The following is a 144,179-nucleotide window of genomic DNA, read 5'->3' on the forward strand; positions in this document are numbered from 1 at the left end:
CGTGGAGGTTACCCTGTTGCAGGGATCTGCTGGAACAGGGACCTTTTCAACATCAAAATATCGATTCTCTGATGCTGACTGCGTGGAGATTGAATGCCTAGTCTTGGCCAAGAGAAGCTTTTCTGAGAGTGTGATTGATACTCTAATTCAGGTAAGGAAGCCTTCACTCGTCGCATCTGCCATAAGGTGTGGAGGAATTACTTGTCCTGGTGTGAGAAGCATGGATATCCTTGGCATAAGGTGAAGGTATCCAGGATTCTGTCCTTTCTCCAGGACAAGTAATTTAGAGAGGGGTCTTGCCGCCAGTTCCTTAAAGGGACAGGTTTGGGCATTATCAGTCTTGTTATATAGGAGACTCGCTGAGCTCCCTAACATCCAAATTTTTGTTCAGGCTCTGCCTAGAATCAGGCCTGTCTTTAGACAGTCTGCTCCCCTATGGAGCTTAAACTTGGTCCTTAAGGTATTGCAGAGGGTTCCGTTTGAGCTATGCATTTCATTGACATTAAGACTCTGTCCTGGAAGGTTCTTTTCCTGTTGGCCATTGCATCGGCACGCAGAGTATCTGAACTGACTGCCTTGCAATGTGAGCCTCCTTATCTGGTTTTTCATGCGGATAAGGCTGTACTTCGCACTGGTTTGGGGTTTCTTCCCAAGGTGGTGTCTAACCGTAACATCAATCAGGAAATTGTGGTTCCTTCTTTGTGTCCTAACCCTTTTTCTTCTAAGGAGAGGTTACTTCATAATCTGGATGTGGTTCGTGCACTGAAGTTCTATCTTCAGGCTATGAAGGATTTCAGACAGTCTACATCTCTTTTTGTGGTGTATTCAGGGAGGCGCAAGGAGCAGAAGGCCTCTTCTACTTCTTTGTCTTTTTGGTTGAGGAGCTTGATTCGCTTGGCCTATGAGACAGCGGGACATAAGCCTCCTCAGAGGATCACGGCTCATTCAACTAGAGCTGTGGCTTCGTCTTGGGCCTTTAAGAATGAGGCCTCTATGGAGCAAATTTGTAAGGCGGCTACCTGGTCCTCCTTACACACTTTTACAAGGTTTTACAAATTTGACGTATTTGCTTCTGCGGAAGCTGTTTTTGGAAGAAAGGTTTTGCAGGCTGTGGTGCCTTTTCCCTCCCGGTTTCATTCAGTGTCCTCTAGAGCTTGAGTATATGTTCCCAACAGTAATGAATGAAGCCGTGGACTCTCCTCCCCTTTAGATAGAAAACATAAATTATGCTTACCTGATAATTTAATTTCCATCGAGGGGAGGAGAGTCCACGGCTCCAGCCCGTATCTCCGATGGGCGGACCTAAATTTAAATCATATTCTGGCACCATTTATACCCTGATATTTCTCCTACTGTTCCTTGTTCCCTCTGCAGAATGACTGGGGGATGAGGGAAGTGGGGGAGGTATTTAAGCCTTTGGCTGGGGTGTCTTTCAGTAATGAATGAAGCCGTGGACTCTACTCCCCTTGATGGAAATTAAAATATCAGGTAAGCATAATTTATGTTTTTATATTACCATCTCAAAGTGTTTAATGTTCCTTTTAGGTCATCTAAAATTAGGCAATATTAGTTGCAATAGCTGGCATGCATTTTTCATAAAATGATATGAATAGAGGTTTGTCATAATTATGCTGTGAACCGCATATGTGTTGTGCTTTATTTTCTCAGCTGGTAACAAGAATGTTCTTTAAGTGTGTTCAAAAACAGTCTTTTAGGACCCAGAGTACTCTGTATATAGTCTGTATACTGTTATACTTGTTTGACGGCCTCTAATATCAGTCCAAGTCTATTATAATTACATAGTAGTAGTACTTATCTGATAACCTTGGCTTTGTGCAAGAAAAAACGCTATACAAGTGTATAACTTGTGGAATCCCAGTGTAGTGATCAGTCCATATGACCCCCGCTAGCCTGTTCAAGAAGTGAGAATGCTGGTATCCAGGAGTAGATAACCTCCGTCTGTGCCCCTGATCAGTTCCGTTGTGGGTGAAATCTTAGTGTAGGTATGAGAATCCTTCGTCGGGGTGGGCGTGTAACCCTCCTTGCCGTCTTGGGAACTCCCTACATCGTCAGCTTGTAGACCACTTCTAATTGGCTGCATGTCATGGGTGGAAGAATGACAGGTCTAGGATGCACCATTAGCAAAGGTATTCCGGTACAGGCTTCAGCTTGTAGGCGGTATTCCCAACCACTATCCAAGTATACAAGCAAAGACAAAAGCAAAGCTGGAGCCACAAGCTTGATAATTCATCAGTTTATTGGCTGTGCCCCAAGGTAACGAAAGGGTGACAAGCTGGAACGCCTGACGCGTTTTGCGCATGTGCTTTATCAGAGGCTCTGAACACGGCAGGTGTTCCAGCTTGTCACCCTTTTGTTACCTTGTGGCACAGCCAATAAGCTTTGCTTTTTTCTTTGCTTGTATACATCTAAAATTAGCCAGCATGTCAAGAGATATCACACCGATCCTTGCATGGGCAATCACATTATGCTGTTTTCATTGTAATGTAATTGCATTTTGTCTTTTTCCTTCACTTTTAATAAGTGTATTGCCTATTTTGAAAGAGCCTAATCGCCAATGCTGTGAGACTAATTTCACAATAGAAATATAAGAAACCCTTTAAACTTTGGTATCCTGTTTACGTTTTCAACTTTGTTTCCATTTCTGACAGTGTACTAAGTTTTTTTACTGTTTTTAACACCTATTTAGATGGGTACTGTATTAAGTTTTTATGTGTAGCATGATTCTGATTTTTTTACAATGTACATTCTATGTGCTTTAGAAATGCTTATTTTTTTGAGCATTTTACTGTATATATTTTTCCATTGCATGTAGGATGATCTAAAGGCACATTTTACGCTGTGAGCCCCGTAGCGAGATAACACAGCTACCAGTGTAAAATGTTCCTTTACATCATCCTGTCATGGACTTCATAGTTCTTTTTAGATCATCTCACCTAAGCAGAGGGCTTATCTGGTCCTAAGAAATAATTTGAAAATGGCTTTAAATAGTTAAATTTATGATTTATTTGTATAGTATACTATACTTACACATGCCATTTGGATGCTTAAAGGGCCACTAAACCCAAAATCTTTCTTTCATGATTCAGATAGAGAATAGAAATTTAAACAACATTACAATTTACTTCCATAATTTATTTTGCTTCATTTTTTAAATATCCTTATTTGAAGAAAAAGCAATGCACATGGTGAGCCAATCACATGATGCTTCTATGTGCAGCAACCAATCAGCAGCTAGTGAGCATATCTAGATATGCTTTTCATCAAAGAATATCAAGAGAATAAAACAAATTAGATAATATAAGTAAATTAGAAAGATGTTTAAAATTGCATTCTCTTTCAAAATCATAAAAGAAAAAATGTGGCTGGAATGTCCCTTTAATGTTAGGCATTTTTTGTGTTTTCATACACTTATTTATTCACATTATTATGCAAATGTACACTGGGTAATTATTTGGACTGGTCTCAATGATATTTAAGTGAGTATAATATTGACTATAGGAAAAACAGAAGTTTTTAAAGAGTGAAGGTGCTTAGTTAAAGCAGGAGAGAGTTGCTTGTGGTGTACCCCTTGTTTTGATTAATATATTCCTATTTATATTTTTTCTCTAGTACTAAATATGTAACAACTGGCATTCTTTGTGGAGTGAATGACATAATTAGGGATGTAAGAAAAAAACAAACTTAGGGAAATGCATGAGTGAGTGAAACTTAGCATTTAACTCTCCAAAGTGCAAATTTTATTAATTTAGGAGTTAAAGGAACAGTCTAGTCCAAAATAAACTTTCATGATTCAAATAGGACATGTCATTTTAAACAACTTTCCATTTTACTTTTATCACCAATTTTTCTTTTTTTCTCTTGGTATTCTTAGTTGAAAGCTAAACCTAGGAGGTTCATATGCTAATTTCTTAGACCTTGAAGGCCGCCTCTTATCTGAATGCATTTTGACAGTTTTTTACAACTAGAGGGTGTTAGTTCATGTGTGTCATATTGATAACATTCTGCGCACGTGGAGTTACCTGGGAGTCAGCAATTGGTTAAAATGCAAGTCTGTTAAAAGAACTGAAATAAGGGGGCAGTCTGCAGAAGCTTAGATACAAGGTAATCACTGAGGTAAAATGTATATTAATATAACCGTGTTGGTTATGCAAAACTAGGGAATGGGTAATAAAGGGATTATCTATCTTTTAAACCTAAAAATTCTGGTGTAGACTATCCCTTTAATAACACAAAAACATAATTTATGTAAGAACTTACCTGATAAATTCATTTCTTTCATATTAGCAAGAGTCCATGAGCTAGTGACGTATGGGATATACATTCCTACCAGGAGGGGCAAAGTTTCCCAAACCTTAAAATGCCTATAAATACACCCCTCACCACACCCACAATTCAGTTTAACGAATAGCCAAGAAGTGGGGTGATAAGAAAAAAGTGCGAAAGCATATAAAATAAGGAATTGGAATAATTGTGCTTTATACAAAAAAATCATAACCACCACAAAAAAAGGGCGGGCCTCATGGACTCTTGCTAATATGAAAGAAATGAATTTATCAGGTAAGTTCTTACATAAATTATGTTTTCTTTCATGTAATTAGCAAGAGTCCATGAGCTAGTGACGTATGGGATAATGACTACCCAAGATGTGGATCTTTCCACACAAGAGTCACTAGAGAGGGAGGGAAAAAATAAAGACAGCCAATTCCTGCTGAAAATAATCCACACCCAAAATAAAGTTTAATGAAAAACATAAGCAGAAGATTCAAACTGAAACCGCTGCCTGAAGTACTTTTCTACCAAAAACTGCTTCAGAAGAAGAAAATACAACAAAATGGTAGAATTTGGAAAAAGTATGCAAAGAGGACCAAGTTGCCGCTTTGCAAATCTGATCAACCGAAGCTTCATTCCTAAACGCCTAGGAAGCAGAAACTGACCTAGTAGAATGAGCTGTAATCCTATGAGGCGGAGTCTTACCCTACTCAACATAGGCAAGATGAATTAAAGATTTCAACCAAGATGCCAAAGAAATGGCAGAAGTTTTCTGGCCTTTCTAAAACCGGAAAAGATAACAAATAAACTAGAAGTCTTTCGGAAAGACTTAGTAGCTTCAACATAATATTTCACAGCTCTAATAACATCCAAAGAATGCAACGATTTCTCCTTAGAATTCTTAGGATTAAGACATAATGAAGGAACCACAATGTCTCTACTAATGTTGTTGGAATTCACAACTTAGGTAAAAATTCAAAAGAAGTTCGCAACACCGCCTTATCCTGATGAAAAATCAGAAAAGGAGACTCACAAGAAAGAGCAGATAATTCAGAAACTCTTCTGGCAGAAGAGATGGCCAAAAGGAACAAAACTTTCCAAGAAAGTAATTTAATATCCAATGAATGCATAGGTTCAAATGGAGGAGCTTGAAGAGCCCCCAGAACCAAATTCAAACTCCAAGGAGGAGAAATTGACTTAATGACAGGCTTTATACGAACCAAAGCTTGTACAAAACAATGAATATCAGGAAGAATAGCAATCTTTCTGTGAAAAAGAACAGAAAGAGCAAAGATTTGACCTTTCAAGGAACTTGCGGACAAACCCTTATCTAAACCATCCTGAAGAAACTGTAATATTCTCGGTATACTAAAAGAATGCCAAGAAAAATGATGAGAAAGACACCAAGAAATATAAGTCTTCCAGACTCTATAATATATCTCTCTGGATACAGATTTACGAGCCTGTAACATAGTATTAATCACAGAGTCAGAGAAACCTCTTTGACCAAGAATCAAGCGTTCAATCTCCATACCTTTAAATTTAAGGATTTCAGATCCTGATGGAAAAAAGGACCTTGAGACAAAAGGTCTGGTCTTAACGGAAGAGTCCACGGTTGGCAAGAGGCCATCCGGACAAGATCCGCATACCAAAACCTGTGAGGCCATGCCGGAGCTACCAGCAGAACAAACGAGCATTCCTTCAGAATCTTGGAGATTACTCTTGGAAGAAGAACTAGAGGCGGAAAGATATAGGCAGGATGATACTTCCAAGGAAGTGATAATGCATCCACTGCCTCCGCCTGAGGATCCCGGGATCTGGACAGATACCTGGGAAGTTTCTTGTTTAGATGAGAAGCCATCAGATCTATTTCTGGAAGTTCCCACATCTGAACAATCTGAAGAAATACCTCTGGGTGAAGAGACCATTCGCCCGGATGCAACGTTTGGCGACTGAGATAATCCGCTTTCCAATTGTCCATACCTGGGATAAGAACCGCAGAGATTAGACAGGAGCTGGATTCCGCCCAAACCAAAATTCGAGATACTTCTCTCATAGCCAGAGGACTGTGAGTCCCTCCTTGATGATTGATGTATGCCACAGTTGTGACATTGTCTATCTGAAAACATATGAACAACTCTCTCTTCAGAAGAGGCCAAGACTGAAGAGCTCTGAAAATTGCACGGAGTTCCAAATATTGATCGGAAATCTCACCTCCTGAGATTCCCAAACCCCTTGTGCCGTCAGATACCCCCACACAGCTCCCCAACCTGTAAGACTTGCATCTGTTGAGATTATAGTCCAGGTCGGAAGAACAAAGAAGCCCCCTGAACTAAACGATGGTGATCTGTCCACCATGTCAGAGAGTGTTGTAAAATCGGTTTAAAGATATTAATTGAGATATCTTTGAGTAATCCCTGCACCATTGGTTCAGCATACAGAGCTGAAGAGGTCGCATGTGAAAACGAGCAAAGGAGATCGCATCTGATGCGGCAGTCCTAAGACCCAACATTTCCATGCATAAGGCTACCAAAGGGAATGAATGTGACTGAAGGTTTTGACAAGCTGATATCAATGTTAAACTTCTCTTGTCTGACAAGGACAGAGTCATAGACACTGAATTTATCTAGAAACCTAAAAAGGTTACCCTTGTCTGAGGAATCAATGAACTGATTGGTAAATTGATCCTCCAGCCATGAACTTGAAGAAACAACACAAGTCGATTCGTATGAGATTCTTCGAAAATGAGAAGACTGAGCAAGTACCAAGATATCGTCCAAATAAGGAAATACCAAAACCCTATTCTCTGATTACAGAAAGAAGGGCACCGAAAACCTTTGAAAAAAATTCTTGGAACTGAGGCTAGGCCAAATGGTAGAGCCACAAAACTGGTAATGCTTGTCTAAAAAGAGAATCTCAGACACTAAAAGTGATCTGGACGAATCGGAATATGCAGATACACATCCTGTAAATCTATTGTAGACATATAATGCCCTTGCTAAACAAAAGGCAGGATAGTCCTACAGTAACCATCTTGAATGTTGGTATCCTAACATAACGATTCAATAATGATAGATCCGGAACTGGTCTGAAGGAATTGACCTTCTTTGGTACAATGAAGAGATAAAATAAAACCCCAGCCCCTGTTCCAGAACTGGAACTGGCATAAATACTCCAGCTAATCTCTAGATCTGAAACACATTTCAGAAATGCTGAGCCTTTGCTGTGGGACACGGGAAAGAAAAGAATCTCTTAGCAGGAGGCCTTAACTTGAAGCCAATTCTGTACCTTTCTGAAACAATGTTTCTGAAACCAGAGATTAAGAACGGAATTGATCCAATTTGAAGAAAACGTAATCTGCCCCATACCAGCTGAGCTGGAATAAGGGCCGCACCTTCATAGGTACTTAGGAGCTGGCTATAGGTTTCTATAAGGCTTGGATATATTCCAAACTGGAAATAGTTTCCAAACTGATACCGCTCCTGAGGATGAAGGATCAGACTTTTGTTCCTTGTGAGGAAAGGAACGAAAATGATTATTTACCCTGGAAAGAAAGGGAAAGCAAAGTTGACTTAGAAGACATGTCAGCATTAAAAGTTTAATCCATAAAGCTTTTCTAGCTAAAATAGCTAGAGACATATACCTGACATCAACTCTAATGATATCAAAAGATGGTATCACCCATAAAATTAATAGCATGTTATAGAATAATAATAATGCTATAAAATTATGATCTGTTACTTGTTGCGCTAAAGCTTCTAACCAAAAAGTTGAAGCTGCAGCAACATCCGCTAAAAATATAGCAGGTCTAAGAAGATTACCTGAACATAAGTAAGCTTTTCTTAGAAAGGATTCAATTTTCCTATCTAAAGGATCCTTAAATGAAGTACTATCTGCCGTAGGAATAGTAGTACATTCGCAGGAGTAGAGACAGCCCCATAACCTTAGGGATTTTTGCCCCAAAAAACTCTAATCTGTCAGATGGCACAGGATATAATTTGCTTAAACGTCTAGAAGGAGTAAATAAATTACCCAAATTATTCCATTCCCTGGAAATTACTTCAGAAATAGCATCAGGGAGATAAAAACACTTCTGGAATAACTACAGGAGATTTAAAAACCTTATTTAAACGTTTACATTTAGAATCAAGAGGACCAGAATCCTCTATTTCTAATGCAAATAACACTTCTTTAAGTAAAGAACGAATAAATTCCATCTTGAACAAATACAAAGATTTATCAGCATCAACCTCTGAGACAGAAACCTCTGAACCAGAAGAACCATTATCAGTATCAGAATGATGATGTTCATTTAAAAATTCATCTGAAAAAAGAGAAGTTTTAAAAGACTTTTATGTATACTAGAAGGAGAAATAACAGACATAGCCTTCTAAATGGATTTAAAAAATAAAATCTCTTAAGTTATCAGGAACACTCTGAAAATTAGATGTTGACGGAACAGCAACAGGTAATGTAACAGTACTAAAGGAAATTTTATCTGCATTAATAAGTTTGACATGACATGCAATACAAATAACAGCTGGAGAAACAGATACCAAAAGTTTATAGCAGATACACTTAGCTTGGTAGCTCCAGCACTGTGCAGTGATTTTCCTGAAGTATCTTCTGACTCAGATGCAACGTGGAACATCTTGCAATATGTAAAAGAAAAAAACAACATATAAAGCAAAATTGATCAAATTCCTTAAATGACAGTTTCAGGAATGGGAAAAAATGCCAAAGAACAAGCTTCTAGCAACCAGAAGCAATAAAAAATGAGACTTAAATAATGTGGAGACAAAAGTGACGCCCATAATTTTTTTCGCGCCAAATAAGACGCCCACATTATTTGGCGCCTAAATGCTTTTTGGCGCCAAAAATGACGCCACATCCGGAACGCCGACATCTTTGGCGCAAAATAACGTCAAAGAATGACGCAACTTCCGGCGACACGTATGACGCCGGAAACGGAAATAGAATTTTTGCGCCAAAAAAGTCCGCGCCAAGAATGACGCAATAAAATGAAGCATTTTCAGCCCCCGCGAGCCTAACAGCCCACAGGGAAAAAGTCAAATTGAAAGGTAAAAAATGTTAAATTAAAATGCATTATCCCAAATATGAAACTGACTGTCTGAAAAATAAGGAAAGTTGAACATTCTGAGTCAAGGCAAATAAATGTTTGAATACATATATTTAGAACTTTATAAATAAAGTGCCCAACCATAGCTAGGAGTGTCACAGAAAATAAGACTTACTTACCCCAGGACACTCATCTACATATAGCAGATAGCCAAACCAGTACTGAAACGAGAATCAGCAGAGGTAATGGTATATATAAGAGTATATCGTCGATCTGAAAAGGGAGGTAAGAGATGAATCTCTACGACCGATAACAGAGAACCTATGAAATAGACCCCTTAGAAGGAGATCACTGCATTCAAATAGGCAATACTCTCCTCACATCCCTCTGACATTCACTGCACGCTGAGAGGAAAACCGGGCTCCAACTTGCTGCGGAGCGCATATCAACGTAGAATCTAGCACAAACTTACTTCACCACCTCCATCGGAGGCAAAGTTTGTAAAACTGAATTGTGGGTGTGGTGAGGGGTGTATTTATAGGCATTTTAAGGTTTGGGAAACTTTGCCCCTCCTGGTAGGAATGTATATCCCATACGTCACTAGCTCATGGACTCTTGCTAATTACATGAAAGAAAGGGGAAATTTAGATTTTATGGTACTTTACTGAAGTCGTTAGAAGAGCAAGTAGATTTGAGAGTTATTCAGATCTAAAGGTTGATTTGTTGTTGTTAGAAATATTATTGTAAACATGAAATACACATTTGCCGTTAATCCTAAAAAAAGAATTTAACTGATTGTGTTAGCATGCTGCAGGAACCACTAAAGCAACTGAAACAGTTTAGCACACCGTAAAATCTAAATTAAACATTTGTTGTCAGTAATCAGCATTTGTTTCCACTATTCATATGGAACAGACTAGTACTGACTTAAAGGGCCATGATACACAAATGTTGAAACACTTGAAAGGGCTGTAGCATTGCTGTAAAAAGCTGACTAGAAAATATCACCTGAACATCTCTATATAAAAAAGAAAGATATTTTCCTCAAAATGTCCTAAGTATTCACACCCTATTGTAAAGGACTTTAAGCAGCAAATCAAAATGCCTGTCCCAGGACCTGCAAGGGAGCGTGCCTCATGCACAGTTGCACACTCATGTTATTTCCATATACAGTTTAAGGAAGTTAACTATGAAATATCATGAGATCACAGTAAAAGAGTCAATGACCTCAGCAATGCTGATGCTGATTGGCTGCTGTTTTTTTTATTTTTTTTATTTTGTATTTTTACCTGCAACTGGGCAGTTACTGAAAGATAACTTTCTTCTACTAGATACGACGAGTCCACGGATTCATCCTTACTTGTGGGATATTATCCTCCTGCTAACAGGAAGTGGCAAAAAGCACCACAGCAGAGCTGTCTATATAGCTCCTCCCTTGACTCCACCCCCCCCAGTCATTCTCTTTGCCTACACTAAGTAATAGGAAGAGGTAAAGTGAAAGAGGTGATAAAATGTTAGTTTTTATTTTCTTCAAGCAAGACTTTTTTATTTTAAATGGTACCGGTGAGTGCTATTTTTTCCCAGGCAGCAGATGGATGAAGATTTCTGCCTGGAGACTGATGATCTTAGCAGTTGTCACTAAGATCCAGAGTAGTTCCCACAGAATGTCTGAGGAGTACTTGAGAAGCTTCAGTGTGAGGAACGTTTTTCATGCTACAAGCATTGAGGTATGTTCAGTCATTTTTTTCTGGAGAGACTGTGTTATTTCAGAACTGGCTGACAGTATTCCCATAAGGGAAGTGGTAAGCAGTAATCCTACTTATGATAAGAAGGGTATTACTGGGACCTGTATGTTATGGGCTAATAAATGGTTGACACTGATAACATGATGTTTTTTTTGGGCAAAACGATTTTATGTTTGGAAGGCAATTTAACGTTTTTTGTGTGCAAACGTTTTTGACTTTGATGGCACTGGAGGGTTCACATGCCTTCTATGATAGTTGGGTATAAGGAAACCCACATGGCTAGGTGCTAGACCGCTTTACAGCGGTTTTTACTAGGCAGTGAGACATCGATGTAGATGGGCGGGGCCTAATTTCGCGCCTCAGATGCGCAGTTGAATTTCCCATGCAAGCAGCAAGCTCCAGCTCCGGTGGGCCTTAACTGACAGATTTGGCCTAAACGAAGTGCAAGAGTGATTTAACAGACCCCTGAGGGCAGGTAGGCGCCACAGCAGAGCTGTGGCGAGGTGCAGGGGGTAGATTGTTTAATTTCATAAAGTTTTTTTGGGTAACGTTTTTTTCATTAAGGGTTAAGAACTCTTACTTGTGGTGCAATCTTAGCTGGCAAGATAAGACACATATATACTAAAATTGGGATAATTATAGCATTTTAGAGCAGTTTTGGAAAAATTGTACGCTTTTTTTCTCTTAAAGGCGCAGTACCGTTTTTCAGATTGTTAATTTTTTCACTAAATAAAGTGTTTTCAAGCCTGTTTGTGGTCATTACTAGCCTGTTTCAACATGTCTGACATTGAGGAAAGTCAATGTTCTATGTGTTTAGAAGCCATTGTGGAACCCCCACTTAAAATGTGTCCCTCATGTACTGAAAGGGCCTTACATTGCAAAGAACATATTTTAGGTGATAAAAGTATGTCTCAGGATGATTCTCAATCGGAAGAGAATCAGGTTATGCCATCTAATTCTCCCCAAGTGTCACAACCTTTAACGCCCGCTCAAGCGACACCTAGTACTTCTAGCGCGTCTAATTCTTTCACCCTGCAAGATATGGCTGCAGTTATGTCTACTACCCTGACAGAGGTATTATCTAAACTGCCAGGTTTACAGGGTAAACGCAGCAGGTCAGGTATTAGAGTAAATCCTGATGCTTTATTGGCCATCTCCGATGTACCCTCACAGTGTTCTGAATTGGGGGTGGGGGAATTTCTGTCTGAGGGAGAGCTTTCAGACTCAGGAAAGATGTTCCCTCAAACAGACTTAGATGTGTCGGCCTTTAAGTTTAAGCTTGAACACCTCCGCTTGTTACTCCGGGAGGTTTTAGCGACTCTGGATGATTGTGACCCTATTGTCATCTCAGCAGAGAAATTGTGTAAAATGGATAAATATCTAAAGGTCCCTACTTACACTAATGTTTTTCCAGTCCCTAGAAGGATTTCGGACATTGTCACTAAGGAATGGGATAGACCAGGCATTCCGTTCTCTCCCCCTCCTACTTTTAAGAAAATGTTTCCCATATCTGACACCATTCGGGATTCCTGGCAGACGGTCCCTAAGGTGGAGGGAGCTATTTCTACCCTGGCTAAGCATACAACTATCCCTATTGAGGACAGTTGTGCTTTCAAAGACCCTATGGATAAAAAATTAGAGGGTCTTCTAAAGAAATTGTTTGTTCATCAGGGTTTTCTTCTACAACCTATAGCGTGCATTGTTCCAGTAACTACTGCAGCAGCTTTTTGGTTTGAGGCTCTAGAGGAGTCTCTTAAGGTTGAGACCCCATTAGATGATATTTTGGATAGAATTAAGGCTCTCAAGCCTTTAAAGGTGGACCCTCTACTTCCTCCTCCACCACAAAGCAGGAGGGGAATTTGCACAATCCAAGTCAGTCTGGAGACCTAACCAGACCTGGAATAAAGGTATGCAGCTGACTGCCTGGAGATTGAACGCTTGATTTTATCTAAGCGGGGATTCTCTGAGTCGGTTATTGATACCTTGATTCAGGTTCGGAAGCCTGTCACTAGGAAAATTTACCATAAGATATGGCGTAAATATCTTTATTGGTGCGAATCCAAGGGCTACTCATGGAGTAGGGTTAGGATTCCTAGGATTTTGTCCTTTCTCCAAGAAGGATTGGAGAAGGGATTATCAGCTAGTTCCTTAAAGGGACAAATTTCTGCTTTGTCAATTTTACTACACAAGCATCTGGCGGATGTCCCATACGTTCAGTCTTTTTGTCAGGCTTTAGTCAGAATCAAGCCTGTGTTTAAACCTGTTGCTCCGCCATGGAGTTTGAATTTAGTTCTAAATGTTCTTCAAGGGGGTTCCGTTTGAACCCATGCATTCCATAGGTATTAAGCTTTTATCTTGGAAAGTTTTGTTTTTAGTTGCTATCTCTTCTGCTCGAAGAGTTTCTGAGCTTTCTGCATTACAATGCGACTCACCTTATCTTATATTCCATTCTGATAAGGTGGTTTTGCGCACTAAACCTGGATTCCTTCCTAAGGTTTTTCAAATAAGAATATTAATCAGGAAATTATTGTTCCTTCTCTATGTCCTAATCCTTCTAAGAAGGAGCGTCTGTTACATAATCTGGACGTGGTTCGTGCCTTGAAGTTTTACTTACAAGCGACCAAGGATTTCCGTCAAACATCTTCTCTATTTGTTGTTTATTCTGGAAAGCGTAGGGGTCAAAAAGCTATGGCTACCTCTCTTTCTTTTTGGCTGAAAAGCATCATCCGTTTGGCATACGAGACTGCTGGACAGCAGCCTCCTGATAAGATTACAGCTCATTCTACTAGAGCGGTGGCTTCCACATGGGCTTTTAAAAACGATGCTTCTGTTGAACAGATTTGTAAGGCTGCGACTTGGTCCTCCCTTCATACTTTTTCCAAATTTTCCAAATTTGATACTTTTGCTTCTTCTGAGGCTATTTTTGGGAGAAAAGTTCTTCAAGCAGTGGTGCCTTCTGTTTAGGTATCTGTCTTGTCCCTCCCGTTCATCCGTGTCCTGTAGCTTTGGTATTGTATCCCACAAGTAAGGATGAATCCGTGGACTCGTCATATCTAATAGAAGAAAAGGAAATTTATGCTTACCTGATAAATTGATTTCTTCTACGATACGACGAGTCCACGGCCCTCCCTGTCATATTAGACAGATTAGATTTTTGTTTTCAAAACTTCAGTCACCTCTGCACCTTTTTAGTTTCTCCTTTTTCTTCCTATACCTTCGGTCGAATGACTGGGGGGTGGAGTAAAGGGAGGAGCTATATAGACAGCTCTGCTGTGGTGCTCTTTGCCACTTCCTGTTAGCAGGAGGATAATATCCCACAAGTAAGGATGAATCCGTGGACTTGTCGTATCGTAGAAGAAATCAATCTATCAGGTAAACATACATTTCCTTTTTTACACAGCACTTACTCTGGTGAGCTGAGGAAATTGTGAGGTAAAATATCTTCCTTTTTTTACATAGAGATATGCAGGTGATATTTCATTGTCAGCTTTTTACAGTTATGCTGCAGCACTTTCAAGTGATTTAGCATATGAGTATTATGTCCCAAATTTGTATTTTATGATTCAGACAGAGAATACAATATTAAACAACTTTCTAATTTGCTTCTATTATGTCATTTGTTTAATTCTCTTACTATCCTTTGTTGAAGAAGCAGCAATGCACTACTGGGGGCAAGTTAACACACTGGGTGAGTCAATAACATGAAGCATATAAGCGCAGTCACCAATCAGCAGCTCCTGAGCCTACCTTTATATCCTTTTCAACAAAGGATACCAAGAGAACAAAACCAATTAGATAGTAAAAGAAAATTAGAACATTGTTTAAAATCACAAGCTCTATCTTATTCATGAAAGAAAAAAATGTGGGTTTCATGTCCCTTTAAAATCTGGGGTTTAATTAAATGTAAAAAAAACTCCCCTTTCCTTTCTGGTTATGTAATCTCTCTCTTTTAACTTTCTCATTTCACTGTCAGAATCAAAATGTGATACATTTTTATGTTTGTATTTGTTCATAGTGAGAAAAGTTTAAAAAGCTTTTTTTTTGGTGGTATAGATGTCACTCAAATAATAATGAATAACATTTTGCGTGCTTTATTGATGTTCTGCCACCAATCAGCAAGTGCTACCCAGGTGCTGAGCTAAAAATGGACGGGCTTCTAAGCGTACATTCATATAAAGATAGCAAGAAAACGAAAAAAAATTGATAATAGGAGTAAATTTGAAACTTGCTTAAAATTGCATGCGCTATCTGAATCATGAAAGTTTAATTTTGAACAGACTATTCCATTAAACTAGGGTGAACTGTTTGTGTTAATTATCTGCCTCTTTGCCCCATTTTTTTTTATACTGTATCCACATTCACAACACACAGAGTGCTCTTGTCTGCAACTTGTATTGTCCTTTTTTACATGGATCCAGTGTTTTTTTTGTTTTGTTTTTCAATCCATTTTCGTGTTTGTGTAAATTTGAATTTGCAACACTAATTGAATTATTTTTTATATAAAATTAAATATATATTTGAGTTTGATGTATTAAATTTATTGACACATATCCACCATCTTTGCATATGAGAAAAAACACAACTGATTTGTAAGATCCTCTTGAAAAAGTCTGAAACCAAACTTGTTTTGTTTTCAATTCATTCTTTATAAATAAAATAAAGTCTGTTCGTGTTTGTATGTATGTATGTGTGTATGTATGTATGTGTGTATGTACATATATATATATATATATGTGTGTGTATGTACAGTATGTATATATATATATAATATATATATATGTGTGTGTGTGTATATATATATATAATCTATATATATGTATATATGTGTGTGTATCTATGTACAATATGTTTGTAGTGAATTCTGTAGAATGTGTTTTATTTTTCATTACAAATACTTGTTTACACACTAGGAATCAAGCAGGTGTGCCCAGCACTCGAGGAGTTAATGGATGTTTATCTAATTAATTTTCTCACATGCAGTAATTCCCCTGTGAGTACAACTTTCCATGCATATCCCTAGGTAGATTATTTTATGATACCACGCCTAAGCATTCTTTTTTATCCCATGGTTTCACAGCCTTAGTGTATAACCTGAGTCCTGGGATAAGGTTACTATCTTATTGTGCACAACTGGGGATCTGTTTACAAAGTGAACATTCCAAAAAGAGCAGCCAAACATCTATAATTTATCTCTCCTGGCCCCAGTGTGTCATAGTGTTCCTCACACACCCTTCCTGGCAAGGGTGGGATGCTGCGCAGATCAGGACGGAGAACTACGAAAGGGACAGATCAACTTGAGACACAATCCATGGAGAACGGTGTAGACCCTGAGCAGAAAGAATGCAGTGCCCAAAAAGAGCCACAGAGGACCAAACACACCAGGCAAAGTGTGCCAACAGCCCCTGGCCAACAAGGACCTCCACACCCACCCAGAGTTAGACCAAGACTGGTCTTCCATACTCAACTGGCCCATGGCAGTTCTACAGGAAGGATTGAGGGCTTCACCAATGTCAAGGAGCTTTATGCTAAAATTGCAGAGGTGTTCAATATTTCTCCAACAGAGGTGAGCTTTAGTGTGTAGAAAAAATAAGGGGCAAAGTACAAAAGACCCTCTGGTGCAGAAAGTGACACAGAATTTGTTACCTATGCAATCACTTTTTATGATCTGTCACTTACTTAAAGGTATCAGATACCTGATGTAAATATGTAATAGTTAACTGATGTAGGGTAAACTAATAAACAATTTCACAATTTAGTCTTGACTTTTAAAGGACATTAAGATCAGAATTGAACTCTCTATAAAAATGTCTAAATATGCACAGTAAAAACTGTACAATGTGCTTTCATTATTTATTTTGCCTGTTTAATTATAAAACAGTTTTTTTTCTCTCCACTGCCTCTAGAGAGGCTCATGCAATATTGGCAAATGTGACCTTGCAAAAATGTACACCGTGATTGCTTGTTAAGTATAGAAACTATACCTAACCCTTAATGGCCACGGGTAAAGTGGTAAGATAAACACACATTTCTAGGGATTTGTTCCTATACTGCAAAACAATGCAAATTTGCAATATATTGTCAAAGATATTTTTTTTAAAAAAATGTTTTCAAAAGCATTTCTTTATTTGTGGTACATTATATACGATTATAAGAATAGTTTAACATCCTTTTAGATTAGCAGTAAATACCTGCAAAATTATTTATATAAAAATAAACAACTTGTAATTATTAAGCAGATTTTCATATTAGTCTATTTGGATTTGAATTGTATTTCTGAATTTTGATCTCCATGTCCCTTTAAATCAATTTAGTTTGCCAGGGGATGGGGTATATATGTTAGAACTTGACATTTCAATATTGGAGCATGATCTTATATTGTATTTTGCTTATGGAATTCCTTGCTTTTTATTTGTTTGTTTTTTTATATCATATTGATTACAAATTAAAAATATTCATATTTCAAAGAGATATCAATATTAAAGGGCTATTATGCAGTTAATTGTACTCACCTTTAACATTGTTCCCAATGATCCATTTTACCTGCTAGAGTGTATTAATTTGTTTTCAAATAACCCCTTTATCTTTATTTTGACATTTGAAATAGCTGCCTTTGCCTATTGAAACTGCCACCTATAGTGAAAATGTCAATACTAGCTATAGAAAAACATGTAAACAAGAGGCAACATCAGAAATCAACCTCACTCTAGGAGGAAACCATTTGATAGTGTGTTTCCGCAGCTGCTTTGCCTGCTTGTCTGAAAATGTTGTCCATTAAAAATAATACTAAATCAGCTCAATTATGCCTTAAAAATTTGTCTAATGGCAAGATAGTAATTAGTAAGTGGAGCACTATTTATCGCTATAAGTACGCTCGACTTTGCAAGTATTACAAGTTGAAAGTAAACATTTTTTGCTTGCGTGCTAACCCGACGTGCGCAAAGAGGTGAAGTTACAATATCGTGACCGCGCTAACATACTCCCCCATGGACTTCACGCGATAACCCAAGTCAACATAAGCACCCTAATCTATTAACCCCTAAACTAACCCCACGGCAAAGTCCCCACTACACTATTAACCCTTTAACCACCACATAGCTTACAGCAAAGTCCCCAGTACACTATTGACCCTTAAACCCCCACACCCCCGAGGAGCTTAAGTTAAAGGGACAGTCTACACCAGAATTTTTATTGTTTAAAAAGATAGATAATCCCTTTATTACCCATTCCCTAGTTTTGCACAACCAACACAGTTATATAAATACACTTTTTACCTCTCTGATTACCTTGTATCTAAACCTCTGCAAAATGCCCTGAGAAAAGAGGCGGCTTTCAAGGGCTTAGAAATTAGCATATGAACCTCCTAGGTTTAGCTTTCAACTAAGAATACCAAGAGAACAAAGCAAAATTGGTGATAAAAGTAAAATTGGAAAATTGTTTAAAATTACATTCTCTATCTGAATCATGAAAGTTTATTTTGGACTAGACTGTCCATTTAAGTATACCTTTGGGGGTTTAAATCTGTCTAATCTCTATTGAAGGTGTCGCTAGGATAATGTTACATAATTCTGCACATAGTGCAGATGGATGTAACAAAGTTCAGCCAACCCAGACTACTCAGAACCTTTGCACCTGTTACAGAGGATGGGGTTTATGTTTACTTATTGTTCTCAAATCTTACTACTGGTCCCCTTGATCTTATTGTCTCACAGTTGCTACTCTCCTTTTCACCTACTCTTACAAAAATACTTGCAAAAATATTTAACCTCTTTCTTAAAACTGGTACATTACCATCATTTCTTAAACATGCACTAATTACACCTATTCTTATAGGGACAGTAAATACCTTGTAATTACAAGACTTTTTGGCAGTCTTTGTATAAATTAACATTATGGGGCATATTTATCAATCTCCGTATGGAGCTTGATGCTTCTTGTTTCCGGGGAGCCTTCAGGCTTGCCGGAAACATAAGTTATGAAGCAGCGGTCTAAAGACCACTGCTCCATAACTTGTCCACCTGCTCTGAGGCCGTGGACAGAAATCATCCCTTGCTAGCGGCCGATTGGCCGCATATCTGCAGGGGGCGGCATTGCACCAGCAGTTCACAAGAACTGCTGGTGCAATGATAAATGCCGACAGTGTATGCTGTCTGCATTTATCGATGTGCGGCAGACATGATACGCTACTTCGTATCATGTCCGCTCGCACATTGATAAATATACCCCAGTGGGTGAGTTTGAAAATGACTGGAATGCATTATCACAAGGATTGATAAATGTGTTCAAAATCTAGCCAGACACCTTTGGACATATAGTTTATAAAATTGAAGATATGTGGATACCTGGCCATCACATCTATATGAGCTTGTTGTACATCCCATTTCAAAACTATGGGCATTAATATGGAGCCCCCCACTCCAACTATGATAGCCTCCACTCTTCTGGCATGGATTTTCACAAGATTTTGAAGTGTATCTGTGGGAATGTGTGCTCGTTTATTCAAAAGAGCATTTGTGAGGTCAGATACTGATGTGGGGCGTGAAGATCTGGCTCGCACTTGGCATTCCAAATCATCATAATGGGGCTGAGTTCAGGACTCTGCGAAGGCCACTTGAGTTTCTCCACAGCAAACTTGTCAAACAATTTCTTTATGGACTTCGCTTTGGGCACGTAGGCACAGTCATGCTGGATAAAAAGTTGGAAGCACCCAACTGTCTAAAATGTCTTTGTATTCTATAGAATTAAGATGACCCTTCAATGGAATTAAGGGGCATAGCCCAAACCATGAAAAATAGTCCCAAACCATTATCCCTTTTCCACCAAACTTTACAGTAGGCACTATGCATTAAGTTCTTCACTACCTGGAATTTCAGAGAAAAACTGTAAACAGAAATAGAGCTTTTGATTTTTTTAATTAACCTTGAAAACGCCATATATTTTTAACCCCTTAATGACCAAGGACGTACGCCATACGTCCTCAAAAAAAATACACTTAACGCCTGAGGACGTATGGCGTACGTCCTCGGTCTGGAAAGCAGCTGGAAGCGATCCTGCACGCTTCCAGCTGCTTTCCGGTTATTGCAGTGATGCCTCAACATCGAGGCATCCTGCAATAACCCCCCTTGGCCATCCGATGCAGAGAGAGCCACTCTGTGGCCCTCTCTGCACCGGACATCGATGGCCGGTTTCGTTGGTGGGTGGGAGCCAGTCTGGGAGGCGGGTGGGCGGCCATCGATGGGCCGTATGATGTGGAGGGGGGCGGGATCGTGGGTGGGAACCGCTACACTACAGAAAAATGATGGGAGAAAAGTGGCAGTGAGGGCCAAATATATCTAAAGTATGTCGATCTAAGAGATCTGGGAGGGGGTGGGGGGTTGGTCTTTTGGGGGGGGGCAAGCTACACTACAGAAAAATATTTAAAAAAAGAATAAAAACAAATGTTTTACTATAAACTGGGTACTGGCAGACAGCTGCCAGTACCAAAGATGGCTACTAATAAGTTAGAGGGGGATGGGTAAAGAGCTGTTTGGGGGGTATCAGGGAGGTTGGGGGCTAAGGGGGGATCCTCCAGAGCAGCATATGTAAATATGCCTTTTTAAAAAAAAATTTTTATCAAGGATAGCTTTTTTTTTTAGTACTGGCAGACTTTCGGCCAGTACTTAACATGGCGGGGACAATTGTGGGGTGGGGGAGGGAAGAGAGCTGTTTGGGAGGGATCAGGGGGTGTAATGTGTCAGGTGGGAGGCTGATCTCTACACTAAAGCTAAAATTAACCCTGCAAGCTCCCTACATGCTACCTAATTAACCCCTTCACTGCTAGCCATAATACACGTGTGATGCGCAGCGGCATTTAGCGGCCTTCTAATTACCAAAAAGCAACGCCAAAGTCATGTATGTCTGCTATTTCTCAACAAAGGGGATCCCAGAGAAGCATTTACAACCATTTGTGCCATAATTGCACAAGCTGTTTGTAAATGATTTCAGTGAGAAACCTAAAATTGTGAAAAATTTTACTTTTATTTTTATTTAATCGCATTTGGCAGTGAAATGGTGGCATGAAATATACCAAAATGGGCCTAGATCAATACTTAGGGTTGTCTACTACACTACAATAAAGCTAAAATTAACCCTACAAGCTCCCTACATGCTCCCTAATTAACCCCTTCATTGCTGGGCATAATACACGTGTGGTGCGCAGTGGCATTTAGCGGCCTTCTAATTACCAAAAAGCAACACCAAATCCATATATGTCTGCTATTTATGAAAAAAGGGGATTCCAGAGAAGCATTTACAACCATTTGTGCCATAATTGCACAAGCTGTTTGTAAATAAATTCAGTGAGAAACCTAAAGTTTGTAACAAAATGTGTGAAAAAGTGAACAATTTTTTTTATTTGATCGCATTTGGTGGTGAAATGGTGGCATGAAATATACCAAAATGGGCCTAGATCAATACTTTGGGATGTCTTCTAAAAAAAAATATATACATGTCAAGGGATATTCAGGGATTCCTGGAAGATATCAGTGTTCCAATGTAACTAGCGCTAAGTTTGAAAAAAAGTGGTTTGGAAATAGCAAAGTGCTTCTTGTATTTATTGCCCTATAACTTGCAAAAAAAGCAAAGAACATGTAAACATTGGGTATTTCTAAACTCAGGACAAAATTTGGAAACTATTTAGCATGGGTGTTTTTTGGTGGTTGCAGATGTGTAACAGATTTTGGGGGTCAAAGTTAGAAAAAGTGTGTTTTTTTCCATTTTTTCCTCATATTTTATATTTTTTTATAGTAATTTATTAGATATGATGAAAATAATGGTATCTTTAGAAAGTCCATTTAATGGCGAGAAAAACGGTATATAATATGTGTGGGTACAGTAAATGAGTAAGAGTAAAATTACAGCTAAACACAAACACTGCAGAAATGTAAAAATAGCCTTGGTCCCAAACGGTCAGAAAATGGAAAAGTGCTGTGGTCATTAAGGGGTTAAAGTAGACAACCCAAGGTATTTTTCACTAGGCCCATTTTGGTATATTTGAATTCATTATTTAGCTGACAGATACGTTAACTTTTTTTTTTACAAACTTTGGCTTTCTCACTGAAATTATTTACACACAACTGCAGTCATATGACAAATTGACGTAAAAACTTCTCTAATAGCCCCTTTGTTTAGAAGTAGCAGACATGAATGGCTTTGTCATTGGTTTTTGGTAATTAGAATGCCGCTAATTGCAGCTGCGAACTTTACTTAAAAATCCCTGGCAATAAAGGGGTTAATCATTTAGCTTGTACGGTTCATTTTTATGCAGAGTAGAGATTACCCTTGCAACCTGACACCTCCCACTCCCTGATCTTTACATGATCTCTCCCAAACAGCTCTCTTCCCTCCAGAGGCGTAGCTAGAAACCACAGGGCCCAGGTGCAAGAATCCAAGCAGGCCCCCCCCCCCCAAAAAAAAAAATGTGCATTTAACACAATTTTTTTTTACATTTAACTCGGAAAAAACAATGTGTGTTCTGTATACACACATATATATATAGCTAACTGTGCTGTATAAACACACATATATAGCTGAATGTGCTGTATACACACACACCCACATATATACTATGGGGGGTAGTTATCAACGTGTCTATTTTTCCTGCCTTCGCCGGCCCAATACGCGCGCCTAAGCTCGCCTCACATCGCCGCCGCAAACCTTCAAAAATTCGCCTAAGTTATCAAAAAAGCTGTCAAAAAGCTGCGCACCAAGTACGGGGCGATGAGCAGCGGACTGTGAGAGTTATCACTCATCCGATCTCGCTGCTCTTCGGCTTTTTTACAGCTTTCTTGCTAGCCTGTCACTAAGCACTCACACTAACTACACTGTTCTACCCCCTATACCGGCGCCCCTGGAAGCCCCCGCAACTAAATAAAGTTAGTAACCCCTAAACCGCCGCTCCTAGACCCGGCCGCAACTCTTATAAATGTATTAACCCCTAAACCGCCGCTCCCGGACACCGCTGCCACATACATTATACCTAGTAACCCCTATCCTGCCCCCCTATACCGTCGTCCTCTATAATAAAGTTATTAACCCCTATCCTGCTGATCCCGCACCTCGCCGCAACTAAATAAATAGTTTAACCCCTAAACCGCCGCTCCCTGACCCCGACGCAACCTATATTAAATTTATTAACCCCTATCCTGCCCCCCCTACACCGTCGCCACCTATAATAAATTTATTAACCCCTATCCTGCCCCCCACTACACCGCCGCCACTGTAATAAATTTATTAACCCCTAAACCTAAGTCTAACACTAACCCCTAACTTAAATATTAATTAAATAAATCTAAATAATATTTCTATTATGAACTAAATTAATCCTATTTTAAACTAAATACCTTTAAAATAAACCCTAATATAGCTACAATATAAATAATAATTATATTGTAGCTATCTTAGGATTTATTTTTATTTTACAGGCAAATTTCAATTTATTTTAACTAGGTACAATAGCTATTAAATAGTTATTAACTATTTAATAGCTTACCTAGCTAAAATAAAGAGAAATTAACCTGTAAAATAAAAACTAACCTAAGTTACAATTACACCTAACACTACACTATACTTAAATAAATTATTACTATTTAAAACTAAATACTTACCTGTAAAATAAACCCTAAGATAGCTACAATGTAATTAATAGTTACATTGTAGCTATCTTAGGGTTTATATTTATTTTACAGGTAACTTTGTATTTATTTTAGCTAGTTAGAATAGTTATTAAATAGTTATTAACTATTTAATAACTACCTAGCTAAAAGAAATACAAAATTACCTGTAAAATAAATCCTAACCTAAGTTACAATTAAACCTAACACTACACTATCATTAAATAAATTAAATCAATTAACTACAAATAACTACAATTAAATACAATTACATAAACTAACTAAAGTACAAAAAATAAAAAAAGCTAAGTTACAAACAAAAAAAAAATAGGTTACAAACATTTAAAAAATATTACAACAATTTTAAGCTAATTACACCTAATCTAAGCCCCCTAATAAAATAACAAACCCCCCCAAAATAAAAAAAATGCCCTACCCTTTTCTAAATTAAAAAAGTTCAAAGCTCTTTTACCTTACCAGCCCTTAAAAGGGCCTTTTGTGGGGCATGCCCCAAAGAATTCAGCTCTTTTGCCTGTAAAAGAAAAATCAGAATGCACCAATGAATCAAATGGATGTGTGAGGACAGAAGAACCAAGTCTTCTGATAGGACAGTGATACTGTTAAAACCCGCCTGATAGGCACACATCCATTTGATTCATTGGTGCACTATTTGGGGGAGGGTTTCACTAGCCTTTATAAGGCTGCTATTTGAGTTTGTTGTTTGTCAGAAGAAGGGACTGTTTGTTGTCCCGAAACGTCACAGAATAAAAGTTCTTTTTGTCACTGATGACTGAAGCCCAGTGAGTGCTTATTTGATCTTTGAAGTTATTTGCCACATTCAGAGCACCCTGACAGTTGAAGACAGATGGTGAGAGTGCATACACCTACAAAAATAAATATATATATATATATATATATCTGACTGTGCTGTATACACACACATACTGTATATATAGCTGACTGTGCTGTATAAACACACATATAGCTGAATGTGCTGTATACACACACACACACATATATACTATATATATATATATATATATATATATATATATATATATCTGACTGTGCTGTATAAACACACATATATAGCTGAATGTGCTGTAGACACACACACACACATATATATATATATATATATATATATATATATATATATATATATATATAGTTTCAAAAATCAAATAAGCACTCGCTGGGCTTCAGTCATCAGTGACAACACGCTTTATTCTGTGACGTTTCGGGACAACACACAGTCCCTGAGGAAGGGACTGTGTGTTGTCCCGAAACGTCACAGAATAAAGCGTGTTGTCACTGATGACTGAAGCCCAGCGAGTGCTTATTTGATTTTTGAAACTATCTACTACACATATAGCACCCTGGCAGTTGCACACAGATGGTGAGAGTGCACACACCAACCAACTACATATATATATATATATATATATATATATATATATCTGACTGTGCTGTATACACACACACACATATATATAGCTGACTGTGCTGTATAAACACATATATAGCTGACTGTGCTGTATAAACACACATATAGCTGAATGTGCTGTATACACACACATATATCTGACTGTGCTGTATACACACACATATATATAGCTGACTGTGCTGTATAAACACACATATATAGCTGAATGTGCTGAATACACACACACACATATATATATATATATATATATATATGACTGTGCTGTATACACACACATATATATATGACTGTGCTGTATAAACACACATATATAGCTGAATGTGCTGTATACACACACACACACACACACACACATATATACTATATATATATATATACATATATATATATATATATGACTGTGCTGTATACACACATATATATATAGCTGACTGTGCTGTATAAACACACATATATAGCTGAATGTGCTATATACACACACACACATATATATATACTATATATATATATATATATATATATATATATATATATCTGACTGCGCTGAATTCACACACATATATATAGCTGACTGTGCTGTATAAACACACATATATATAGCTAACTGTGCTGTATAAACACACATATATATAGCTGACTGTGCTGTATAAACACACATATATAGGTGAATGTGCTGTATACACACACACATATATACTATATATATATATATATATATGACTGTGCTGTATACACACACATATATATAGCTGACTGTGCTGTATAAACACACATCTATATAGCTGACTGTGCTGTATAAACACACATATATATAGCTGACTGTGCTGTATAAACACACATATATATATAGCTGACTGTGCTGTATAAACACACATATATATAGATGACTGTGCTGTATAAACACACATATATATAGATGACTGTGCTGTATAAACACACATATATATAGCTGACTGTGCTTATAAACACACATATATATAGCTGACTGTGCGTCTAGGAGAGCGAGAGGGAGAGAGAGAGACAGACAGAGAAACAGGGAGAAACAGAGAGAGACAGAGGGGGACAGAGAGAGACAGAGGGAGGACAAAGAGACAGAGAGGGATTTTAATCCTAAATAGTAGAGCTGATAACCATATATTACAAGAAAATGTACCAAAAGTTGTTTACATTCCAATCAGGTTGAATAATGAATGCACATGCGTAATAACAACCCAGCTCACCCCCCTCCCTACCTGCAGGAGAAGTTTGGAGAACTGCCAGTCCAGCCTCCCATGGGGGGAATATCTATAAATGCGATGCAGGCAGTGCTGCTCCGGGAGCCCCCTTCCTTCCCCACACACTTCAAATGTGTAGCTTCGGGTGGGAGCTCCTCCCTCCCGTTCTGATTTGAGTTACAACAGAGTGCTCTCAGCCTCCCATCAGTGAGGATTAGTCTGCCCCTGCTAGTCTTCCTGTTTCCTCTGCCGTGGTCCCTACTCACCCTGGCATCTCTCTTAGTGACAGTGATAGAGAGGGAGGAGTAGGGACCGCAGTAGAGGGAACTGGAAGAGTGCCAATCACTGCCAGTGAGTGGAGGTAGGGCCCAGCTAGATATTCCCCCAGAGTCACCAGTTCTTTGCTCCAAACCCTGCCCTACACCCCCCCCGCATACTATTTTTCTTCCGCTTCCTCCTTGCCCAGGCCCTACTTACCGTGCTGCTGTGCTGCCTACAAAACTTCACGGTCAGGACAGGGGACAATGCGGGATGCTGGGCCCCCCCAGAGTCACCAGCCTCAAGGGCTCGGTCGCAGTCATGACCGGTGCGACCACCTTAGTTTTGCCCCTGCTTCCCTCCCTCGCCTACCCTGGTCACCACCATCTTAGGCACTGGCAGAAGTTCTGCCATTATGCAGTTTAGGGCTTTTTAAAAAATCTAACTTTTTCTTGCAGTGTAGTGATCCCTCCTCAGCCCTCTCACCTCCCCCCCCCCCCAAGCAGCTCTTTAACCTTTCCCCCTCGCCCTCCTACTAGTGATGCCCATCTTAGGTACTGGCAGCTGTCTGCCAGTAACAGTTTATATATATATTTATTTCCTATGGCATGGAGAGTCCACAACGTCATTCCAATTACTAGTGGGATATTCAACTCCTGGCCAGCAGGAGGAGGCAAAGAGCATCCCAGCAAAGCTGTTAAGTGTAACTTCCCTTATCCATAATCCCCAGTCATTCTCTTTGCCTCTGTCAATGGAAGATGTGCGAAGTTGGTGTCTGAACTTCAAGATGGAAACTATTCGTTCCATTCTTCCATTGGTTCAGGAAGTTCAGTTCATGATGACTATAGACCTGAAGGACGCGTATTTACATGTTCCATTCACAAGGATCATCACCAATTTTTAAGGTTTGCCTTTCTAAACAAGCATTTCCAATTTGTTGCACTTTCGTTTGGTCTTGCCACGGCTCCTAGAATATTCACAAAGGTTCTGGGAGCTCAATTGGCTGTGATCAGATCCCAGGGAATTGCTGTGGCACCTTATGTAGATGACATCTTGGTTCAGGCGCCATCTTTTCTACTAGCACAATCTCATACAGAGATGTTGTTGTCTTTTCTACGTTCCCACGGGTGGAAAGTGAATCTGGAAAAGAGTTCTCTAGTTCCAGCTACAAGAGTGTGTTTCCTAGGGACAATCATAGATTCCCTGTCCATGAAGATTTTACTGACGGACGTCAGAAAATCAAAACCTATTGCTTCTTGCCTTTCTCTCCAGTTTGCTATTTGTCCATCAGTGGCTCTATGCATGGAGGTGATTGGTCTGATGGTGACTTCCATGGACATCATTCCTTTTGCTCTGTTCCATCTGAGACCTCTGCAGCTCTGCAAGCTCAGTCAGTGGAACGGAGACCATTCAGATTTATCACAGAGGATAGATCTGGATCCCCTAACAAGAGATTCTCGCTCGTGGTGAATTTCTCAGGATAACCTGGCTCGGGGCACTTGCTTCCTGATACATTCCTGGGTGATTGTGACTACGGATGCCAGCCTATTAGACTGGGGAGCAGTTTAGGGCTCTCTAAAAGCTCTGTCTTCTATCTGCTATCCACATTCCAGGAGTGGACAACTGGGAGGCGGATTTTCTGAGAAAACAGACTTTTCATCCCAGGGAGTGGGCTCTAACGCCTAGTTCTGTCTAGACGTGATTTTTCTGAAGCGGTCATTGATACTATGCTTCAGGCTCACAAACCGGTTACTCATAAGATTTACCATAAGGTATGGTGTAAATATCTTTATTGGTGTGAATTTAAGGCTTTCTCCTGGAGCCGGGTGAGGATTCCCCGTATTTTATCTTTTCTTCAGGATGGCCTGGAGAAAGGTTTGTCAGTCAGTACTCTGAAAGGTCAGATTTCTGCACTGTCTATAACTTTTGCACAAACATCTGGCAGATTTGCCAGATGTTCAAGCTTTTGTTCAGGCTCTGGTCAGAATCAGGCCTGTGTTTAAACCTGTTGCACCTCCTTGGAGCCTTAATCTTGTTCTTAAAGTTTTGCAGCAGGCTCCGTTTGAGCCGATGCATGTTGTTGATATAAAATTGTTATCTTTGAAGGTTTTTGTTTCTGAGTTTCTGAGCTTTCAGCTCTGCAGTGTGATTCCCCGTACCTTATTTTTCATGCAGATAAGGTGGTCCTTCGTACTAAATTGGGGTTTCTCTCTAAGGTGGTGTCAGATCGAAACATTAATCAGGAAATTGTTGTTCGTTCTTTTTGTCCTAATCCTTCTAATAAGGAACGTCTTTTGCATAACTTGGATGTTGTGCATGCTCTAAAGTTTTACCTACAAGCTACAAAAGATTTTTGCAATCTTCTGCCCTGTTTGTGTTTTTTTCTGGAAAGTGTAAGGGTCAGAAGGCCACTTCTACTGCTCTTTCCCTCTGGTTAAGAAGTATAATTCGTTTTGCTTATGAGACTGCTGGATAGCAGCCTCCTGACAGAATTACGGCTCATTACACTAGGGCTGTCTCCTCTTCTTGGGCTTTCAAAAATGAAGCTTCTGTGGAACAAATTTGCAAGGCGGCAACATGGTCCTCGTTGCATACTTTTTCCAAATTCTACAAGTTTGATACTATTGCCTCGGCCGAGGCTTCTTTTGAGAGAAAGGTTCTTCAAGCGGTGGTGCCTTCTGTTTAGGTCCGCCTGCCTTGTTCTCCCTCCCTGTTTATTCTGTGTCCTCTAGCTTGGGTATTGGTTCCCACTAGTAATTGGAATGACGTTGTGGACTCTCCATGCCATAGGAAAGAAAACAAAATTTATGCTTACCTGATCAAATTCTTTCTTTCTGGGCATGGAGAGTCCACGACCCCATCCTCTTTTTTCTTGTAATTTGGCAGGTTTTTTGAGTAAACCTCAGGCACCTCTATACCTTGGTGTTTCTTATTTTTCCATTTTCCTTCAGCTGAATGACTGAGGATTATGGGTAAGGGAAGTTACACTTTACAGCTTTGCCAGGGTGTTTTTTGCCTCCTCCTGCTGGCCAGGAGTTGAATATCCCACTAGTAATTGGAATGATGTCGTGGACTCTCCATGCCCGAAAGAAAAAGAATTTCATCAGGTAAGCATAAATTTTGTTTTTATTTATTATTTTTATTTATTTATTAATTTATGTTTTTTTGTTTAGTTTAGTGGTGCTCCCTACCTCCCTCTCCCCGCGATCATTAGTTAGGGTACACCCCCTTCCAATTCCCCTTTTGCCATAGTGTACCTTCTCATCCCTCCCTCTCACTTCAAATATTTTTCTGTAGTGTAGGGCCACTCCCACTCCCTCCACCTCTGTGCCACCCACCCACCTTCCCTCCCACACCTCCAATCGGCAGAAGCAGTTGATCGTTACTGATAGTGACACATACAGTGTAACGATCTGGCATTTGCCTTCATATGGTAACGGAGCACAGATGCCTTCAGCTCAGGAACAGCAGCACTTGGCTGTCACTTGACAGCCAAGACTGTTGGAGCTTCCAGCAGCTGCAACACAGATCTACATTATGTGGTACAAAAGGCATCTTAACACATAACATAGATCTACGTAATTTTAGGTCAAGGGGTTAAAGTATGTAGTGTTCTCTGTGTCAGTATTGTCAGCATTGCTTCTCTTTACCTTTCCACGTCATTGTGGTCGCATTTTTTAGGTCATCGCTACTTGCGTCGGTGTGGTTGCATAATTTTTTGGCATTGCATCGCTTGCAAAACGTTTGGTGCGACCTTTAGACCTTAAATATCAGAACTGCCATACTCTCCTTGCTCAGGTATAGTTTCCTGTTACCTTTGTTTGAGCTTTTGTGATTATCAAGATATTTGGCTTTGAACTCGGATTGGACACTGACCTTTGGCTTTTCCAACTCCCTTTTGTTACCTTGCAAGATTGGACTGATACCTGACTTTGAACTCGGATTGGACACTGACCTTGGTTCTTCTATTCTTCAGCTTCCAGATTCTGGTATCCTCCTTATCTTGATTGGAGAAATCCACTTTTCAGGTACTGTGCTATTGTCTATTCTGCACTCTACTAGTCCAGTCTCTGCCAGGACTTGTCCAGAGCCCTCGGTGTGGTTGATCTCTATCCTACCTCAGTCTCTGGTTATTTATCACTTAAACACCAATCGAGTAGGGTGACACTCCGGGCATCCGCCAGAAAGTGAATAATGATTTATCTCTCCAGAGAAGTGGTTTCCACTGCTCCAGAGTCCAGTGGTGGTGTGGTTTACACCACTACAGCTAATGCTTGACATTGCACTTGTTGCTTGTGTGCAGCTGCTGAAATAGCAAACCATATCATAAAGCTCCCAATACACAGTTATTGTGCTGATGTTGCTTCCAGAGTCAGTTTGGAATTCAGAAATGATTGATGCAACAGATTATAGACAATTTTTATGTGTTACTCGCTTCAGCACTCGGTGGTCCCGATCTGTGGGTTTGTGTTGTCTATCAATTCATAGCTGGGCTGTTGCTCCTAGATGCTTCCTCCTCACAATAATAGCTCTTGCAGTTGACCAGGGGAGAACTAGTAGGAAAGAAATTTCACAAACTGACTTGTGGCAAAGATGACATTCTATGACAGTGCCACATTTAAAGTCACTGAGCTCACCAGTATGACCCATTGTGTTGCCAAAGTTTGTTTGTCTATGGAGATTTCATATATATATAAATCTAAGAAAGAAGAATGTGCACAAAGGTGCTCCTCGTAGTGTTATATCTTTTAATGTTCATATATAGACAATTAACAAAGTGAAAAAGGACCCCCGAGGGGTGCCTACTCACAGAAAATATCCTCAAACGATAAGAGGTATGTTTGCATGTAAAAACATTCCACCACGGGTACTCAGGGCTCCCAGTCACTTGGTTCTCCAGCATGTTGGACTCCTTTTAGAAAGTCTGTATCGCTGCAAGACGAAATTGGGTTTAACTGGTAAGGGTCTTGCAAACAAACTCTCCGTGGTAGGTTAGTGAGCATCAGCTGACTAGTAGCGTGAGGTGGGCATGACCTTACGCATTTCACGGATTACTCCGCTTCATCAGCTGCACCTATATTGTGCTGTTACAGGAGGGTCATATTGGCCACCAGCAGACATTAGGGTGAGGGTTCCTGTGGAGTACCCTCACCAGTGTTTTCAAGGAAGCAGCTGCGGTCTCTGGTCAGGAGGTTATTTAAACACAGAGCTCCAAAGGAAAACTTTTTACAATATTGTAGTATTTATTTAGCTTCTGTTAAGTAATACTATATAATTGTGTGTGCAGTTATAGTGATAACTATATACTATATATATATATATATATATATATATATATATATATATATATATACATATATATATATACTGTGTGAATATATAAATATATATATATATATATATATATGTGTGTGTGTGTATATTACATACACATGTTAACAAAAGAGTTGATAAATCTTAAAATCCTAGACATTCCTCATTGAAAAGTATTCAGAAAATCATTGGGTTCCCAGTAGCCTGTTCCCTGGGGATCCAAGGAATACTATTCTTATTGGACAAAGAGGGTGCTTTAGATGGGAAGGGGTTCAGGGAAAAAAACTGATTGAAGCGACAGCTAAAACTTCTTTATAATATATGAAACTGCACTATACTTTGTAAAATTATTCTCAGTAGCAAAGCTGCAATTTTGTGCAATTTGTCTTTTTCCGTTTAATGTGCCACTGCAATATAATAAACCCTGATATGTCAGGGGATATGTCTTGACCCTTTCAATCTGGCTTTCACCCCCAATACCCTACTGAAACTGTGATCACAAATCTAACAAATAACCTGCTTACTGCCAAGTTTAAAGACTTCTCCACTTCTCCCTGCTAATTATTCTAGATCTATCTGCAGTAGGGTTACCACCTTGGTCATGTTTTCCAAAACAGTTATGAGGTATACATTTTGCAGGGAGTGCAGGGAGGAACATGAATTTTGCTGTCCAGCAGTGCTATTCATGTGATGTCCAGAGGCAAAATACATGTTCTTCCCTGCACACCCTGTAGCATGTATGACTCATAACTGTCCATGAAAACATGGTTGTGGTGGCAACCCAAGCCTTTGATACGATTTACCATCCAGGTTATCTTTACTAACTCCTGTATGAAGCTCGGAAACGTATTGCCTAAGATCACTACCTCACTGTGAGGTTCTTTTATATTACAGCCGGTTCTGTGGTGCTCCTGTGGCTTACAGATGCAACCAATCAGTTAAGTGCTTTCATATGCACCCTCTGATGCTGCAATCTTGTAAATGTACATTTTAAATGTTTCCCTATTTGCTTTATGGAAAAGTTTGATTCAAGCAATTCTTTAAAAATACATATTTGTTCAGGGATTTATGAAAACGTGTTTCTCCTGCATCTGATCTCTCCCCTCAACTCTCCCATATACATAATTTAGAATGTTAGCTCACAGGTTCATTTGCTCTTTCAACCATCTTAACCATTTTAACTGTGGTTTACAGCTAACAGGCAGAGCTTTGTACCCTTCATGGTTAATATGAATGTAGTGGTTATAGTTTGAAATTCAAAAGCTTATGTCATAATGCTGCATGATATGTTGTCACTTTGTAAAAAAATTATGATAATAATAATAATAAACATTACATAGAGAATCTGACTGCCCAACCTTAATAAATTTAAATGTATTTATGAGCGAAAATCCAAAATGAGAAAACTAATCCACAGGCCACCCTTGTTTATGTCACTGACAAACTCCATGACAATCTATACAGCTGTTTGGGCTTTAGATACAACAACATTTTATAGACAAATTTGCATCAAGTTTTATTAGGTTACCAAAAATGTCAATTGTCATGTTACTTTAAATATTGAAAAAAATACATTTTAATATTGATAATGTAATGAGAAGCATCATTCATGTTGTAACCTAGTTTTCTCTAGTTTTAAAAGCCTGTTGTGTTATATCCTCTTAAGAGACTGGTTGCAGTCAGTTATAAATGAACTAGAAGAGGAGCAATCTCACAGTGTTTAATGTTCCTCTTGCTTGACGTGTCTCCAAAAATGTGTAGGTAAGTAACTTGAGTGACTGTTCTTTGTTTCTTTTTATTGTACAGATCTTATTTTGCACACTGAATACCCATAAGGTGGATATGCAGAAGCTTCTGGGAGGTCAGATTGGTCTGGAAGATTTCATCTTTGCTCATGTTAGAGGGGAAACCAAAGAGGTGGAGATCACCAAAACAGAAGATGCCCTAGGGCTGACTATCACTGATAATGGGGCTGGCTATGCTTTCATTAAGGTGCGTTTTCCATCAATTCTAAGAACACAAATGTGAATGAAAGGGACAGTCTCAACAAATTTAAACGTTCACGATTCAGATAGGGCATGTCATTTTAAACAAATTTCTAGTTTACATTTATCATCAAATTTTTGTGACAAGAAGTCAAAATTTAAGGCTGGAGGAAAAGAGATTTAATCTCCAGCAACGTAAACATTTTTTTGACTGTAAGAGCAATAAAATTGTGGAACTCATTACCAAAGGAGGTAGTGAATGCCAATACCTTAGATACATTTAAAAATAATTTGAATACATTTCTGGATAGAAACAGAATTCAGGGATATGATTGCATGTGTTAAATGGTCACCTTTTAATGGGATTCATTTAAAGGGACACTGAACCCAAATTTTTTCTTTCGTGATTCAGATAGAGCATGCAATTTTAAGCAACTTTCTAATTTACTCCTATTATCAATTTTTCTTCATTCTCTTGCTATCTTTATTTGAATAAGAAGGCATCTAAGCTTTTTTTTTTGGTTCAGACCTGTGGACAGCACTTTTTTATTGGTGGATGAATTTATCCACCAATCAGCAAGAACAACCCAGGTTGTTCACCAAAAATGGGCTGGCATCTAAACTTACATTCTTGCATTTCAAATAAAGATACCAAGAGAATGAAGAAAATGTGATAATAGGAGTAAATTAGAAAGTTGCTTAAAATTTCATGCTCTATCTGAATCATGAATGAAAAAATTTGGGTTCAGTGTCCCTTTAAGCTCAACTGGAGCTTTCTTTGTAAGTATATTAAGATTTATATAGGTTGAACTTGATGAACGTCTGTCTTTTTTTTTCAACCTCATCTACTATGTTATTATATTATTTGTGTTTTTCTTTTGGTATTCTTTGTTGAAAGTTAAACCTAGGTAGGCTCATATGCTAATTTATAAGCCCTTGAAGGCCTCCTCTTATCTCAGTTTTTCACAGCTTGACAGCGCTAGTTCATGTGTTCCATATAGATAACATTGTGCTTGTCCTGTGGAGTTACCTAGGAGTTAGCATTGATTGGCTAAAATATATGTCTGCCAAAAGAACTGAAATAAGGGTACAGTCTGCAGAGGCTTAGATACAAGGTAATTACAGAGGTAAAAAGTATATTAATATTACCGTGTTGGTTATGCAAAACTGGGGAATGGGTAATAAAGGTATTATCTATTTTTTTTAAACAATACAAATTCTGGAGGAGACTGTCCCTTTAAGATCCAGCTATTGATCTCAATTTATGTAATGTTGTATGGAAGCAATCTGTAAAAAGTAATTACCATTCCACCGACTGACACAAGTGTGAAAATTAATTTGCATTAGAACATACTGTACATATTGTATTTAGTCATAAACTCAGGTTGTGTAATGCAAAATAGGCAAATAGCAAAAGATTAATATCACAATATAAACATGTGCATACAAAGAGACACATTGTCCCTACCCAGCCTGACATCCAGAGAGCTGCCTTGCATGTTTTGTAACACAGAGCAGTGCATTGCACCCTTTATTGGTAAGCAAACTGCAATTTGACAGACCTTTCAGCTGCTTTCATACTTTTCAGCTTAAATGGACAATAAAGTGATTTTATAAACATATTTTATATCAGCAATTAACTACTACATTGCAACAGATCTACATACAAAATACATATTACTAAAAAAAACCTTAATATTTAAACTGTCACTTTATTAAAGGGACATTAAACACTAAATAAATAATTGATAAAATAATATATTCAGAGCAAATATTAGCCTGAGAATATTATATACATGTATTTTTAAAATTACATTTGTTTTTTTAAATATTGAAAAAAAATAAGGGTAACATTCTAATGTTCATAAAGCAGTGGCCGCCGCCATATTGTAACTTAGGTTTCTTTTTCTGCTAAGGCCAGTTAGTGACAGTTATAAATGGCTTACTAGAGTGTGCAACCAATGACTGTGTGAATTACAGCTGTGTCTGTACATACACTTTTAACAGGAATTTGGGAAGCCCACAATATTCAGAGAAAGGAATCAAAATAAATAATGAAAGTATATTGCAAAGCTGTTTTACTACATGCGATTAAACATTTTATATTGATATTGCAAAGTGTTTAATGTCCCTTTAATTATTTGCTGAACTACTTGAAACCCATATCTTCCTAAAAGGGACTTTGCACTGTAAACTGTTCTTCCATTTAATGTGTTCCCAGTAATCCATATTAGCTGTTGGAATGTATATATATATATTTATTTTGTATATATCCTTTAACTTTATTCTGTCATTTGAAATAGCTACTTTTGCCTTTTGTATCCCCACCTATACTAAAAAATTCAGTACTTAAGTATTGGCTATATTAAAGTGAATGTCAAGTTTGATGAATCAGTGCCCTGTTTTTAAAAATTCTATTAAAAACAGGGGCACTTTCATTCATCAAACTTTACATTTACTCGTTTTGTTAAAATACTTACCTTTTAATCTTGAAATCTCCTGCCGCTCATCACTTCATACGTCAGCAATGACGAATATGGCATCCTCCAATCACGGCTTCCCCCCAGGGGAATTATTGCCTGAGGCAACACCGTGATTGGAGGAAGCCGGATTCGTCATTTTTGACATATGAAGAGGCTTGCGACGGGTGGGGGAAGCGCTGGAGCGGCTTCCAAGATTAAAAGGTAAGTATTTTAACAAAACTAGTAAAATGTAAAGTTTGATGAATGAAAGTGCCCCTGTTTTTAATAGGGTTTTTAAAAACCGGGCACTGATTCATTAAACTTGACATTCACTTTAAAGCTATGTAAACATAGCTGCAGAACAATTTACACTTCTAGTGAGGGTGTGTGAGATATGTTCATTTTTAATTGCACTTTTGTGTATTCAGACAGATATAAGATAAGGAGGCCATTGTGTTTAGAGAGAGAAAAAATAGATAAGGAGGTCTGCTCTTTCTACAATCTCAGCTCATTTTAGTGGTTTGTGGTTTCAACTAGCAAAAACAAAAGACAAAAATAAACACAAAGGAGCAATTTACTATACATGTTGTACTTTGCAGTTGATATAAAAAGTCAGCGGAAACAAATTAAGGGGAAACAAATTGTACAGTACACTGTCCCTTTAATGGCACAATCTAGTGTAAAATTTTCTTTGCGTAGTAGGTGCATTAATTTGGGGGCTATGGAGCTGATTTACCAAAGTGCGGACGGACATGATATGATGTAGCGATGTAGGGTATCATGTACGCCGCACATCGATAAATGCCGACAGCGTGAACTGTTGGTGAACTGCTTGTGCAATGCCGCCCCCTGCAGATCGTTTAGGATCGGGCGGATTGAAGACTGCGGCCTCAGAGGCAGCGGACAAGTTATGGAGCAGCCTGAAGGCTCACACGGAAACAGGGGCATCAAGCTCCATTCGGAGCTTGATAATTCGGCCCCCAAGTGTTAAACGCCTGCTACGAGTTAAAGCCCTAATCAGAGCAGCAGAGAACGAATGGGTCTGAACAGGAAACAGCTGGTGAGCAAATCAGCCATATCATTCTCAAAACCCATCTAAAGCAATACAAGCAGTCCAGCACCCTTATGAAAATATTAGTGCAAGCTGCTGGGAGACTCAAATCCCACAATCAATAAAAAAAGACAAAAATGCAGCAGCACAATTATAATTCTCTAATTATTGTAAAATGTAAAATAATTTTTCCTTCTTTTGAGGGATGTAATAATATAGTATTAATATTATTTTAAAGTACATAGTGTACATATTTGTGATATAGTGCTGCTTATAGTTAAAAATAAGTAATTAGGTTCTCCAACCACTAGATGGCGTTAATACGATTTGAAAAACTGAAAACTAGACTTGGGCATTCGGCAGCTTTTTTAGCTGCCGAATGCGAAAGTGGGCTGCCGCTTGTGGAGTTCGATTATTTCCTATGCCAGCTTTATGCTTGTGAAAGATCAACACACTAAGATCTATGCAAATCCACTCTGCAAGCGTTAAACACATAGGTCTGAAACCTCAATAAAGCAAAAATAACATGCTCTAACAAATTAGTAGATATAATTTTTGCACTAGAATATACTTTATAATTATGGCCAAGTAAGGCTAGTAGTAAATTAGTATGTCTACTGTTTTAAGTAATCACATACCTGATTTAGAAAATCTACAGCATTTAAACGGAAACCTAGGTCACATAATTTGCTTTATGGCCTCTGTAGAGGGTGTTGAATAAGCACAATTTTTACAATTTAAATGGTATTTAATGACCCTCTAGCTGACAGCACAATGTTAGCAACACAGACCTATGCAAATCAACAATGTACACAAACATCTAATTATTTTAAAAAATGCTTTCTAACTCCCCATAACACCATAATCCCTAGCTCAGGGAAAACTTGGACACACCAAGTGAAATGAATTGAGTTTATGTCTGGTGTGGACAAACACATAAATAACCAATAAAACAAATCCCAAAGTGAGTGTAGCCAGAAAAACATAAATGTAGTAGGGAAAAAAGATAATAGTGTTTGTGTGAGTCTACAAAATGGACGGACTGTAAATGTATCTGTTATATTGGGCCCGCAAGGTTAAAATCCTCTGTAGATTGAGATAAAGGGAAAAGGGAATTTGTGTGTGATCTGTTGAGTGAAATATAGAGTATGGGGCCTATTTATGATGGTGTGAGCGGACATGATCATGTCCGCTGCACATCGATAAATGCTGACAGCATACGCTCTCTGCGTTCTTGTGAACTGCTGGTGCAATACCACCCCCTGCAGATTCGCAGCCAATCGGCCGCTAGCAGGGGGTGTCAATCAACCCGATCGTATTCGATCTGGTTTATTTCTGTCGATTTCTGTCCGCCGCCTCAGAGCAGGCGGACAAGTTATGGAGCATCGGTCTTTAGACAGCTGCCTCATAACTTCTGTTTCCGGCGAGCCTGAAGACTCGCAGGAAACACGGAGCATCAAGCTCCATACAGAGCTTGATAAATCGGCCCCTATGTATTTCCTGGGGAGAACCTCTGAGGAGAGAGAGGCTGGAGCCTCAGGGGAGGTATCCAGCAGTCAGATGTAGTCACTAAGGCCTAGATTTAGAGTTCGGCGGTAGCCGTGAAAACCAGCGTTAGAGGCTCCTAACGCTGGTTTTAGGCTACCGCCGGTATTTGGAGTCAGTGATTAAAGGGTCTAACGCTCACTTTTCAGCCGCGACTTTTCCATACCGCAGATCCCCTTACGTCAATTGCGTATCCTATCTTTTCAATGGGATCTTTCTAACGCCGGTATTTAGAGTCGTTTCTGAAGTGAGCGTTAGAGCTCTAACGACAAAACTCCAGCCGCCTGAAAATAGCAGGAGTTAAGAGCTTTCTGGGCTAACGCCGGTTCATAAAGCTCTTAACTACTGTACCCTAAAGTACACTAACACCCATAAACTACCTATGTACCCCTAAACCGAGGTCCCCCCACATCGCCGCCACTCGATTAAAAATTTTTAACCCCTAATCTGCCGACCGCCACCTACGTTATACTTATGTACCCCTAATCTGCTGCCCCTAACCCCGCCGACCCCTATATTATATTTATTAACCCCTAACCTTCCCCCCACAACGTCGCCGCCAGCTACTTACAATAATTAACCCCTAATCTGCCGACCGCAAAGCGCCGCCACCTACGTTATCCTTATGTACCCCTAATCTGCTGCCCCTAACACCGCCGACCCCTATATTATATTTATTAACCCCTAATCTGCCCCCCTCAACGTCGCCGACACCTGCCTACACTTATTAACCCCTAATCTGCCGAGCGGAACGCACCGCTACTATAATAAAGTTATTAACCCCTAACCCGCCTCACTAACCCTATAATAATTAGTATTAACCCCTAATCTGCCCTCCATAACATCTCCGACACCTAACTTCAATTATTAACCCCTAATCTGCCGACCGGAGCTCACCGCTATTCTAATAAATGTATTAACCCCTAAAGCTAAGTCTAACCCTAACACCCCCCTAACTTAAATATAATTTACATCTAACGAAATAAATTAACTCTTATTAAATAACTTATTCCTATTTAAAGCTAAATACTTACCTGTAAAATAAATCCTAATATAGCTACAATATAAATTATAATTATATTATAGCTATTTTAGGATTAATATTTATTTTACAGGCAACTTTGTAATTATTTTAACCAGGTACAATAGCTATTAAATAGTTAAGAACTATTTAATAGTTACCTAGTTAAAATAATAACAAATTTACCTGTAAAATAAATCCTAACCTAAGTTATAATTAAACCTAACACTACCCTATCAATAAATTAATTAAATAAACTACCTACAATTACCTACAATTAACCTAACACTACACTATCAATAAATAAATTAAATACAATTGCTACAAATAACTACAATTACATAAACTAACTAAAGTACAAAAAATAAAAAAGAACTAAGTTACAAAAAATAAAAAAATATTTACAAACATAAGAAAAATATTACAACAATTTTAAACTAATTACACCTACTCTAAGCCCCCTAATAAAATAACAAAGACCCCCAAAATAAAAAATTCCCTACCCTATTCTAAATTAATAAATGTAAAAGCTTTTTTACCTTACCAGCCCTGAACAGGGCCCTTTGCGGGGCATGCCCCAAGAAAATCAGCTCTTTTGCCTGTAAAAAAAAACATACAATACCCCCCCCCCCAACATTACAACCCACCACCCACATACCCCTAATCTAACCCAAACCCCCCTTAAATAAACCTAACACTAAGCCCCTGAAGATCTTCCTACCTTGTCTTCACCATCCAGGTATCACCGATCCGTCCTGGCTCCAAAATCTTCATCCAACCCAAGCGGGGGTTGGCGATCCATCATCCGGTGGCTGAAGAGGTCCAGAAGAGGCTCCAAAGTCTTCCTCCTATCCGGCAAGAAGAGGACATCCGGACCGGCAAACATCTTCTCCAAGCGGCATCTTCGATCTTCTTGCATCCGGTGCGGAGCGGGTCCATCTTGAAGCAGGCGACGCGGATCCATCCTCTTCTTCCGTTGTCTCCCGACGAATGACGGTTCCTTTAAGGGACGTCATCCAAGATGGCGTCCCTTGAATTCCGATTGGCTGATAGGATTCTATCAGCCAATCGGAATTAAGGTAGGAAAATTCTGATTGGCTGATGGAATCAGCCAATCAGAATCAAGTTCAATCCTATTGGCTGATCCAATCAGCCAATCAGATTGAGCTCGCATTCTATTGGCTGATCGGAACAGCCAATAGAATGCGAGCTCAATCTGATTGGCTGATTGGATCAGCCAATCGGATTGAACTTGATTCTGATTGGCTGATTCCATCAGCCAATCAGAATATTCCTACCTTAATTCCGATTGGCTGATAGAATCCTATCAGCCAATCGGAATTCAAGGGACGCCATCTTGGATGATGTCCCTTAAAGGAACCGTCATTCGTCGGGAGACAACGGAAGAAGAGGATGGATCCGCGTCGCCTGCTTCAAGATGGACCCGCTCCGCACCGGATGGAAGAAGATCGAAGATGCCGCTTGGAGAAGATGTTTGCCGGTCCGGATGTCCTCTTCTTGCCGGATAGGAGGAAGACTTTGGAGCCTCTTCTGGACCTCTTCAGCCACCGGATGATGGATCGCCAACCCCCGCTTGGGTTGGATGAAGATTTTGGAGCCAGGACGGATCGGTGATACCTGGATGGTGAAGACAAGGTAGGAAGATCTTCAGGGGCTTAGTGTTAGGTTTATTTAAGGGGGGTTTGGGTTAGATTAGGGGTATGTGGGTGGTGGGTTGTAATGTTGGGGGGGGGGGTATTGTATGTTTTTTTTTACAGGCAAAAGAGCTGATTTTCTTGGGGCATGCCCCGCAAAGGGCCCTGTTCAGGGCTGGTAAGGTAAAAGAGCTTTTACATTTATTAATTTAGAATAGGGTAGGGAATTTTTTATTTTGGGGGTCTTTGTTATTTTATTAGGGGGCTTAGAGTAGGTGTAATTAGTTTAAAATTGTTGTAATATTTTTCTTATGTTTGTAAATATTTTTTTATTTTTTGTAACTTAGTTCTTTTTTATTTTTTGTACTTTAGTTAGTTTATGTAATTGTAGTTATTTGTAGCAATTGTATTTAATTTATTTATTGATAGTGTAGTGTTAGGTTAATTGTAGGTAATTGTAGGTAGTTTATTTAATTAATTTATTGATAGGGTAGTGTTAGGTTTAATTATAACTTAGGTTAGGATTTATTTTACAGGTAAATTTGTTATTATTTTAACTAGGTAACTATTAAATAGTTCTTAACTATTTAATAGCTATTGTACCTGGTTAAAATAATTACAAAGTTGCCTGTAAAATAAATATTAATCCTAAAATAGCTATAATATAATTATAATTTATATTGTAGCTATATTAGGATTTATTTTACAGGTAAGTATTTAGCTTTAAATAGGAATAAGTTATTTAATAAGAGTTAATTTATTTCGTTAGATGTAAATTATATTTAAGTTAGGGGGGTGTTAGTGTTAGGGTTAGACTTAGCTTTAGGGGTTAATCCATTTATTAGAATAGCGGTGAGCTCCGGTCGGCAGATTAGGGGTTTATAATTGAAGTTAGGTGTCGGCGATGTTAGGGAGGGCAGATTAGGGGTTAATACTATTTATGATAGGGTTAGTGAGGCGGGTTAGGGGTTAATAACTTTATTATAGTAGCGGTGCGGTCCGCTCGGCAGATTAGGGGTTAATAAGTGTAGGCAGGTGTCGGCGACGTTGAGGGGGGCAGATTAGGGGTTAATAAATATAATATAGGGGTCGGCGGTGTTAGGGGCAGCAGATTAGGGGTACATAAGGATAACGTAGGTGGCGGCGCTTTGCGGTCGGCAGATTAGGGGTTAATTATTGTAAGTAGCTGGCGGCGACGTTGTGGGGGGCAGGTTAGGGGTTAATAAATATAATACAGGGGTCGGCGGTGTTAGGGGCAGCAGATTAGGGGTACATAGGGATAATGTAAGTTGCGGCGGTGTACGGAGCGGAAGATTAGGGGTTAATAATATAATGCAGGGGTCAGCGATAGCGGGGGCGGCAGATTAGGGGTTAATACGTGTAAGGGTAGGGGTGTTTAGACTCGGGGTACATGTTAGGGTGTTAGGTGCAGACATAGGAAGTGTTTCCCCATAGGAAACAATGGGGCTGCGTTAGGAGCTGAACGCTGCTTTTTTGCAGGTGTTAGGTTTTTTTTCAGCTCAAACAGCCCCATTGTTTCCTATGGGAGAATCGTGCACGAGCACGTTTTTGAGGCTGGCCGCGTCCGTAAGCAACTCTGGTATCGAGAGTTGCATTTGCGGTAAAAATGCCCTACGCTCCTTTTTTGGAGCCTAACGCAGCATTTTATTGAACTCTCGATACCAGAGTTAATTTTATGGTGCGGCCAGAAAAAAGCCCGCGGAGCGTTAACAGCCCATCTACCGCCAAACTCCAAATCTAGGCCTAAGTTGCCAGGTTCCCAACACTGAGCCAGAAATGAGGAAATAATCCCAGTTCCCTTTAATGCCTAACAATGGCGCAGATTCAATGCAACACATTTGTGGGGGGGAAATATTTTGTGGAATTTTTTTTATTTCAATTTGAAAGTTGGGCGATTCAAAAGCATTATTGCCTCTTGTCACATCCGCAGTTGAGTCACCATTATAATCAGTTATGCAGCATCTATCTATCTATCTCCATTGTGAAGGACACCGGCATCATCAAAACATTAAAAACGAGAAGAAACTTTCTTAGAACCACATCTACTTCTGTCCAGCAATATTATAACATTTTCTGTTATTGATAAATGTTACATAATCTATAAAATATAAAAGGCACAAAGAAAGGCTCTATGATCTAAATATGTATAGTTTAGAGGAGAAAAGGAAAAGAGGTGACATAATAGAAACCTTTAAATATATGAAGGGACTTAAAGGGACATGAAACCCAAAACATTTCTTTCATTATTCTGATAGAGAATACAATTTTAAACAACTTTCTAATTTACTTCTATTATTTAATTTGTTTTATTCTCTTGGTATCATTTGTTTAAGGAGCAGAAATGCACTACTGGTTTCTAACTAAACACATGGGTGAGCCAATGACAATCGGTATATATATATGCAGCGACCAATTAGCAGCTAGAACCTAGATTATCTGCTTCTCCTGAGCTTTCATAGATAAACCTTTTAGCAAAGAATAACAAGATAATGAAGGAAATTAAATAATATAAGTAAATTGGAAAGTTGTTTAAAATCGTATTCTCTATCTGAATCATGAAAGAAAATTTTGGGGTTTCATGTCCCTTTAATAAAGTGGAAGCAGCTGATATAATTTCCCACAAAAATAAATAAATATCTCACTCACGTTAGCACAATTTTGCGCTCCACTCGTAATCTAGCCCTTTATGGGGAATTCATTTTTTATTCTAACGTGCCATTAAATTTAACATTTTTAATGAAGGATGAACTGCTATTATTGCTACTATTTGGATAAATAAAGTTTCATTTAATCAGATATCCAAATCAAAGAAACAACAAAGACTGATAATTAGATGTCTGACTAAACTCAGCTTGCAGTCCTGATTAATTTTCCCTTTTAACCTGTTAACATTTTGCCTATTCAGAGAATTAAGGAAGACAGCATTACTGATCGGCTGAAGTGTGTAAATGTTGGAGATAATATTGAAGCCATAAACGAGCAGACCATTGTGGGGTGCCGGCACTATGAAGTTGCTAAGATGCTGAGGGAACTACCAAAATATGAGACATTCACTCTACGCCTGGTTCAGCCAAAACGTGCCTTTGGTGAGTACAGTGCATGATAAATATATTTTGTAGAAGGTACCAGAGGAATAATTAATGACAATAAAACCATTTTTCTAGGTGTATATATTTTAGGAAAGATTGAGTTAAAGGGATACTGAACCCAATTTATTTATTTCATGATTCCGATAGAGCAGGCAATTTTAAGCAACTTCCTCATTTACTCCTATTATCAATTTTTCTTTGTTCTCTTGGTATATTTATTTGAAAAAGCAGGAATATACGTTTAGGAGCCAGCCAATTTTTGTTTCAGCACCCTGGATAGTGCTTGCTGATTGGTGGCTACATTTAACCACCAATCAGCAAGCACTACCCGGGTGCTGAACCAAAGATGGGCCGGCTCGTAAGCTTATATTCCTGCTTTTTTTCATATAAAGATAGCAGGAGAATGAAGATCTCATCCGGATGGATGAAGATAGAAGATGCCATCTGGATGAAGACTTCTGCCCGTCTGGAGTACAACTTCTGCCGGCTTGGATAAATACTTCTCCCGGCTTCGTTGAGGACTTCTTGCCGCTTCATTGAGGACTTCTCCCGGCTTCGTTGAGGATGGATGTCCGGTCTTCAAAACTGTAAGTGGATCTTCGGGAGTTAGTGTTAGGTTTTTTTAAGGGTTTATTGGGTGGGTTTTATTTTTAGATTAGGGGTTTGGGCTGTAAAAGAGCTAAATACCCTTTTAAGGGCAATGCCCATCCAAATGCCCTTTCAGGGCAATGGGGAGCTTAGGTTTTTTTTAGTTAGGTTTTTATTTGGGGGGTTGGTTGTATGGGTGGTGGGTTTTACTGTTGGGGGGTTGTTTATATTTTTTTTTACAGGTAAAGAGCTGATTTCTTTGGGGCAATGCCCCACAAAAGGCTCTTTTAAGGACAATTGGTAGTTTAGTTTAGGCTAGGTTTTTATTTTAATTTTTTTTTGGGGGGGGGGCTTTTTTATTTTGATAGGGCTATCAGATTAGGTGTAATTAGTTTAAATATCTTGTAATTTGTTTTTTATTTTGGGTAATTTAGTGGTTTTTTTTTGTAATTTAGGTAATTGTATTTAATTTAGGTAATTTATTTAATTGTAGTGTAAGGTTAGGTTTTATTGTAAGGCAGTTTAGGTTTTATTTTACAGGTAAATTTGTATTTATTTTAGCTAGATAGTTAGTAAATAGTTAATAACTATTTAGTAACTATTCTACCTAGTTAAAATAAATACAAACTTGCCTGTGAAATAAAAATAAACCCTAAGCTAGCTACAATGTAACTATTAGTTATATTGTAGCTAGCTTAGGGTTTATTTTACAGGTAAGTATTTTGTTTTAAATAGGAATTATTTAGTTATTAATAGTAGGTTTTATTTAGATTTATTTTAATTATATTTAAGTTAGGGGGTGTTAGGGTGGGTTAGGGTTACACTTAGGTTTAGGGGTTAATAAATTTAGTATAGTGGCGGCGATGTTGGGGACGGCACATTAGGGGTTAATAAATGTAGGTAGGTGGCGGCGATTTTAGGGACAGCAGAATAGGGGGTAATAATATTTAACTAGTATTTACAAAGAAAGAGGGGGCCCAATGGCACTACTTCCTAATAAAAAAGGATTTAATGCGTAAATTTAAAGGGTAAGAAGAGATAGGTACCCTTCTACCTAATTACTATAACATGCAATAGGTGATATGTACTTACAACTGATTATAGAAAAATGGTGATACAAGAGCACCAATTGATGTACATAAGTAGCACTCAAAATCCTCAAAATGAACTGGGATACAAGAGCCACAATGGCGGGTGTTCAAGGGGTTTGAACTATTAAAACTTAACATTTATTAGGGCATTTGTTTAAAATAATGGATAAACAATACGTTTAAAATCACAGGAAATGGCTTTAGCTTAAAACAAGGAGGATTGGATACACAGGTATCTACAGTGAATGAATTCACTGGATTTTAGATGTAACACAAAACTAAGTTTCCACTTAATCAATATATATATAGATTGTAGATAGACTAAATCATGAAAAGAGACCTAGGATGTGTGTGAATCCATAGTCTCTTATTATAAATAGTCACAACATAAATGGATATTGGCGTGAAATATGTTTTTATAATTGGATAGAATATACCTGAGCTTAATATACCAATAAATGAGTATAAGTGATTATGGAGCATTGTGGTGTTCCATGTACATACAAATGATGAAATAAATCCTTGTAGTGTAATAGAATCCTCGAGTAATTATGTTAACAGACGGTATTTTCCAACTTGATTAAGTAGAAATTTCTTGTACGTTTGCCTGTTGTTATATACATTTGCCTGCTGGTATATAAATGTATATTAACTCCAAAGAGGATTCATATACATTATAATAAACACCTTTATAGTTCTGTTGCAGAAAATATATCCTTTTAGTTTAAATAAAACATTTGCACCGAGATTACGAGTTTTGCGTTAACAGGGGTGCGTTGCTAACGAGCAGTTTTTTCTCACCGCTCACTTAAGACAACGCTGGTAGTACAGGTTTTTTTAAACCCGGCGTTAGCCGCAAAAAGGTGAGCGTAGAGCAAAATTTATCTCCACATCTTACCTCAATACCAGCGTTGCTTACGGTAGTGGTGAGCTGGCAAAACGTGCTCGTGCACGATTTCCCCATAGGAATCAATGGGGCAGAATCGGCTGAAAAAAACCTAACACCTGCAAAAAAGCAGCGTTCAGCTTCTAACGCAGCCCCATTGATTCCTATGGGGAAACAAAAGTTATGTCTACACCTAACACCCTAACATGAACCCTAAGTCTAAACGCCCCTAATCTTACACTTATTAACCCCTAATCTGCCGCCCCCGACATCGCCGACACCTGCATAATATTATTAACCCCTAATCTGCCGCTCCGGACACCGCCGCCACCTACATTATAGTTATGAACCCCTAATCTGCTGCCCCCAACATTGCCGAACCCTACATTATATTTATTAACCCCTACTCTGCCGCCCCCAATGTCGCTGCCACCTAACTATACTTATTAACCCCTAATCTGCCCCTGCCAATGTCGCCGCCACTATAATAAAGTTATTAACCCCTAAATCTAAGTCAAACCCTAACCCCACCTAATTTAAATATAATTTAAAATAATCTAAATAAAATTACTACAATTAAATAAATTATTTCTATTTAAAACTAAATACTTACCTATAAAATAAACCCTAAGCTAGCTACAATATAACTAATAGTTACATTGTAGCTAGCTTACGGTTTATTTTTATTTTACAGGCAAGTTTGTATTTATTTTAACTAGGTGCAATAGTTATTAAATAGTTATTAACTATTTAATAACTTTTTAGTTAAAATAAGTACAAATTTACCTGTAAAATAAACCCTAACCTAAGTTACAATTACACCTAACACTACACTATCATTAAATAAATTAACTAAATTACCTACAATTAATTACAATTAAATTAAATAAACTAAAGTACAAAAATTACAGAAAAAAATAAAATAATTACAAGATTTTTAAACTAATTACACCTAATCTAATCCCCCTAATAAAATAAAAAAGCCCCCCAAAATAATAAAAATCCTTACCCTATACTAAATTACAAATAGCCCTTAAAAGGGCCTTTTGCGGGGCATTGCCCCAAAGTAATCAGCTCTTTTACCTGTAAAAAAAAATACAATACCCCCCAACATTAAAATTCACCACCCACACACCCAACCCTACTCTAAAACCCACCCAATCCCCCCTTAATAAAACCTAACACTACCCCCTTGAAGATCACCCTACCGTGAGACGTCTTCACCCAGCCGGGCACAAGTGGTCCTCCAGAGGGGCAGAAGTCTTCATCCGATCTGGGCAGAAGAGGACCTCCAGACGGGCAGAAGTCTTCATCCAGGCAGCATCTTCTATCTTCATCCATCCGGAGCGGAGCAGGTCCATCTTGAAGCCAGCCGACGTGGAGCATCCATCCAGACCGACAACTACACGACGAATGAATATTCCTTTAAATGACGTCATCCAAGATGGCGTCCCTTGAATTCCGATTGGCTGATAGGATTCTATCAGCCAATTGGAATTAAGGTAGGAAAAATCCTATTGGCTGATCCAATCAGCCAATAGGATTGAGCTTGCATTCTATTGGCTGATTGGAACAGCCAATAGAATGCAAGCTCAATCCTATTGGCTGATTGGATCAGCCAATAGCATTTTTCCTACCTTAATTCCTGGAATTAAAAATTATAAACACCCACCCAACCAAACCCCCCAAATAAAACTCTATCTAAATAAACCTAAGCTAACCATTGCCCTGAAAAGGGCATTTGGATGGGCATTTAGCTCTTTTATGGTGCCCAAACCCTAAGCTAAAAATAAAACCCACCCAATAAACCCTTAAAAAACATAACACTTACCCCCCAACGATCCACTTACAGTTTTCGAAGACCAGACAACCATCCTCATTCAGCCAGCGAAGTCCTCATCCAAGTGGGAAGAAGTCTTCATCCAAGCGGGCAGAAGTCTTCATCCAGATGGCATCTTCTATCTTCATCCATCCGGTGCGGAGCGGGTCCATCTATAAGACATCCGGCGCGGAGCATCCTCTTCTTCCGATCGTCGCTGGAAAATGAAGTTCGCTTTAAGTGACGTCATCCAAGATGGCGTCCCTTACATTCCGATTGGCTGATAGAATTCTATTAGCCAATAGGAATTAAAGGGGAAAAAAATCCTATTGGCTGATCCAATCAGCCAATAGGATTGAACTTTAATCATATTGGCTGATCCAATCAGCCAATAGGATTGAGCTTGCATTCTATTGACTATTCCAATCAGCCAATAGAATGCGAGCTCAATCCTATTGGCTGATTGGATCAGCCAATAGGATTTTTTCCCCTTTAATTCCTATTGGCAGTCTTCAGGACGGACCCGCTCCACGCCGGATAGATGAACATAGAAAATGCCATCTGGATGAAGACTTTGCCGGCTGGATGAAGATGGAAGAGGCCGCCCGGATGAAGACTTCTTGCCGCCCAGATGAAGACTTCTTGCCGGCTGAATGGATCCTTCAAGCGGGACTTCAATAACTGTAAGTGGATCGTCAGGGGTTAGTGTTAGGTTTATATAAGGATTTTTTGGGTGGGTTTTATTTTTAGGGTCAGGGCAGTAAAAGAGCTAAATGCCCTTTTAAGGGCAATGCCCATACAAATGCCATTTTCAGGGCAATGGAGAGCATAGGTTATTTTAGATAGGGTTTTTATTTGCGGGGTTGGTTGTGGGGGTAGTGGGTTTTACTGTTGGGGGGTGGTTGTATTTTTTTTTTTACATGTAAAAGAGCTGATTTCTTTGGGGCAATGACCCACAATAGGCCCTTTTAAGGGCCATTGGTAGTTTATTGTAGGCTAGTGTTTTTTATTTATTTTGGGGGGCTTTTTTTATTTTGATAGGGCTATTAGATTAGGTGTAATTCTTTTTTATTTTTGGTAATGTGTTTTTTTTTTTCGTAATTAAGTGTTTTTTATTTTTTGTAACTTAGCGTTTATTTTTTTTGTAATTTAGTAATTTTTAATAAGGTTATATAGTATATTTAAATAATTTGAGTAGGGTTAGGTTTTTTTAATATGTAATTTAGTTAATTTAATTGGTAGTTTAATTTAAGTGTAGTATAATAGTTAGGGTAGGCTAATTAATAGTTTAAAAATAGCTTCTTTTAATTCTACAGCTAAGTTTAAATGTATTTTAATATAGGGATGTTGTAATTTTAATTTAAAGTTAGCGGCTTGTTAGGTTTAGTTTATGGCGATTTGGGGGGCTGGCGGTTTAGGGGTTAATAGGTTTAGTTAGTGGTAGTGATGTGGGAGGCCAGAGGTTTAGGGGTTAATACGGTTATTTAGGGGTTAATACGGTTATTTAGGGGTTAATACGGTTATTTAGTGGTGGCGGGGGCCAGGAGCGGCAGGATAGGGGTTAATACTTTTATTTAGATTGCGGTGGGGTCCGGGAGCGGCAGATTAGGGGTTAATAACATTATGTAGGTTGAACAAAAAGCAAATGTGCAACAGCACTACACTTAGTAAAGGGGAGATGCCTATATCTGGTTATAATGATTAACCTTGTGTTAGCTGGAGTGCTGATGCATAGGCAAACTTGTAAGGGTTTTGTCAAAAAAAGAAGAATTGACCAAAAGATGCATCTAAATAGCACTTCTCACTCCCTATTGTATTAGAGATTGATTACATTATTATCTTGGGTGTGACAAGGTGATTTATTTAAAATTTAACTTTTATTTAAAGTCTTAAAATAACAGTACAAACAAATTACATATTTAAAAAACACAGTTAGATAGTTGACTGGTTGGAATACAGAGTATCACTGTTTCCCAAAGTTCTAGTGTGGTTAATCTAAAAAGATTGACTGTGGTCTTGAGATGTGGCAGTTATAATTCAATGCTGAATCAATATGTGAGTTCTTGGTCTCTCAATTTTGTCTGATACAGAGGCCTCTATTTATCAAGGTCTGTTGGACCTGATCCGACAGTGCGGATCAGGTCCGACAGACCTCGCTGAATACGGCGAGTAATACGCTCACCGTATTCAGCATTGCACCAGCAGCTCACAAGAGCTGCTGGTGCAACACCGCCCCCTGCAGACTCGCGGCCAATAGGCCGCCAGCAGGGGGGTGTCAATCAACCCGATCATACTCGATCGGGTTGATTTCCGGTGATGTCTGTCCGCCTGCTTAGAGCAGGTGGACAGGTTATGGAGCAGCGGTCTTTGTGACTAAATTACAAAAAATAAAAAAAGATTACAAGAATTTTAAACTAATTACACCTACTCTAAGCCCCCTAAAAAAATAACAAAGCCCCCCAAAATAAAAAAATGCCTTACCAGCCATTAAAAGGGCTTTTTGCGGGGCATGCCCCAAAGTAAACAGCTCTTTTGCCTGTAAAAAAAAACATACAATACCCCCCCCAACATTACAACCCACCACCCACATACCCCTAATCTAACCCAAACCCCCCTTAAATAAACCTAACACTAAGCCCCTGAAGATCTCCCTACCTTATCTTCACCACGCCGGGTATCACCGATCCGTCCAGAAGAGGGTCCGAAGTCTTCATCCTATCCGGCAAGAAGAGGTCCAGAAGAGGCTCCGAAGTCTTCATCCTATCCGGCAAGAAGAGGACATCCGGACCGGCAGACATCTTCATCCAGGCGGCGTCTTCTATCTTCATCCATCCGACGCGGAGCGGGACCATCTTGAAGCAGCCGACGCGGATCCATCCTCTTCTTCTGGTGACTCCCGACGAATGAAGGTTCCTTTAAGGGACGTCATCCAAGATGGTGTCCCTCGAATTCCGATTGGCTGATAGGATTATATCAGCCAATCGGAATTAAGGTAGGAAAAATCTGATTGGCTGATTGAATCAGCCAATCAGATTCAAGTTCAATCCGATTGGCTGATCCAATCAGCCAATCAGATTGAGCTCGCATTCTATTGGCTGATCGGAACAGCCAATAGAATGCGAGCTCAATCTGATTGATTGACTCTAAATACCAGCGGGCGGCCAAAACCAGCGTTAGGACCCCTTAACGCTGGTTTGGACGGCTAACGCAGAACTCTAAATCTAGGCGTTAGTTAACTAATAATTGAATTTACTGAATTTTGACCTGCTGGGTAAATAACAGGTGGAAATTCACCCTGTGTAGGTCTGTGGCAGTTAAATAATATTGCCTGTGGCAGTACGGGTAGACACCAGTATGTGTGTATTAGTATTTGCTATTTCGGTTTATAGTGTGCAGATCGTGCGTGCTATATGTTATGTAGTTAATTATTCACTAGTTCTTAATTATTATTCAGGGATACTATACCAATACATTTAAAAAATACATTTAATACATTATACAAATACATTATACAAATACATTTAAAATATGAATTTATCTATATTAAAAAAGGACACTGTCTACATTTTTAAATTAATTAAATATTTTGATAACACACTCTTTGCTATCACTTTTATTGGGAAGTTTAATTTTGGAATTTTTGCGCTTTTTAACGTTCAATTCAGAAAAGTACTTTTTTTGCACTTAAAGCATACATATATTTATTTGTTTCCAGATAAAATGCTTAAGAGCACTAAGTTGAATAACATAGAATAGATGAATGTTGCTATTGGCGCTCACATAGCAAGTGGGGATAATTCTTTGATTTTCATCAGATAATACCAAACAGCTGACAGTCATGCTTGGGTGAAGGTGTTTACTTTGGAAATTTCACAGGGAAAATGCTTTTGAGTTTCAAAGCATAATACATCTTTTATCTCCAAAACTGCATAAATAAGAAGGAAAATCACTTGAAATGTCTAGCATTTCACATGGTTAACATGATATAATCAAGAAAAAGAACTGTACTGTACTAAAACAAACAAACTACCCAGAACAAAGATCATGAGTTTACATATTTGTGTTTTTATATTTACTTGTTTTTTTATGTACTACAAATGAGGCATGACATTACCATACAGGGCACAGACTGTGCTCTTCATAAAGTGGAACTTTTTATTCTCAATACATGTGAGTATTGTTTTATATGTTTATATCTTTTCCAATATGCTATTAGGTTGGTTGTTAACCTGAATTTTCATAATACTTACTAATAGTGAGTGCTTAAAGCTGGTCACAATGACCAACCCAATAAGGAGGTTTTGTCTCCTGTTGAAATATCTCTGGCACCTATATCATATAAGTGCAACTTTGTTTAACCTCTTCCCAATGTTAGGACATTCCATGCCATCCTAACTGCGCTGGGCTTTAGCAACGTTAGGACGGCATGGAACGTCCTAGCCGTTTGGCTGTACTGAAGCCAACGGCGCTTTGTGAAAGGGATTGTGGTCTGGAGGCTGTGCCTAGCATCATACAGACGCCTCCCTTACCCAATCCCATCTAGATTTCAATTTGTTTATATCGGAACGTTCCAATGTAGGCAAATTAGCCCAGTCATGAAAGGGTTAAATGCCCTGTTAATATAAACAATGAGCTCCCCAATGTTGTCAAACCTACCGATGACCCCCCACTGCGACTAATCCTAAGATTGACCCCCAATCCCCACTACAAATACCCTAGATATGACATCACCTGCTATTAGCACTAACCAAATATTAATGTAGGAACATCACTTTCAAGTCTTTATTTTTATGGGTGCTTTGCCTTATTTATTTATTTATTTATTAACTAGCACAAGGAACAGAACCAAGACGTCAGTGGATATGCATTCAGAGAATCTTGTAAGAGTAATTGTGATGGGGATGATGTAGTGAGGACTTTACATGTAAGGGGGGAAATTTGTGGTGCAAAGTATATCTTAAAGTAGAGCCTTTGTGTGTTGGCTAATGACTAAAAAACATATAAGAACATTTATTTACAGTTCTGGAGATATATAGAAACCATAATAAACCTTCACTTTTTGTTAGATCATAAATAAAGTCAAACGTATATATTAGTAATTTAAAAATAGGGAGTATATCTGACCAATACAAATATGAACATACCCAGACTTCTCTCAATTTTACAACAATTTGGATCCTTCTCTGGATACAAGGTTAATATCACAAAATCAGAGCTTCTTTGGATTAAGCAGACGAAGGAATCTTGTACAAAAATACCCTTTTCTATAGTTCAGGACTCATTTAGATATTTAGGAATAATGATATCTCCTAACGCTGACACCTGGTATTCTTTGAATATTACCCCAATCATAAACAAAATCAAAGATACTCTTAAAAGCTGGCATAACTTACCTCTTTCTTTATCTGGACGTATAGCAGCATATAAGATGATTCTCCTTCCTAAAATGCTTTATATCCTTCAGAACATTCCCTTGCTATTAACAAGGAAAGACTTATCTCTTTGCAATTCTTTTTTGCGATCATTTATATGGCAAAATAGGAGGTCTAGAATTTCACTTTCGAAACTTTCTCTTCCTGTAAGGTACGGCGGTCTGGCTTTTTCTGATCTCAGGGCTTATAACTATGCCTTCTTAGCTTGTATAGTAACTGATTTGGCTATTCTTAAAAGATTATGTCACAAACAACAATCTTGAAAAAAATATAACGAGTCCTCTCTCTCTCTCGCATCGCTTATTCATTCTAACACTAGTTCTATTCCATCTGAAATAAAGAAATTGAGATCTATATATAACCCAATCTTAGCATGGAAAAAGATTTGCAGTAGGTTAGTTATAGAACATCGAGTCTCGAGATATATTCCATTTCTGGGGAACCCCCAATTTCAAGCCGGATTAAATTCAACACTCTTTTTAAAATGGAAGCGTGAGGGTCTTTCTAATGTATGTCAGATATTAGATATGGAAAGGTGCTGTGTTAAAACATTTGACTTTCTTAGGCATGAATCTAACCTTCCACATAGAATTTTTTTTGCATATCTTCAAGCGAGACATTATGCCCAAAAACTGACAACTGACTACGGTTGGAACTTGTCATTAGGAAATATTGAAAATTGGCTTGTTCTAGTTAAAGGGACAGTCTACACCAAATGTTTTCTTGTTTAAAAAGATAGATAATCCCTTTATTACCCGTTCCATGTTTTTGCATAACCAACACAGTTATATTAATATACTTTTTACCTCTGTGATTACCTTGTACCTAAAAGCCTTTGCAGACAGCCTCCTTATCTAAGTGCCTTTGACAGACATGCAGTGTAGTCAATCAGTGAAGACTCCTAAATAACTTCACGGGAGTGAGCACAATGTTATCTATATGACACATGTGAACTAGCACAGTCTAACTGTGAAAAACTTTCAAAATGCTCTGAGCTAGGAGGCGGTTTTCAACTGTTTAGAAATCAGTTTTAGCCTAGCTAGGTTTAGCTTTTCAAAAATACCACCAAGGGAACAAAGCAAATTTGATGATGAAAGTAAATTGGAAAGTTGTTTAAAATTGCATGCCCTATCTGAATCATGAAAGTTTAGTTTTGACTTTACTGTCACTTTAAGAATGGATACATGTCAATTTCTCCCTGCTACAATGCCCTAGTTTCAGATATGGGCACAATGAATCTGGATAAAATCTGCATTAAGTGGGCCGCACTACTAATGCAAGAACTAGACCCTAAATTACCACATCTTTCAATCCAAGAAGTTATGCGAGTAACTCTCTACCTCTACTTGGAGGGAGTGTGACTTGAAGTTACTACATATGTCTTACTACACCCCAGAAAAGGGTCTCAAATGTGGAAACACTAATTTTATCATATGTCCTAAATGCTCTTTTCCCTCGGCAAACCTCCTGCACATGGTATGGGCCTGTCCAAAAATCAGAAATTTCTGGCTTAAAGTTCAATTTTGACTTTGCAAAATATTGAATAACCCTTCTCTGATTCTGTCATCAGTGAACATGGTTTTTCTTTGTTTCAACTCAGAGAATAACACTAAAATTATTAACATGACTATACTGGCAGCCAGATATCTTATTTAAAAAAAATGGAAAATGCGAACAGTCCCTAGCATACCGGAAATTAAAAATTGTCTAAAGAAACAATGCCTTCTTGAACAAATTAATACTAATATAGACAATGATCAGGATATTGCTAGGTTTTTTCTTAAATGGTCAATGCTTATAACAGCACTCCCCTTTAATGAAATTTAATTTTTAATATACCCTTTCCGAAATTCAGATCTGGTTTTGCTCGGGATATGGTAAATTGATTTATTTTTCCTTCTCCTCTTCCTTTCCCTTCCCTTTCTTTTTTTCTTTTTCTTTTTTTTCCCTTTTTTCCTTTTTCTTCTTTCCTTTCCTTTTTTGACAAAATATAAAATTCCAACAATGTGTTGTTGCTTAAGCTAACATTGGAAAAATATATATTTAATTTCTCCTTCGTTTTTTCTTCTTTTTTACTGTTTCCCATTTGTATGAAGCATCTTTGCAGTTTTACCCTATATAGGGATTAAAATTACTATGTACATTTTGTAATGCATTGTTAGCTGTAAATAAAGAATAAAAAAAAAATAGGGAGTATATCATTATATTATTATTGTTGTTGTTGTTATTATTAAAGGGAAACTAAATGCAATTTTTTCCTTTAATGATTCAGATAGAACATGCAATTTTAAGCAATTTTAAAATTTACTCCTATTATCAATTTTTCTCCATTCTCTTGCTATCTTTATTTAAAAAGCAGGAATGTAATGCATAGGAGTCGGCCCATTTTTGGTTGAGAACCTGGGTTGTGCTTGCTTATTGGTGGGTACATGTCAGCCTCCAATAAGCAAGCGCTATCCATGGTGCTAAACCTAAAATGAGCTGGTTGCTAAGATTTACATTCATGATTTGATTTTCAAATAAAGATAGCAAGAGAACGAAGAAAAATTGATAATAGGAGTAAATTAAAAAGTTGATTAAAATTGCATGCTCTATCTGGATCATGAAATAAAAAAAATTGGGTTCAGTGTCCCTTTAAGTATTGTACTGATTTTAAACAGCTGTTTTTGTTTTTGCACATTTGTATCCACACAGCTCCTATAGTTTTAATATGAAGGGTTTTTTGTCTTTATTAATAAGGTAGATAACAAACATGATGTAGATATAGGTGTTCCAGTGTGAGGCATGTAGTGTAAGTACAGTTAGACTACGGTTACAGAAGCATTATCTTTTTTAGTGTTCCTACTCAGCGACCCCTTTTTGTTTCAGCAAATGCACTGTCTGTGCTGTGTAGGAACACATCAAATACAGCCCCCCTTCCGCTGATATCGCAGTCGAGTGGTGATGTGGGCGGACTTTTGCTAAAGCTGTGATCCCTATTATTTCCTATGGGAGACACATCACCACTTGTCTGCACTTCACGGTTCAGCCCCCTTTTTTAGAATATATTGACAGGCTGAAGATTTGCGAGCCTGGTGAACCCAAACAGGCAGTTTCTCATTTGTCTGTCAATGTTTTGAGTATCGGGGCCTAAGCGTTTGTGTATTGTCTTTTTATTATGCATTTGCTGATTATGCAATTCTACTGCATTTAATGGTCCTTTAACCCCTTAATGACCAAGGACGTATGCCACACGTCCTCAAAAAAAAATACAGTTAATGACCGAGGACGTGTGGCGTACGTCCTTGGTCTGGAAAGCAGCTGGAAGCGATCCTGATCGCTTCCAGCTGCTTTCCGGTTATTGCAGTGATGCCTCGATATCGAGGCATCCTGCAATAACCCCCATTGGCCATCCGATGCAGAGAGAGCCACTCTGTGTCCCTCTCTGCACCGGACATCGGTGGCCGGTATCGTTGGTGGGTGGGAGCAAGTCTGGGAGGCGGGTGGGCAGCCATCAATGTTCCGAGTGGAGTGGAGGGGGGCGGGATCAGGGGGGGACAGATGGGAGCGCGCAGGGGAGCGCACACGTGCACGGGAGGCGGCGGGCGGGCGTGTGCACGGGACGGGAGCGGGAGGGAACCGCTACACTGCAGAAAAATAAAGCTGTAAAAAGTAAAAAAAAAAGTTTTGAAAGCTGTAAATAAACAGCTAAGGGATCTGGAAGGGGTGGGGGGTTGGTCTTGGGGGGGGGGGGGAGCTACACTACAGAAAAGGGCATTTTTTTTTAAAAAAAGGCACATTTTTTACTAAACTGGGTACTGGCAGACAGCTGCCAGTACCCAAGATGGCGCCCATTAAGACAGAGGGGGAGGGTTAGAGAGCTGTTTGGTGGGGGATCAGTGAGGTTGGGGGCTAAGGGGGGATCCTACACAGCAGCATATGTAAATATGCTAAAAACCCCCACAAAAAAAGCCCAAATATAGCTTTTATTTTAGTACTGGCAGAGTTTCTGCCAGTATTTAAGATGGCGGGGACAATTGTGGGGTGGGGGAGGGAAGAGAGCTGTTTGGGAGGGATCAGGGGGTCTCATGTTTCAGGTGGGAGGCTGAGCTCTACACTAAAGCTAAAATTAACCCTGCAAGCTCCCTACAAGCTACATAATTAACCCCTTCACTGCTAGCCATAATACACGTGTGAAATGCAGCGGCATTTGGCGGCCTTCTAATTACCAAAAAGCAACGCCAAAGCCATATATGTCTGCTATTTCTGAACAAAGGGTATCCCAGAGAAGCATTTACAACCATTTGTACCATAATTGCACAAGCTGTTTGTAAATAATTTCAGTGAGAAACCTAAAGTTTGTGAAAAAGTTTGTGAAATAGGGAACGTTTTTTTTTATTTGATCGCATTTGGCGGTGAAATGGTGGCATGAAATATACCAAAATGGGCCTAGATCAATACTTTGGGTTGTCTACTACACTACACTAAAGCTAAAATTAACCCTACAAGCTCCCTACAAGCTACATAATTAACCCCTTCACTGTTGGGCATAATACACGTGTGGTGCGCAGTGGCATTTAGCGGCCTTCTAATTACCAAAAAGCAATGCAAAAGCCATATATGTCTGCTATTTCTGAACAAAGGGGATCCCAGAGAAGCATTTACAACCATTTGTGCCATAATTGCACAAGCTGTTTGTAAATGATTTTAGTGAGAAACCTAAAATTGTGAAAAATTTAAAGTTTTTTTTAATTTGATCACATTTGGCGGTGAAATGGTGGCATGAAATATACCAAAATTGGCCTAGATCAATACTTGGGGTTGTCTACTACACTACACTAAAGCTAAAATTATCCCTAAAAGCTCCCTACATGCTCCATAATTAACCCCTTCACTGTTGGGCATAATACACGTGTAGTGCGCAGGGGCATTTAGCAGCCTTCTAATTACTAAAAAGCAACGCCAAAGCCGCCCTATATGTCTGCTATTTCTGAACAAAGGGGATCCCAGAGAAGAATTTACAACCATTTAAGCCATAATTGCACAAGCTGTTTGTAAATAATTTCAGTAAGAAACCAAAAGTTTGTGAAAAAATTAGTAAAAAAGTGAACGATTTTTTGTATTTAATCGCATTTGGTGGTGAAATGGTGACATAAATATACCAAAATGGGCCTAGATGAATACTTTGGGATGTCTACTAAAAGAAATATATACATGTTAATGGATATTCAGAGATTCCTGAAAGATATTAGTGTTCTAATGTAACTAGCGCTAATTTTGAAAAATAATGGTTTGGAAATAGCAAAGTGCTACTTGTACTTATTGCTCTATAACTTACAAAAAAAGCAAAGAACATGTAAACATTTGGTATTTCTAAACTCAGGACAAAATTTAGAAACTATTTAGCATGGGTGTTTTTATGTGGTTGTAGATGTGTAACAGATTTTGGGGGTCAAAGTTAGAAAAAGTGTGTTTTTTTCAATTTTTTCCTCATATTTTATAATTTTTTTATAGTAAATTATAAGATATGATGAAAATAATGGTATCTTTAGAAAGTCCATTTAATGGCGAGAAAAACGGTATATAATATGTGTGGGTACAGTAAATGAGTAAGAAGAAAATTACAGCTAAACACAAACACCGCAGAAATGTAAAAATAGCCTTGGTCCCAAACGGACAGAAAATGGAAAAGTGCTGTGGTCATTAAGGAGTTAAAGGGACATTATACCCAAATTTTTTCTTTCATGATTCAGATAGAGAATACAATTTTAAACAACTTTCTAATTTACTTCTATTATCTAATTTTCTTTATTCTCTTGATTTTATTTCCTGAAAAGCATATCTAGATAGGCTCAGTAGCTGCTGATTGGTGGCCTCACATAGATGCCTCATGTGATTGGCTTCCCATGTGCATTGCTATTTCTTCAACAAAGGATATCTAAAGAAAGAAGCACATGAGATAATAGAGGTAAATTGGAATGTTGTTTAAAATTGTATTCTCTGTCTGAATCATGAAAGAACAATTTTGGGTTTAATGTCCCTTTAAGAATCCGTGTACAATTAATACGCTTCTTACAAATCTCAAATATATTAGGGTACTATATGGGGTTAAAAAGATTCAAACTGAATGATGAGTTAGATATAGCACAGACTGGAACTTGTCTAAAGGAACGTTAGGCAATTTTTATTTTGGCAGAGTATATATTAGCAATCAAGCACTAATAAATTTTTATTTTTACAGAATTTTCACTTCTTTTAAACTATAAATTTAAACCCCGCTTCCCAGCTGCATTGTATCTTTGTAAGAGACACTAAAATGAGATCGTGAACAGTTTTTTTTTTTATAGGGGAAGAGCCTCCATGCACGCTAACTCCAAACTCATTGACGGCAGTGCATATATTATTTAAGACAACAACAGCAAAATACCAAGTCACCAAACAAAGTATTCTTATGAGAAAGTCTTTAAAGTGAACAGGTCATACAGTCTGTTAAATGCATTGTGGGCATTGGAGCTACACTTGGTATAACGGACAATATGTGGTAAGCGTTTAACAGACTGTATGACCTGTTCACTTTAAAGACTTTCTCATTGGAGTACAGGGGCGTATTTAGGTTTTGTGCTGCCCTAGGCACTCAAAATTCTGCTCTCAATATGTAGATGAAGTGTTTCGACAGTTGAGGGACAAAACCTCATATAGTATTTTACATGGCAATCCAGCCAAACATTTTCAAAGAGAACTAAGATCTATGGTAGATGATGGACTATATCTAGGGATAATTGATATATATATATATATATATATATATATACTGCCAACTACCTTTTAGTAGATAACCCAGTCACTCCCATATTCCATCATCGGCAAAAGCTTCATAAAAAGTCTCGAACAGGTTATGGGCAGACCTTTTGTGTCTGGAATAGGTTCTTTATTTGAACCACTTTCGGAATGGCTTCACTACATCCTTCAAAAATGTGTTATTAATATGCCATTGTATATTCAAGACACTACACATATCCTAAACTTGTTACAAGACTTCCGTGGACAGACAAAATGCAGTTAGTTAACAGTGAATGTTGTTTTACTTTATTCAAGCATACCACATTTGCTTTACAAAATTGTCTGTAGCTCATAACTGGCATGGATGTTACTACAATACAGTTTGTGTTAAGGGTTACACGCTTTTTGTTAGAACACAAATTTTTCTATTTTGAGGGTAACTATTATCTGCAGAAACAGGGAACAGCAATGGGTGCAAAATTTGCACCCTTTATATTTAAGCATCTTTATGAGCTGGATAGAACATTCCTTTGTTTATGCAGATAATAATCCATACCAGGGCTGTATATTATTTTACAGACGATTTATTGATGACCTCATTTTTATCTGGGGGTCAGATGAGGAACAGGCATCTAAATCTGTAGAACTCCTCAACAAAGGTGATTTTGGAGTAAAATTCACTTCTGAGTGGAATAAACATAAGGGCCAAATTATCAATACCCCTTCAGGCTCGCCGGGAAACAGGAGTTTAGAAGCAGCGGTCTTAAGACCACTGTTTCTTAACTCATCCGCCGCCTCCCATACGATCGGGTTGATTGACACACCCTGCTAGTGGTCGATTGGCCGCAAATCTGCAGGGGGCGGCATTGCGTGTGAGAGACAACATTGCACTATTGTGATCGTGCCTAATTGAAAAGTAGCTGTTTTGGGTCGAAAAACTGCTGAAAACGCATCTTCCGATAGATTGTGATAAAAGACAATCAGCGAGATTATGAGTTTGGCGTCAGCCTTAAAAAGCAGCATTGAGAGGTCCCAACGCTGCTTTTTTCCTAACGCTGGTATTACGAGTCTGACAGGTATAGGCTCACCGCTCACTTTTCTTCCACGACTCGAGGCTACCGCAAATCCCCTTACGTCAATTGCGTATCCTGTCTTTTCTATGGGATTTGCCTAACGCCGGTATTACGAGTCTTGGAAGAAGTGAGCGGTAGACCCTCTCCTGGCAAGACTTCGACCGCATTTAAAAGTCAGTAGTTAAGAGTTTTATGGGCCAACGCCGGAACATAAAACTCTTAACTGAAGATTAATTACACTAACACCCATAAACTACCTATTAACCCCTAAACCGAGCCCCCCCCACATCGCAAACACTATAATACATTTTTTTAACCCCTAATCTGCCGACCGGACATCGCAGCCACCTACATTATATTTATTAACCCCTAATCTGCCGCCCCCAACGTCGCCGCCACCTAACTACACTTATTAACCCCTAATCTGCCGACCGGACATCGCCGCCACTTTAATAAATGTATTAACCCCTAAACCGCTGCACTCCTGCCTCGCAAACACTAGTTAATTTTTATTAACCCCTAATCTGCCTTCCCTAACATCGCCGACACCTACTTACATTTATTAACCCCTAATCTGCAACCCCCAATGTCGCCGCTACTATATTAAAGGTATTAACCCCTAAACCTAAGTCTAAACCTAACCCTAACCCCCCTAACTTAAATATAATTTAAATACATCTAAATAAAATAACTACAATTAAATAAATTATTCCTGTTTAAAACTAAATACTTACCTGTAAAATAAACCATAAGATAGCTACAATATAACTAATAGTTACATTGTAGCTAGCTTATGATTTATTTTTATTTTACTGGCAACTTTGTATTTATTTTAACTAGGTACAATAGTTATTAAATAGTTATTAACTATTTAATAGCTACCTAGCTAAAATAAGTACAAAATTACCTGTTAAATAAATCCTAACCTAAGTTACAATTACACCTAACACTACACTATCATTAAATTAATTACCTAAACTACCTACAATTAATTACAATTAAATTCAATAAACTAAATTACGGAAAAAAAACACTAAATTACAGAAAATAAAAAAATTACAAGAAGTTTAAACTAATTACACCTAATCTAAGCCCCCTAATAAAATAAAAAAGCCCCCCAAAATAATAAAATGCCCTACCCTATACTAAATGACAAATAGCCCTTAAAAGGGCCTTTTGCGGGGCATTGCCCCAAAGTAATCAGCTCTTTTACCTGTAAAAAAAAAATACAATACCCCCCCCAACATTACAACCCACCACCCACACACCCCTACTCTAAAACCCACCAAATACCCACTTTAAAAAACCTAACACTACCCCATTGAAGATCACCCTACCTTGAGCCATCTTCACCCAGCCAGGCACCAGTGGTCATCCGATCCATCCAGTAGTCTTCATCCGATGAGGCAGAAGAGGACATCCAGACCGGCAGAAGTCTTCATCCTATCCGGGCAGAAGACGACATCCGGACCGGGAGAAGGCTTCATCCAAGCGGCATCTTCTATCTTCATCCATCCGACGAGGAACGGCTCCATCTTGAAGACCTCCGGCGCAGAACATCCTTCTAGGCCGACGACTAACAACGAATGAATATTCCTTTAAATGACGTCATCCAAGATGGCGTTCCTCGAATTCTGATTGGCTGATAGGATTCTATCAGCCAATCGGAATTAAGGTAGGAAAAATCCGATTGCTTAATTTAATCAGCCAATCTGATTGAAGTTCAATCCGATTGGCTGATTGGATCAGCCAATAGAATGCAAGGTCAATTCTATTGGCTGATCCAATCAGCCAATCAGATTGAACTTCAATCCGATTGGCTGATTAAATCAACCAATCGGATTTTTCCTACCTTAATTCCGATTGGCTGATAGAATCCTATCAGCCAATCGGAATTCGAGGGACGCCATCTTGGATGATGTCATTTAAAGGAATATTCATTCATTGTTAGTCGTCGGCCTAGAAGGATGTTCCGCGCTGGAGGTGTTCAAGATGGAGTCGTTCATCGTCGGATGGATGAAGATAGAAGATGCCGCTTGGATGAAGCCTTCTCCCGCTCCGGTTGTCCTCTTCTGCCCGGATAGGATGAAGACTTCTGCCGGTCTGGATGTCCTCTTCTGCCCCATCGGATGAAGACTACTGGACAGATCGGATGACCACTGATGCTCAAGGTAGGGTCATCTTCAATGGGGTAGTGTTAGTTTTTTTTTAAGGGGGTATTGGGTGGGTTTTAGAGTAGGGGTGTGTGGGTGGTGGGTTGTAATGTGGGGGGGTATTGTATTCTTTTTTTTACAGGTAAAAGAGCTGATTACTTTGGGGCAATGCCCCGCAAAAGGCCCTTTTAAGGGCTATTTGTAATTTAGTATAGGGTAATTTTATTATTTTGGGGGGGCTTTTTTATTTTATTAGGGGGCTTAGATTAGGTGTAATTAGTTTAAACTTCTTGTAATTTTTTTTATTTTCTGTGATTTAGTGTTTTTTTTTTCTTCATAATTTAGTTTATTGAATTTAATTGTAATTAATTGTAGGTAGTTTAGGTAATTAATTTAATGATAGTGTAGTGTTAGGTATAATTGTAACTTAGGCTAGGATTTATTTTACAGGTAATTTTGTACTTATTTTAGCTAGGTAGTTATTAAATAGTTAATAACTATTTAATAACTATTGTACCTAGTTAAAATAAATACAAAGTTGCCAGTAAAATAAAAATAAATCATAAGCTAGCTACAATGTAACTATTAGTTATATTGTAGCTATCTTATGGTTTATTTTACAGGTAAGTATTTAGTTTTAAATAGGAATAATTTATTTAATTGTAGTTATTTTAGTTAGATGTATTTAAAGTATATTTAAATTAGGGGGTGTTGGGGTTAGGGTTAGACTTAGGTTTAGGGGTTAATAACTTTATTATAGTGGCGGCGACATTAGCGGCGGAAGATTAGGGGTTAATTAATTTAATATAGTTGCGGCGACGTTGGGGGGCAGATTAGGGGTTAATAAATATAATGTAGGTGTTGGCGACATTGGGGGGGCAGATTAGGGGTTTATAACTATAATGTAGGTGGCGGCGGTGTCCGGAGCAGCAGATTAGGGGTTAATAATATAATGTAGGTGTCAGCGATAGCGGGGGCGGCAGATTAGGGGTTAATAAGTGTAAGATTAGGGGTATTTAGACTCGGGGTTCATGTTAGGGTGTTAGGTGCAGACATAAAATTAATTTCCCCATAGGAAACAATGGGGCTGCGTTAGAAGCTGGACGCTGCTTTTTTGCAGGTGTTAGGTTTTTTTCCAGCCAGCTCAGCCCCATTGTTTCCTATGGGGAAATCGTGCACAAGCACGTTTAGCCAGCTTACCGCTACCGTAAGTAACGCTGGTATTGAGGTGAGATGTGGAGCTAAATTTTGTTCTACGCTCACCTTTTTGCGGCTAACGCCAGGTTTAAAAAAAACTGTAATACCAGTGTTGGCTTAAGGTAGCGTTAGAAATAAAAGCCTTGTTAGCAACGCACCCCTGTTAACGCCAAACTCGTAATCTCGGCGAATATGTTTCATTGTTATAATAAAAAAAGCACTAAGCAGTGGGTTATACTAAATGAAATTTAAAGGATTTTACCTTTTATTTTTTTTTAAACTTAATTTGTGAAGGGTTCATTACTTCCAGTTACTACCCAACAAGGGGGGCTGTGTTCTCTACAGGAAGGCAAAGGAGCAGATTTTTCTGTGAAGTGTTGCTAGGAGACAACTATAATAGCTGCTGTCAATTTATTGTCCATGTTAAGGAGAGGGTTATTGCTGCAAGAGTCATGTAACAGTAGAACTTACGTTCTGTAGTAGTAGCACCCTTTTCTAGCTGTAGACAGTGTTCTCATTTGGAAATAAAACAAGTAAGTTGTTTGCTGTTTTTTTAAGCAGAATCTGTTTGCTTTTTTGTTCTTTTTACTAAAAGAGCACTGTTCAAAATAATGTTTTTATACAATTGTTGTGCCCATTCTAATAAAGTATGTCACATTGGCTAGAAGAGCGGTCGCCAACCAGTGGTCCATGAGAAGACGGTGGTGGTCCTTGACACCATCAAGCAGGAATTAATCTCCTCTGATGGTGTCACCCCCGTTGTGCAGCAACTCCCTAAAGTGCCTTGCTGAATATCAGTGAAAACCGACGGAGGAGGAGTTGAATTACAATCTCCCTACGCACTTGCGTAGTACTGCATAACTTGCGTAGCTAGATTGTATTTTTAACTCCTCCCGCCCGACGCGCTGCTCAGAGGAAGATGCTTCTATTCTAAAGCCAGCAGAGGTTGGTAAAGTCTTGGCTTGAAATAGTGGAATTAAAGTAAATTTAAAAATATTTTTTTTTCTCTCATATTTAATTTATTTTCTTCCTTTTACCTGTCTCTTTCTAGTAGTTTTCCTAATTCCTTCAGATGGACTTACATCACTGTTGTCTTCCTCCCCTCCATCTTCTTTTTTTTTTATTAAATATTAATTATTTTTCATTCTAATAATTTTTCTGCGCCCAAAGCCATTCCACCTGAAATCCAGTAATTGCCATCCAGCAGATTAGCCATATCCCACCAGTATTATAGTAATTGCCAGTAACATCAGTCATGGTTAGCTCACATCCATATTGAGAGCTTTCTGATATAAACTTATGACTCCAATGTCTGTCCATGACCATAAGTAGTTTTGAATAATTCCTAACTGGGGAGGTAACTTGGAAGTCTTGTAGTCCTTCTAAACATAATTCTTTTTTCCCCACTTTCTGCCTCTCTGTTTCCAGCTCAAAAGTTGGCACTCACGCTTCATCTGTCAATTAGAAGTATTCTCTCAGTTCTGTCATTCAGTTAGTTAATTCCAAAAAATAATTCTTAAACATGTGTAAATATATACATAATGTAAACTTAGCTATGGTTATACTAGTTATGTACAGTACATGTGTGTGTGTATATATATATATATATATATATATATATATATATATATATATATATATATATATATATATAAATAAAACACAGAAGGGAACTGCACTCTCATACCGGACCGGGTACACATCCCATGACGCTGCAACATGCTCAGCCCTGGGTGCCACTGGCACTCACAGGAAGCTGTGCTGTCCCTAGAGCCACAGGCAGTTAGCCCCAGACAGGTCTGGGTGCATAGGGAAAATTACAAAACAAATTAATACAACACACAGAGAAAACCCAGCACTCACTTACAAGCTCTCAGCTAAGATTTAAAAGCAAAAATGGAAAGGTTAGTTACCGCATCTGGCCAAATGGGACAAGCCCAGGTACCTCGTCAAGGTCCTTTCCAATACCTGGGACCCTAAAACAGCCACACAATGCAAGCTTTCAAAGATTTGAAAGCTTCCATTGTGTGGCTGTTTTAGGGTCCCCCAGGTAATGGAAAGGACCTTGACGTGGTACCTGGGCTTGTCCCATTTGGCCAGATGCGGTAACTAACCTTTCCATTTTTGCTTTTAAATCTTATCTGAGAGCTTGTAAGTGAGTGCTGGGTTTTCTCTGTGTGTTATATATATATATATATATATATATATATATATATATATATATTTATATATATATATACACACACATATACATTATAGAGGTTTGTACCTTTTTTTTTAAAAAAAATCATGTTAGTGGTCCACGGGATTCAAAATTGTGTGTTTAGTGGTCCCTGAGGTTCCGAAAGGTTGGCGACCCCTGGGCTAGAAGATCTTTAATAATCCTCTTCACATTGATGATCTGGTCTGTTTACTTTCTATGGCCTAGATTTAGAGTTTGGCGTTAGCCGTGAAAACCAGCGTTAGAGGCTCCTAACGCTGGTTTTAGGCTACCTCCGGTATTTGGAGTCATTAAAAAAAGGGTCTAACGCTCACTTTTCAGCCGCGACTTTTCCATACCGCAGATCCCCTTACGTCAATTGCGTATCCTATCTTTTCAATGGGATTTTTCTAACTACGGTATTTAGAGTCGTGTCTGAAGTGAGCGTTAGACATCTAACGACAAAACTCCAGCTCCAGGAAAAAAGTCAGTAGTTAAGAGCTTTCTGGGCTAACGCTGGTTCATAAAGCTCTTAACTACTGTATTCTAAAGTACACTAACACCCATAAACTACCTATGTACCCCTAAACCGAGGTCCCCCCACATCGCCGCCACTCGATTAAATATTTTTAACCCCTAATCTGCCGACCGCCACCTACGTTATACTTATGTACCACTAATCTGCTGCCCCTAACACCGCCGATCCCTATATTATATTTATTAACCCCTAACCTGCCCCCCACAACGTCGCAGCCAGCTACCTACAATAATTAACCCCTAATCTGCCGACCGCAAAGTGCCGCCACCTACGTTATACTTATGTACCCCTAATCTGCTGCCCCTAACACCGCCGACCCCTATATTATATTTATTAACCCCTAATCTGCCCCCCTCAACGTCGCCTCCACCTGCCTACACTTATTAACCCCTAATCTGCCGAGCGGACCTGAGCGCTACTATAATAAAGTTATTAACCCCTAATCCGCCTCACTAACCCTATAATAAATAGTATTAACCCCTAATCTGCCCTCCCTAACATCGCCGACACCTAACTTCAATTATTAACCCCTAATCTGCCGACCGGAGCTCACCGCTATTCTAATAAATGTATTAACCCCTAAAGCTAAGTCTAACCCTAACACTAACACCCCCCTAAATTAAATATAATTTTAATCTAACGAAATTAATTAACTCTTATTAAATAAATTATTCCTATTTAAAGCTAAATACTTACCTGTAAAATAAATCCTAATATAGCTACAATATAAATAATAATTACATTGTAGCTATTTTAGGATTAATATTTATTTTACAGGCAACTTTGTAATTATTTTAACCAGGTACAATAGCTATTTAATAGTTAAGAACTATTTAATAGCTAAAATAGTTAAAATAATTACAAATTTACCTGTAAAATAAATCCTAACCTAAGTTACAATTAACCTACCACTACACTATCAATAAATTAATTAAATAAAATACCTATAATTATCTACAATTAAACCTAACACTACACTATCAATAAATAAATTAAATACAATACCTACAAATAACTACAATGAAATAAACTATCTAAAGTACAAAAAATAAAAAAGAACTAAGTTACAAAAAATAAAAAAATATTTACAAACATAAGAAAAATATTACAACAATTTTAAACTAATTACACCTACTCTAAGCCCCCTAATAAAATAACAAAGCCCCCCAAAATAAAAAAATGTCCTACCCTATTCTAAATTATTAAAGTTCAAAGCTCTTTTACCTTACCAGCCCTGAACAGGGCCCTTTGCGGGGCATGCCCCAAGAAGTTCAGCTCTTTTGCCTGTAAAAAAAAACATACAATACCCCCCCCCAACATTACAACCCACCACCCACATACCCCTAATCTAACCCAAACCCCCCTTAAATAAACCTAACACTAAGCCCCTGAAGATCTTCCTACCTTATCTTCACCATACCAGGTTCACCGATCGATCCAGAAGAGCTCCTCCGATGTCCTGATCCAAGCCCAAGCGGGGGGCTGAAGAGGTCCATGATCCGGCTGAAGTCATCATCCATGCGGGGCAGAAGAGGTCTTCCATCCGATTGAAGTCTTCATCCAAGCGGGATCTTCTATGGTCATCCATCCGGAGCGGAGCGGCAGGATCCTGAAGACCTCCGACGCGGAACATCCATCCTGGCCGACGACTGAACGACGAATGACGGATCCAATCAGCCAATCAGATTGAACTTGATTCTGATTGGCTGATTCCATCAGCCAATCAGAATATTCCTACCTTAATTCCGATTGGCTGATAGAATCCTATCAGCCAATCGGAATTCGAGGGACGCCATCTTGGATGACGTCATTTAAAGGAACCGTCATTCGTCGTTCAGTCGTCGGCCAGGATGGATGTTCCGCGTCGGAGGTCTTCAGGATCCTGCCGCTCCGCTCCGGATGGATGACCATAGAAGATCCCGCTTGGATGAAGACTTCAATCGGATGGAAGACCTCTTCTGCCCCGCTTGGATGAAGACTTCAGCTGGATCATGGACCTCTTCAGCTCCCGCTTGGATGATGACTTCAGCCGGATCATGGACCTCTTCAGCCCCCCGCTTGGGCTTGGATCAGGACATCGGAGGAGCTCTTCTGGATCGATCGGTGAACCTGGTATGGTGAAGATAAGGTAGGAAGATCTTCAGGGGCTTAGTGTTAGGTTTATTTAAGGGGGGTTTGGGTTAGATTAGGGGTATGTGGGTGGTGGGTTGTAATGTTGGGGGGGGTATTGTATGTTTTTTTTTACAGGCAAAAGAGCTGAACTTCTTGGGGCATGCCCCGCAAAGGGCCCTGTTCAGGGCTGGTAAGGTAAAAGAGCTTTGAACTTTAGTAATTTAGAATAGGGTAGGGCATTTTTTTTATTTTGGGGGTCTTTGTTATTTTATTAGGGGGCTTAGAGTAGGTGTAATTAGTTTAAAATTGTTGTAATATTTTTCTTATGTTTGTAAATATTTTTTTATTTTTTGTAACTTAGTTCTTTTTTATTTTTTGTACTTTAGATAGTTTATTTCATTGTAGTTATTTGTAGGTATTGTATTTAATTTATTTATTGATAGTGTAGTGTTAGGTTTAATTGTAGATAATTATAGGTATTTTATTTAATTAATTTATTGATAGTGTAGTGGTAGGTTTATTTGTAACTTAGGTTAGGATTTATTTTACAGGTAAATTTGTAATTATTTTAACTATTTTAGCTATTAAATAGTTCTTAACTATTAAATAGCTATTGTACCTGGTTAAAATAATTACAAAGTTGCCTGTAAAATAAATATAAATCCTAAAATAGCTACAATGTAATTATTATTTATATTGTAGCTATATTAGGATTTATTTTACAGGTAAGTATTTAGCTTTAAATAGGAATAATTTATTTAATAAGAGTTAATTAATTTCGTTAGATTAAAATTATATTTAATTTAGGGGGGTGTTAGTGTTAGGGTTAGACTTAGCTTTAGGGGTTAATACATTTATTAGAATAGCGGTGAGCTCCGGTCGGCAGATTAGGGGTTAATAATTGAAGTTAGGTGTCGGCGATGTTAGGGAGGGCAGATTAGGGGTTAATACTATTTATCATAGGGTTAGTGAGGCGGATTAGGGGTTAATAACTTTATTATAGTAGCGCTCAGGTCCGCTCGGCAGATTAGGGGTTAATAAGTGTAGGCAGGTGGAGGCGACGTTGTGGGCGGCAGATTAGGGGTTAATAAGTGTAGGCAGGTGGAGGCGACGTTGTGGGCGGCAGATTAGGGGTTAATACTATTTATTATAGGGTTAGTGAGGCGGATTAGGGGTTAATTACTTTATTATAATAGCGGTGCGGTCCGCTCGGCAGATTAGGGGTTAATAAGTGTAGGCATGTGGAGGCGACGTTGTGGGGGGCAGATTAGGGGTTAATAAATATAATACAGGGGTCGGCGGTGTTAGGGCAGCAGATTAGGGGTACATAAGGATAATGTAAGTAGCGGCGGTTTACGGAGCGGCAGATTAGGGGTTAATAATAATATGCAGGGGTCAGCGATAGCGGCGGCGGCAGAATAGGGGTTAATAAGTGTAAGGTTAGGGGTGTTTAGACTCGGGGTACATGTTAGAGTGTTAGTTGCAGACGTAGGAAGTGTTTCCCCATAGGAAACAATGGGGCTGCGTTAGGAGCTGAACGCGGCTTTTTTGCAGGTGTTAGGTTTTTTTTCAGCTCAAACAGCCCCATTGTTTTCTATGGGGGAATTGTGCACAAGCACTTTTTTGAGGCTGGCCGCTTGCGTAAGCAACTCTGGTATCGAGAGTTGAAGCTGCGTTAAAAATGCTCTACGCTCCTTTTTTTGGAGCCTAACGCAGCCTTTATGTGGTCTCTCAATACCAGAGTTATTTTTATGGTGCGGCCAGAAAAAAGCCGGCGTTAGCTTTTTGGGTCCATACCGACAAAACTCTAAATTTAGCCGTATGCAATTTACATTAACACCACAGGGTGGTGCTCTATACACAAATGATTTTTATTTACAGGCAAATAATGCTTGTGGCAGTTACAAAAAGTACATACTTTTAGCTTGCTTACATGTGTCTTTTTTTTCTCTCATGCTCACACATTGCGTATGTTTTAGTGTCTCTGTTTCTTAGGTCATTTCCTATTCTTTCATTGTCCCATCTTCAACTTTGAATAGCTGATTATATCTTATTTAAAGGGACAGTAAACGCTTTTCTGCAGTCTTTCCATAGATTAACATATCAGCAGAGTCTGAAGGTTATTAGAACAGATTAACACCATGTTTGCTGCAATACGGCTAGATTTAGAGTTTTGCGGCCAAAGGGGTGCGTTAGCTACGAGTGTTTTTTCCCCCCGCACCTTTTAAATAACGCTGGTATTTAGAGTTCTCTGAAGGGCTGCGTTAGCATAATTTACCGCCACTTCAACTCTAAATACCAGCGTTGCTTACGGTAGCGGCCAGCTTGAAAAACGTGCTCGTGCACGATATCCCCATAGGAAACAATGGGGCAGTTTGAGCTGAAAAAAAACCTAACACCTGCAAAAAAGCAGTGTTCAGCTCCTAACGCAGCCCCATTGTTTCCTATGGGGAAACACTTCCTAAGTCTGCACCTAACACCCTAACATGAACCCAGAGTCTAAACACCCCTAACCTTACACTTATTAACCCCTAATCTGCCGCCCCCGCTATCGCTGACACCTGCATTACACAATTAACCCCTAATCTGCCGCTCCGTACACCGCCGCAACCTACATTATACCTATGTACCCCTAATCTGCTGTCCCTAACATCGCCAACACCTATATTATATTTATTAACCCCTAATCTGCCCCCCCCAACGTCGCCGCTACCTTACCTACACTTATTAACCCCTAATCTGCCGACCGGACCTCGCCGCTACTCTAATAAATGTATTAACCCCTAAAGCTAAGTCTAACCCTAACACTAACACCCCCCTAAGTTAAATATAATTTTTATCTAACAAAATAAATGAACTCTTATTAAATAAATTATTCCTATTTAAAGCTAAATACTTACCTGTAAAATAAACCCTAATATAGCTACAATATAACGAATAATTTTATTGTAGCTATTTTAGGATTTATATTTATTTTACAGGCAACTTTGTATTTATTTTTACTAGGTACAATAGCTATTAAATAGTTATTAACTATTTAATAGCTACCTAGTTAAAATAATTACAACATTACCTGTAAAATAAATCCTAACCTAAGTTACAATTAAACCTAACACTACACTATCAATAAATAAATTAACTAAACTACCTACAATTACCTACAATTAAATCAACTAAACTAAATTACAAAAAAAAACAAACACTAAATTACAAAAAATAAAAAAAGAATACAAGAATTTTAAACTAATTACACCTACTCTAAGCCCCCTAAAAAAATAACAAAGCCCCCCAAAATAAAAAAATGCCCTACCCTATTCTAAAATAAAAAGTTAACAGCTCTATTACCTTACCAGCCCTTAAAATTGCCTTTTGCGGGGCATGCCCCAAAGAAAACAGCTCTTTTGCCTGTAAAAAAAATATACAATACCCCCCCCCAACATTACAACCCACCACCCACATACCCCTAATCTAACCCACCCAAACCCCCCTTAAAAAACCTAACACTAAGCCCCTGAAGATCTTCCTACCTTATCTTCACCCAGCCGGGTATCACCGATCCGTCCAGAAGAGGGTCCGAAGTCTTCATCCTATCCGAGCAGAAGAGCTTCTCCAGAGGGTCCGAAGTCTTCATCCTATCCGGGCAGAAGAGGACATCCGGACCAGCAGACATCTTCATCCAGGCGGCATCTTCTATCTTCTTCCATCCGGCACGGAGCGGGACCATCTTGAAGCAGCCGACGTGGAGCCATCCTTCTTCACCGACGGACTAACGACGAATGAAGGTTCCTTTAAATGACGTCATCCAAGATAGCGTCCCTTGAATTCCGATTGGCTGATAGGATTCTATCAGCCAATCGGAATTAAGGTAGGAAAAATCTGATTGGCTGATTGAATCAGCCAATCAGATTGAGCTCGCATTCTATTGGCTGATCGGAACAGCCAATAGAATGCGAGCTCAATCTGATTGGCTGATTAGATCAGCCAATCAGATTGAACTTGAATCTGATTGGCTGATTCAATCAGTAGCGGCAAGGTCCGGTCGGCAGATTAGGGGTTAATAAGTGTAGGTAGGTAGCGGCGACGTTGGGAGGGGCAGATTAGGGGTTAATCAATATTATGTAGGTGTCGGTGATATTAGGGGCAGCAGAATAGGGGTACATAGGGATAATGTAGGTGGCGGCGGTGTGCGGTCGGCAGGTTAGGGGTTAAAAAAATGTATTATAGTGGCGACGATGTGGGGGGATCTCGGTTTAGGGGTACATAGGTAGTTTATGGGTGTTAGTGTACTTTAGAGCACAGTAGTTAAGAGCTTTATGAACCGGCGTTAGCCCAGAAAGCTCTTAACTCCTGACTTTTTTCTGCGGCTGGAGTTTTGTCGTTAGAGTTCTAACGCTCAATTCAGCCAAGACTCTAAATACCGGCGTTAGGAAGATCCCATTGAAAAGATAGGATACGCAATTGGCGTAAGGGGATCTGCGGTATGGAAAAGTCGCGGCTGGAAAGTGAGCGTTAGACCCTTTCCTGACTGACTCTAAATACCAGCGTGCGGCCAAAACCAGCGTTAGGACCCCCTAACGCTGGTTTTGACGGCTAACGCAGAACTCTAAATCTAGGCGATAGTTTTTTATTAGTCAAACTCCACCCACAACTTTGCTTATTTGAAAGACAGGATTTGCCACTGTCATTATGTTAATAACATTTCATTTGTTTAGCTTCTGCAAAAATGATTATAATAAACTCCAAATAAGGAACATATCTGCCAGATTGCGAGTTTTTCGTTATGAGCTGTGCGGTGCTAATGAGCAGTTTTTTCTCACCGCTCACTTACCTACACCGCTGGTATTACAGGTTTTTACAAACCCGGCATTAAAAGGCAAGAAGTGAGCATAGAGCAAAATTGAGCTCCATACCGCACTCCAATACCAGCGCTGCTTAAGTCAGCGGTGAGCTGGTCGTACGTGCTCGTGCACGATTTCCCCATAGACATCAATGAGGAGAGACGGCTGAGAAAAAGCCTAACACCTGCAAAAAAGCAGCGTAAAGCTCAGTAACGCAGCCCCATTGATTCCTATGGGGAAACACATTTAATGCTTACATCTAACACCCTAACATGAACCCTGAGTCTAAACACACCTAATCTTACACTTATTAACCCCTAATCTGCCGCCCCCGACATAGCCAACACCTGCATTATACTTATTAACCCCTAATCTGCCGCTCCGGACACCGCTGCCACCTACATTATATTTATTAACCCCTAATCTGCTGCCCCCAACATCGCCAACACCTACATTATATTTATTAACCCCTAATCTGCCACCCCCAATGTCGCCGCAACCTACCTACATTTATTAACCCCTAATCTGCCGCCCCCAACGTCGCCGCCACTATTATAAATTTATTAACCCCTAAACCTAAGTCTAACCCTAACCCTAACACCCCCTAACTTAAATATAATTTAAATAAATCTAAATAAAATTACTATCATTAACTACATTATTTCTATTTAAAACTAAATACTTACCTATAAAATAAACCCTAAGCTAGCTACAATATAACTAATAGTTACATTGTATCTAGCTTAGGGTTTATTTTTATTTTACAGGCAAGTTTGTATTTATTTTAACTAGGTAGAATAGTTACTAAATAGTTATTAACTATTTAATAACTACCTAGCTAAAATAAATACAAATTTACCTGTAAAATAAAACCTAACCTAAGTTACAATAACACCTAACACTACACTATAATTAAATAAATTCCCTACATTAAATACAATTAAATAAATGAAATTTAATTAGCTAAATCACAAAAAAAACCCCACTAAATTACAGAAAATAAAAAACAAATTACAGATCTTTAAACTAATTACACCTAATCTAATAGCCCTATCAAAATAAAAAAAGCCCCCCCCCCCCCAAAATTAAAAAAAAAACCCTAGCCTAAACTAAACTACTAATAGCCCTTAAAAGGGCCTTTGCGGGGCATTGCCCCAAAGAAATCAGCTCTTTTTCCTGTAAAAAAAATACAAACACCCCCCCAACAAGAAAACCCACCACCCACACAACCAACCCCCCAAATAAAAGCCTAACTAAAAAAACCTAAGCTCCCCATTGCCCTGAAAAGGGCATTTGGATGGGCATTGCCCATATAAGGGCATTTAGCTCTATTGCTGCCCAAAGTCCTAACCTAAAAAATAAACCCACCCAATACACCCTTAAAAAATCCTAACACTAACCCCGGAAGATTCACTTACCGGGAGAAGTCTTCATCCAAGCGGCAAGATGTCCTCAAGGAAGCCGGCAGAATTGGTCCTCCAGATGGGCAGAAGGGGTCCTCCAGATGGGCAGAAGTCTTCATCCAGACAGCATCTTCTATCTTCATCCTTCCGACGTGGAGCGGCTCCATCTTCAAGACATCCGGCGCGGAGCATCCTCTTCAAATGACGTCTTCTTTGGAATGAATATCCCTTTAAGTGACGTCATCCAAGATGGCGTCCCTTAGATTCCGATTGGCTGATAGAATTCTATCAGCCAATCGGAATTAAGGTAGAAAAAATCTTATTGGCTGATGCAATCAGCCAATAGAATTCGAGCTCAATCCTATTGGCTGATTGGATCAGGGGGGTTAGTGTTAAGATTTTTTAAGGGTGTATTGGGTGGGTTTATTTTTTATGTTAGGGCTTTGGGCAGCAATAGAGCTAAATGCCCTTTTAAGGGCAATGCCCATCCAAATGCCCTTTCAGGGCAATGGGGAGCTTAGTTTTTTTTAGTTATGCTTTTATTTGGGGGGTTGGTTGTGTGGGTGGTGGGTTTTCCTGTTGGGGGGGTGTTTGTATTTTTTTTTACAGGAAAAAGAGCTGATTTCTTTGGGGCAATGCCCCGCAAAAGGTCCCGCAAAAGGCCCTTTTAAGGGCTATTGTTAGTTTAGTTTAGGCTAGGCTGTTTTTTTTATTTTGGGGGGCTTTTTTTATTTTGATAGGGCTATTAGATTAGGTGTAATTAGTTTAAAGATCTTTAATTTGTTTTTTATTTTCTGTAATTTAGTGGGGTTTTTTTGTGATTTAGCTAATTTAATTTAATTTATTTAATTGTATTTAATGTAGGGAATTTATTTAATTATAGTGTAGTGTTAGGTGTTATTGTAACTTAGGTTGGGCTTTATTTTACAGGTCAGTTTGTATATATTTTAGCTAGGTAGTTATTAAATAGTTAATAACTATTTAATAACTATTCTACCTAGTTAAAATAAATACAAACTTGCCTGTAAAATAAAAATAAACCCTAAGATAGCTACAATGTAACTATTAGTTATATTGTAGCTAGCTTAGGGTTTATTTTATAGGTAAGTATTTAGTTTTAAATAGGAATAATGTAGTTAATGATAGTAATTTTATTTAGATTTATTTAAATTATATTTCAATTAGGGGGTGTTAGGGTTAGGGTTAGACTTATATTTAGGGGTTAATACATGTAATATAGTGGCTGCGACGTTGGGGCGGCAGATTAGGGGTTAATAAATGTAGATAGGTTGCGGCGACATTGGGGGGGCGGGAGATTAGGGGTTAATAAATATAATGTAGGTGTCGGCGATGTTGGGGGCAGCAGATTAGGGGTTAATAACTATAATGTAGGTGGCGGCGGTGTCCGGAGCAGAAGATTAGGGGTTAATAAGTATAATGTAGGTGGCGGTGATGTTAGGGGCGGCAGATTAGGGGTTAATAATATTTAACTAGTGTTTGCGAGGCGGGAGTGCGGCAGTTTAGGGGTTAATATGTTTATTCTAGTGGCGGTGATGTTTGGAGCGGCAGATTAGGGGTTAAAATTTTTATTATAGTGTTTGCGATGCGTGAGGTCCTCGGTTTAGGGGTTAACAGGTAGTTTATGGGTGTTAGTGTACTTTTTAGCACTTTAGTTATGAGTTTTATGCTACAGCTTTGTAGTGTAAAACTCTTAACTACTGAATTTAGAATGCTTTACGGATCTTGTCAGTATAGGTTGTACCGCTCACTTTTTGGCCTCCCAGGACAGACTCGTAATACCAGCGCTATGGAAGTCCCATAGAAAAAAGGGTTTACGAAGTTTACGTAAGTCGGTTTGCGGTAAGGCCAAACAAGTGTGCGGTACACCTATACCTGCAAGACTCGTAATAGCAGCGGGCGTAAAAAAGCAGTGTTAGGACCTGTTAATGCTGCTTTTTTACCTTAACGCACAACTTGTAATCTAGCCGTATATGTGCAAAGTTGTTTTACTGTGCATAATTAAGCATTTTATATTACAATCTCAGGGTATCCCTTTAACAGTCAATGTTGAGGGGTGTATTTTGGTCTGGACTTGCTAGGCCTATGGCAAGAGGTATATTGCTTAGGGTTGCCACCTTTTCTGGAAAAATACTGACCGTGCTCGTTAGCATAAATTAGCATAAAATTATAATTATACGGCATAAATCTGGAACTAAAGCTTCTGTGGCAGATTTTTAAAATTATAATTTATTTTTAATTAGATTACAATACACTAAGAAGTTTGACCATGATAGAATCTTTATATCTATATTTAATCTTTATTTTCAACTTTGAACTGAACTTTAAAGGGATATGAAACCCAAATTTTTTTCCTTCATGATTCAGATAGAGCATGTGATTCTCAACAACTTTCATTTTGGTTCAGCACCTGGGTAGCGCTTGCTGATTGGTGGCTAAATGTAGCTACCCGAGGTGCTGAACCAAAGATGGGCCGACTCCAAAGCTTACAATCCTGCTTTTTAAATAAAGATACCAAGAGAAAGAACAAAATGTGATTCTAGGAGAAAATTTGAAAGTTGCTTAATATTGAATGCTGATCTGAATCATGAAAGAAAAAAATTGTGTTTCATATCCCTTTAAAAATACCGGCCATGTAGTTAAAACGCCGACTGGGTGGCAACTATAGTTATGATCTTCACATGTTTTATTCATTTTATTTGACATCAATGATCCAGGACTACTTAATTTGAGTGCATGGCCTCTATTTTTCCAAAAGATGCAGTATCCATAGCTGGCTTGTTTGTTGTATTTGAAAACAAAAATATAAATGTAGCTGGGAATTTAGCTGTTATATTCATTACACTAGTGTATACAGTGTAGTAAAATCCAGTTATGCAATTATTTGTGCATTTTTGTTTGCTTTGGTTAAATTATGGTGCAGTAAACTAATAGCTTCACAAATTCACTTTTTTTTCTCTATTAAAAAAAACCCAAAAACCCATTAAAAAAAAAACCCACTAAAAAAAACTAAAACTTAACTATATACGCAAACATTTTTGCATTTATACTTAAAGGGACAGTGTACATTGATGTTTATATAACTGCATGTAATAGACACTACATAGGCACTTTTGATGAGGTTAGCTGGAACACCCACTGAAACGGGCTGGGAAAACAATAGGAGCAGACACTCCCCCCCCCTTCCCTTCATATATAAAGACAGAACACATAAGCAGGAGTCAGCAGGAGTCTGTAAACATGTGTATACATTTGACACTGTGGGGCTTGGTTAGGAGTCTGAAATCAGCACAATGTTATTAAAAAATAAGCAAAACTATACATTGTTAAAAAAACACTCCCAGATGGGCTATATAAATGGATCATCTACAAAACATTTATGCAAAGAAAAATCTAGTGTACAGTGTCCCTTTAATTCTTTTTATTCCTCAGATATGATCGGACAGAGATGTAGACCCAGTAAATGTCCAAGTGAGGAAAAGGTATCCAGTGGAAAAGAGACTCTGCGCCTACGAACAAAGGGCATGGCCACTGTAGAGGAAGTGGTAAATATTATTATCTTTATATGGCAGTATGGATGTTAGTGATAAGGAATATGCCTTGTGATTAACACATCAAGCTACTGAAAGATTAGTGGTTCCTACATTGTTATACATTACATTTAAAGAGACACAAAATGGACTCTAAAAAGGGCATTTCAAAATGTATTATAGTTTTTATTCTTAGACTTATAGATAAATGTTTCTCTCATACAATAAAGTCATGGGAGTTGTACATACCAGCTAATAGGTATTAGTAGGAAGTACCTAATAACAGACTTCCCAACTCTCTATATTTGAGAGGGACAGTCCCTATTTCTGAGCTCTGTCCCACTGTCCCTCTGAGACAGCCATATGTCCTTATTTGCAGAATTTCCCTTAGCCCATCCACAAACCTCACAAACATGCCCAGAACCCAACCAAACACGTCCATTGACTACTCAAACATGATCCCACCTGCTATCTACCCACAACCCCTCCCTGCACAGTCCATGAAGCAATAATGGGCCTCATGATTCCCTAATACCTGGCCTCAAATGTTGGGAGGTTTGTATTTGTCAGTGATCAAGCTAGATTTATAGCTGCTCATTATTCTGCTGAGAGTTCTTGTTGTTCAGTTGAGATCATGTTCAAAATGTATTGAGGTTCATTTCACCTCTCTTTTCTAGCTAATCGTCAGTGGTCATTTCTGCCATTAACCTGAATACACAATGTCCTACATATCAAATGTCAACTGCTAGAAATATGAAAAAAAAACAGTAAATATAACCACAACACTTTGGAAACAAGTTTTAAAAACAGGATCTGTAAAATTGTGTAATTGTTAAATATTTGAATGTCTGTTTTCTTTCATAAGATGGTGAGACTTCATGAGCCATCACATGTGAGATTAAAGTCTAGTCCTACAGGAGAAGGCAAAACACCCCACTCAACAGATCTTAAATCCCTCCCACTTTCCCATGATTTCTTAGTCATTTTTTTGCCTACAGCAAGGAGTGATGGTGAAACTTGAAGTGAGACTCATTATCCCCCTCAGAGAGCCAGGTACAGGACAGAGAGGTGTACAGGAGTACAACTGGCAATGAGAGTAACTCTCTTTTTGGGAGATTGTCACTAGCCTGCCCAAAGTGTCGCTGGGATTTATCCTGCAGCCTCCTCCTGTTGGCTGTGTACTCAGTGCATACTACACAGGGCAGGCTCTTCTACAGAAATCAGGTCTCCTGCAGTTTGGTAAGTAAGGTAGAGTGAGTAGGTACTAGCAATCACATAGCCCACAGGTTATTAGCATTAACATGATTTACATTGCCTGGGGACATAATTACATACACCAGATAACTAGACATACAGTTGTAGACACTTTTACACATTTGAAGTACAACAGAGGTGCTGTCTCTTTAAATTTACGGTTGCAGGTTTTAGCAGACACCAGAGCTCTGGAAGTTTTTTTACTTGCCTTAGAGATTGAGAACCCTCCATCAGCAGACAAACAAAAACTGTGAAAAAGATTGATACGTTCTTTAAGGCAGCTTCAAATAAACTATTTAATGTTCAAGTCCCTGGTGTGGTTTCTGAACTTATTAGTAAGGAATGAAAAAAACAGACATTCTCTTTGCCCTTTGCCGAATTCAAAAACATGTTCCCTTTATCCTCTGAAAAATTGGAGCTAGGAAGACTATATCAAAGATGGAAGGTGCTATTTCCACTTTGCCTAGGCAGATTAACATTCCTTTAGAGGGCAGTACCTCTTTTAAGGATCTGATGGGCAGAAAATATGGAATTTCCTTATGAGATCGTTTCAGCTGTCAGGCTGTATGTTTTATCCAGCTGTTAGTGTAGCCTGTGTATCTGCAGCTACTGCAGTATGGTGTGACAAAATCTCTGACCTTATTTCCCAAGAATAAATTCATAATAGTTTTAGGTTGGTCAAGACTGCAAGCAGTTTTATTTGTGATGCAGCTTTTGAAATAACATGCAAAGAGAGCTGGTATGAGTGTTCTGGGTAGAAGAGCCTCATGGTCTGCTGATATAGTATCTAAATGCAGACTTATTTCCCTCCAGTTTCAGGGAAAGATCTTGTTTGGACCTGGGCTGGTTGCTATCAATGATACAGTCACTAGAGGTAAAGGAGCTTTCCTGCAACAAGACAAAAAAAGGTAAGGGCAGGGTTAAGTCTACTAGACTATTTCACTCTTTTTGTCATTTCAAGATGCAAAGATCCTCCTCTTCAGTGTCTCAAAAGTCAGACACCTCCATATCCACATGTAAGCTTGTTTTATCTTGGGCTAAGTCCAAACAAATCAAAAAAGCCTGTCCCTTTCTCCAGATCAACATGACGCTGCAGCCCTCCAACCCAGACTCAGTTTTGGTGGAGTGCAGACCAAAGCTTTTTCAGGAGGCGTGCAAAAAAATCCATTGGGTAGTAAACATAACTTCCCGGGTCCTACTGCATAGGCTTCAGTTACACGCTCCTTGAGGAAGATTCCTCTTGTCTGTTCCAAAAGATCCTTTAAAGGCCAGAGCTTTCTTGACATGTGTAACAGACTTAGAAGCCAAGGGAGTGATTACTTCGGCCCCCTGGGAGAAACAGAATCAGGGGTTATATTCAAGCCTTTTCTCTGTTCCAAAGAAAGACGAGACATATAAGTTGATCTTGGATCACGCTGAACACTGAACACATTTCTAAAAGTTACAGATTTTTCTTCTGTACATTACCTTTAGTTCAGGAGAGTCAAACTATGTCTTCTATAGACTTGAAAGATTTGCATATCCCTATTAACATAGATCATACAAAATTTCTTGAATTTGCCTTTCTAAACTTGCAGAACACACGTGTGCCTGCTAGGTTGGGGCGCAACCTGGCATTCCCCTAAGCGCAGGGGATTTGGTCTCCTCGGGAGTTGAGGTTACCGATCAACATCTTAGAACTCTGAGCAATTTTCAGCACTCTCCAGAGTTGGCTCCTGTTAAGACAGGAGTCTTTTCTGAGGTTTCAATCAGGCAATTTCACAGCAGTGGCTTACATCAATCACGAAGGTGGTACTCAAAGCATCTTAGCAATGAATAAGGATGCCCACATTCTGACTTGGCCAGAATGCCATCATTCCATGATTTCAGCAATTCACATTCTCGGTGTGAAGAATTGGGACGTGGACTTCCTCCGTTGTCAGTATCTTCACCCTGGTGAATGGTCCTTGAATCAGGAGGTATTCAACCAGATTGTGAATCGTTGGAGAAAGCCAGACAGAGACCTCATGGTTTTTTACTTGACCCTCAAGCTACTCCATTATTGTGTGATCTCTTAAGAGCCACAAGTGACTCTAATAGATACTTTAGTGATTCCCTGTTCATTGAATCTGATTTACATCTTTGCCCCTTTTGTTTTACAATCCAGGATAATAACCAGGATAAAACAGGAAAGAGCTTCAGTGATGCTAATTACTCGGTCATGGCCTTGCAGGACTTGGTAAGTAGAATTGGTACAGATGTCTTCCAGCCAGCCTTATCATCTTCCTCACAGGAAGGACCTTCTTTCTCAAGGTCCCTTCTTTCTTCAAAACCTTAAATCTTTCAATTTGATGGCATGGTGATTGAATGCCTGATTTTTTTTAAGATCAAGTTTTAGACAGTTTGATTCATGCCAGAAAGCTTGTTACAAGACATATTTATCCCAAATTCTGGAAAGCTTTCCCTTACTTATATAAGCCTAAGAATTACAGTTGGAACTCTTTTAGAATACTTTAAATTCTACAGTTTTTGCAGGATGATTTGGATAAGGGTTTATCAGACAGTTTCCCAAAAGGCCAAATTTCTGCCCTTTCAGTATTGTATCCCAATAAGATTTTGAGACATCCTGACATTGAAGCCTTTGTTCAAACTTTGGTCAGGATAAGATCAGTTATCAGGCCTGCTTTTCCCCTACGTAGAACCTTAACATTGTCTTGAAAGGTTCTCTTTTTCTTTGCTATTTCCTCGGCCAGAAAAGTATCTGAGCTTTCTGCTCTATCTTATGATTCTTCTTACCTGATCTGTTTCATCAGGATAAAGCAGTTTTAAGAACAAACAACTCTACTTCCTAAGGTTGTTTCTTCTGAAAACATCAATTTAGGAAATTGTAGGCCCATCTCAATGTTCAGCCCCAAACAATTCTGAAAAAAAGGTTACTTCATAACTTGGATGTAATAAGGGCCTTGAAATTGTATCTTCAAGCTACTAAAGAATACAGAAACTCTTCTTCCTTGTTTATCTATTTCTCAGGTCCCTGCAAGGTACAGAAATCTACTACAATCTCTTGGTAGCTTGGCTTAAAGCTTTAATTTGCTTAGCGTACCTAGTAGCAGAGAAGTCTGCCCCTGAATAAATTACTGCTCATTCTACCAGAAGAGTCATCACCTCTTGGGCTTTTAGAAATGAAGCTTCCATTGAACAGATTTGCAAGCAACTAGTTGGTCCTCTTACCTTACCCTTACCAAATTCTACCATTTTGACATGTTTGCCTCTTCATAGGCTGCTTTAGGTAGGAAAGTTCTGCAGGCCACTGTGCCTGTTTGTACCTCTACCTGCCTTAACTGTTTTTCCCGCCCTATTTCATGGTGATCTGTTGGACTTTACAGCTTGGGTGTAAATTTCCACATGTAATGGCTTGTGGACTCTCACCATCTTATGAAAGAAAAATGTATGCTTGCCTGTTAAATTAATTTTTTTCATAATGGTGAGAGTTCACGAGACCCACCCTTGTTTTTCCATAAGAGTTGGCGGCAGTACCAGTTTGCACTTCTTTTACCCTGCTTTTCCTTTCCTTCTTTCTTATTTCCTCATTTCTCTTGGCCACATGTATGACTAAGGAGTCATGGGAAAGCAGGAGGGATTAAAGCTCTGTTATGTGGGGTGTTTTGCCTCTTTCTGTGAGACTGGACTTTAATTCCACATGTGATGGCATGTGGACTCTCCCCGTCATGAAAGAAATTAATTTATTAGGTAAACATAACTTTTGTTTTTATGCTAAATTAGTCTTGCTGGATAAACCAGTATGCTAAAAAGGAGTTGACCTTGAGAAACTCAACATACGGATTGCAATTGCCCTAGTGTAGTATCTTGTTGTGCCTCACCGACAAGGTTGTTTTTTATTTTCTTAAACTTTTCTTGTTTCCTCTTTTTGAACATTTCTTGAGATAGGTCAAGTAGTGTGAGTGGCTTATCATTTAGATACATCTGTTATTGCTCTTGAAGACAGATATTACCTGGTAACTCTAAGTTGAATCACAAAAAAATATTAAGCTGCAAGTACAAACCTTAGCGCCATCTTTATCTTACAGCCGAGTGAAGGTGAGGAGGAAGCTTCACGCAAAGTTGATGACTTGCTGGAAAGTTACATGGGAATCCGGGATGTGGAGTTGGGTAAGCTGGTGCCAATATTATCCCAAAATTATATTGATCCAATTAACAGTCACTAGTACAACTTTGTATTAATCCATGTTACACATGAACTGGAGGTAGGGGGATGTATCATAGTGTGATTTGATGCACCAATAAACTTGTAAGTGGGTTTGCTCCTGTTCGTGAAAAAGGGGAAACACTTAACAATTTAAATATTTTATTTATAAAAAAGGGAACTTTTCCCATCCTGCAAAAAAATGGCAATTTAGAGTGAAAAAGTGAAATTGTTATTGGCGTAAAGATAGATTCACTTTATGGGGCCTATTTAACAAAGGTCTGTTGGATCTGATCTGACAGTGCGGATCAGATCCAACAGACCTCGCTGAATGCGGAGAGCAATGCGCTCTCCGTATTCAGCATTGCGCTCTTGCTGGCCGCCAGCAGGGGGGTGTTAATCAACCCGATCGTACTTGATCGGGTTGAATTGCGGCGATGTCTGTCCGCCTGCTCAGAGCAGGCAGACAGGTTATGGAGCAGCGATCTTCAGACCGCTGCTTCATAACTGGTGTTTCTGGCGAGACTTAAGGCTCGCCAGAAACACGAGGCTTCAAGCTCTATACGGAACTTGATAGATATGCCCCTATTTATCGAAGCTAACACACAACAGATAGTGACGAGGAAATTTCAAGTTATAGTCCTATTAAAATAAATTGTTATTGTTACATGATATAAGTGTGGGAATCTTGTTTATATCCGTGATATATTGGGTGGTTATTCTAAAAAATGTGCTCTAATTGGTATTATTGTCCAATTCTGTATTTCTGCCCTATTGTTATTTTATCAACCTTTTTCTATTATATTATATATTTATTGTATAATTTTTACCTTTATTACTATGTTTTAATATATTTATTCTCACACGAGGAAATATGATTTTTTACCACTGTTTTGTTACCTAAAAAGAAGCAGGATAAAAAATAAGTAAATGTGAAATGCACCACTTTAGTCACATAATTATAAATATATTTGCAAACTGCGAACAAATACGGGCATTTTTATGTACGTAATATAAGTTTATGCAGACATTAGGCAATGCCAGGAAACTCATTCACATGTTGTGAAAACTGTCAAATTGACAAGTCGGGTTATTCGCATTTATTGAAACTTGCCCTTTTTCTGGAGACACATGTTTTATATGGGATAATTTCTGAGCAACTTTATTGAGTAAAAAATATTAGAACTTGTGTTTTACTCTTATATAAATTACTCCTAAGGGGCCGATTTATCTAGTGAAATGCTTGTGCAATGCTGCCCCCTGCACATTCGCGGCCAGGGGGTGTCAATCATCCCGATCGTATCTGATCGGGATGATTGCTGTGAGTTAAGGAGCAGCGGTCTTACAAGCGCTGCTTCTTAACTTTTGTTTCAGGCGAGCCAGAAACCTTGCGCGGAAACAGCTGCATTTGCAGCTTAATAAATCTTGCCCATATTATCAATTTTGCTTCATTCTCCTGGTATCTTTTATTGTAGTAGTAACAATGAACTATTACATGAAACTTGTTTTTTGGAAACCATGGGGGTGTAAAAACACTGGTAGGTGCGTGGTACTGACAGTTAAATGTTATCAAAACACTATTGTGCTTTACTGGCAGCCAAATGGATAAAATCACTGCTGAATTGTGAAAAATATATAAGACAGGTTCATGAGTGGGGTCTATAGCTTTGCAAAGTGGCCATTGTGTGACCCCACTTATGTGCTGTCACCTAAAGGTCATCCATCATTTTTATGGAGGACAATTAGCAACCCTATATGTACATATGACTTTTACTGCCTCAAACATAGCACCTGCTTAGAGAGCTAGGGGTGAGCTGTGTTCATCAGCAATGGCACAAACTGAATAATTATTGCCACTATATAAATATGTTGTCTGAACCGGAGCTATGTTTGAGCGAAGGTGCACAAGGAATATGCCCATATGCTCCATGCACAGATAACAGTGATGTCTTTAACTAAAAGCGTTTTTGTTAATATATGTATTTAGTAAAAATGCTTCTAATCCAAATGGAAATGCATTGATTTAAAATAAATACTGTGGAGCACACAGTTTTTTTGTTGTTTTTTTTTTGCACTCTTATTATAGTTAAGATTCATAATGTGACCACTTCATCCTCTTTCTGAGAGTCTTTAGTTTGTTTTACTTAGCTCACATAGGCTAGATTATAAGTGGTGCCCTAATTGTAGCGCGCAAATGATATGGGGTATTTCTTGGCTTTTTGCACACAATGGAAATATCACACGTATTATGAGCTGAGAGTAAACACATTCGCTCGATCGCAATCTAATTTAACATCCATCGGGGTAGCACTAGTTAATGGGAGACAAAAAAGTTGCACAAAACACATCAAAAATACTTTTAACAGTACAGTTACACTCATATTAAAGGGACAGTCTACTTCAGAATTTTTATTGTTTAAAAAGACAGATAATCCCTTTATTACCCATTCCCCAGTTTTGCATAACCAACAGTTATATTAATATACTTTTTACCTCTGTGATTACCTTATATATAAGCCTCTGCAGACTGCCCTCTTATCTCAGTTCTTTTGACAGACTTGAATTTTAGCCAATCAGCGCCCTCTCAAAAGTAACTCCACAGGCGTGTGCACAATGTTATCTATTTTGCACATATGGACTAATGCCCTCTAGCTGTGAGAAACTGTCAAATGCATTCAGATAAGAGGCGGCATTCAAGGGCTTAGAAATTAGCATGTGGACCTAAGTAGGTTTAGCTTTAACTAAGAATACCAAGAGAACAAAGCAAATCTGATAATAAAAGTCAATTGGAAACTTGTTTAAAATTACATGCCCTATCAGCAGCATCATTAACACTGTCTGATAAAAATTATTTTAAAAAAATGCATTAAAAAGTTATAAGGTTCAAAAATATGAGGTCACATGTGTTAGAAAAAAAGGCTGCAATGGACTTTGACATAGAAATACACACATATATATATATATATATATATATATGTGTGTGTGTGTGTTTCTATGTGTGTACATTTATATTTAAGTATTTATATGTGTACAAATGTATTTACAGACATATATATATATACATACATATAAACACATAAATACATATGTACACACATATATGCATTGCAGTTAAATACCTGAAAACATGTAAAATCATTTTTATTCAATATTAATATTTAATAATTATTTTAACTATGTATTTACTGTAAATATTTCACATTCCTATGTTCTTTACAAAGGTGAATATGTTCGGAGTATTTTTAAATAGATATTCCTAATTATAAATATATATATATATATATATATATATATATATATATATCTTTACCTATATATATATATATATATATATATATATATATATATATATATATATATAGTATATATATTATTTATTTAAGAATAAATAGAACATATTCTTCTATGTGAAGAATATTGGAATGTGAAATATTTATATTTCATGTGGGGTTTAGTGCACTTGAATAAACGCGATCGGGTTTTTTGAGTATGGGTTTTTTTCTCTCCAGTTTTCGCACTCCATTGAAATCTATGGGAGAATACGTTAATGTGGCCGCGATATTCAATGTTCCCCTTTTTGCATGCATCAGATTTTCACTTGCTAGCAAAGTTAATGCGTGAGTGTGAGCACTAGTGATGTCGCGAACATAAAATTTTGGGTTCACGAAACTGCGAACGCGAACTTCCGCAAATGTTCACGAACGGGCGAACCGGGCGAACCGCCATAGACTTCAATAGGCAGGCAAATTTTAAAACCCACTGGGACTCTTTCTGGCCACAATAGTGATGGAAAAGTTGTTTCAAGGGGACTAACACCTGGACTGTGGCATGCCGGAGGGGGATCCATGGCAAAACTCCCATGGAAAATTACATAGTTGATGCAGAGTCTGGTTTTAATCCATAAAGGGCATAAATCACCTAACATTCCTAAATTGTTTGGAATAACGTGCTTTAAAACATCAGGTATGATGTTGAATCGATCAGGTAGTGTAAGGGTTACGCCCGCTTCACAGTGCGCAGTGTAGGTGATATACCTGCCCTGACCATGCTTTGCAGACCAGGTATCAGTGGTCAGATGGACCCTTGCCCCAACACTGTGTGCCAGACATGCCATTATAGCAGACTTATATGGCTTTGGCGTTGCTTTTTGGTAATTAGAAGGCTGCTAAATGCCACTGCGCACCACACGTGTTTTATGCCCAGCAGTGAAGGGGTTAATTAGGGAGCATGTAGGCAGCTTGTAGAGTTAATTTTAGCTTAAGTGTAGTGTAGTAGACAACCCAAAGTATTGATCTAGGCCCATTTTGGTATATTTCATGCCACCATTTCACCGCCAAATGCGATCAAATTTAAAAAAAACTTAAATTTTTTCACAATTTTAGGTTTCTCACTGAAATTATTTACAAACAGCTTGTGCAATTATGGCACAAATGGTTGTAAATGCTTCTCTGGGATCCCCTTTGTTCAGAAATAGCAGACATATATAACTTTGGCATGGCTTTCTGGTAATTAGAAGGCCGCTAAATGCTGCTGCGCATCACACGTGTATTATGGCTAGCAGTGAAGGGGTTAATTTGGTAGTTTGTAGGGAGCTTGCAGGGTTAATTTTAGACTTAGTGTAGAGATCAGCCTCCCACCTGACACATCAGCCCCCTGATCCCTCCCAAACAGCTCCCTTCCCTCCCCCACCCCACAATTGTCCCCGCCATCTTAACTACTGGCAGAAAGTCTGCCAGTACTAAAATAAAAGGTTTTTAATTTTTTTTAGCATATTTACATATGCTGTGGTGTAGCATCCCCCCTTAGCCCCCAACCTCCCTGATCCCCCCCAAAACAGCTCTCTAACCTTCCCCATCTGCCTTATTGGCGGCCATCTTGGGTACTGGCAGCTGTCTGCTATGATTTCACAGTCAAAAAAGTGGGCTGGGCAAGTGGGCACAGTATACGCTGTGAGCCTGACACACACGCTGGCAGGCAGGCAACTGCAATTAGATTACACAGGAAAAAAAAAAAAGCAGACTGATGTTCTAGCCCTAAAAAGGGCTTTTTGGGGTGCTGTCCTTACAGCAGAGATCAGATGAGTCCTTCAGGACTGTAGTGGACACTGAATACACTAGCCTAGCTATTGATTTCCCTATTAAATCAGCAGCAGCTACACTGTCCCTCCTCTCACTAAGAATGCAGCTTCCGAATGAATCTAAAATGGATGCTGTCCAGGAGGTGGGAGGGTCTGGGAGGGAGGGTCTGCTGCTGATTGGCTGGAATGTGTCTTCTGACTGTGAGGTACAGGGTCAAAGTTTACTCAATGATGAGGAAAAGGGGGCGGATCGAACATCGCATATTTTCGCCGTCCGCGGCGAACGCGAACATGCTATGTTTGCCGGGAACTATTCGCCGGCGAACTATTCGCGACATCACTAGTGAGCACTCGTAATCATAAAAGACATAGGTTTACAATAAATATACCAAATATCACAAAGAAAAAAAATGTGAAATAAATGTGATAACAAAAATCATAAAAGGAAAACCAAATAAAGTTCTGAATCAAGGATATGTCTGTGTCCTCTGGATGAGTTTTTCAGCTTGTTAGCATTCCTCAGTGAGATCCCATGAAAAAGGAAACAGAAAATTGCAACATAGTGTGAATCTGTAATGGCACTTTGAGGAAGTAGTTGTTTTATAACAAATGACTACTCACATTTGTTGGAGCTTTCGACTAAGCTCAAGGATATGCGCACTCCCACTTTATACTGATGGGAAAACAGTACACTAGGCAAAACTTGGATACAAATTTATTTTAAAATATATAAAAGCGTCACATAAGCCTTGATAACACCACAATGTAAGGGTACAAAAGCAGATATGCTTCAAATCGCCAAACTTGCAAAGAGGTAAATGGATCAGCAGGAGTGTGACCGCCGAAACCAAAACCTCTTTAGTAGCAAGACAGTAGCGCTAAGCCCCCAGGTGTCCTGGCTAGTGTAGAGACGTGATAAAACTCAATATAGAACAGTTCAGTTCCGACGTACGTTTCGCAGGTATGCTTTGTCAAGGAATGTTAGTGCGCATGTCCAAGAGTCCTTTTAAACAATCCATTGATGAGTTTCTGCCAGGTTTGTAGTTACATCTTCCATTTTGGAAGTTGGCATTTAGGTAATTTGTCATTAAACAACTAGTATGTTTTTCAGCTTCTTTCAGTTTTATACATTTTGTTGATATATGCATAGATGTTAAGATGGATAACCAGAATTGGAAAATTATGCATTATAATGTTATAGCATTATACATATATGCAAAACTTCAAAAAACATAATCACATTGTGCCTGCAATTGGTGTCTATACTGATGATATATGTAGGTATTTTTTTTTTTTTTTTTTTTTTTAACCCCTTATTGTGAAGGTATTAGTTATATCTTTTTTAGTTTAAGTGATGTTACTGACTATATGTCCTATGGACCATAATTAAACTACTAGCCTTATTATAAACCTAGTTGTATCGTAATGTTTTCAAAAATAGATTTTATTTGTTAGCATGTGGCATGTTTAAAAACATATATTGTACTTGTATGTGTTTGTGCTGAAAAGTTATGATAGGATGTTGAGGTTACTGTTTCTAACTATGTGTTTAATTTTACATTTGGGGTTCCATATATTGAAAATAAGTTTGTGAAACATTCTAAAACTACCTAGCACTGACAATATGAGTGTGGACAAAGAAAAAAATAAAAAAAAAATAAAAAAAAATTTAAAAAAATTAAAAAAAATTAAAAAAAATATATATTTTTTATATATTTTTTTTAATTTTTTTAAATTTTTTTTTTTTTTTTTTTTTTTTTTCTTTGTCCACACTCATATTGTCAGTGCTAAGTAGTTTTAGAATGTTTCACAAACTTATTTTCAATATATGGAACCCCAAATGTAAAATTAAACACATAGTTAGAAACAGTAACCTCAACATCCTATCATAACTTTTCAGCGCAAACACATACAAGTACAATATATGTTTTTAAACATGCCACATGCTAACAAATAAAATCTATTTTTGAAAACATTACGATACAACTAGGTTTATAATAAGGCTAGTAGTTTAATTATGGTCCATAGGACATATAGTCAGTAACATCACTTAAACTAAAAAAGATATAACTAATACCTTCACAATAAGGGGTTAAAAAAAATAAATAAATAAAAATACCTACATATATCATCAGTATAGACACCAATTGCAGGCACAATGTGATTATGTTTTTTGAAGTTTTGCATATATGTATAATGCTATAACATTATAATGCATAATTTCCCAATTCTGGTTATCCATCTTAACATCTATGCATATATCAACAAAATGTATAAAACTGAAAGAAGCTGAAAAACATACTAGTTGTTTAATGACAAATTACCTAAATGCCAACTTCCAAAATGGAGGATGTAACTACAAACCTGGCAGAAACTCATCAATGGATTGTTTAAAAGGACTCTTGGACATGCGCACTAACATTCCTTGACAAAGCATACCTGCGAAACGTACGTCGGAACTGAACTGTTCTATATTGAGTTTTATCACGTCTCTACACTAGCCAGGACACCTGGGGGCTTAGCGCTACTGTCTTGCTACTAAAGAGGTTTTGGTTTCGGCGGTCACACTCCTGCTGATCCATTTACCTCTTTGCAAGTTTGGCGATTTGAAGCATATCTGCTTTTGTACCCTTACATTGTGGTGTTATCAAGGCTTATGTGACGCTTTTATATATTTTAAAATAAATTTGTATCCAAGTTTTGCCTAGTGTACTGTTTTCCCATCAGTATAAAGTGGGAGTGCGCATATCCTTGAGCTTAGTCGAAAGCTCCAACAAATGTGAGTAGTCATTTGTTATAAAACAACTACTTCCTCAAAGTGCCATTACAGATTCACACTATGTTGCAATTTTCTGTTTCCTTTTTCATGGGATCTCACTGAGGAATGCTAACAAGCTGAAAAACTCATCCAGAGGACACAGACATATCCTTGATTCAGAACTTTATTTGGTTTTCCTTTTATGATTTTTGTTATCACATTTATTTCACATAAAAGACATAGGGACCGATTTACTAATGTGTGGGCAGACATCGATAAATGCCGACAGCGTATGATGTCGGCATTTATCATTGCACAAGCATTTCTAGTGAAATTCTTGCGCAATGCTGCCCGCTTCACATTCGTAGCCAATCGGCCGCTGGCAGGGGGTGTCAATCAACCCGATCGTATCAAATCGGACTGATTGCTGTCTGCCACTTTACAGGGGGCGGATGAGTTAAGGAGCAACGGTCTTACGACCGCTGCTTCTTAACTTCCACTTCAGGCGGACCTAAAGCGGAGTGGCTCAGAAGCAGCATCCGCTGCTTCATAAATCGACCCCATATATTGATGAGGGAAGCATCATTGTTTTGTAATCTTGTTTCTTTGCTATAATGTGTAAAACTCATACGGCTAGATTTAGAGTTTTGCGGCCAAAGGGGTGCGTTAGCTACGCGTGTTTTTTCCCCCCCGCACCTTTTAAATAACGCTGGTATTTAGAGTTCTCTGAAGGGCTGCGGTAGGCTCCAAAAAGGGAGCGTAGAGCATAATTTACCGCCACTTCAACTCTAAATACCAGTGTTGCTTACGGTAGTGGCCATCTTGAAAAACGTGCTCATGCACGATTCCCCATAGGAAACAATGGGGCAGTTTGAGCTGAAAAAAAACCTAACACCTGCAAAAAAACAGCGTTCAGCTCCTAACGCAGCCCCATTGTTTCCTATGGGGAAACACTTTCTAAGTCTGCACCTAACACCCTAACTTGTACCCCGAGTCTAAACACCCCTAACCTTACACTTATTAACCCCTAATCTGCCGCCCCCACTATCGCTGACCCCTGCATTATATTATTAACCCCTAATCTGCCGCTCCGGACACCGCTACAACCTACGTTATCCCTATGAACCCCTAATCTGCTGCCCCCAATGTCGCCGACACCTACATTATATTTATTAACCCCTAATCTGCCCCCCCCAACGTCGCTGCTACCTTACCTACACTTATTAACCCCTAATCTGCCGACCGGACCTCACCTCCACTATAATAAATGTATTAACCCCTAAACCGCCTCACTCCCGCCTTGCAAACCCTCTAATAAATTTTATTAACCCCTAATCTGCCCTCCCTAACATCGCCGCCACCTAACTTCAAGTATTAACCCCTAATCTGCCGATCGGACCTCGGCACTAGTCTAATAAATGTATTAACCCCTAAAGCTAAGTCTAACCCTAACCCTAACACCCCCCCTAAATTAAATATAATTTGAATCTAACGAAATAAATTATTTCTTATTAAATAAATTAATCCTATTTAAAGCTAAATACTTACCTGTAAAATAAACCCTAATATAGCTACAATATAACAAATAATTATATTGTAGCTATTTTAGGATTTATATTTATTTTACAGGCTACTTTGTATTTATTTTAACTAGGTACAATAGCTATTAAATAGTTATTAACTATTTAATAGCTACCTAGTTAAAATAATTACAAAATTACCTGTAAAATAAATCCTAACCTAAGTTACAATTAAACCTAACACTACACTATCAATAAATTAATTAAATAAACTACCTACAATTACCTACAATTAAATCAACTAAACTAAATTACAAAAACAAACAAACACTAAATTACAAAAACAAACAAACACTAAATTACAAAAAAAACAAAACACTAAATTACAAAAAAAGAATAAAAAAAATTAAAAAAAGATTACAAGAATTTTAAACTAATTACACCTACTCTAAGCCCCCTAAAATAATAACAAACCCCCCAAAATAAAAAAATGCCCTACCCTATTCTAAAATAAAAAGTTAACAGCTCTATTACCTTACCAGCCCTTAAAAGGGCCTTTTGCGGGGCATGCCCCAAATAAATCAGCTCTTTTGCATGAAAAAAAAAACATACAATACCCCCCCCCCCAACATTACAACCCACCACCCACATACCCCTAATGTAACCCAAACCCCCCTTAAAAAACCTAACACTAAGCCCCTGAAGATCTCCCTACCTTGTCTTCACCCAGCCGGGTATCACCAATCCGTCCAGAAGAGGGTCCGAAGTCTTCATCCTATCCGGCAAGAAGAGGTCCTCCAGAGGGTCCAAAATCTTCATCCAGGCGGCATCTTCTATCTTCTTCCATCCGGAGTGGAGCGGGTCCATCTTGAAGCAGCCGACGCGGAGCCATCCTTCCTCACCGACGGACTAACGACGAATGAAGGTTCCTTTAAATTACGTCAATCCAAGATGGCGTCCCTCGAATTCCGATTGGCTGATAGGATTCTATCAGCCAATCGGAATTAAGGTATGAAAAATCTGATTGGCTGATTGAATCAGCCAATCAGATTCAAGTTCAATCGGATTGGCTGATCCAATCAGCCAATCAGATTGAACTCGCATTCTATTGGCTGTTCCGATCAGCAAATAGAATGCAAGCTCAATCTGATTGGCTGATCCAATCAGCCAATCGGATTGAACTTGAATCTGATTGGCTGATTCAATCAGCCAATCAGATTTTTCCTACTTTAATTCCGATTGGCTGATAGAATCCTATCAGCCAATCGGAATTCGAGGGACGCCATCTTGGATGACGTCCCTTAAAGGAACCTTCATTCGTCGTTAGTCCGTCGGTGAGGAAGGATGGCTCCGCGTCGGCTGCTTCAAGATGGGCCCGCTCCGCTCCGGATGGAAGAAGATAGAAGATGCCGCCTGGATAAATATTTATTGATAGTGTAATGTTAGGTTTAATTGTAACTTAGGTTAGGATTTATTTTACAGGTAATTTTGTAATTAGTTTAACTAGGTAGCTATTAAATAGTTAATAACTATTTAATAGCTATTGTACCTAGTTAAAATAAATACAAAGTAGCCTGTAAAATAAATATAAATCCTAAAATAGCTACAATATAATTATTCGTTATATTGTAGCTATATTAGGGTTTATTTTACAGGTAAGTATTTAGCTTTAAATAGGATTAATTTATTTAATAAGAAATAATTTATTTAGTTAGATTCAAATTATATTTTACTTAGGGGGGTGTTAGGGTTAGGGTTAGACTTAGCTTTAGGGGTTAATACATTTATTATAGTAGCGGTGAGGTCCGGTCGGCAGATTAGGGGTTAATACTTGAAGTTAGGCGGCGGCGATGTTAGGGAGGGCAGATTAGGGGTTAATAAAATTTATTAGAGGGTTTGCGAGGCGGGAGTGAGGCGGTTTAGGGGTTAATACATTTATTATAGTGGTGGTGAGGTCTGGTCGGCAGATTAGGGGTTAATAAGTGTAGGTAAGGTAGGGGCAACGTTGGGGGGGCAGATTAGGGGTTAATAAATATTATGTAGACGTCGGCGATGTTAGGGGCAGCAGATTAGGGGTACATAGGGATAATGTAGGTGGCGGCGGTGTCCGGTCGGCAGATTAGGGGTTAAATTTTTTTATTAAAGTGGCGGCAATGTGGGGGGGTCTCGGTTTAGGGGTACATAGGTAGTTTATGGGTGTTAGTGTACTTTAGAGCACAGTAGTTAAGAGCTCTATAAACCGGCGTTAGCCCATAAAGCTCTTAACTCCTGACTTTTTTCTGCGGCTGGAGTCTTGTCGTTAGAGTTCTAACGCTCACTTCAGCCAAGACTCTAAATATCGGCGTTAGGAAGATCCCATTGAAAAGATAGGATACGCAATTGGCGTAAGGGGATCTGCGGTATGGAAAAGTAGCGGCTGGAAAGTGAGCGTTAGACCCTTTCCTGACTGACTCTAAATACCAGCGGGCGGTAAAAACCAGCGTTAGGACCCCTTAACGCTGGTTTTGACGGCTAACGCAGAACTCTAAATCTAGGCGATAAAGTTTATTTTAAAAAAATAGCAACTGTGAAAACAATCAGCAGCATTTTAAAACATACACACCTAGATTACGAGTTTTGTGTTAGAAGCTGTGCGGTGCTAACGAACAGTTTATGCTCACCGCTCACTTGCAGACAGCACTGGTATTACGGGTTTTTACAAACCCGGTGTTAACCGCAAAAAAGTGAGTGAAGAGCAAAATTTTGCTCCACATCTCACCTCAATACCAGCGCTGCTTACATTAGCGGGGAGCTGGTAAAACATGCTCGTGCACGATTTTCCCATAGGAATCAATGGGGGAGAGCTGGCTGAAAAAAACCTAACACCTGCAAAAAAGCAGCGTAAAGCTCATAACGCAGCCCCATTGATTCCTATGGGGAAATAAAAGTTATGTCTACACCTAACACCCTAACATGAACCCATAGTCTAAACACCCCTAATCTTACACTTACTAACCCCTAATCTGCCGCCCCCGACATCGCCGACACCTGCATTATATTATTAACCCCTAATCTGCCGCTCCGGACACCGCCGCCACCTACATTATAGTTATGAACCCCTAATCTGCTGCCCCCAACATCGCCAAACCCTACATTATATTTATTAACCCCTAATCTGCCACCCCCAATGTCGCCACAACCTAACTACATTTATTAACCCCTAATCTGCCGCCCACAACGTCGCCACCACTATAATAAAGTTATTAACCCCTAAACCTAAGTCTAACCCTAACCCCCCTAACTTAAATATAATTACAATAAATCTAAATAAAATTACTACAATTACCTAAATTATTCCTATTTAAAACTAAATACTTACCTATAAAATAAAATAAACCCTAAGATAGCTACAATATAACTAATAGTTAGATTGTATCTAGCTTAGGGTTTATTTTTATTTTACAGGCAACTTTGTATTTATTTTAACTATGTAGAATAATTACTAAATAGTTATTAACTATTTAATAACTACCTAGTTAAAATAAAGACAAAAGTACCTGTAAAATAAAACCTAACCTAAGTTACACTAACACCTAACACTACACTATAATTAAATAAATTAACTAAATTAAATACAATTAATTACAATTAAATAAAATTATCTAAAGTAAGAAAACAAACAAACATTAAATTACAGAAAATAATAAAATAATTGCAAGATTTTTAAACTAATTACACCTACTCTAATCCCCCTAACAAAATAAAAAAGCCCCCAAAATAAAAAAAAGCCCTACCCTACACTAAATTACAAATAGCCCTTAAAAGGGCCTTTTGTGGGGCATTGCCCCAAAGTAATCAGCTCTTTTACCTGTAAAAAAAAAGTACAAATACCCCCCCCAACATAGAATTCTATCAGCTAATCGGAATTGAAGGGACGCCATCTTGGATGACGTCACTTAAAGGTACTGTCATTTAGTAAGAAGACTTCGGATGAAGAGGATGCTCCACGTCGGATGTCTTGAAGATGGACCCGCTCCACGCCGGATGGATGAAGATAGAAGATGCCGTCTGGATGAAGACTTCTGCCCGTTTGGAGGACCACTTCTGCCCGGTTGGGTGAAGACGTCTCACAGTAGGGTGATCTTCAAGGGGTTAGTGTTAGGTTTTTTTAAGGGGGGATTGGGTGGGTTTTAGAGTAGGTTTGGTTGTGTGGGTGGTGGGTTTTAATGTTGGGGGGGGTATTTGTACTTTTTTTACAGGTAAAAGAGCTGATTACTTTGGGCAATGCCCCGCAAACGGCACTTTTAAGGGCTATTTGTAATTTAGTGTAGGGTAGGGCTTTTTTTATTTTGGGGGGCTTTCTTATTTTGTTAGAGGGATTAGAATAGGTGTAATTAGTTTAAAAATCTTGTAATTATTCTATTATTTTCTGTAATTTAGTGGGGGTTTTTTTTGTACTTTAGTTAATTTTATTTAATTGTAATTAATTGTATGTAATTTAGTTAATTTATTTAATTATAGTGTAGTGTTAGATATTAGTGTAACTTAGGTTAGGTTTTATTTTACAGGTACTTTTGTCTTTATTTTAACTAGGTAGTTATTAAATAGTTAATAACTATTTAATAACTATTCTACCTAGTTAAAATAAATACAAAGTTGCCTGTAAAAGAAAAATAAACCCTAAGATAGCTACAATGTAACTATTAGTTATATTGTAGCTAGTTTAGGGTTTATTTTCTAACGGCTAGCTTTAGAGTTTTGTCGGTAACGACCCGCGTAGCTAACGCCGGCTTTTTTCGGGCCGCACCATAAAAATAACTCTGGTATTGAGAGTCCACAGAATGGCTGCGTTAGGCTCCAAAAAAGGAGAGTAGAGCATTTTTAACGCAACTGCAACTCTCGATACCAGAGTTGCTTACGGACACGGCCAGCCTCAAAAACGTGCTCGTTCACGATTCCCCCATAGAAAACAATGGGGCTGTTTGAGCTGAAAAAAAACCTAACACCTGCAAAAAAGCCGCGTTCAGCTCCTAACGCAGCCCCATTGTTTGCTATGGGGAAACACTTCCTACGTCTGCACCTAACACCCTAACATGTACCCCGAGTCTAAACACCCCTAACCTTACACTTATTAACCCCTAATCTGCCGCCCCCGCTATCGCTGACCCCTGCATATTATTATTAACCCCTAATCTGCCGCTCCGTAAACCGCCGCTACTTACATTATCCTTATGTACCCCTAATCTGCTGCCCCTAACACCGCCGACCCCTATATTATATTTATTAACCCCTAATCTGCCCCCCACAACGTCGCCTCCACCTACCTACACTTATTAACCCCTAATCTGCCGAGCGGACCGCACCGCTATTATTATAAAGTTATTAACCCCTAATCCGCCTCACTAACCCTATAATAAATAGTATTAACCCCTAATCTGCCCTCCCTAACATCGCCGACACCTAACTTCAATTATTAACCCCTAATCTGCCGACCGGAGCTCACCGCTATTCTAATAAATGTATTAACCCCTAAAGCTAAGTCTAACCCTAACACTAACACCCCCCTAAATTAAATATAATTTAAATCTAACGAAATTAATTAACTCTTATTAAATAAATTATTCCTATTTAAAGCTAAATACTTACCTGTAAAATAAATCCTAATATAGCTACAATATAAATTATAATTACATTGTAGCTATTTTAGGATTAATATTTATTTTACAGGCAACTTTGTAATTATTTTAACCAGGTACAATAGCTATTAAATAATTAAGAACTATTTAATAGTTACCTAGTTAAAATAATTACAAAATTACCTGTAAAATAAATCCTAACCTAAGTTACCATTAAACCTAACACTATACTATCATTAAATTAATTAAATAAAATACCTACAATTACCTACAATTAAACCTAACACTACACTATCAATACATTAATTAAATACAATATCTACAAATAACTACAATGAAATAAACTAAAGTACAAAAAAATAAAAAAGAACTAAGTTACAAAAAATAAAAAAATATTTACAAACATAAGAAAAATATTACAACAATTTTAAACTAATTACACCAACTCTAAGCCCCCTAATAAAATAACAAAGACCCCCAAAATAAAAAATGCCCTACCCTATTCTAAATTACTAAAGTTAAAAGCTCTTTTACCTTACCAGCCCTGAACAGGGCCCTTTGCGGGGCATGCCCCAAGAAGTTCAGCTCTTTTGCCTGTAAAAAAAAACATACAATACCCCCCCCAACATTACAACCCACCACCCACATACCCCTAATCTAACCCAAACCCCCCTTAAATAAACCTAACACTAAGCCCCTGAAGATCATCCTACCTTGTCTTCACCTCACCAGGTATCACCGATCCGTCCTGGCTCCAAAATCTTCATCCAACCCAAGCGGGGGCTGGCGATCCATCATCCGGTAGCTGAAGAGGTCCAGAAGAGGCTCCAAAGTCTTCATCCTATCCGGGAAGAAGAGGCGATCCGGACCGGCAACCATCTTGATCCAAGCGGCATCTTCTATCTTCATCCGATGACAACCGGCTCCATCTTGAAGACCTCCAGCGCGGATCCGTCCTCTTCTTCCGACGACTTCCTGACGAATGACAGTTCCTTTAAGGGACGTCATCCAAGATGGCGTCCCTCGAATTCCGATGGATTCCGATGGAATCAGCCAATCAGAATCAAGATCAATCCGATTGGCTGATCCAATCAGCCAATCAGATTGAGCTTGCATTCTATTGGCTGATCGGAACTGTCATTCGTCGGGAAGTCGTCGGAAGAAGAGGACGGATCCACGCTGGAGGTCTTCAAGATGGAGCCGGTCGTCATCGGATGAAGATAGAAGATGCCGCTTGGATCAAGATGGTTGCCGGTCCGGATCGCCTCTTCTTCCCGGATAGGATGAAGACTTTGGAGCCTCTTCTGGACCTCTTCAGCCACCGGATGATGGATCGCCAGCCCCCGCTTGGGTTGGATGAAGATTTTGGAGCCAGGACGGATCGGTGATACCTGGTGAGGTGAAGACAAGGTAGGATGATCTTCAGGGGCTTAGTGTTAGGTTTATTTAAGGGGGGTTTGGGTTAGATTAGGGGTATGTGGGTGGTGGGTTGTAATGTTGGGGGGGGTATTGTATGTTTTTTTTTACAGGCAAAAGAGCTGAACTTCTTGGGGCATGCCCCGCAAAGGGCCCTGTTCAGGGCTGGTAAGGTAAAAGAGCTTTTAACTTTAGTAATTTAGAATAGGGTAGGGCATTTTTTATTTTGGGGGTCTTTGTTATTTTATTAGGGGGCTTAGAGTAGGTGTAATTAGTTTAAAATTGTTGTAATATTTTTCTTATGTTTGTAAATATTTTTTTATTTTTTGTAACTTAGTTCTTTTTTATTTTTTGTACTTTAGTTAGTTTATTTCATTGTAGTTATTTGTAGATATTGTATTTAATTAATGAATTGATAGTGTAGTGTTAGGTTTAATTGTAGGTAATTGTAGGTATTTTATTTAATTCATTTAATGATAGTATAGTGTTAGGTTTAATTGTAACTTAGGTTAGGATTTATTTTACAGGTAATTTTGTAATTATTTTAACTAGGTAACTATTAAATAGTTCTTAACTTAGCTATTGTACCTGGTTAAAATAATTACAAAGTTGCCTGTAAAATAAATATTAATCCTAAAATAGCTACAATGTAATTATAATTTATATTGTAGCTATATTAGGATTTATTTTACAGGTAAGTATTTAGCTTTAAATAGGAATAATTTATTTAATAAGAGTTAATTAATTTCGTTAGATTAAAATTATATTTAATTTAGGGGGGTGTTAGTGTTAGGGTTCGACTTAGCTTTAGGGGTTAATACATTTATTAGAATAGCGGTGAGCTCCGGTCGGCAGATTAGGGGTTAATAAGTGTAGGCAGGTGGAGGCGACGTTGTGGGGGGCAGATTAGGGGTTAATAAATATAATATAGGGGTCGGCGGTGTTAGGGGCAGCAGATTAGGGGTACATAGCTATAAAGTAGGTGGCGGCGCTTTGCGGTGAGCAGATTAGGGGTTAATTATTGTAGGTAGCTGGCAGCGACGTTGTGGGGGGCAGGTTAGGGGTTAATAAATATAATACAGGGGTCGGCGGTGTTAGGGGCAGCAGATTAGGGGTGCATAAGTATAACGTAGGTGGCGGTCGGCAGATTAGGGGTTAAAAAATTTAATTGAGTGGCGGCGATGTGGGGGGACCTCGGTTTAGGGGTACATAGGTAGTTTATGGGTGTTAGTGTACTTTAGAGTACAGTAGTTAAAAGCTTTATGAACCGGCGTTAGCACAAAAAGCTCTTAACTACTGACTTTTTTCTGCGGCTGGAGTTTTGTCGTTAGATTTCTAACGCTCACTTCAGCCACGACTCTAAATACCGGAGTTAGAAAGATCCCATTGAAAAGATAGGATACGTAATTTACGTAAGGGGATCTGCGGTATGGAAAAGTCGCGGCTGAAAAGTGAGCGTTAGACCCTTTTTTGAGTGACTCCAAATACCGGCGGTAGCCTAAAACCAGCGTTAGGAGCCTCTAACGCTGGTTTTCACGGCTACCGCCAAACTCTAAATCTAGGCCTAAGTAAGTATTTAGTTTTAAATAGGAATTATTTAGGTAATTGTAGTAATTTTATTTAGATTTATTGTAATTATATTTAAGTTAGGGGGGTTTAGGGTTAGACTTAGGTTTAGGGGTTAATACATTTAATATAGTGGCAGCAACGTTGGGGGCGGCAGATTAGGGGTTAATAATATTTAACTAGTGTTTGCAATGCGGGAGTGCGGTGGTTTAGGGGTTAATATATTTATTATAGTGGCTGCGATGTCTGGTTCGGCAGATTAGGGGTTAAAATATTTCTTTTAGTGTTTGCAATGTGGTGGGGCCTCGGTTTAGGGGTTAATAGGTAGTGTATGGGTGTTAGTGTACTTTTTAGCACTTTAGTTAAGAGTTTTATGCTACGGCGTTGTAGTGTAAGACTCTTAACTACTGACTTTAAAATGCGGTACCAGTCTTGACAGGAGAGGGTCTACCGCTCACTTTTTGTCAGACTCGTAATACCGGCACTATGCAAGTCCCATTGAAAAAAGAGGATACGCAATTGACGTAAGTGTATTTGCGGTATTTCCGAGTCTGGGCAAAAAAGTGAGCAGTACACCTGTACCTGCAAGGCTCGTAATACCAGCGGGCATTAAAAAGCAGCGTTAGAACCTCTTAACGCTGCTTTTTAAGGCTAACGCAAGACTTGTAATCTAGCCGACAGTTTGGAGTTTATTTTTATTTATTTTTTTATAATTTCCCTATAACTTTATGTTTGTAATTCCTAACTGTAAAAGTCTAATTCTATTGTTGATAGAACCTCATTTGTGTTGAAATCAAACTCTGTTATGATCATCCTTTTATTGTTATGCAATTTCACTTGAAAAATGTCAGCATTTTATATTTTTTTTAACAAGAAACAGTGACTAAGTTCCCATTTGATCTATTTTTGGATGTACAGATGTACAAATTATCTTTTTTTCCAGTAAGAAATACGCAATTCATAATTATTTGATGACGTAAAATAATGTTTGGTCAACCTTTAGCATGTGGGCAAAAGGGTAAAAGGTGTTTTATGTAAAAAAAAAAAATATTATTTTTTTGTTATTTGTTTAGCAAACTAATCACTAAATGCACGTTTAATACATACAGTATATATGATGCATTAATTCATGTCTCACTTCTGACTTCTTGCTATTGCTGATGGAGAAGCAGTCAATGTGGAAAAACACCAGTCTTGTAACAGGAAACCTTCTAACAATTGGTTTGCTGAAAATTATTTTATTGGGGAAAAAAAAAGAAAATTCACCTCTTTTATACATATTTATTATAATCTCCCAAAATACTTTCTTTGAAGCGTATGTATTTTAAAAAAATCAATCTATTGCTATTCCTATAAAACTTTTTTTGTCATGTTTAACAATTTAGGCGGGAAAAACTCCCAAGGTTTAGCATTATCTATTTTATTTTTTTTACTAGGTACTATGTGCTTTTGTTTATTGTTTTTTAATCAATAAAGGGACAATGTATTTATTCATGTTTCACCTCTGACTCTTGCTACGTAATTGCTGATGAAGAGATGCAGTTTATGTGGAAAAACGATCATATGATCATTTAAAGGGATATGAAACCCCCCTAAAATGTACTTCTGTGATTCAGACAGAGCAGACCATTTTAAAAACACTTTCCAATTTACTTCTATTATCAAATTTGCTAAGTTCCCATGATATTCTATGTTTAAGAGATACCTAGGTAGGTCTGGAGCACTACATGACAGGAAATAGTGCTGTCATCTAGTGCTCTTCCAAATTAATAACATTCTTTCAAAACTGTTGCCATATAGTGTTCCAGAAATGGGCCAGCTCCTAAGCTTATGTCCCTGCTTTTCAATCAAGATACCAAGAGAACGAAGAAAAATTGATAATAGAAGTTAAGTAGAAAGTTGTTTTTTTTTTCAATCTCATGCTCTATCTGAATCATGAAAGAAAATTATTGGGTTTCATATCCCTTTACTTCTCAAGTTTTCATTACATAACACCATAAGTTATTCACCTCTTTTATACAAATTTATTTTAATTTCCAAAAATACGTCTATGTATTTTAACAAAAGCAATCTGCCTTCCTCTGTATCCTCTTCAACAATGAATACTGTAAGAACAAAGCAAATTTGAAAAGAGAAGTAAATTGGAAACTTTTAAAATAGTGTGGGCTTCATGTCAATTAAAATGCTTTGTACAAAGATACTACATAAAGAAGCAAACACTAACACTGTTAACGTTTATTTTATGTGATTTCAGCATCAACCCTTGTTGAAACTGCAAAGGACAAACAGAGCCCTAAGGAGTTTGGCCGAGGCCTGGATGAAGTATTAGGTGAATTTGCCTTCCCAACTGAGTTTATATTAGAGGTGTGGGAAGCCATTCATCAGACTGAAAACTAAGTTCCAAATACCAGCAAGGAATGCGAGTTCTTTATTCTATTGCGCAACTCAATTTGACATCTTCGGACTATGCATCCTTCTGGTACACAACAGCATCCTGCGGAGAGTTTCTTCATGGCAATTATCTGTCATCTTAATTTATGTAGATTCAATTTAAAAAATGTGTATGTAAACAGTACGTTTATCTCATCAATTTATTGTGATAAAAAAGAAAGAACAGGAATTAAACATTCAACATTTAATAAAAATGCATGAAAAAAAAAATGTTAAAATGAAACCCAAAAATTTTATTTCATGATTCAGACAGAGCAATTTTAAACAACTTTCCTGTTTACTTATATTATCAATTTCGCTTCATTCTCTTGTTATCCTTTATGGAAGGAGCAGCAATACAAGAGTCATATAGGTGCTGCTAGCTCCCAGCTCCTGAGCCTATATATATCCTTTTTAACAATGGATATATTACCAAGAGAACAAAGCAAATTAGATAATAGAAGTCAATTGGAAGGTTGTTGAAAATTTCATGCAAATTTGAATCATGAACAAAAAATAATTGGGTTCAGTATCCTTTTAAGGTTTAGGTTCATATTAAAAAAAAATCAGGAAATGCACGTTTGCGCTCAACTGACCCCTAAGGACAGATTGACTGATAATGACAACTCTTACATTACAGATGAGAGGCAAAGGGGCATATTTATCAAGCTCTGTGTTTCCGGTGAGCCTTCTAAAGACCGCTGCTCGAATATGATTGGGTTGATTGACACCCCTGCTAGCGGCCGATTGGCCGTGAATCTGCAGGGGGCGGAATTGCACCAGCAGTTCACAAGAACTGCTGGTGCAATGATAAATGCTGACAGAGTATGCTGTCAGCATTTATCGATGTGCTATATCGAATCATGTCCGCTCGCACCATAATAAATAGGCCCCAAAGCCTCTTCTAATATAACATAAAAAGTATTTTTATTTATTACAATATTTTTTTTTATAATAATATATTTAAAATTACCATCGTTGAGGTACAACAAAGAAAATAGTTACTATAATATCCTTTTAACCCCTTGATTGTGTAGGAGGGTAGGGGGTCACCCTACATTTTCCTTACATAGGGCAGAGGATTTTCCGAGTCAGGACATCGTTTTTCATGTCAACCTAAGGCATATGTGTAAGATTCCATAATATAAAAAGTTTGAACTTTGAAGATGTGTATTGATTAAACATGAATGACTGCTGACCAAAATCTTTTCAAGATAAAAGGCCAATAGACTAGCCAGGAAAAGCATTGAATAAATGTATCCCTATGCAAATACACAAATTGCGCACAGCTGTATGGTTGTGACGTACATTATATGTGAAGGGATGTTTATAGAAAATCTGCATCCAATTTAACAGACTTGTGCTATTTATATATTATTCACAATATGTAAATATTATATTTATAAAATAAAAATGTAGAACATTTATATATTACTGGAATTTCCAGCATTACTATTTTGTTTTCAAGTGGCATTTACATTTCATCTTTAACTGTAATTGGTATAGATATTTTCATAGAATATATTTGTCAGTTGTTTTATACTATATGGCCTTTAGGCTAAAATACCCTAATCCAATAACTAACAGTGATGTCATTTGACGATGTCATTGCTGGCTGCTTGACTAAATTAGCTAACCACAAAATGGCAGACAGGAATACTGGATAACTGACATTTCCTGAGTTACATTCCTCAAAAACCAAAGTATAAAATGTTTCTATTTTTGTGACAGAATATTTTTTTTCTCTTTCCTTTTAAACATTTGTGATAGTAATTCATTATGGTTACATATAAGACAGAATAAAGTGTGTGCTTTGCTATATAGATATATAAAAAAAAATGGAAAACAACTTTTGTGTTGTTGTAATATTTTATGTTCAATAAATAGTTGAATATATAACATGTTTAAGTTTTCTTTCTTTTTTGTCTTGTTTTTTGTACCCTTTTCATGTAATTTAGCTCTGAAAATTGAGGATTGTCTAATTCTCAGAAATGTAAATGCTCCCTGATGAATTATCAAGGCTAACCCTGCTACATACCATTTTCTTAATTGGCTTTATACAAAGGGGAAAGTTCACCATCACTTTAAACAGAACCAGAATGTTAGTGATATTTTAGATGGAGTTTAACTTATCAGTTGTAATGAAGATGCACTATAACTTATTTTTTAATGTGGTGCTGAATTCTAATACTCTGAGCTCTGGCCGCCCACTTCAAAAGTAATTTTTTCTTGTGAGCTAACAGTTTAAACTTTTCTCCAATCAGGGCTCTTGCTACAACAAAAGAGTTGTATGGCTAGAGCGCTGATTAGAGAACCGTTCAAACCATTAGCTCACTTGAAGTGGGTGTCCGGAGCGGGGGGTATTTGAATATCAGCGCTACATTAAAAAGTAAGCTATAGTGCATCTTCATTACAACTGATGAATTAAACTCCATGTAAAATATCATTAACATTCCGGATCTGTTCATACAAAGGGGAAAGTTTACAATCACTGATAAGAACTGCAAAACAATGTACTTGTAAGTCATTTTTAACATGCATTCTTCACACACTGTTTTAACTTTATTGTCCCTTCTGTAATCTGTATATAACTTACATTGGTTTATGGCACTTTAAAATTGTGACTATAGCTAATCTTGTTGTCTGCAGACTAAAGACCTGATTGGCTCCTCCAAATAAGGTAAATGGTGGGTGGAGTTTGTCTATTAAAAAATAATTGCAGAGGGGGGCGGAGCCAACCACCATCTTGGCCGGTCGCATCTAGTTAGAGCTCTGAGTTTCAGTTAGCTAGAAAACATAATTTATTAAGCAAATTCCCTTAATATCAAGCTACTTTTCCCAACTTGTGATCCCATATCCACTGCTGGGTTATAGAAACACTGTTTGAAGAACCTTGCTTGTTGCCGGAGGGAGACACAGAGTTACCAGCACCGCTTCTGCGGTCGGACGATTCACCCTACCCTTGGTCACTTATTCTAAGCCCTGTGCCTGTATCTCCAACGGCACAACAACTAAAAACTCACTGTGTAGCACAACCGCGATTGCAGGGGCTTCAGGCCCAGCGGCACCGGAGGCTTGAAGGACCCTCCACATCTGACAAAGGAGGAGCTGCGTCGCAGTGAGACCCCCGCACCACTATATACCCCACGGCAGCTGAACCGGACTGGTGCGATAAATACGGGGAGCCTAATACCTGCTCCGGAGCCTGCTTTCCCTCATCACTTCAGGTAGCCGCCTGTGACACGGCACAACTACGGCTCCACATCCGAGCAGCTCCCACGTGGAATCCTGCTGATCGTCTCCCCGTAAGTACTTGCAGCCTGGTCTGCAGGGGATAAAATTGCCTACCCAAAATTAACTCTACCCGCAAACACCCTAGCTTAGGGGAATTCTGTGAAAGACTGGGGTTTACTTAACCGGCACCAAATCACTGGCCGGGTGCCAGCTAATAACGCTATTCTTTCCCCACATAGCGGCGCGAAAACGCCATCTTTAACTTCTTCCCAAATCAGTACAGCAACCTGTCAGCACGGCCTCCCTCAAAGTACCGCATAGTGTGCCAGCAGAAACCTCAGCACAGGCACCATAAAGGGCTATACTTAAGTGGGGGCTATTACCTACTAAGACAGGCATAACTGTAATTAGCTTGCCAGTCGCCTACTCACTTGTAGCTTGCCACGTGGAACTTCTCTACACAGGGGCCTGTAAACTTACTGTGCAGCAGTTATTCTCTGCTTCTTCATTATCAATAGCTACCTTGAAGAAGACAGTGACTTTATTGGACAATAAGCAGTTTACCCCCAGCAACTTGTGGGCCCCTAGATCTGCACTGTAACTACTCCCTCAAGCCCTAGGTGGATTCACTCTGCATACCCAATAAACATAACAAGGTTCTCTTACAAAGTAGGACTGTGCTGCACCATCCACAGCAGTTTAAAAGCTGCAATACATCTTGCCCTTGTGTCATAGTTGGAGTGCACTCTCCTGTCCCCTTTCCTGCTGCATTCTGATGCAGTAGGTCATACCCCTCACCCCTTTTCCGGCCTGGCCCAGAGGTGGCAATTTCCCTAGGGAGAGTGCCCTAAATCTACCTCACATACAACCAGGCTATCCCACGCCAGTGACATTCTCATTTTCCCTTGAACTTACACTCGCTTAACATGGCATAAGCACTTCTAGGCCACTTAAGCCTGTCTACCACATAGTGACCCTTCCTTATCACTGAGTGGGTCCGCCTTACCATACCTGACCTCTAGCCTCTCAAAGACCCCTCCAGTTACGGATCCAGCCTATTTTCCTCCCAACATGTCACAATCAGCCAGGGGGAAAAAAAACAAACAACCTTTCTTACCCAAAAAAACTGTGATGGATCACTTTGGGCCACCGGGAGGGCTATCACAGAGTGATATAGAACCCCCAGACTCCCCTGGGTCTGACACCTCGGATCTCACATTGGCGGCCATTCAGAACATTCAACAAGCCTCATCCGAGGCAGTCACTCCCTCATTCATTATGGATTCCCTCAAATCCCTCCTGGACAAGCATCATGCTTCATTCACTACCCAATTGGCGGCCTCTACCGCTGAGCTTAAAAAAGAGATCTCTTCAACAAATGAAAGAATTGACACTTTGGAAAGAAAGCAGGAGGATGCCGCTGTGGAGCATTCTAACCTACAATCTTACACACAACGACTCGCAGACTACCTTGATGTTGTCGACGATAAGATAGCGGACCTGGAAGATAGATCTCGGAGGAACAACCTCAGGATCCGAGGTATCCCCGAGTCTGTCTCTGCTGGAGAACTGCAACCATATCTAAAGGAACTGTTTCTTGTACTAGCGCCTCCCGCCACGGAGGCTGAGGCCCTGATGGATCGTGCACACCGTTCTCTTAAGCCCAAAGGTCTCTCAGATGACCTACCTAGAGACACAATAGTCCGGCTGCACTACTTCACTTACAAAGAGAGAATCCAAAGGGCTCATTTCCAGAAACCTTCCCTCCCAGATAAATTTAAAAAGCTACAAATTTTTCCAGACCTTTCTGCAAGGACATTACAAAAGAGAAAAACCTTCACAGAAGTTACATCCATTTTAAGGAAAAATGAGGTCAGGTATAGGTGGGGCTACCCCATAAAGCTACTCATCTTCCGGAACAATCAGATGTTTACCATACAGACCCCTAGCAGAGGGTACGAACTACTCAAGCTGTGGAATCTATACCCTTCTCAAAAGGAAAAACCACAAACCAGCCAAACCCAACTGAGAGTCACAGCAGCAGAATGGGCGGGTCCCACCGCCCCTGAGGATCAACGGAGCAAATCAGATGTCTCCAGGGCTGGAGACTGGACTACCCCTTCAACAAGAAGGTTTGGCCCTCAAAAACATCGTGAAGGTCAGGAGTGGCCGATCCTCACGCAGAGACACAGATCTGGATCGCCAGTTCCTTAGGGAATGCATCTCAGACCCTAAGCTGTAGTTTGTTCTTTCTGAACAATGGTTCTGTGAAGTTACTTTCTTTGTTTTTCCTCTTTTAGTATATGTTGAAAACAGGTGATCTTGCACTACTTGGACTCTTGCTTCTGGCTTGAAGATCTCGATGAACTATGGACGATAAGTATTTTTTTCTTTTATTATGTTCATCTGCAATATACAGTACCCATATCATTGTGACCATTGTTTGCATATCTGTGCAGAGACCTTATTGTTTGTTAAATAGTTATCATTGCTATGTTTCTGAGATATTCAGGTTTCATCTCTACCACAATTCACAGTTAAGCATCCACAAACCTATTTCTCAACACTTACTGCCCCCATCCAGGATCACACTAATCTATAGGTATCATGTGCTCGGCGAGGGCCCGGCTGTAGCACACTCCCTGTACACATTAGCACCGAGGTTTAGGCAGACACATTAGAAAAATATCCCCTGCGCATACAACACCTGAATAACCCATATAGCACACCTGCTCACATAGAGTCCTGAACATTTAGTTGTCAACAGAACACTTCACCTCATTTATCAGAGCACTCTACCATGGTTCTAAAATTTCTGCTGCCCACTACAAACTCGCAGTAGCAAGACCGGTAGGCCACGCACCTAGAATAGAACATCAGCTGAGTCCACTGCCCACACCAGGACACCATAGTCTTGACTCCTCAATTTATTCTATGTGGTCTACACCAAGATGCATACCTGATTGAATGTTATAATACTGTAGTTACGAGTTGTTTGTTGTTCTGGTTGCTGTTTTATGTATTGAATCACTGTTTACTTGTAAGCACATTGAAAGTTTTCTATTGTCACTGTCACATTACTCCAATTGTCATACCACCTCTTCATTAGACAGGCTATAAGGCCGTTATTTTATTTTATCTTTCGCCTACTCATCACTCCCTAACAAGCCACTGATAAACTCTAGAGCGACCGTCACCCCCCGATTACGTGACCCGCTGTTAACAGTATTCCATTTAAAAGCTCTTAACAACCTCCCCCCCCCACAAACCCAAGCCCCCTTAATCCCTCCACTTAAATGTGCTTCCCCTATTAGGGAAGACGATTAACGCGGTTTCTCTTGACTATACCGCAATACCTATTCTCCAATTTATCTGTACAACCATAAATCTGACTGAATGTTACATCTTTTTGTACTCTTTTAGAAGTTTAAGAACAACCAACCTTCTTTGTCTTCTCGCTCTTGCACTTCTCTTTCATTCTTTCCCTTCTTAGCGCTACCTTCATTTTCCCCTGCCCTTTTCCTTTTTTTTTTTTTTTTTTTTTTTTTTCTTTTTCCTCTGCTTTTCCGCTCCCCACCTCTCCTCAGCATCACCTCAACATGTCCCTTATTTGTACCTCACTTAACACTAGAGGGCTAAATACCCCTAGCAAGAGAAGTAGATTAATTAGCTATTTAACTCGCACCAAAACTAAAATAGCCTTTCTCCAGGAGACCCATTGGGCAGATGGAACCCCTACACCCTTTAAATGTAAACAATATCCGGTAGTGGAGACAGCCTCATACCCGGGGAAATCGAGAGGTGTAGCTATTCTAATACATAAATCCGTTCTCTTCGAGAAAGTTGAATCCTTCAGAGACCCAAAGGGTAGATTCCTGATACTGACTTGCAGGTTAGACGACACTCCATACACTCTTGCCAATTACTATGGCCCAAACTCAGGTCAAATAAAGGCCTTTAGGAAGTTCTTAAGATTGCTGGCCTCTCATAAAACCCAAAATCTACTACTGGCAGGGGATTTCAATATGCTACTAGATACAACACTAGATAGGCGCTCTCCTAAACTTAAACCCTGCGACAAACAAGCCATTAGGACTGCAAAACATTTCAATAACCTCTTGGCCCAAAATAATTTGTTCGACATCTGGCGCTCCCACCATCCTTCCTCAAGGGACTACTCCTATTATTCCAAAGTACACAATACCTACACCAGGATCGATTACTTTTTCTGCGAACCAAGACTTTTGGACTCGGTCCAATCGGTGCTTATGCCTGAGTGTACATGGTCTGACCACTCCTCGGTTCAGCTCATTCTAAATAACCCAAATAATACACCCTTTAGATCTTCCTGGACGCTTCCCGAACACCTCCTTTCTAGTCCAGACCAGGTTGCATTGATTCAGAAAGAGATTTCTGAGTTTCTAAACATAAACGATAATGGTGCAGTTAACGACTTCTGTTTGTGGAGCACCCTCAAGGCCTTTCTTAGAGGAGTATTCATTAAACTGAATTCGGAGTATAAGAAACGACTGGGTAGTTCGCTCGCCCAACTCCAGGTCTCTCTGAGGTACCTAAACACCTTACATGTAGCATCATTGGACCCGCAAATTCTCACCAAAATTGAAACCATTAAGACAAAAATCGCAGCCCTAGAATTAAAAAGGCAACAGTCTCAGGTTCAGAAATCCAAGCAAACATTTTATGCCAAGGGAAACAAAGCAGATAGGCTACTGGCCAATAAACTCAAACAAAAGACGGCAGAAGCCCGCATCCCATATATCAAAACACCCCAGGGAAATGTCCGGCTTCCGGCAGACATAGGGAAAGCTTTTGCTTCTTATTACTCTACATTATATAACCTGGCGAGTTCCCCCACCCAATGTGTCCCGACTACACAGTCTATTCAGGACTTCCTAGACACCATATCTTTGCCGACCTTGACGGCAGATCAGAGAGATCTGCTTGACGCTCCATTTAGTATTAAAGAAGTCTTACATGCCATTAAAACCCTAAAATCCCACAAAGCTCCGGGTCCTGACGGTTTTGGAGTTCTGTTCTATAAAATATTTAGACTCCAGCTATCGCCACTTCTTAATAGAGTCTGCTCCCTGGCCAGACATTCCGGCTCCCTACCAACTGAGCTTTTAGAGGCGACCATAGTGACCATCCCGAAACCGGGTAAAGCCCCTAACGTATGCGAACACTTCCGCCCCATTTCGCTGATCAATGTTGACGTGAAGCTCATGGCGAAACTTCTGTCCTTTAGATTAAATAAAGTTCTCTCGTCATTGCTGGACGGCGACCAAGTAGGCTTCACCCCAGGTCGGGAAGGGCCAGATAATACCCGCCGGATCCTCAATATATACTTCGAAGCCAAGCAGCGTAATCTCTCCTGTACGACCTTAGCCTTAGATGCCGAAAAGGCTTTTGATAGGGTTAACTGGACATACCTATTTGGGGTCCTTGATAAGTTTGGCTTCCCTCAGGGATTTTGCTCTTGTGTTAGAGCTCTTTACTCGGCCCCATCGGCCTCGGTTAGAGGTCTGGGATTCCGCTCCCCGACCTTTCCGATCACCAATGGGACACGCCAAGGCTGTCCCCTCTCCCCACTGCTCTTCGCCCTAGTTATGGAACCGCTGGCTGAGGCGATCAGAGGTAGTCCTGATGTCCGGGGAGTAGAACTAGAGGGCACCTTGCAAAAAAACGCCTTATTCGCGGATGACCTAACCATATTCCTAAGCGATCCTCTCCACTCCCTCCCCGCCCTTTTTAAGTTGCTGGATAGGTTTGGACAGATTAGTTACTACAAGCTCAACTTCAACAAGACGGAGGCATATTCCATTAACGTGTCAAGCACTGATCTTACAAAACTTCAGCAACGGTATCCATTCAATTGGTCCCAGCAGAGGATCAAACATCTCGGAGTTTACCTCTCTTGGAACATCCCCACTATAATAGAGTCTAATTTTTATCCTCTCCTCCAGCAGTTCCAATCCTGCACTGATAGGTGGAGTGTTCCGTGTATTTCCTGGTTGGGACGTATTGCTGCATTCAAGATGCTCCTGCTTCCCAAGCTCACATACCTGTTCCGGTCACTCCCTATCCCTGTTCCTAAATTTTTGATTGGCAAATTTCAGCAAATTTGCAATAAGTATATATGGATAAATAAGCGCCCTAGGGTTGCTACTAGAATACTCCAGCAACCACTCTTGTGTGGGGGCGCGGGCGCCCCTAACATAACATATTACCATGAAGCTTCAAGGCTCTCTCAAGTCCTAGCATGGAAGATCACTGACGGCAAAAACAAATGGCAAATGCTAGAGCAAGCAATGCTCCCTAGTCCTCTTACCCTACATGACCTGATTTGGCTGCCCAAGCATGTCAGGTCGCGTTACAAAATCCAGAACACAATAATCTCTCATGCCCTCCGGTTATGGGATAGATTACGCTCACTCCCTCAGATAGCCCCACATCCTTCTCCCGTTCACTCTTTAACGGGCCTGCTAGCGGCCCTCAGAGACTCCCACCCCCATCTGTGGCAGGAGCACGGAATCCACTGTATGGCAGATCTGTTTCCCAACGGCCAATTTATCACGACCACACAATTTACCAATAACTATAACCCGCCCCAACTTCTTCTATTTGAGTTCTGGAGGCTTAGAAGTCTATTAAAGTCCTGGGGATTTTTAAACCAAACTCCCAGAGCACCCACTATGTGGGAAAAAAGATGGAGTAGCAACGTGAGGATACCTAGGTCGCTATCGGTTTCCTACAAAGACTTGATGAATTCCCCCCTTTTCTACAGGTCAGCTTACACATTAGCCTGGGAAAAGGCCTTTCATTTTCGAACGGAACAGGACGAATGGGTCCAAGCGGTGGCCCTAACCAAACAGGCACTTCACTGCGTAACTCTACTAGAGTTATATCTTAAAATCTGTACACAGTGGCATCTCACCCCACTGAGATTATACAAAATTTCTCAGACCAACTCTCCATTATGCTGGAGGCAGTGTGGGATGGTGGGTTCGCCGGCCCATATTTGGTGGGAATGTCCGCAATTGGCCTCCTTTTGGCAAGTTGTCTCACACAAATGTAGAAACCTAATTCCCTGCTTACACAACTCCCCGCAAACAGCCCTATTGCACTTAAACTTAGACACAGCCTCACTCCCAAAGGCCTTACTCTCAGTCTATATACTTATCTCAGCCAAGCTAGCTATAGCAAGACTTTGGAGACAGCAAACACCACCTACATGGGGAGAAGTAGTCAAAACCATGTCCTATTTGGAAATAATGGAGAGTCCGATCTTTACCCAACGCAACAAAGTCCTTTTACATTCGGAAATCTGGGATATATGGAAGCACTTACACTGACCCTGTTCCAGGGCAGTCACAGGGAGCAGTTGCTGTAGGCTCCATGCTCCAACTAATTCCTCCCCCTCCCCTCCTCCCCTGCCCACCCAAATCCCCACCACCCTTTTCGCCCCCTTTTTTTTTTTTTTTTTTTTTTTTTTTTTTTTCTTCTCTTCTCTCCCTTTTCTAGCTACTCTGTGGTTGGTCTTTCTGGATGCATTTAACTATAAAATAATGTACCTCCTAGTTCAGGAGTGCTAACTATGCGGCTCATCTACCCTATGCCGCACTTCTATTAATCCTAATACTACCCACAAATAGAGTTAAAGTTTTTGCTTCTATCAATCCTAATACTACCTACAAATAGAGTTAAAGTTTGTGCTTTTATCAATCCTAATTCTACCTACAAATAGAGTTAAAGTTTGTGCTCCTATCAATCCTAATACTACCTACAAATAGAGTTAAAGTTTTTGGACCCAAACTTATTGTTTCTTACTACACTATATTCTCCTAAATGCAACATACCCACATATTATATTATAATACCTATCTATAATACTTATAACTCTACCTATAACCAATATAAAAAATGAAAAATGAGGTTGGTTTAAGGCCCAAAAGTGGTCTCTCTTATTTTACATTAGCCTTCGGAAGTTGTTTTATTTTGCTTATGCTTGAGGTCCTGGAGAGGCCTCTGGAGTTCATTAGAAGGTTCACGTTTACATTGGCAAATCACATCTGTAATCTAGCGTTGGTCACTAATGCTTGTTCTCCCTCCTAGATTGTTTGTATACACTCAACATTGTAATGTATTTGGCATGCTTTGTAATGACAACCTGTGCATACTGTATTCTCTTCTTTTATTGTGATTTGCTTTTTGAAACCTCAATAAAAAATATTTAAAAAAAAAAAAAAAAAAATAATTGCAGAAAAAAGGATATTCATTTGTTTACAATTTTTTGACTTGGCTGATATCTTATTCTAAAACAGCACAGCACAAATTACTTTTAATTACAAGGTGTTTACTGTAATTTTAAATGGAAACAAATAAACAGCTATTTTGTACTGTCTACTAATGCTTATTAACTTATAGGTGCTCCTTTCTATTGCTCATTGGCTGATAGGAACTTGCTACTAATGTTTATTGGCTATTGATTACAATGAGCATTTGTAGCTAATTAAACTTAAAGGGACACTTTACCCTAACATTTTCACCCCTTAAATGTGTTCTTAATGATCCATTATACATGATGGAATGCCTTAAATTGTTTATAAATTGATCCTTTACCTTTATATCAGCAATTGAAATAGCTGCCTTTGCCTATGCTATCCAGCAGTTGAATTTACACTCCCAGTGGTCCAGTGGAATGTAGGTGAGATGGTAGGCAAGATAATTAATACAGTTTAATTTCCAATTGTTCTTTCCAAGTATTGGGATTTGGTATGCAAAGAGAGATAAGCATTTGTATGTAGAGAAAGTGATAATATAAGGAGACCTGCAAGCTCAGCCCATTTTGATGGGTTGGGGTGTCAAAGAACAAAAACAGCTATTTCATATATAAAATTAAACCTAAACAATCAATTTCTCATACATTTTATACTCTGCTGCTTGTATAACAAGTCATTGGAAACACATTAAGGGAAAAACATTATTACAGTACACTGTCCCATTAAATATTAGTTGCTCACATCCTTGTAGTGTTGATTAGCTGATAGGTATTTCATCCTAATGCTCATTGGCTAATAGGTATTTTCTGCTAAAGTTCATTGGCTGAGTGGTACTTTCTACTAATACTTACTGGATTTTAGTTCACATTTTCAAAATTTTCAGGCAAAAATGATTATGCTTAATATTTCCTCAGGGTTATAGAACATGTTGAAGCACAATGTGCCATTAATTATGTGTTTAACCTATCAGCTGAGGGTTTTAATACATTTACTTTCAATCCACATTTGTTTAGTTATTGAGATTTTACAGTTTAAAGACAGAGGTTAAGGATCTTATGTCCTTTCCATTAAAACTTGATCATGTGTTTAGTGAAAATATAAAATAAACAGATTACAATCCTAATGGAAGTTTAAATAAACTAAAGTGTCTACTGTGCATAAAAAATATTTATTATGTAACTGGAATATTAACAGAAAATAACAAACAATTAGATATGTGCATCAGACAAATAGTTTGTTCTTAAATTTTGAACCCTTTCAGTCGTCCAACTTTTGTTAGACATTTCGGGCGAGATTACATATGCGGCGTTGCTCGCAAAAGCCGAAATAAGCTATTTTTAGATGGATGTTGTGATCATATGTACGGCGCTGCATACAAATACGGTGCGTATATTTTAACTGTCGGCTGCTGTTTTTACTTCCATAAGCTAACATAGAACCGGCGTCGCAAGTCGGTATCACATATTCAGAGCAAAGACTTACGGGGGTGTAAGGTTAGGGGGCTTAGTGATTAGGTTAATACTTTGCGAAGGCTTGTTGCCCGAGGGGGATGGTGTAGGTTGTCACGTCACCACGCAGCGCAGGCAGCATAAACCCAGGACGAAGTGCAGACATGACAGCGGTGGAGAGGAAACCGCGTCTGCTACAGAGACTGGGATTCTTTGTGCCCGTTGGAGTTTCCTTGGTACGGGAGGAGGTGTTGTGGTATAGCGGCAGGTTCCATCAGAGCCGGCACCTCTGACCTAAGGAGAACATCAAGGGGAACGCTGTGGCGCGGGAGACAACGACACAAGAAGGGTCTAGTGGCTTTCTTTCTGCTTGAAGCTGCCGACCAACACTGGGGTTATTCAGTGCCTGAGAGGTGAGAGCAAGGCACCCTAAAGTCGCAGGGCTGTCTCCATTTGAGAGGCCTTTAACCCCCAAAAGAAGTAAACTTGGAGAGACCCAGAAAGATCCTGGGGGAAGAAAAAGAGGAAAAGAGGAAAAGAAGGGAGGTAGGAACTGCTACTTAATTTTAATACAGCTTTGAACACGCTGTTTTTGATTGATCTCTAGCAAGGCGGCTATGAGGTTGGTTGATGGCTGATGTAATTGAGAGTTGTTGAACTTAAAACTATATACATTTTGCCCTTTTTTTCTTAATCTCTTAAAAAAAAAAAAAAAAAAAACTGTTGCTGAAACTGATAGTGGAACAGGGCCTCTCATTGTGTTATCCCACCTCAGCCTTTACCTCCCTAAGTACCTCCCAACAAAGGTCCCCTAAAGAGATTTATTGGGGTTTAAATAATGAAAGTTGGTGTTTGGTAGTATATAGGCAGTTGGTAGCCATAAAACTGCTGCAGCTGCATGATAGTGACGGAGAACTATTTTATACAAGCTGAGTGACCATTCAAAGATAACAACTGACATTTGATACTTTTGAGTTTGCTATGTACAAAACGATGTGAAACTGCAGTTGTATTTAAAGGCACAGTAAGACTGAGGGGCCTGTGAAACTACAGTTGTATTTATATACACAGTAAGATTGAGGTGCTGGATCTGAGATAGAACTGTCCCATAAACTATATGGATAAATACCTCACCCAAGCAAAAATGTCACCAAAAATGAAACAAGCAGAGAAAAAAGGTAATAAACCTGCTATTTCAGCTATTTCTCCTAATAAATCTACAATGGAAGATAAGAATCTTGATACCTCTTATGCCGGTGAGATTGCAACTTTGGTTTCTGCTCTAATCAGCCCAAAGATAGAGGAAATATATACAAGATTAAATACAATACTGGAGGAGTTGAAAAATCAAGCAGAAAGAATTAAAGAAACAGAGCAGAGGATCTCAAATTGTGAAGACACTCAGAATACTATACAACTACAAGTTGAATCTCTTTTTAAACAAAATATAAGCCTGGCCAATAAAATCGATGATATGGAAAACAGGTCAAGGTGGAACAACCTGCGGTTGATTGGAATCCCTGAATCCCTCAGATTCCAAGATCTGAAAAAATTTGTGGAACACTCCATTCCTGAGTTACTGGGTTTAAACCCAGGGGATAACATCTTTATAACTGACAGAATACATAGAATGGGAAGAGAAAGGGAACAACCAGCATCTAATTCCAGGAGACCAAGGCCAGTTATAGTGAAATTTCTAAATTTCCAAGAGAAAAGTGAGATCTTGAGAGCCTACAGGAAACAATAGTCTTTACAGTACCAAGGAGCAAAGATCTTGCTCTTTCAGGACTTTTCTATCGAAACTTCAAAAAAAAGAAAACAATTTTCACCTATATGCTCTCGCTTAGTGGCTGAAAATAGATTCTTCTCCTTGATATATCCAGCTAGGCTGAAGATAAAATCCGGCATGGACTATTTTTTTCTTTGATTCTCCTGAAGCAGCTTCAACTTTCTTGGAAAATGAATCAAAGAAGTAAAAGGTTTAATGAGAGTCCTCTTTCTTGTATTTATGTATTTTGTGTTTATATTTTGTATGGTGTTTTTAGCTGTCTTTTTTTCTTTTTCTTGGTTTATAAAATATTTTTTTAAAATATGATGGAATCGCTTTTTTTATTTTTTTGAGACATAGTAATATGTTGGATATTGTATTTCATAAATTTGCATTTGCACTATATTGTTTGCTTTAGAACCTGTTTGGTTGGAAAAATGTGTAATATGATGGATATAGGTATCACACGAAAAGTTTTGTACTATGCACAGTTGTTGTTTTTTTTCTCTCTACACTCAAGGTGTGAAACAACTGAGAACATTATGATATATGGATAGTTGCTATGTATATTGTTGTTCTCAACGGTAAAGACACATACTAAATAGGTTTATTATTGTTGCCTATTCTAATTGGTTTAATATTTTACAAAGCACATATTAGAAAATGTTGGTTATATGCACTACACAATGTGGCACAGTTGTTTTTTTTTTAAATTGGTTTAATACTTATTATGTACTGCACATCTTTTTTTTTTTTAAAGGGACAGTAAAGTCACAAAAACTCTTTCATGATTTAAATAGGGCATGCAATTTTAAACAACTTTCCAATTTACTTTTATTACCAATTTTGCTTTGTTTTCTTGGTATTCTTAGTTGAAAGCTAAATCTAGGAGGTTCATGTGCTAATTTCTTAGACCTTAAAGACTGCCTCTAATCGGAAAGCATTTTGACAGTTTTTCACCACTAGAGGGTGTTAGTTCATGTGTTTCATATAGACAACATTGAGCTCCGGCACGTGAAGCTCCTAAGAGCAAGCACTGATTGGCTAAAAATGCATGTCTGTCAAAAGAACTGAAATAAGGGGGCAGTTTGCAGTGGCATAGATACAAGGTAATCACAGAGGTAAAAAATATATTATTATAACTGTGTTGGTTATGCAAAATTGGAGAATGGGTAATAAAGGGATTATCTGTCTTTTTAAACAACAAATATTCTGGTGCTTACTGTCCCTTTAACACTTAAGGTGTGAAGCAATCAAGAATATTGTGATATATGGATTCAGATATGTCTATTACTGCTCTCAAGGGTAAAGATATACATTACATAGGTTTATTATGGCTGTTTATATTAATTGGTTTAATATTTCATTAGGTAAGGCACAAGCATATATTAGAAAATTTTGGATACATGTATTAAACGAAGTGGCACAGTTTTGTTGTTTTTTTTCTCAAAATTGTTTTTTTTACTATGTACTGTATATTTTTTTTTATTTTTATTTTTACACTTAAGGTGTGAAATAATTGATAATATTGTAATATATGGATAACTGCTATATAGATTACTGGTCTTAAGGGTAAAGGTATATATTTCATAGGTGTACTATGGTCTTGTATAATAACGGGTTTAATATTTTACTATGTAAAGCACATATTAGGAAATGTAGGTTATATGTATTTGCTAAATTTGCATAGTTGTCATTACAAATGGCTTAAAGGGACACTCAGGTTAAATTACATTTTCATTATTCAGATACAGCATGTAATTTTAAACAACTTTCCAATTTACTTCCATTAAAAAAAAATGTGCAGTCTTTTATATTTACAATTTTTGAGTCACCAGATCCTACTGAGCATGTGCAAGAATTCACAGACAGACTATACGTATATGCATTTGTGATTGGCTGATTGCTATCACATGGTACAAGGGGAGTGGAAATAGACATAACTTTGAAATTTGTTATAAAAAAAAATCTACTACTCATTTGAAGTTCAAACTAAGTGCTATTGCATTGTCTTGTTATCTTGCATTTGTTGATTATGCAAATCTAATGTGTTGACTGGTCCTTTAAGGTTTTACTATGCGCTGCACATATATATGATTTTTTTTTTTTTTTCTTTCTCTCTCTCTCCCTTCCCCTTCTCGGTCCTCTCTTCTCCCCTCTCTTCCTTTTTTTGGCTAAATGGTTAAAATCTTAACATGGAATGTAGGGGGGATTCATTCTCCAATAAAGAGAAAGGCAGTTCTAAACTATTTAGGAAAAAGAGATTTTGATATAGCTTGTTTACAAGAAACTCACTTATCAGACAATGAACATAGAAAGATTAGAGCTAGGTGGTTGGGAGAATCCTTTTTTTCATCTTATATAAAATCTTCTAGAGGGGTGATTGTTTTATTTCATACAAGACTTGAGTATATAATTCTAAATACTCTAATGGATAAAGAGGGAAGATATTTAATTATTAGATTTTCTACTCAAAATGAAGATAAATTGTTAGTTAACATCTATGGCCCAAATAATCCCAATGAAAGATTTTGGAATCTGTTAGTAAAAAAAATGTTTAAATTTCCTAAAGCTAAAATACTATTGGTAGGGGACTTCAATGTTACCCCTAACTCATATTTGGATAGAAGGAAAGTGGGGGCTAATAATACTAAAATTAAATATAAATCTTTTCAGCTGAATTTTGAGAAAAAAATATTTAACCTACTCTATAACTCGCTAAACCTAGTTGATATATGGAGACTGCTAAATCCTAATAGCCTGGAATATACATGTTGTTCTAAGACACATAACACGCTTTCAAGGCTAAATCTTTTTTTTATCTCCGATTTATTGGTTCCTAAATTTGAGAAATGTAATATCTGTGACTTTAGTTTGTCGGATCATGCCCCGGTTACTTTAACAATCGCAGTGAAAAGGAAATTTTTATTCAACTCTTTCTTCTTCCCTACATATCTACGGGATTCTCCTAAATTTAAATTTTTTTTAACTACAGCGTGGGGAGAATTTAAAGTATTTAATAGTCACTGTAGAGATAATGTTCAGTTATTCTGGGAAACTGCTAAAGTTTATCTGAAAGCAGAAATTAATAGTTATGTGGCAAGATTAAAAAACAGAATCTTAGGAAAGATAAAGCTCTCTCAAATAAAGTGAGGGAGGTATATACTCTGTTCTTAGAAAATCCGTGTAAAGCAAATACAGATAATTATTTTCAGTGCAGGAAAGAAAGAGAGATATTTCTTTTGGGAGAGGCACAGGTACTTTTATATAAAAATGCTGCCAGATTCTCAAAATTTGGCAACAAAGTAGGCAAATTTATGGCTTCAATGTTTAAGAGGCAAACTAGGAGGAAACCAGTGGCAGCGTTAAAACTAAAGGATACAATGTATACAGAACAAGATCAAATTTCACAATTATTTCATAGTTTTTATACTGATCTATATGCATCTCAGTGCCCAGACCCAGAAAAAATAAAAAAAATCCTAGATGAGATCCAATTTCCTAAAGTTTCAGAAAAAGACTGTGAAGCCCTGAACCAACCAATAACAGAAAATGAAGTTCAAAGAACGATTAATTCTATGGCTAGAGGGAAAACTCCAGGCCCGGACAATTTACCTCTTGAGTTCTATCAAATTATGCGAGTAGAATTAGGCCCTGTATTGACTGATCTATACAATGCATATTTTAGAACAAACTATAAGATATCTGAAAGCTTTAAAAGGGCTAATATCATCTTAATTCCAAAGGCTAATAAGGATCCTTCAGATATGACTTCATATAGACCTATTTCTCTGCTTGGCCTTGATTATAAAATTCTGATGAAGCTACTGGCTGAAAGGCTGAAGCCTTTATTACCAGCAATTGTTCATCAGGACCAAGCAGGGTTTATTACCGGAAGAGCCTCAGAGATGAATATAAGGAAAATTCTACAAGTAGTCTGTCGATATGGGGGAGACCGCTCTGCCCTACCTGAGGCCTTCCTACTATCCTTGGATGCAGAGAAGGCCTTCGACAGGGTGGAGTGGCCCTTCTTGATTCAGGTACTGGAGAGATTCGGGTTTGTAGGTTTTTTTAAAGACTTCATCATAAATGTCTATTCAGACATTAAAGCTTCTATATTGATCAATAACTGTATGTCAGACTCTTTTTCATTAACAAGAGGAACCCGTCAGGGCTGCCCGATGTCTCCGTTATTGTTCGATTTGATAATGGAGCCTTTAGCTATTAGATTGAGAAAATTGTTGATTGGAATTAATATAGGTCAGGCAAGATTTAAAACTGCTTTATTTGCGGATGATCTTTTGCTTTTAGTTGCGGAACCAAAGAGTCAAATTGATGCGATTGTGAGGCTGCTTGACCAATATAGTATGGTTTCAGGCTACAAAACTAATCTTACAAAATCTAAAATTCTTTGGCTTAAAGAAAATCCAGAAGATTTACAGTCTTATCAATTTATAGAAACTAAAACTTTGGACTATTTGGGATTACAAATCTCTGCAAACACAGCAGATTGGTATAAAGACAATTTTTCAACAATTCTAGGGGATAGCAGAGATAAACTAAAATCGTGGGCATCATTCCCAGTTTCTCTATTGGGTAAGATAGCTCTTTTTAAAATGTTTATCATTCCTAAAATTCTTTATACTTTGAGGATGCTTCCCTTTTGGATAAATAAAAACGATCTATGGCGTTTTAACCAATCAAAACCAAGATTGAAACTAGCTAAGCTATATCAACCATACTGTAAAGGTGGGTTGGCTTTACCTAATTTAGAATGGTATAATCATGCTTCTATTCTGCAATTCCCTATGGACTGGCTATCAAGGTCTTTTCTATACTCGGACGAGGTCTTAGAGAATCAGGTTTGCTCCCCGCTTTCTTTAAATTATGTCATTTTGGCTTCAAATAAAGATCTGGGGGGAAGAATTTTGGAGCACCCCCTATATAGGGATATATTATGGGTTTGGAGAAATCAATCTAAACGTATTGGACTAATGCAAAATATTTCTCAGTGGCTACCGATAACCGGTAACACTCATTTCCCTTTAGGTAATATGGTGGACATCTTTAAAAGATGGTCGCCAGAGAAACCATTGATAGTGAGGGATTTTTATGACTCCAACTCTGATAAATTATGTACATTTGATAAATTCCAAGAAAACTTTCCTGCAGTACAAAGAAAACATATATTCTATTTCATACAAGTAAAAAACTATATTTTCAAATTAATAAATTTGGCTCCCCAGATATGGGGAGATCATCCTCTTGTTGATTCAGTAAAAATAGGGAAAGGATCATTGTCTTTAGTCTACAAATTCTTTGTGTCTTTAGAAGAAACTTCTTTGGTGTTAGATTTGACATCGCGTTGGACAACAACGGCAGAGTTAGCTGATCTAGATAAAATACTTTTAAAAAGTTTAAATACTACCCAAAAACTTTTTTCTTCATCTTATTATAGAGAAACTCAATTCAGAGTGTTACATAGGGATTATCTAACCTCACGTAGAGTGGCCAAATGGAATAAGAGTGTGTCTAATCTCTGCCCTAAATGTCGTCTTCAGGATCCAGATCTAAGCCATTTGTTATGGGAATGCCCCAAACTGAATCAGTTTTGGGCGAGGATGGAATATTTTCTCTCCAACATAGCTAAAAGGAAAATACAGTTAACAAAAGAATCTGTTCTTTTTTTGATGACTCACATCTCTTGGGATAGAAATGTTAATTTTATATTAACAGCAATAATAATTGTTAGGACACTTATTTTTAAGAGCTAGATTACCTATAAAATACCCTCCTTTGTGGAAGCAAGGAAATTGCTATTAGATTCAGCAATTAAGGCAGCCTACGAATCAAAACTAGAGGGGGTAACAGGAAAGTCTTTCTGTAAGACTTGGAAGGTCTTTGTGTGCTCGCAGGGTAGGGATGTTGTACATTACATAGAACAAAATGTCAATATGAAGTTGGACTAGGGACGGGGGATGGAGGGGAGAGATGGAGAGAAGAGAATATCATTTTTTATTTTTTTATTTTTTTTTCCTCTTTCTTCTTCAAAAGCAGTATATTGGATTTAAAGTGGATAAGTGATATAAAGAAATGAGATGTAAGGATTGATTAGGTTAGCCCAGCTCACTAATTGAATTGGAGGACTAAAAAAAAGATGTCTCCGCGGTTTCTTCTTCTTGGAAATACTATCTGAGAAATTTTGGTTTGTTTGTATGTAATGTGTTTATGTTTTGTCTTTTTGGCATTATTGTTTGATCTTTGTATTTTTGTAAAAAAAAAAAAAAAAAGGATAAGAAATAAAAAAAAAAGAAAAAAAAAAGATTAATACTTTGCAATGTAGGGGGATGGTGGTTTAGGGGTTAATAGGTTATTAGATAGATTGCGTTGGGGGGGTTTGCGGATTAGGGATTTATAGTTTTAATAGGTAGTTTGCGTTGTGGGGAGATGGTGGTTTAGGGGTTAATAGTGTTGATAGGTACTTTGCATTGTGGGGGGATGGCAGATTATGGGTTAAAACATTTATTAGGTAGTTTGCGATGTGGGAGGATGGCGGTTAGGGGTTAATACATTTATTTGGTACTTTGCGATGTGGGGGTAGGCAGATTAGGGGTTAATAGTTTAAATAGGTAGATTGCATTGTGGGGGGATGGCGGTTTAGACTTTAATCTATTTTAGTAGTTGCGATGTGGGAGGATGGCGGTTTAGAGGTAAATACATTTTATTATGAGTTGTGATGTGGGGGGATAGCGGATATAGGGGTTTTGATTTGTCAGGTTCATTTTTGGGAGGCGGGTTAGATGTTTACGGGCGATTTAAAAAAAAAAATTTACTTAGGCGCCAGCAGCTCATATACTGCCGTAAGTCACTGCCGACTCCAGAAATGTTTATTTCCGCACATTTCTGTACCTCGCCTGTTTATCCGACTTACGGCAGTATCTGAACTGCCGGCACCGTATAAATGATTCACCCGATGTGCGAAGTGAACTTAAGGTCGGCATGGATTTCAGCAGTTGCGCTGAAACCTACGCCGTATATGTAATCTCGCCCTTCATTTGTTTCAGATGAAATTATTAAAACCAATAAAATGCCTTTAAAACAATAATAACCCCCTGCCTACACTGTTAAACCCCTACACTATTTAACTCCTAAACTGCCATAAATTACCTGTAATGCTCCTGGGATATTTCCCTATCAGTCTAAACTTGGCCAGTAGTCTTCTTATCCCAGCCTCAAGTGGAAGGATAAGGAAATATCGCAGAGCAAAGTGAGTGTAAAAAATGAGGTAAGCATTACTCACGGTAGACAGGGTAGTCCTTCACGGCAATAAGATTAAGGCAGAGAATGGTCAGGGACAGGCAGAGTTTGGCAACAGAAAGGCAATCCAGCAGTATAGCAGTTCAGGGGTAAACCAATAGATTGGTCAGTAACAGGCAAAGGTCAGCAACAAAAGAAAATCCAGCAGTTTAGCAGTTCAGGGGTAAACCTATAGAGTGGTCAGGAACTGGCAGAGGGCAGCAACAAAAAATAATCCAGCAGTTTAGCAGTTCAGGGGTAAACCAGGCAGAGTAATCAGACAGGCAGAGTTCAGCAATGATAAGGCAATCTGGCAATTCAAGGGTTAAACAGGCAGAGTAGTCAGACAAGCAGAGTTCAGTAATATTAAGGAAATCCGGCAATTCAAGAAATAAAGCACCTAGGAGCACACACAGTAACACCTAAACTTGGGCAGTGAATGTAAGTTATGCAGGTACTTACATAGGCACCGATTCACGCCAAGGAGTTCAAAGGATCCGGCTTGAGAGGGAAATAGACGTGCGGCGATGACATCATTGCCACACGCTCACAGGAACCGCAGCGTCCCTGGCAACAGCCAGAGCAGCAACCGCTGCGTCCCTGACAACAGCCAGAGTGGCGCAAGGGAGTGGCATGATATAGCCCCCCACTGAAGGGTTCCCTCTGGGAACCAGAGTCGGCTTCGAAGGGTGAGCAGCATGGCACTTTGAAACCAAAGATGGAGCATGCACATTACGGGCAGGAACCCAGGAACGCTCCGCCACAGAGTATTCCTTCCAGTGTATGAGGTATTGGAGCTGCCTGTGCCTGATTCTGGAATCCAAGATTTTGGAAACCTCATACTCTGGTTCGCCATGAATCAGGACTAGAGGAAGAGGACGTATGAGTTGAGTATACCTATTTGTGACGTAGGGTTTGAGCAAGGAGATGTGAAAGACTGGGTGAATGTGCAAGGTCTTAGGCAAGGCCACTCTGTAGGCAACAGGAGAAAGTCTTTTGAGGACTTTATAATTACCAATATACCAAGGTCCCAATTTGTGACAAGGCTGACGTAATCAGATGTGTCGGGTAGAGACCCAGACACGATCACCTGCCACAAAGGCACGAATACTGGCTTGATGATGATTGGCAAACCTCTTATATCTGGAGGTGGTTGAGTGTAACTGAGAGCGTATTCCTTGCCAATGGGTAGTGGGGTCAGTGAAGCGACGTTCTGCAGCAGGGACTCCTGTGGATTGAGCAGAAAGAGGAAAAACACGAGGTTTATAACCAGCTGCGGCCTGGAAAGGAGAGCATTGTAGAGAGGAATGCCAATGAGTGTCCTTTGCAAGTTCAGCTAGGGGTAACAACCCAGACCAATTAGCCTGCTGTGAATTGACATATGCTCTGCATTAAGCTTCCAGATCCTGATTGGTTCTCTGTCTGCCCGTTAGTCTGGGGGTGATAACCAGAAGACAAAAAAACAGTGGTTCCAAGCAATTTGCAAAAGCTTCTCCAAAAGGTAGAAATAAATTGAGGTCCTCTGTAAGAGATTATATTTATGGGTATACCATGTAATTGTACCACGTGTAACAGAAAAAGAGTGGACAATTCTTGGGCTGTAGGTAACTTCGTTACAAAATGAGCAAGTTTGGAGAACCGATCCACCACCACCCATATGACTGTATGATGGTCAGAAGGAGGAAGGTCTACAACAAAATCCATAGCTATGTGTGTCCATGGTTGTTTAGGTATGGACAATGGTTGAAGTAGGCCATGTGGTAGGGAACAGGGAGTCTTATTAACAGCACAAGTCTGACAAGCTTTGACATAATCCTGAGAGTCCAACTTCATGGCAGGCCACCACACATGTTGGGAAAGGAGTTTAAAGGTTCTTGTCAAACCAGGATGACCTGACAGCTTGCTGTCATGAGCCCAGGATAATACAGGAGAGCGAAGGTTTGGAGGAACATAAAGGATCTCAGGAGCCACAGGGGCTCCAGAAGGTTTTCTTGACTGGGCTCATTGCAGTCTTTGAAGATGATGTGTTTGATAGGAGCTTCAGAGGAGTCACTAGACTTAGGAAACTGATGGGAAAGGGCATCAGCCTTTTTATTCTTGGTCCCAGGAAGGTAAGAGACTATAAAGATAAAATGAGAAAAGAATAGGGCCCACCTGGCCTGTCGAGGATTGAGTCGATGAGCAGTCTCTAGGTATGTCAGATTCTTGTGGTCAGTGAGAATCTGAATAAGGTTGGGGGTACCCTCTAGACAATGACGCCATTCAGTCAGGGCCATCTTAATGGCTAAGAGTTCACGATTGCCCACATCGTAATTCCTTTCTGCATGAGTGAAGCATTTGGAGAAGAAGGCTACCGTGTGCAACTTGAAGGTTAAAGGGTCCCTTTGGCTTAAAATCTGGATTGGATGAGACTCTTAAGCGCTTGTGCTTAATTACCCAATAAGGAAAGATAGTCTTACTATGTAGTTGGATTCAATGAGATCTATTTATTTTTAGAATTATAAATACATACAATAAAATTTAAAACAATAGAAATTGATTCTTAAAACAAATCTAACTGGTTGGCCAACCATACAGTGTGAATAAAATGATATAATATGTTTTCCAATCCCTGTTACTTAGTGTGTTATACAAACATATCTGTATATTTGAATTTTTGAATTTTGGTTTAATTGCAGATATTTTTTATGGATTTGATATAGTGGACTTGTGAAGAAGTATGGTATCCACAAAGAATATTCGCAATATTAATTCTTAATTACCATATTTACCATATTCGTTTGTTTAAAGCTGAACATACATAATTAAAATAGCGTCAATGGTATCAACAATATAATTAAAATAGCGTCAATGGTATCAACAATAGTAACAAATAATAAAAGTGAAACAAAAATAAAGTGATACAGTAAAAATCGTATAAGTTATGAAAGATAAAGTCTTTCTGCCGTGATCGTTAGAGTAATTGTTAATTGCTTTTTGTTAAAAGCGCTGTTGTTAAGTCCTCCGTGGGGATAGTATGTGCGGGCGTGCTGCAACACGTTTTTATCTAATTGCTATATATATTGCGATTATAAGTCACTGTTAAGTAGTTTTGGTTATCTGTCCTTCACATTAACTTCCTTAGTTGGTGTAGGTATAATAAATCTTACCCGTTGTTTCTTTTGGGATACTTTGTTTCTGGTCTAGTTTCTTTTTGTACCCAATTCAATCTTTACTGTGATGAATGTGGATCGGAAGCCGGGATAGCCGCTGCCGGTGTTGTAGTGGTTTCAGTATGTCGAGTTGGTTTGTCTCTGCGATTACACACACTTGAAGAAGTAGATGCTGGGGTATTGTGGTAGTGTGCTTTAACCGTTAATCCTTTTGTCAGATGGCTGGGCTTTTTGCCTGGTTCAGGTTTTCAAAACCTCTTGAATTGTTGCGAATGTGTTCTGTTTAGATCCGTACTCTATTTGTTTCAGAGTATCCGATCTGCAGGTGTCCACAGGTTTCTTTAGGCCCAATTATTAGGTAAGGTATTTCAGTTGTTCTTGGCGGTCCTTTGAAAGGAGGACTAGGTGCTTTGAAGGTTGTTCTTGAACGCTTCAGAATATCTTTCAAGCGTATTTGTTGGTCCGTGGTTTGATGTAGTCTTGGCGGTCCACTTCGAAAGTGGACTATGAAAATGTTCAGTGTAGCAAGGAGTAGGCAACGCGTTTCAGCTGATTAATACAGCCTTTATCAAGCATATCCTTGCAGTTGTAAACAGTGGGTTTTTGTATTCTGTGATTTGATTCTATTGGATCCCCTAGGTAGTTGTATCTTTACAATCTGGTGATCCTATTGGTTGTTGTGTCGGTGCTTTTGATTGGTCATTCCTTAGCATGTGACCTATTAATGGTTCAGTTTATCACGGTGATGGGGGAATTTTCACTTATTTGTATCAGATGACCAAGTAAATGCATAAAACGTTATGAAAACTTGTTCCAGTAGTAAACACAAATACGAATGTATTGTTATAATAAAAACATAAATAACTTTTTGTACATCAGAGAATCTGTCCTTACAGGGTTTGTGAGTCAGTATAAGGTTTTTGGTATATGCCAATTTGAATATTTATTATGTTCTATTTAGTCCTTTAGTGCAAGAATTCATATTTTATTGTTGGTTCAATTCTAGGGTTGGTAAATTAGAGGTTTAGTCATTTGTTTTGATGATGCAATTTAATATAACAGTGGAATGGGAAATTTCAATTTTGCGTGTTCTTGTTTGATCTTTAGTAATCGTTTGTTAAAAAGCAGTTTTTTAATTAATAATCGTTATTTCCATTATTATTGCTTTGGTGCAAGTGTATGAAACATGCATTATTGGTTCTGGAATTTTTATTCCTATTTTTGTAATTTATTTATTTTTAGTGTTCGTTCTTTTATAATCTTTTGTTGAAGAGCAGGTTAATCTTTTGGTATTCATCATTTCAATTGTATTGGTTCAAGGATATAAAACATCCATTATTAATAGTTGTGTATCAATCTGTTGGGTTTCTCTTCCGAATTTGGGGTGTTTGTTCTCTTTTAGCCTTTGTTGAAAGAGGGTATCATAAAACGATTTCTTAAAATTTGGTGAAATTTTGAATTGTTTATGAAGTGTTGTTATCAGATGCATTATTATTGGTTCTGGAATTTTTATTCCTATTTTTGTAATTTATTTATTTTTAGTGTTCGTTCTTTTATAATCTTTTGTTGAAGAGCAGGTTAATCTTTTGGTATTCATCATTTCAATTGTGTTGGTTCAAGGATATAGAACATCCATTATTATTAGTTGTGTATCAACCTGTTGGGTTTCTCTTCCGAATTTGGAGTGTTTGTTCTTTTTTAGCCTTTGTTGAAGGAGTGTGTCATAAAACGATTTTTTAAAATTTTTGGTGAAATTTTGAATTGTTTATGAAGTATTGTTATCAGATTGGGTTTTTGGTAAAACATGCATTATTATTGGTTCTGGAATTTTTATTCCTATTTTTGTAATTTATTTATTTTTAGTGTTTGTTCTTTTATAATCTTTTGTTGAAGAGCAGGTTAATCTTTTGGTATTCATCATTTCAATTGTATTGGTTCAAGGATATAGAACATCCATTATTATTAGTTGTGTATCAACCTGTTGGGTTTCTCTTCCGAATTTGGAGTGGTTGTTCTCTTTTAGCCTTTGTTGAAGGATTGTATTATAAAACGATTTTTTTAAATTTTTGGTGAAATTTTGAATTGTTTATGAAGTGTTGTTATCAGATTGGGTTTTTGGTGTTGGCATGCAGGATTTTTTGTGGTTCAAGTATTCAAGAAACAGTTTAGACTGAAGTCTATATTCAGACCTTTTGGTCTTAAGGTTTGCATTTCGAAGATCCATTTTGCTTCTTTTTTAAGTAGGTTGTTTGCCTGGTTACCACCTCTTATATTTTGTTTAATTTTTTGTATAGCTGTGTAGTTGAAATATTTTAGATTGCTGTTATTGCAAGTTCTGAAGTGTTTGGGAACTGGCAGGTCTTTATTTCTTTCTAGTTCCGATTTTTCTATTGATAATATGTGTTCCCTCCATTATACCTCCATTAGACACGAAGATGGCCTCCATGCCATCAATAAATATTTAAGAAATGACCCAACTATGTTAAAAGAACAACGAGAATTCATAATAGATTGTATAGAATTTATTCTAACCCATAACTTTTTTATGTACGAAAACACATACTATGAACAGATTTGCGGAACAGCTATGGGCACTAAATTTGCCCCTAGTTACGCAAATCTGTTCATGGGAATATGGGAAACACAATTCCTACAAGAGAGCCCCTTCAAAAATAATTTCATCATGTATAAAAGATTTATTGATGATCTCTTCTTTGTCTGGAAAGGCACAACACAAGATTTAAATACCTGCTTAGAACATATGAACAACAATCAACTTAATCTAAAATTCACTGCAGACTACAGTACAGAGAAAATACATTATCTAGACCTAGAAATTAGCATAGAAAATAACGAGCTTCTCACAAAAACCTATTTCAAAGAGGTCGATGCAAACAACTTCATACACGAAACAAGTGGTCACCTCAAGCGGTGGAAACAAAATATACCAAAGGGTCAGTTCCTTAGACTCAAAAGAAACTGTAAAAAAGACACAGATTTTGAAATCCAATCAAAGAGACTTAAAGAGAAATTCATAGAAAGAGGATACACAGAGGAAGAAATAGAAGTGGAAAGACTTCAAGTACAAAAAACCAACAGAAAGGACATACTCAAATATAAACCCAAAGATAAAACTAACACTATAGAAGAATCTAAAGAATGGTTCATCCCTTTCATCACAGAGTACAGTGAGGATAGAGGTGAAATAGAAAAAATTATCAAATCACACTGGAAAATACTACAACAAGATCCACACTTAGGAGAGAAATTACCACAAAACCCAAAATTCATTTACAAAAAGGCCAAAAATCTAAAAAGTTCACTAGCTCCAACCATAAAACATAACAAACCGAAAATCCAAAAAGGAGTTCAAGGTGAAACATTACAGGGATTTTATCCCTGCGGTTTCTGCAAAGCATGCAGACATGCAAAAAAAGCTAAATCATTCAAATCCAGCATCACAAACAAGGAATATAAAATAAAAGAGACTATAAGATGTACAGACACAAACATAATATATCTTATAACATGCACAAAATGTGACAAACAATATATAGGTGAAACGGAAAGGATGATAAAAGAACGAATAAGGGAACACATATTATCAATAGAAAAATCGGAACTAGAAAGAAATAAAGACCTGCCAGTTCCCAAACACTTCAGAACTTGCAATAACAGCAATCTAAAATATTTCAACTACACAGCTATACAAAAAATTAAACAAAATATAAGAGGTGGTAACCAGGCAAACAACCTACTTAAAAAAGAAGCAAAATGGATCTTCGAAATGCAAACCTTAAGACCAAAAGGTCTGAATATAGACTTCAGTCTAAACTGTTTCTTGAATACTTGAACCACAAAAAATCCTGCATGCCAACACCAAAAACCCAATCTGATAACAACACTTCATAAACAATTCAAAATTTCACCAAAAATTTAAAAAAATCGTTTTATAATACAATCCTTCAACAAAGGCTAAAAGAGAACAACCACTCCAAATTCGGAAGAGAAACCCAACAGGTTGATACACAACTAATAATAATGGATGTTCTATATCCTTGAACCAATACAATTGAAATGATGAATACCAAAAGATTAACCTGCTCTTCAACAAAAGATTATAAAAGAACAAACACTAAAAATAAATAAATTACAAAAATAGGAATAAAAATTCCAGAACCAATAATAATGCATGTTTTACCAAAAACCCAATCTGATAACAATACTTCATAAACAATTCAAAATTTCACCAAAAATTTTAAAAAATCGTTTTATGACACACTCCTTCAACAAAGGCTAAAAAAGAACAAACACTCCAAATTCGGAAGAGAAACCCAACAGGTTGATACACAACTAATAATAATGGATGTTCTATATCCTTGAACCAACACAATTGAAATGATGAATACCAAAAGATTAACCTGCTCTTCAACAAAAGATTATAAAAGAACGAACACTAAAAATAAATAAATTACAAAAATAGGAATAAAAATTCCAGAACCAATAATAATGCATCTGATAACAACACTTCATAAACAATTCAAAATTTCACCAAATTTTAAGAAATCGTTTTATGATACCCTCTTTCAACAAAGGCTAAAAGAGAACAAACACCCCAAATTCGGAAGAGAAACCCAACAGATTGATACACAACTATTAATAATGGATGTTTTATATCCTTGAACCAATACAATTGAAATGATGAATACCAAAAGATTAACCTGCTCTTCAACAAAAGATTATAAAAGAACGAACACTAAAAATAAATAAATTACAAAAATAGGAATAAAAATTCCAGAACCAATAATGCATGTTTCATACACTTGCACCAAAGCAATAATAATGGAAATAACGATTATTAATTAAAAAACTGCTTTTTAACAAACGATTACTAAAGATCAAACAAGAACACGCAAAATTGAAATTTCCCATTCCACTGTTATATTAAATTGCATCATCAAAACAAATGACTAAACCTCTAATTTACCAACCCTAGAATTGAACCAACAATAAAATATGAATTCTTGCACTAAAGGACTAAATAGAACATAATAAATATTCAAATTGGCATATACCAAAAACCTTATACTGACTCACAAACCCTGTAAGGACAGATTCTCTGATGTACAAAAAGTTATTTATGTTTTTATTATAACAATACATTCGTATTTGTGTTTACTACTGGAACAAGTTTTCATAACGTTTTATGCATTTACTTGGTCATCTGATACAAATAAGTGAAAATTCCCCCATCACCGTGATAAACTGAACCATTAATAGGTCACATGCTAAGGAATGACCAATCAAAAGCACCGACACAACAACCAATAGGATCACCAGATTGTAAAGATACAACTACCTAGGGGATCCAATAGAATCAAATCACAGAATACAAAAACCCACTGTTTACAACTGCAAGGATATGCTTGATAAAGGCTGTATTAATCAGCTGAAACGCGTTGCCTACTCCTTGCTACACTGAACATTTTCATAGTCCACTTTCGAAGTGGACCGCCAAGACTACATCAAACCACGGACCAACAAATACGCTTGAAAGATATTCTGAAGCGTTCAAGAACAACCTTCAAAGCACCTAGTCCTCCTTTCAAAGGACCGCCAAGAACAACTGAAATACCTTACCTAATAATTGGGCCTAAAGAAACCTGTGGACACCTGCAGATCGGATACTCTGAAACAAATAGAGTACGGATCTAAACAGAACACATTCGCAACAATTCAAGAGGTTTTGAAAACCTGAACCAGGCAAAAAGCCCAGCCATCTGACAAAAGGATTAACGGTTAAAGCACACTACCACAATACCCCAGCATCTACTTCTTCAAGTGTGTGTAATCGCAGAGACAAACCAACTCGACATACTGAAACCACTACAACACCGGCAGCGGCTATCCCGGCTTCCGATCCACATTCATCACAGTAAAGATTGAATTGGGTACAAAAAGAAACTAGACCAGAAACAAAGTATCCCAAAAGAAACAACGGGTAAGATTTATTATACCTACACCAACTAAGGAAGTTAATGTGAAGGACAGATAACCAAAACTACTTAACAGTGACTTATAATCGCAATATATATAGCAATTAGATAAAAACGTGTTGCAGCACGCCCGCACATACTATCCCCACGGAGGACTTAACAACAGCGCTTTTAACAAAAAGCAATTAACAATTACTCTAACGATCACGGCAGAAAGACTTTATCTTTCATAACTTATACGATTTTTACTGTATCACTTTATTTTTGTTTCACTTTTATTATTTGTTACTATTGTTGATACCATTGACGCTATTTTAATTATATTGTTGATACCATTGACGCTATTTTAATTATGTATGTTCAGCTTTAAACAAACGAATATGGTAAATATGGTAATTAAGAATTAATATTGCGAATATTCTTTGTGGATACCATACTTCTTCACAAGTCCACTATATCAAATCCATAAAAAATATCTGCAATTAAACCAAAATTCAAAAATTCAAATATACAGATATGTTTGTATAACACACTAAGTAACAGGGATTGGAAAACATATTATATCATTTTATTCACACTGTATGGTTGGCCAACCAGTTAGATTTGTTTTAAGAATCAATTTCTATTGTTTTAAATTTTATTGTATGTATTTATAATTCTAAAAATAAATAGATCTCATTGAATCCAACTACATAGTAAGACTATCTTTCCTTATTGGGTAATTAAGCACAAGCGCTTAAGAGTCTCATCCAATCCAGATTTTACCCCCACTTTGAAGTTTGTGAGATTACTTCTTCGAGACTCCCTAGCTTTTACCCCCACAGCGCATAGTTTATTAACCCAACACACCAATATCCCTTTGGCTTAAGACTGCACCAGCTCCTATCTCGGAGGCATCAACTTCTAAAGTGAACTGCAGTGCAGAATCAGGATGGCAGAGCACAGGAGCAGACCAAAATACTTTTTTCAAATGAGAGAAAGCATTCACAGCTACAGGAGGCCAATTCTTGCAGTCTCTCTTTCGTTTAGTCAGCTCAGTAAGTGGAGCAATGATTTGGGAGAAGTTCTTTATGAACTTGCGATAATAGTTGGAGAACCCCAAGAATCTCTGTAGTTCCTTTAAAGAGGTGGGTTGAAGCTATTCAAGAACTGCGGTTAACTTTGTAGGATCCATGGCAAAACCTTCCTTCGAGATGACATAGCCAAGGAACTGGATCTGAACTTGATCAAACTCACATTTTTCCAGTTTGGCTACCAGAGAATTTTTCTGAGGTGAAGATTTACCTGTTTTACATGCTCATGATGCTCCTCAAGGGTGAAAGAGAATATGAGGATGTCATCCAAATAGACGATGACAGTGCGATTAAGGATTTCACTGAGGACATCATTGACAAATGCTTGGAAGACAGCAGGGGCATTACACAGCCCAAAAGGCATTATGAGGTCGTAATGACCTGATCTCATGTTGAAAGCAGTCTTCCATTCAATTTCCAGGAAACTACGCTCCACGTAGGTCCAACTTTGTAAAGTAGCAAGCATTTTGGACTGAATCATATAGTTCAGTTATCAAAGGAATAGGATAATGATTCTTGATAGTAATGTTGTTTAGGGCTCTATAATCGATACAGGGTCTGAGACCACCATCCTTTTTACTGACAAAAAAGAAGCTAGCCCTGGCAGGAGAGGAGGAAGGGCGAAAAAAGCATTTAGCTAGGTTTTCTTGGATGTATTCCTCCATGGCCTTGGTTTCAGCTTTGGAGAGCGGCTAAGTCCTCCCTTTAGGAAGCGGGGCTCCAGGAAACAGGTCAATTTTGCAGTCGCAAGGACGGTGAGGTGGCAGCACATCGGCTGCTTTCTTTTCAAAAACATCTGTAAAGTCTGCATATACTGAGGGGAGATTAGAAGGGGTCTGGAGGCTGGTTATAGGGAAATGATGCAGCGGAGTAACCTTAGCCAGGCAGGAGCGAACACAGGATTTTCCCCAGGAGGCCAACTGTCCCTCAGTCCAGTCGATCTGAGGATTGTGATTACATAATCAAGGAAGTCCAAGAATAACTGGTTGTGCAGGAGAATGAATGACATCGAACTGCAATTGTTCCGTATGTAGGACTCCCACAGTCAAGGTTAAGGGTGCTGATTCAAATGGATTTAACCTGATATAGGGGAATGCCATCCAGAGTAGTTATTTTAAGACATTTGTTTTTTCTGAAGTAGAGGCAACCCAGCATGAATCATGAAACTGTGATCCAGATATTTTTTAGCTGTCCCTGAATCAATAAAGGCTTTAGCGTCACCAGAATTCTGAGGAAAGGTAAGGGTAACAGGTACCAGGATCCGAGAGGAGTGGGGATTTATTAGTGGCTACGCTTAGAGGTACCCCACTTTTATCCTCTAAGCGTTGGCTTTTGCCAGCAGTATATCACAGTTCTTGAGTTGGTGTGAATTAGAACCACAAAAGAAACACAGTCTCAACCTCCTTCTTCTCTGTCTTTTACACTCAGAGGGCTTAAGGGAAGAGAGATCCATGGGTTCCTCTTCAGAGGTAACTGGAGGTGCTGAAGGGGTAGAGGATAGTCTAGAGACTGGACGAGTGGGAGGATGAGAGGGAAGGATTCTGCAAGTTCTTTCTCTCTCAGCTTGTCTCTCCTGAAAGCGAGAATCCAGACTGATACAAAGTGTTATGAATTCATCCAAGGAAGATGGAACATAATGATAAATGAGCTCGTCCTTGATACGCTCATGCAGGCCTCTCCTGAAGGCCGCTTTAAAAGCACTGCCATCCCAACTGTTCTCATGTGCCAAGGTGCGAAACTCGATGGCGTATTGTGCCACAGATCTATTGCACTGGCGGAGATCCAAGAGAGAGTACTCTGCAGCAGCAGTGAGGCCGGAGATGCCAAATACAGAAGATAATGCAGAAATTAAGGCATCAGCATCGTTCAGGAGTTGAGCACTCAGTTCCAAAAGGAGAGAGACCCAGGCTAGGGCCATATCTTCTAATAAAAAAATGATAAAAGTGACCTTTGACTGATGAGACTGATGAGACTGGAAGGTGAGAGGATTATTGCGGAAGTGTAGTCTGCACTGGTTGAGAAAACCCCTACAGTCGGTAGCTCCATCGGTCTTTTAAAGCAACGGTATCCGGGGTATACTTCCAATAACAGGGGGGGGAGGGAGTTGCAGCACCAGCAGCAGGGGTCGGCTGTGTGACAACAGGAACAGCGTTCTTTTCTGCAACCAGTGAGGAGAGCATAGCGGATATAGCCTCAAGTTTAGAATCCACATTCTGCAAGTGTATGGCGTGGGTTCCCAGGGTCTGTCCCTGAAGAGAGACTGCTCTTACTACTTCATTTGGGTCCATGGCCCAAGTATAATGTAATGCTCATGGGATATTTCCATATCAGACCAAACTTGGCCAATAGTCTTCTTATCCCGGCGTCAAGTGGAAGGATAAGGAAATATCACAGAACAAAGTGAGTGTAAGAAATGAGGTAAGCACCAGGTACCAGAAAATATACAGAGACAGATAACCCCTTTTAGGGGTACAATTTACATGGAACAAGCTATAGCGAATAAGGAATACCCTGCGTAATTAGCAATTAGGGGGTGGTGTGGGGGGGAGAAGCGGAGAAGCTCAGAGACTTGAGAGAGAGATGTGCGATATCTCCTTTTTTTTTTCTTTCTCTATGTCCTTTTTTTTGTTATTTTTATGTTATAAGAAAATCTCCAATTCGATACGCAAACTAGGTTTTAGTACCAATCACTGATTCTATAGATGTATGTATAGAAATTATTAATTATAATTATTCCCTTTTGTTCAGTTTCAAACTATTTTTACTTTTAATGTAATAAGGTTTATATTTACAAATCCCTGGTTTAGTGTGTTTTGTTTAAATTTATGTATAACAATGTGGCTACAAAAATGTATTGTGACACTATTAGTAATTGTGTTGATTGTATTGTATCTTCAGGGATTCCTGATGTTTTTGTTTTGCCTTATTTTTTTTTCTCTATTTTCTGTCAATGGAATTGTATGCCGAATTGGTCAATAAAAAATAAAAATATAAAAAAAAAAATAGAAATGAGGTAAGCAGTACTCACGGTAGACAGGGTAGTCCTTGATTAAGGCAGAGAATGGTCACTACTCACGGTAGACAGGGTAGTCCTTGATTAAGGCAGAGAATGGTCAGAGACAGGCAGAGTTTGGCAACAGAAAGGCAATCAAGCAGTATAGCAGTTCAGGGGTAAACCAATAGAGTGGTCAGGATCAGGCAGAGGTCAGCAACAAAAGATAATCCAGCAGTTTAGCAGTTCAGGGGTAAACCAGGCAGAGTAGTCAGACAGTTCAGCAATGATAAGGCAATCTGGCAATTCAAGGGTTAAACAGGCAGAGTAGTCAGACAAGCAGAGTTCAGCAATATTTAGGCAATCCAGCAATTCAAGGGTTAAACAGGCAGAGTAGTCAGACAAGCAGAGTTCGGTAATATTAAGGCAATCTGTCAATTCAAGAAATAAAGCACCTAGTAGCACACACAGTAACACCTATACTTGTGCAGTGAATGTAAGTTATGCAGGTACTTACATAGGCGCTGATTCGTGCCAAGGAGTTCAAAGGATCAGGCTTGAGAGGGGAATAGACGTGCAGTGATGATGTCATCGCCGCATGCTCACAGGAACCACAGCGTCCCTGGCAACAGCCAGAGCAGCAACCGCCGCATCCTGTGGCGCAAGGGAGAAGCATGACATTACCTACACTAGTTAACCCCTAAACCGACACAGCCCCATCGCAATATTACTGAAACTAAAGTACCCTAAAAAAATTATTAGCACCCCTAAGAAACAAAATCCTAAAACTAAAGTACCCAAAAAAGCACTCCCCAAAAAAATCTATCCTAAAATTAAAATAAAAAATCCTATACTAAAACTAAAGCCCCCCCTAAAAAAAAACTAACACTAAACAGAACCCCAACTTTATTTACTCACCATCTGGAATCTTCTCTTCTTTTATTGATCAAACATAATTTAAAATGGTAAAAAGGGGTCCTCTTCTTTTTTTGATGGTAAAGAATAACGAATTAGGCAATATTCGGACGAATACAGACTTATCCAAATGCACAAGTCCGCAAACAATAAAATATTGAGTTTATTGTATGATTGTAAACTGTTGAGATATGTAACAAAATGCAAGGAATGACATATGAAGAGTTAAGGCCTACCTTGTGTAAAACATAGATAGATAGATAGATAGATAGATAGATAGATAGATAGATAGATAGATAGATAATAGAGAGACAGACCATAGGATAGACAGATAGATAATAGACAGACTGTAGGATGGATAGATAGATTTATAGATAATAGACAGACTGTAGGACGGACAGATAGATAATAGACAGACAGACTTTAGGACAGACAGATAGATAGATAAAAGACAGACAGACTGTAGGATCTATAGATATATAATAGACAGACAAACTGTAGGATAGACAGATAGAAGATAGATAGATAGATAGATAGATAGATAATAGACAGACAGACTGCAAGACGGACAAATATATAGATGATAGATAATAGACATACAGACTGTAGTACAGATAGATAGATAGATAGATAGATAGATAATAGACAGACAGACTGTAGGACCGATAGATAGCTAGATAGATAGATAAAAGACAGACAAACTGTAGGACAGATAGATAGAAGATAGATAAATAATAGACAGACAGAGTGTAGGACGGACAGATAGATAGAGAGATAATAGACAGATTGTAGGACGGATATATAGATAATAGAAACTTTGGGACGGATAGATAATAGCCAGACAGACCATAGGACAGATAGATAGATAGATAGATAGATAGATAATAGACAGACAGACTGTAGGACAGATAGATAGAAAGATAGATAGATATTCCAGGTATTTTAAAGACCTCTAAAAAAAGGTAAAAAGTAAACTATGTTGATTCAGATAGAGTATGCAGTTTTAAGAAACTTTCCAAATTACTTCCATTATCTGAACACAACTGAACACAGTCATTTTATATGCACACTTTCTGAGGCACAAGCTTCTGCTGAGCATGTGCAACAGTTTTCAGTGTATACGTATATGAATTGGTGATTGGTTGATGACTGTCACATGGTAGAGGGAGTCAGCAGATTGAAGGCAATATTGAAAATTGTCAGAAAAAAAATCTACTGCTCATTTAAAATTCAGACGGTGCTATTGCATTGTCTTTCAGGTAGATTACAAGTTTTGCGTTCGTGTTTTAACGCTGAAAAAATTGTAATTTCAGCGTTAAAACAGCAAGCCTTTTAGCCTGTAACGCAACGTCAGTCCCATAGGATTCCCATAGCGCTGCCATTACAAATTTTGCGGTGAGGCTAAAAAGCTTGCGTTACACCCTATAGAGCAGTAGTTATGAGTTTTACGCAACAAAACTGTTACACAAAACTCATAACTAAAGTGTTACAAAGTACACTAACACCCATAAACTACCTATTAACCCCTAAACCGAGGTCCTCCCGCATTGCAAATACTATATTAACCTATTAAACCCTAATCTGCCGCTCCCGACATTGCTGCCACTAATAAAATGTATTAACCCCTATTCCGCTGCTCCCCGACATCGTCACCAGTATACTAAAGTAGTTTATTATAGATTAGGGTTTCTTATTTTGGGGTGTTTATTTGTAATGGAAGGTTTTT

At 38.5% G+C, this 144,179-nt stretch overlaps 1 protein-coding gene across 1 annotated transcript; it reads left to right on the plus strand.

Moving 5' to 3' along the window:
* The first annotated feature begins 16,423 nt into the window (after positions 1-16,423).
* GIPC3 (GIPC PDZ domain containing family member 3) lies at positions 16,424-106,246 on the plus strand. Its single transcript, XM_053700726.1, has 6 exons — positions 16,424-16,678; positions 33,801-33,986; positions 44,640-44,820; positions 80,363-80,475; positions 85,782-85,863; positions 106,104-106,246. Exons 1-6 carry the CDS (start codon positions 16,424-16,426, stop codon positions 106,244-106,246), a joined length of 960 nt encoding a protein of 319 aa, XP_053556701.1.
* The last annotated feature ends 37,933 nt before the right edge of the window (positions 106,247-144,179 follow it).

Source organism: Bombina bombina, chromosome 2 (genome assembly GCF_027579735.1).
Source record: "Bombina bombina isolate aBomBom1 chromosome 2, aBomBom1.pri, whole genome shotgun sequence".
Taxonomy (NCBI): domain Eukaryota; kingdom Metazoa; phylum Chordata; class Amphibia; order Anura; family Bombinatoridae; genus Bombina; species Bombina bombina.

Bases quoted from the DNA above. Each gene is read 5' to 3' on its own strand.
- GIPC3 (XM_053700726.1), top strand. From the start codon at position 16,424: ATGGAGAACGGTGTAGACCCTGAGCAGAAAGAATGCAGTGCCCAAAAA. The intron at 44,821-80,362 runs GTGAGTACAGTG...TTTATTCCTCAG, and splicing joins TCAGCCAAAACGTGCCTTTG to ATATGATCGGACAGAGATGT. The intron at 80,476-85,781 runs GTAAATATTATT...TTTATCTTACAG, and splicing joins TGGCCACTGTAGAGGAAGTG to CCGAGTGAAGGTGAGGAGGA.